General features: G+C 38.9%; 16 protein-coding genes across 16 annotated transcripts; all 16 read left to right on the forward strand.

Annotated features, from left to right (window-relative positions):
* The first annotated feature begins 18,738 nt into the window (after positions 1-18,738).
* On the forward strand, positions 18,739-19,731 carry LOC118800826 (olfactory receptor 1E1-like). Its single transcript, XM_036560968.1, has one exon. The coding sequence runs from the start codon at positions 18,739-18,741 to the stop codon at positions 19,729-19,731; it is 993 nt and encodes a 330-aa protein (XP_036416861.1).
* A 3,301-nt stretch (positions 19,732-23,032) lies between these two features.
* On the forward strand, positions 23,033-24,025 carry LOC118800888 (olfactory receptor 1E1-like). Its single transcript, XM_036561050.1, has one exon. The coding sequence runs from the start codon at positions 23,033-23,035 to the stop codon at positions 24,023-24,025; it is 993 nt and encodes a 330-aa protein (XP_036416943.1).
* A 4,384-nt stretch (positions 24,026-28,409) lies between these two features.
* LOC118800827 (olfactory receptor 1-like) lies at positions 28,410-29,402 on the forward strand. The gene has a single exon (XM_036560969.1). It carries the CDS (start codon positions 28,410-28,412, stop codon positions 29,400-29,402), a length of 993 nt encoding a protein of 330 aa, XP_036416862.1.
* Positions 29,403-37,528: 8,126 nt separating this feature from the next.
* On the forward strand, positions 37,529-38,521 carry LOC118800880 (olfactory receptor 1496-like). Its single transcript, XM_036561043.1, has one exon. It carries the CDS (start codon positions 37,529-37,531, stop codon positions 38,519-38,521), a length of 993 nt encoding a protein of 330 aa, XP_036416936.1.
* Positions 38,522-44,932: 6,411 nt separating this feature from the next.
* On the forward strand, positions 44,933-45,925 carry LOC118800828 (olfactory receptor 1496-like). Its single transcript, XM_036560971.1, has one exon. It carries the CDS (start codon positions 44,933-44,935, stop codon positions 45,923-45,925), a length of 993 nt encoding a protein of 330 aa, XP_036416864.1.
* Positions 45,926-49,950: 4,025 nt separating this feature from the next.
* LOC118800874 (olfactory receptor 1F1-like) lies at positions 49,951-51,058 on the forward strand. The gene has a single exon (XM_036561036.1). It carries the CDS (start codon positions 49,951-49,953, stop codon positions 50,941-50,943), a length of 993 nt encoding a protein of 330 aa, XP_036416929.1. The 3' UTR covers positions 50,944-51,058.
* A 3,107-nt stretch (positions 51,059-54,165) lies between these two features.
* LOC118800829 (olfactory receptor 1-like) lies at positions 54,166-55,149 on the forward strand. Its single transcript, XM_036560972.1, has one exon. It carries the CDS (start codon positions 54,166-54,168, stop codon positions 55,147-55,149), a length of 984 nt encoding a protein of 327 aa, XP_036416865.1.
* Positions 55,150-58,840: 3,691 nt separating this feature from the next.
* On the forward strand, positions 58,841-59,851 carry LOC118800878 (olfactory receptor 1F1-like). Its single transcript, XM_036561041.1, has one exon. It carries the CDS (start codon positions 58,859-58,861, stop codon positions 59,849-59,851), a length of 993 nt encoding a protein of 330 aa, XP_036416934.1. The 5' UTR covers positions 58,841-58,858.
* Positions 59,852-64,155: 4,304 nt separating this feature from the next.
* LOC118800853 (olfactory receptor 1571-like) lies at positions 64,156-65,148 on the forward strand. Its single transcript, XM_036561003.1, has one exon. It carries the CDS (start codon positions 64,156-64,158, stop codon positions 65,146-65,148), a length of 993 nt encoding a protein of 330 aa, XP_036416896.1.
* Positions 65,149-73,084: 7,936 nt separating this feature from the next.
* On the forward strand, positions 73,085-74,077 carry LOC118800876 (olfactory receptor 1571-like). Its single transcript, XM_036561039.1, has one exon. It carries the CDS (start codon positions 73,085-73,087, stop codon positions 74,075-74,077), a length of 993 nt encoding a protein of 330 aa, XP_036416932.1.
* Positions 74,078-79,536: 5,459 nt separating this feature from the next.
* Positions 79,537-80,774, forward strand: LOC118800879 (olfactory receptor 1571-like). The gene has a single exon (XM_036561042.1). It carries the CDS (start codon positions 79,782-79,784, stop codon positions 80,772-80,774), a length of 993 nt encoding a protein of 330 aa, XP_036416935.1. The 5' UTR covers positions 79,537-79,781.
* Positions 80,775-84,227: 3,453 nt separating this feature from the next.
* Positions 84,228-85,220, forward strand: LOC118800868 (olfactory receptor 1-like). Its single transcript, XM_036561030.1, has one exon. The coding sequence runs from the start codon at positions 84,228-84,230 to the stop codon at positions 85,218-85,220; it is 993 nt and encodes a 330-aa protein (XP_036416923.1).
* Positions 85,221-103,501: 18,281 nt separating this feature from the next.
* On the forward strand, positions 103,502-107,010 carry LOC118800830 (olfactory receptor 1468-like). The gene is made up of 3 exons (XM_036560973.1): positions 103,502-104,489; positions 104,919-104,932; positions 107,005-107,010. Exons 1-3 carry the CDS (start codon positions 103,502-103,504, stop codon positions 107,008-107,010), a joined length of 1,008 nt encoding a protein of 335 aa, XP_036416866.1.
* A 757-nt stretch (positions 107,011-107,767) lies between these two features.
* Positions 107,768-108,733, forward strand: LOC118800875 (olfactory receptor 1J4-like). Its single transcript, XM_036561038.1, has one exon. It carries the CDS (start codon positions 107,768-107,770, stop codon positions 108,731-108,733), a length of 966 nt encoding a protein of 321 aa, XP_036416931.1.
* A 16,327-nt stretch (positions 108,734-125,060) lies between these two features.
* Positions 125,061-126,053, forward strand: LOC118800884 (olfactory receptor 1571-like). The gene has a single exon (XM_036561047.1). It carries the CDS (start codon positions 125,061-125,063, stop codon positions 126,051-126,053), a length of 993 nt encoding a protein of 330 aa, XP_036416940.1.
* Positions 126,054-131,466: 5,413 nt separating this feature from the next.
* Positions 131,467-132,459, forward strand: LOC118800893 (olfactory receptor 1571-like). The gene has a single exon (XM_036561056.1). The coding sequence runs from the start codon at positions 131,467-131,469 to the stop codon at positions 132,457-132,459; it is 993 nt and encodes a 330-aa protein (XP_036416949.1).
* The last annotated feature ends 4,285 nt before the right edge of the window (positions 132,460-136,744 follow it).

Here is a 136,744-nt window from a genome sequence, read left to right on the forward strand (position 1 = left end):
CTACTCGCTGTCAAGCTGGCCTTGGAAGAGTGGCGTCACTGGTTGGAGGAGGCCAACCACCCATTCACGGTTTTAACTGATCATAAGAACCTAGAATATCTTCGCACGGCCAAGAGACTCAATGCCCGCCAAGCTAGATGGTCCTTATTCTTTTCGCGTTTTCAGTTCAGCATCACATATCGACCCGGTTCTCGCAACACCAAGGCGGATGCGTTGTCTAGAATGCACCAACAGGAAATGCGTACGCCTCAGCTCGAGACACCAGAACGAATCCTACCGCCAGAGGTAAACATCTCTTCTATTAGATGGCAAATTGATGAAGATATAGAAAAGGCTTTACCCCCATATCCAAGTGCCTAACCAATGCCCACCTGGGAAGCTTTATGTACCAGAACAGTTCCGGACCCAGCTTATAACATGGGCTCATTCATCAGTAACCTCAGGCCATCCAGGAGAAACCCGAACAAACCAGCTTCTTGCCCATAGGTACTGGTGGGAGTCAATGAACCAAGATGTACATTCCTTTGTGTCTTCATGCTCTACTTGTGCCCAGTGTAAGACCCCAAAGACATTACCTGCTGGGAAGTTAATGCCCTTACCCATACCCAACCGACCATGGTCTCATATAGCAGTTGATTTTGTTACTGATTTACCGGACTCACAAGGGTTTACAACCATTCTGACGGTGATTGATAGATTTTCTAGGGGAGTCCGTTTTGTACCTTTTGCTAACATTCCCAGTGCTTTTCAGACGGCTGAGACCTTGTTCCAGTACGTATTTAGAATATTCGGAATTCCGGAGAACATCGTGTCTGACAGGGGACCACAGTTCACCTCTCAGGTATGGGCCTTTTTCGAACACATCGGGGTCTCCATTAGTCTCTCTTCAGGATATCACCCACAAACTAACGGACAGTGTGAGAGAGCTAATCAAGAACTGGGAAAATTTTTGAGAATATTTTGCTTTGATAACCCATCGGATTGGTCTAAGTACTTGGTGTGGGCGGAAATCGCACAAAATTCATTAACCAGCTCTGCCACAGGAATGACACCTTTCCAGTGTATTTTAGATTACCAGCCCCCTCTAGCACCCTGGACCGGATCCCAAACGGATGTTCCTGCCGTGGATGCGTGGATGGCACGCAGCGAGCAAGTTTGGGAGGAAACGCATCAGCGCATTCAGACAGCGATACAACGCCACAAGGAACAGGCTGACCGACACAGAAGTCAAACCCCAGTCTTTCAACCAGGAGACAGAGTGTGGCTGGCCACGAGGGACTTTCGCCGTGCTGAGGGAAGTTGTAGAAAACTTCAGCCCAAGTATATGGGGCCGTTCAAAATCGTAAAACGAATTAACGATGTGACATACAGTTTAGACTTACCCCCACGTTTTAGAGTATCACGCTCATTTCATGTGTCTCTTCTCAAACCCGTTGTTACAGGGCCCTTGGACGAGGCTACGCCAGACGTCACACCACCGCCACCAGAAGAAATAGACGGGGCTCCAGTCTACGCTGTCAGGAGGCTGCTGGACTCCAGAAGACGGGGCGGGCTCCTACAGTACTTAGTGGACTGGGAGGGGTATGGCCCTGAGGAGCAATGTTGGTGCCTGCTGGAGATGTGTTAGACCCAGGTCTCATCGCAGACTTCCACAGCCAGCACCCGGAGAAGCCAGCTCCTCGTCCCAGGGGTCGCCCGCGTAAGAGGCTTACTAGCTCTCTTCCTGCCCGTCTTGGAAACCCGTCTCTCCAGCGCCTCGCCGGTTCTGGGTCAGCCCCGGTTCGGAAGCCCGGTGGCGTGTGTAGTGGTCGTCCTGGTCGTCCTCGTACCGAGGCCCACCCGGACTCTTTGGGGGGGGGTACTGTCACGCATTCAGTGAACTCTCTGAAAGAAACGGACTTCATCTCCCAGAATCCTCTGGGAGATCACATGACTCAGCAACTTCCCTCGGACTCCAACTCCGACTCGGACTCCATTGCCCACAATTCTATGGGAGATCACGTGACTTCTGACACTGGCTTACGTTCCAATCAGCGCTCCAAATCACCTGAATATTAACTGGCAGCACCTGTGTAGTTTACTTTATAAGCCCGGGCTTTAGTCTAATTCAGTGCGAGGTATTGTTTCCTGTTGAACTACCGAGCGTTTGTATACTGACTGCCTTTATCCCGAGTTTGAACCTTTGCTTTGTGTATATCGACTCTGCCTTTTTGTCTTTTCCCTTTTGTGCTTTTGCCTCTTCGGACTGATCTGTGTTTTGGAACTTTTTGCCTGTATTTTTGACTTCGTCTTTTGCTCTGCCCTTTTTCGGTTTGTTCGCCTAGTATTATTAAACGCCAGCATCTTTTACTTCCGCGAGCGTCTGGTTTCTGTTGATACGTCACAACAGTTAAATTGACCACCAGTACACTTCACTAAATAAAAATGCAAAAAGATGTACGCCTTCTTCTGTATTATCCCTACTATCTGAATAAGCAAAAATCCAGTCAGATTCATCTGTCTCCTAATCTGACACAACATTACAGCACATCTGTCTCATGGCATCTTTAGGATGTCCATTTTAGAAATGGATGTATAAATGTGTGAAACTATTTGTTATTAGTCAAACAATTGGATATTAATTGAAGGTATAATAATAAATATATTATACCAAAACAAAATGAACATACTTAAAATAACTTTTTTGATTAATCAGATTTTTTATCATTTATTTATTTTGATTAATTATTAAATGTATATATAATTGTTTTTAAGATTGATATTGAGAAAGAGTAATCAAGCATTACCTTGATATTAAGTTTAAAAGTCTGTAAAAAGCTGTTTGGGCTAGCCCTAGTACAGTGTCATGCTGTCCTGCACTTTCCAGAACTGCCCTAAGCCTTTTATAATGTTAAAATAAAGTGCACTATGATGCTTTGTTTTACACTGATCTGCGTATGTACAAATAAGGCAAACTATCCATATGACTTCTGCATTCTGTCAAGCAAATATACCTTATACCATATCTAGGTGGTGGGGGGAGTTGGAGCCTATCCCAGCAGTCATTAAGCAGAAGGCAGGAAACAGCCTGCACAGGTTGCCAGTACATCACAGGGCACACACACCCCAAAGGACAATTTAGCATGTCCAATTGGCCTAGTGCAATACTTGTGTATATTGTGTATATTGGTGTATATATATTTCATTTTTTTTCTTCTTATATATATATATATATATATATATATATATACACACACACACACACACACACACACACACATATATATATATATATATATATATATATATATATATACACACATTATTTTTTTTTATTTAAATTCTACAAGGGGGCTGTGGGAAGAAACCCACACAGACACAAGGAAACATGCAAACACCACACAGAAAGGACCTTTGTCGCCCAGCCGGGAATCAAACCCAGGCCCTTTTTGCTGTGAGCATTCTCATAAAACAATCCTTATTGCCAACCTATAGGCAAGCTTGACATCCTCACGCAATGCACACTCTACAATTCATTGTAGTCATGTCATGAAGACACTGACCTGATTTTCAGCAGTGGTGGTCAAACGAGCCAGAAAGTGAATGAAGAGAGGGAGCGGCATTAGCGAAAATAAGGCAGTGAATCAGAAAAATAAAACTTCATTTTCTGATTGTTTTATGGTGGTGCATGCTTCATTCTGTCTGCTGCTGTGGCCTGTCTCTTCTTTGAGTGTCCTAGTCTGTAGACTGCAAGACAGGGGCAGAACTGCTGTGGTAGTTAAACTGTCAGAGCAGAGTGGGCCAGTTGACCAATCAGAGCACACTGTGCTTATCAGGAGGCAAAGGAGCTCTAAAAGAATGTTTCAGAGGATGAACAGAGATATATAGTATGAGAAAAATAATGTTAAGTATGTAAATATATTCTAGTAGTCCCCAAAACTAAAATTATGAACATTGAAAATGAGCAAAATAGGTCCCCTTTAAAAATCAAAGAAGGGCTGAATAAAAAAATGAATTTAAGAATGATCTTGTGGGTGTGTGATTTTAATAAATTAACATATAGGATTAAGATGAAGTACATGCATGAAGACATAAAAACATGATGTACCTGGACATTGCACAACCCCAATTCCAAAAAATTTGGGATGCTGTGTAAAATGTAAATAAATGTAAATAAAAACAGAATGGAATGATTTCTCATAGACCCATATTTTAATCACAATAGAGCACAGAACACATATCAGATGTTGAAAGTGAGATATTCTACCATTTCATGAAAAATATAAACTCATTTAGAACTTGATCACAGCAACGCATCTCAAAAAAGTTGGGACAGGGCATGTCTACCATTGTGTAGCATCTTTTTTTTGTTTTTAACAACAGTTTGTAAACATCTAGGAAGTGAGGAGACCAATTGTGGGAGTTTTGGGAGAGGAATGTTGTTCCATTCATGTCTGATGTAGGATTCTAGCTGCTCAACAGTTCTGGGTCTTCTTTGCCGGATTTTTCATTTCATGATTCACCAAATGTTTTTCGTTGGTGAAAGATCTGGACTGCAGGCAGGCCAGTTCAGCACCCGGACACTATTCTTCTGTGAAGCTATGCTGTTGTGATGGACGCAGTATGTGGATTAGCATTGTCTTGCTGAAATATGCAAGGCCTTCCCTGAAAGGGACGTCTGGATGGGAGCACATGTTGTTCTAAAACCTCTATATACTGTTCAGCATTGATAGTGCCTTTCCAGATGTGTAAGCTGCCCACGCCACAGGCGCTAATGTAACCCCAAACCATCAGAAAAGCAGGCTTTTGAACTGTGCGCTGATAACAAGCTGGATAGTCCCTCTCATCTTGAGTCCGCAGGACACGGCGTCTGTGGTTTCCAAAAAGTCTGACCACAGAACAGGTTTCAGTTTTGCCTCATTTGACTCCATTTTAAATGAGCTTTGGCCCAGAGAAAACAGTGGTGTTTCTGGATTTTGTTGTTTTATGGCTTCTTCTTTGCATGATACAGCTTTAACTTGCATTTGTGGATTGCACAGCAAATTGTGTTCACAGACAATGATTTCTGGAAGTGTTCCTGAGCCCATGCAGTCATTTCCAGTACAGAATCATGCCTGTTTTTAATGCAGTGCCACCTCAGGGCCCGAAGATCATGAGCATCCAATAATTACCATTGGCCTTCTCCCTTGCGTACAGAGATTTCTCCAGATTCTCAGAATCTTTTGATGATGTTACGTACTGTAGATGGTTGGATATCCAAAGGTAACACTTTACAGTACTGTTTCGTATTTAACAAGTAACTAATCAAACAAATGAGTAGTGCTGCATTAACACTTAAGTAACTACTCTTAACTACAAAGGACTACTAGTTAACTACTTAGTAGGTGATAGTTAACTAATTATTAGGGTAGTTCACTATTAACTAAATAATAACTACTGAGTCTCATAGAGAATTACTTAGTAACTATGGATTCTTAGAATAACTACTCATAAATTACAGATCAATTCAACAATTGCTGAATAGCTGAGTCTGACAAGGTTTCTACTGAACTACTAACTGATGTATTGTATTCCAACACTTCTAACAGTAGTGAAATACACTACACAGTGTTCAGTCTCCACAATATAATGGATTATATCCTCCATTTCTATTCACAGAAACAGGTATCCTCAGAGAAGGCTGGGGGCATCACACCATACTGTACTGACTGGTGTCCCTCATGGGTTTGTTTTGATCAGAAACCTTTAAAGGCTAATGCACATTTTCATATTTGGCAGTGTGAACCAATTTGCACATCAGCCTACAAATAAGACAACTGCTAAACTACTACAGTATTCCATAGACCAGTCTGCTTACCTCTCATCTTTAGAAAAGAAAACACCATTCTTTTCTGCAGGATCATGTGTGCCAGTGTTTCTTCTGAACAGTAGTTCTCCTTTAAGTCCTCTTGAGGGCCAGGATCAGTTGAAGAGAGGGCTCACGGAAATATCTGACTGTGTATGTTTCCTGCCTTCCAATTCACTTGGTTCTACATATTACCAAGAGCTTATGTAATTACTGTCTGTTAGATAATGAATGAGGTGTTGCTGTTCTTCATTAGGAGCTAATGATGAGCAGGAACAATATAAAATGAAACAATGGTAACTCATTGTTAATGAACTTGGAGTTAATGATGATCAGTAACAGTTTTATAAAGTGAAACACATGGTAACTCATTACTAATGAACTAGGAGTTAATGATGATCAGGAACAGTATTATAAATTGAAACATATGGTAATATATGGTAATTATTATTATTATTATTATTATTATTACTGTAGTAGTAGTAGTAGTATAAATACATAGACGTTTTGACATTTAAAATAATAAACATTCTAGAGTTCTATTGAATTAAATAAACTTACATTTAACAGTAGAGTTGCACAGGACTCTTATTATGATAGCTTTGGTGTTTCTGTTGAGTGCCTGTGAGGTTTTTGTGAGGGCTGGTAAAGGAGAGCAGTTAATCCTGTACTCTCAGTGGACTAGATTTGATAATTCTGTTCATATTTTAATTCTGACTCACTGTATCTCCTGATGTATGACGACTGAATCAGACTCATGCCAGACCCCCGGGCTGCTAATGTGAGACTTTTGATTCAGATTCAAGGTTTTATTCAGACTACAGCACTAATGTAGAGACACAGTACGCTGACTTCCTAACTAATCTGAGCTAAGTAGGTTTGGTCTTCTTGTACAATGTCTGTTTTACCATGTTGTTTCAGAATTATAAGCACATGTTAGTGCTTTATTAAACCTGAAGCTGCTGCTGATGTTCTGTTATGAGTGCATGCTAGCTAGCTAGTTAAATTAGCTAATGTGAGCTAAGATAATAGACAGTAAAACTTTGTGCCCCAGATATGAAACAGAAAGATGTGTAATTAATATACTAGCCGAACATACTGTGATCAGTCTCAGCTCTCAGACTTTCTCCTTTAGTAGTAATGACAGATTTTGATTTCATTTTGTTTGGATGTATTATTTGCAATGATATAGCTAGCTTACTCAGGGATGTTTTCACATTTGGACTGTTCACAAATAAAAAATGACTCAACAAACTTATTTACTCTTACTTTTTAAAAAATGTCTTTATTAATATTTTTTTGTACTACAGTACATCATTTCTTTAGGGATTTTTATTTCTAATGTAGTTCAATTTATAATACTGTTTCTGATCATCACTAACTCCTAGTTCATTAATGATGAGTTACCATGTGTTTCACTTTATAATACTGTTCCTGATCATGATTAAATCTTAGTTCATTAATAGTGAGTTACCGTGTGTTTCACTTTATTCTGTTCCTGATCACGATTAACTCCTAGTTAATTAATAGTGAGTTACCATGTGCTTCACTTTATAATACTGTTCCTGATCATGATTAACTCCTAGTTCATTAGTAGTGAGTTACCATATGTTTCACTTTATAATACTGTTCCTGATCATGATTAACTCCTAGTTCATTAATAGTGAGTTATTATGTGTTTCACTTTATAATACTGTTCCTGATCATCATTAACTCTTAGTTCATTAGTAATGAGTTACCATTGCTTCATTTTATAATACTGTTACTGATCATCATTAACTCCAAGTTCATTAACAATGAGTTACCATTGTTTCATTTTATATTGTTCCTGCTCATCATTAGCTCCTAATGAAGAACAGCAACACCTCCTTCATTATCTAACAGACAGTAATTACATAAGCACTTGGTAATATGTAGAACCAAGTGAATTGGAAGGCAGGACACGTACACATTCAGATATTTCCATGAGCCCTCTCTTCAACTGACCCTGCCCTCAAGAGGACTTAAAGGAGAACTACTGTTCAGAAGAAACACTGGCACACATGATCCTGCAGAAAAGAATGGTGTTTTCTTTTCTAAAGATGAGAGGTAAGCAGACTGGTCTATGGAATACTGTAGTAGTTTAGCAGTTGTCTTATTTGTAGGCTGATGTGCAAATTGGTTCACACTGCCAAATATGAAGATGTGCATTAGCCTTTAAAGGTTTCTGATCAAAACAAGCACATGAGGGACACCAGTCAGTACAGTATGGTGTGATGCCCCCAGCCTTCTCTGAGGATACCTGTTTCTGTGAATAGAAATGGAGGATATAATCCATTATATTGTGGAGACTGAACACTGTGTAATGTATTTCACTACTGTTAGAAGTGTTGGAATACAATACATCAGTTCACTCAGACTTAGTAGTTATTGTTTAGAACTACCCTAATCATTAGTTCACTATTACCTACTGAGTAGTTAACTGGTAGTTCTTGGTAGTTAACAGTATTGTAAAGTGTTACCCCAAAGTCTTTGCAGCCAGAATTCTTACTAGAACCAGAAAATTTGACCATATCAGCCCAGTTTTATCTTCATGCTGTACAACGCTGTGTAATCCTCACCCTCATGAACTGATGATGCTGCTGCTGTTGCTGCTGCATAATCTAAAACTAATAAAATTAACCATTGCTCCACCTGTTTTCCCCGCTTTGTACTATAATACTTTATACTAACAATGTTTGCTATCTGGTGTCGACCAGAGGAGGATGGGTTCCCCTTCGGAGTCTTGGTTCCTCTTAAGGTTTCTTCCTCCTGCTCTTAGAGAGCTTTTCCTTGCCACTGTCGCCACTGGCTTGCTCATGGGGGCTTGGACCCGGATTTTTCTTTTTCTGTAATGCTGATTTTTCTGTAAAGCTGCTTTGTGACAACACCTGTTGTAAAAAGCACTATATAAATAATCTTTGCTTGCTTGATTGCTTGCTTATGATGAGGACCATTTTCCCAATATTATTTCACAATCTTTAGATGCAGATTTAGACGCAGACACAGATTGGTGAATTTCTGCCCATTTTTGCTTCTGAGAGACTCTGCCTCTTTAAAATTCTCTTTTTATACCCAGTCATGTGAGTTAGTTGCAAATTGCTCCTCCAGCTGTTTTTTATTAGCACCACTTACTTTTCCAGCCTTTTGTTGCCCCGTCCCAACTTTTTTGAGATGCGTTGCTACCATAAAGGTTTAAATGAGTCAATGTTTTTCATGAAATGCCAAAATGTCTCATTTCAAAATTTGATATGTGTTATATGATCTATTGTGAATAAAATATGGGTCTATGAGATTTGCAGATCATTGTATTCTGTTTATATTTACATTCATGTATATTTTACACAGTATCCCAACCTTTTTGAAATTGGGGTTGTATTTTCCCCATACTACAAATACAGGCTTAGTATTGCTGCGCTTTGTCCAATCGTCGACAGCAGGAATGTCCGAAGGAGTAGCAGTCCAGGGGGCGAGAGGAGGTTGATAACCTACGATGCACTGGAAGGGTGTTAAATGAGTGGCTGGAGAGTTTTGTGCTATTTCAGTCCAGATAAAAAATTTAGACCAGTCTGTAGGGTTACTGCTACTGAATGCATGAAGAAACTTTCCTAACTCCAGATTTACTCTTTCACATTGTCCGTGGGTGATTTCCTGAGGTAAGACTGACACTGCTCACAGAAACTGGACCAGACTCTGAATGTAAATTGTGAACCTCTATGTGATATGGGTAACACTTTATAATAAGGGTACATGAACTGGCAGTAATTAAGACATTTACTAATGAATAACTAATCAGAAAGTAATGAGTCATAAATCAGGAACAAATGAATAAGTCGTTTATTAACAAGCACAAGACTAAATTACTAACACGTGTACTAATGAATGAAGATGAAGGTAATAAAGGATTTATTCAGTGCCTGAATTTATTAGGAATTCATGTGTTAATTAATGTTGTCACATGATCCCCAGGAGGCACAGTACTCTGGAATATTATGCCTATCAAAGTCAACTGTTTTTTTTTTATAGCTCCATCCTCTCATCATCTTGTCCTTCTTCTTCATCATGTAGTGTAAGCAGCCCTTGTATCTGCCTGTTTCTATCTGTCAGGTCTTCAGTTTATTGTTTTTGATTTCTTATGTTACCTCGTCTGTTTCTACCCACCTAGTGACTGTTTAGTAAAATTAAAAGCTTACACTGACATTGTTTTGCAACTAGTCCTCATTTGTGACAGTTGCCATAGTTTTAATTCATCTTTCATGTTAATAATATGACATGTTTTAACTCCTGTATTGATACACAGTGCCTCATGAGGGAATAGTTTAACCTACAGTTACCACTGAACTCAGAAATGAGTTAATTATTGGAGTGTCTTTCTCCTGGGGTCATAAGAATCCTTAACTGTATGCACATTTTTCTAGCACACCTGATTGAACTCAACTGCTAATTTATAAGCTGCTGTTGTGCTGGTTGAGGTGTGTCAGAGTGAGAAGAATACAAAACTATGCAGTGTCAGTTCTCAATTCACTATAAAGAAAGCAGTGATTACTGATAACTCATGATGAATTCATAATGTTTGTGCCCCCTAAAGTGAGGAACCAATCACACTTTATTACTCATTAAATACTGATAACTCATGATGAATTCATAATGTTTGTGCCCCCTAATGTAAAGTGATGAACCAATCACACTTTATTACTCATTAAATACTGATTCTTCATGATGAATTCATAATGTTTGTGCCCCCTAATGTAAAGTGATGAACCAATCACACTTTATTACTCATTAAATACTGATTCTTCATGATGAATCCATGTTTGTGCCCCTGAAAGTGATGAGCGAATCACACTTTATTACTGATTATATACTAATTCTTCATGATGAGTTCATGAGCTAATAAAATAGCAGGGGTTAATCATTATACTTACCAAACTGACAGTCGTTCTTTTGCCCTCTCAAGAACAGTGATGAAGGATAAGTAGCTACAATATGGCTCATATGAAAACATGACACTGGCGAAATTCACAGGAATAAAAAAGCATATTTTATTATCATCTTATGACTTCTACACAATACACAGAACTAGAGAACGTGAATACATCACTGTAACTCGGAAAATGAAGAGGAACCAATACATACTGGTTCTGTAGTTCCACTAACATCTGTAAAACGGACAGAACTGCTCGTTAATTAAAGTCACAAAGATATTCATACTGCAGCGGTGTTTCCACATAACTCACACAAGCTGAAGGTCGAGTCTGTGACTCAGCTTTACTGAAAAACTCAGAACGGAGTACAAAAGAAACGGGAGAATATGGCGCTAGGTTAGTGCTCAGCAGTTAGCGTGCCCTCTTGCTGTCTCGGCTCAGTCTGTTTACTACTAGGCATTGTGAAGCGCTTCCACCGCACACATAGCCCTTCACAATAAGAGTCCCTGTCAAAGGAGGAATAACAAATGAACCAATCAGCATAAAATTAACATGTGATTTTAACCGGACAGGATAGACGTGCCTGACGCCTCATATTCCTACTACAATCATACAACGTTTGTGAGAAACACAAACACCTTACTATTAAAACCAAAAAGGTTTATTGCAAATAACTAAGCACCAAACCAAATTTTTAAGCTACTTTATAACGAATTTAGAAATAACAGTTCCTGCAAATCCATTCTGTTTCACCACAGATAACAGCTGCATGTTTTACACCTTAGTCTAAAAAGAGATGAGACACGAACATACATACTAGCACTCACAACACTCAGACAATACCACATGTAAATATAATATCTGCAATGTAAATTACGTATATAATACAGTATGCATATGCATAACTCACCTTTAACAGTAAGAAAAAAGCGAAATATTTCAAAAAGGCGAAAAGAGAAATATTGAATTTTTTTATTATTTCAATTATTTTCATTCGCTTCTCTTAAACGTTGTACTAGAGATATTCACTAAAGACTCTATGGCCACTTGACATATAGCATTTAACGCAATTACTGCCATTTACTGGTGAAGAAAAATAGCTGTAATTTCCAGCTGCAGAAACAGTTGATGTGTTACATTGCAAAATGCTGTGTTTCCATTAATAAAACAATCAGATATAGCAATTTTTAAAAAGAATAATAAATGTATAATGGGAAACACATTTTCATTTTCTGAAGGTGGTATTTCTCAGAATAACTGTGGCATATATTAAGATAATTCACAGTTTTAATTAAATCAAATGCCTATTTTCAGTAAATAAACTAGTTTACAGTTTATTAAACATACAACAGTTCTGTTTCTGTTGTAATAGTATAATATTGCAGTGTGACATAGGTAATCATAAATTGCGTGAATAGAATGAAACTAACAGAGCTTCTGGCGGTTCGCCAATGTGTACTAACATTCTTTTTGTATGCTTAATTAACACATGAATTCCTAATAAATTCAGGCACTGAATAAAGCCTTTATTACCTTCATCTTCATTCATTAGTACATACGTTAGTAATTTAGTCTTGTGGTTGTTAATAAACGACTTATTCATTTGCTCCTGATTAATGACTCATTACTTTCTGATTAGTTGTTCATTAGTAAATGCCTTAATTTCCGGCAAGTTATGTACCCTTATTATAAAGTGTCACCATGATATAATATCTTCTGGACTGCCAAAATTAAAATTATTAATTAATTAAAAATTGTATTGAAGGTAAAAACTTGAGAAGGGGTAAATCTGTAAAGAAATCAATGGCTATGTGAGACCAAGGGCGTTCTGGTATGGGTAGAGGCATACGTTTGCCAGCTGGAAGAGTTTTGGGTGTTTTACTTTAGGCATACATAGAGCAGGAAAATACAAATCATCATCCTCTAGCAGATGCAAGACTTGGCAGACTTGTTGTACGTGGGTGTCATAATCATGTCCCGGAGTACATCATTGATGAAAGATTGGAAGACTAATGGCACATTGGACAGGCCAAAAGGCATGGCAGAGTACTAGTAGTGCCCCCTAGTGGTGATGAAGGCAGTTTTTCATTCATTCATTCTTCTTTGATACATACCAAGTGATAAGCACTACAAAGGTCTAATTAGGTGGAAAACTGGGCCCCACAAAGTTGTTTAAGGGCTACAGGGAAAAGAGGCAGGGGTTAGGTGAATGTTTCTAATGTTGTTGAGAGCACGATAGTCAATACAAGGCCTGAGACCTCCATCCTTCTTTTTGACAAAGAAAAACCCTGATGTGAGGTGGACAGACGGATAAAACCCTGAGCTAACACCCCATCAATGTATTCTCCTATGGCTTTCTCTTCTTCTTGAGTTAATAGGTACACGTGTGATTTACACAAAGTGATACCTTAGATGATGTCAATGGAGCAATTGTAAGTATGATAAGGGGGAAGTTCAGTGGCATTATTTTTGCTGAATACCTCAACCAGATCAAAATATTCAGGAGGAATTTGTATAGTGTTAGTGGCTTCTGGGCTTTCAATAGTGGTAGACCTAATCCTAAATTCAGGGGATGTGAGGCAATGAAAAACAATAATCTGACCAAACTGTGATCTCGCTGTTAGACAAAGAGATTTGCGAGTTGTGTATTTGTAACCAAGGGGGGCCTAGAATAATTGGAAATTCTGAAAAATCAATGGCGAGGAAAAGTAAGAATTCTTTGTGAAGAAAGCTGGCTTCTAGCTGAAAAGGTTTGGTAGCGAAGGAGACAGGATCCACTCCAATGGGTCTTCCATCCAATGCGGCAACTTTGAGGGGTGTCTGGAGATCTTGTACTGGAATGTGCAGTTGAGCCACCATGTCTGAATGAACGAAATTCCCCTTGGCTCTGGAGTAGCACTGTAATGACAAGAGAAGATTGTCGGTTGCAAATGGTAACAGGGAGGAGTACAGACTTCGAAACCAACCCATTTGTAGGAACACTCACCACATTCCCAGTGTTGGCACCTCCGTAAAGACGACAAAGCCTCTCCTCTCTGGACAGTCTGTTAGAGTCACACTGCATGGGTTCCGGAGCCCAACTGGAACTGGAGCTGGAACAAGCACATGCCCAGGAGCTGGAACTGGAGCTGGAACTGGAACTGGAGCTATAGTTTATGTGAGTGTGGAGAGAACATTTGTTCAAGGGTCGCTTTTGGAGAAGTTGGTCTAGACATATGGAAAGTTCTGTGAGTTGATCAAGGGTCAAGTTGTCATCTTTGCAGGCTAACTCTGTCAGTGCCGCAGGATAAAGTCTATTTCTGAATGCTATTAGGAGTGCAGGTTCATTCCAACTACTTCCTGCGGCTGAAGTATGGAACTCCAAAGTGTAGGTTGGTACCGAGCAATTGCCTTTTTTGAGTTTGCACAAGAGTTCTTCGCTTGATTGACTATCATGAGGAATGTTGAATACAGACTTATAGTCTTTCAGAAATTGCTCATATGACAGACCTTGTAATCGAGACCACCCTGCGGTTACCCATTCTAAGGCTTTATCTGAAAGGCAGGAAATAACAAAAGGGATTTTAGCATGATCAGTACTAGCTGGGGAATACTGAAATACACTGAGCATTGTAACAGAAAGCCTCTATATTTATCAGGAGATGCATCCAATTTATCTGGTTTACTTCCAGGAAATGTAAGCATTTTACTCACAGCAACTGGATTGTTAGCGACAGAATTTGGAGTAGAAGCCAGAGCAGGTGAGGAAACTGTGAGATCACCCAGTTGGGCAGCAATATCTTTGATTCCGGTCAGAAGTTGAGTGAGCTAGGCTTGCTGCTCAGCTTGTTGTGTGCCTTGTCAGCCTCTATGTCCGCCATTTGCATGGTGGCAAAGCATCCTGTAATGGTGGCAGACGGAACCAGACTCACACAGAAGAGGCCTGAGCTAAGAACTTTAATCCCAAAGGGAGAATCCCAAATCACAGTTGATAAACAGAAGCAGGGAGGTGAAAACCAGAAAACCAAAACAGAGCAAAAGGATAAGGCAGAAATCAAGGCCATGAACAGAATACAGGTCATACACGGAATGACACTAACTGACATGAGAGAAACGCTTGGTATGCACAACAAGGTAATAATATTTTGCAATGAGAAGTTGCAAACAGACTGGTTATATACAAGGGGTGACAGGTGTGTGTGATTAGAAGTCCAGTGAGGAAGAACGGTGATAGGTTGATCAGTGAGAGACCTGAGTCATGTGATACAGCAAAGGGTCCTGGCAACTGTAGTCCAGAGCGGCTAAGTAGAGCGGCTGTAGTTTCAACCAGCCCATAGGGAGGCATGACAATTATATAGCGTGAGTGCATATTCAGATATTATATTTAATGTGTGTAACATTAAACATATCTGATGACTCTTTATAATCAAAAACTTCCAGACATAATCCAGATTTTTGCAAGAATTTTAAAAAGATATCTCTGAATTCTTGGGGTTTTGGTGCAGTGGGCATCAAACTTATGTCCTCCACAGTGTCCTCCAGGAGGAGTTGGAAGCCCCCAGGGCCAAGGGGCATGCCCTACCTGTACTCATGTTGACCAGGACAGTGGACATTCCGAGATCCTGCCGCGGGAGGACAGAATCCCTGCAAACTTAACGGACTTTAAGCCATGTGGGTCACTGAGAAGGCTGACCATTAAGTGGGGGGCTATGTGGTGGCTGCTATATGCTCTGTTCAGAGAGAGGGGACACTGTTTGGGGTGCAGTAGGCATAGTCTGCGCCACAGCCCTGTAATGTTGTTATTATTCACTGGTAGATATGTGTTTTATGTGCTCTATTGCATTGGTCTGGGGGTTAGTTAAAGTGAGTTGCATTAGGTAACTGTTAAGACAGAGTAGAGCTAGGCACGATCTGCTGGTATTTTCTTTTACTTTTCTATTATTTTATGCATGTTTCTTGCATTGGCAACTGCCCCTTCTATATCTGTTTGTACTAATGAAAAAATTGCTACATAACTGTATATAACTGCATAACTATGTACACACACAAAGGCATGTTTGGGTGAGTTTGGTGAGGAAGAACTTGACTGGCTCACACAGAGCCCTGACCATTATATATATATATATATATATATATATATATGCACCCAGGAAGAACTGTCAGATTGCAATGCCATTCGGAAAGAAGATAAAAGTTACCAGGAACAATAAATGATTAAAAATTTAGAGCAATGAAGGCCATATTTATTGAGCTACACATACAGAGGTAGTGTCTCTCAGTATGGTGTCGGGCGGCCGCCATGTTTCATAACACAACATGCCAGATGTCTCGTCATGGAGTTGTAGTGGTTCCTAATGGTGTCCTGAGATAATCCATCCCGTGCAGAATATTCTCACGCAGTTCCTGCAGATGGTTGCAGGACCTTATAAACGTAGCGTTGGGCTGTCAAAGTGCCTGTAATTAAGACCAAAGGTGATCTGGCATCATACAAAATTGCACTCCACACCATTACACCAAGCCTTCTGGACGTGTTCCGTGTGAGAACAAACTGTTCATCTTGGCATTGATCATGGTGCCCCCACACAGATTCGTTGGTCATCTCCAACAAGACAAAAGTGGGACTTGTCACTGAAGATGACCCGCTGTCACTCCATGACAGTCTGGCACGACACCATTGCAGTCTTCAGCGACATTGACGTGGTGTTAAGGGCAGTCGTCATAATGGTCTGCGTGCATGTAGTCCTGCATCGAGCAGCCATCTGCTAATGGTGCTGGCACTAACAGGATGACTCATGGAGGGCATCACTGCTTGCTGAATGTCCGCAATTGTGGCTGTTGGGTCACTCCGTGCATGTCGGACAATCCATCAGTTCTCCCTCTCCGTGGTTCGTGTAGGTCTCCCAGATCCTTCATGTCAGTGGTGTGCGCCTTCTTCTATCCACTGCCACCAACAGCGTGCTGTGGTAACATCTGCATGATCGGTATAGCACACAATACATCAATAAGACCATCCCGCTTCCCAAAGCCCTACGATGCGACCTCTCGTGAACTCTTCCAACTGCTCGAATTGCTTTCGAACTCTTCTCTAAAGCATACTTAGCTTGTAAAGGATGCTACCAACATAATAGCATGAGTCAGTATGCAAAGCACATGCAACAGGATGATCTTAAATAGTCAGTCATGTTCAACGATAAGGCCCGTCCTTGCTTATGTCACATGTGCGACCGAGCATGAAACTTGAATCATCTGCATGTATCCGTGTGCCGTGCAGCCTGCGCAGAACACTTGCTGACAGAGAACCTGTTCACAAAAAGACAGGGCTGAGTCACTTACATACAGAAATTTAGTGATATGTGATATCACATCACTGTTTTACACTTTCTTGTCCATCAGAGATGTCTGCACATCAAAAATCAGCTGTGATGGTCAAACTGAGAGTGTTTCTTTGACTAGGTCAGGAAGCTTGGGCATTTTTTTCACATTTATGACTTGAGGCGTTTATGGCTTGAACTAAAGGCTTAACTCTAATAGTCCCTGTTTGCCACTGTAACCATAAGTAACAAGACAAGCCCTGCCAAACATAATTTCTTACAGCTGATACATCTGTCCCCTTTAACTTGTTTAAATCTGCCTCCACACTAGCTATGATGTGTCCATGCTCACTCTGGCCATAGTAAAAGGGATCACCATGTGGAACGACAGCTTTCTGTGTTTTCTACGAATATATAAGCGAAACGTGAGGCTGCCTTTTTTGCCAGATGCACTGCAAAAGCTTCCAAGTGAGCGCACAAGCACATTTAGAACAAAATTCAGATTGCTGAGCAATTATTATTGGGTGGGAAGTGTAATGATTCTTAAGATAAAAATGAACTTAAAATTCTGTACTTGTATTTTTTAGTTCAGAGAAATCATTGGACTTTCTCTCAAGGCATGGACAGATCTAAAGTTTCACAACTGTTTCTGTTTCACTACTAAAAATGTGACTGGGGATGACATAACCAAGAATGTAATATCCTGGATGATTGTTTATACTCACAATACACACAATCTCATGATGGAACCATCTGATTTTTGTTGATATTCCAGATTTACAGAGTTTAAACTGTGTCTCACAAGATGATTTATGATAACCTTTGATTTAACGCCTGGCAAAATGATTGATATAACCTTTTAAACTGTAGATCATGATTCAAATGTCAGAAACCAGATCCCATATTGTGTGTCAGGATGAAGGCTACAGTGGCATTTACTTTAAATAAAATCACAAGCAACTTAAATTTGTACAAAAAAACAGCCCCTCTCCTTTTTCTCCTAATGGGATACAGAAAAGAATTAAGGATACATATACACTGCCTTTGAATGTTGGATAAACAGTGGTGCATGGCAGGCAGCATTTGCATATGCAAACAGTCAATTAGGTCATGAATGGATGTCTTTTTCTGTTGAACACTGCTGAGGTAGGAAGCATGTGTTACACTGCAGACACAGTTTAATAATCCTGCATTCTGTCTTGATTTATCATTTTTTGCACAAATTTTATTAATCAGAGAAACCATTATTGCATTTGTACATCAGAAATATTGCAAAAGAATTATTACATGGTGCATTACACTGGAAGACTGCAAATGTATTTCATTTTGGTATATAACCTTGTTTATAGAAATTGTGAGTTTTTTTATGTGGAGGTGTGCTTTCAAGGATGATGTAATCATAGATCAGTTATAAATGTGTATGACCTCTTGTGAAATTCTGCTCTAAAACATTTTGTATACGCTGCTGCAAAAGGTATTGTATCAAACTATTGGATCTGTCATTACGTCCTCTACTCTTGTTTCATAAGTGAGGCTGTTATTTGCTACTGATTTGTTTGATATGTTACAAAATGTATTTAGTCATTTTTATTTGCATTCATTTTTTTGATGATGTATAGTGTAAAGAACTGTTTGGAGGTTCTATCATTATTCTTTTTTTGTTCAAGACCAGTCTTCTGACATGACTTCCGTGGTGTCCCTTGACAATGCAACATTTATTCGGCCCTCTGCATTTTACGTCAGTGGATTGTACAACATGCCACATTCAAAGTATTACTATATGTTTTTATGCTTTGTGTTTGCTGTGACTGTTTTAGGGAATTCTTTTATAATGGGTACTATATACCTGGCACGTAGTCTACACACAGCAAAATATATAGCTGTCGTCAACTTGGCCTTGTCTGATCTGTGTGGAAGCTCTGCTCTTATTCCTATGTATGCAGACATGTTTCTGTTAGAGAACCAGTACATATCTTATGAAGACTGTCTCACAAGCATGTTTTTTGTTTTTCTCTTCATGAGTCTTCAATCTTTTACTCTGCTTGCTTTGTCCTTTGACAGAGTAATTGCTATATGTTTTCCTCTGCGGTATCATGCTATTGTCACCAAAACCACAATGACTCTGATTATTGGTGTTTTGTGGGTTATATCTGTCACTATCAATGGTGTTACTGTAGCTCTAATTGACAGACTGTCCTTCTGTAGATCTACCACAGTTGACAGTTATTTCTGTGACCATGGCCCTGTCATCAAACTAGCCTGTAATGATAATACTCCTAATTACATGATGGCAGATACCTATATTATTTTAGTTCTTTGCATTCCATTAACACTAATAGCTTTCTTATATGTTTGTATTGGTGTTGCATTGCTTAAAATTGCACATGGAGCTGATCGTATTAAAGCTATGAAAACATGCACTTCCCACCTCATATTAGTGGCCATGTTTTATCTACCAGTCTTTAGCATTTATATGTTGACTCTTACAACATCTGTACCCATAAATACTAGAATATTTAACTCAGTCCTAACACAAGCAATTCCACCCATGTTAAACCCCATCATATATACTCTGAAGACAGAGGAGGTATTGCAGTCTATTAAAGTACTCTACAAACGAATCAAGGTGAACTTTGCAATGGAGGATCCTGTAAAAAGCACTGCAAAGAATTAAAATGGTATGATAACTGTTGTTTGGCTTACTAGCATAAAGCATCAAATCGTCCACTGTTTTTCTTACTGAGGTAAAGGACCCAACTGCATCACTTCAGGCTGCTATTGATTTTTTTTTTAATTAAAGTAAGGTCATGATTGTAGTTTAATATACTGCAAATTAATGACTGTTTATGAAATTAAAACTTTTTTTTAGCAGGTATTTATTTGAATAAACAATTTTTGAACAAATTTCTATGCACAGCTTAAATATTTTTTTAAATATTTCAAAAAAAGTGTATTAAACCTGTGTGGTTATTCTTTATAGTTATGAAGTTTTAAAGCTATTCAATTCAAATATGACCAGGTCCATGACCATCGCGAAGACATGGATGTGAGCTGGCCAGGACGGTCAAGCTCGATGCAAAGATGAATTAAACTAGAAGTTTACACAGTGCAGCTGCATTTATTCATCTGTCAACATAATGTGTTTTGTGTGTCTGTCTGCACTACACTCTATCACACTATTAGTCCAAATGATTTTTTTAAGCATGCATGTTGCATGTAATAACTGGCTTCAGATCAAAGTGCTAACTGGCAAGCTAACACAAATATACTAAGCATCTTCTGAAGTCAATAACAGCCAAAATGTATGCTCAGAATTTCTTAAAAAGACAGCATACCTTACTTTTGCAGCATTCACCGTTATCAACAGAAGACACAGCTTCTGCTTATTTCATTGTACTTTATTAACAGCCGGATGACAGCTACACCAAACATAAAGGGAGTTTGGCTAACAGTTATCTCTAAACCTAAACTGTCAACTCACATCCACATTCTCTGAGTGCTGAACTCGAGCTCACACTTTCTCACAGTTCATAATGATTTAATGCATAATCACTATTTGAAAAAGTGAGATTTTCAAATTGCAACAGTTATGATTTCTATTATACTTTATTACCTTTGTTGTATCATGCTTTAATGGAAAGCTATTAATTGCAATTTAAATCTCAATATTGGTCTGAAAATTGCAGTATTTTCTCCATACTGTTTAGCACTTGTCAGGGAAAATCCTGGACTTACAGAGTAAAAATATGCTGGGGGTTTCCCAGAGTGCAACATACAACTGTAGGAAAACTCTCAGCATTTTCCATACAGATTAAGTGTTGATAGTTTAGAGGAGTTGTAAAATTATGTACACTACAGCCAACACGGCTGCTCTGTTTGGCTGTGTCTTTCTGTAACGTGGGATGGCTCACCAGACAGAGAATGTGAACCCAGGCAGTCTGAGTTATATTTCAGAGGCCTACCAGGTAAGCCACCACAGGTTTTAGGGAGACAGGACCCAAATTCCAAGCTAATGTACAATGTGAAGGATGAGCTCAACTAAAAAACTTAACAAGTGATGAGCCACAGGGAAGAACACTGAAAGGAACACACCTTATAAAGTAGTGCCTGAAAACGAGTGGGCAAAATATATCCGAACTGTAAACCCACTCGTTTTGGTTCAGGCAGGTAGAGAGAACAAAGGGTGCCAGGGGCTAACTGGCTTTCTGAGAAGTAAAGAGAGAACTTAGTAACTACAGTGAAAAATGATTTTCCCAGCAGAAACAAAACCAAAACTGAAGAGAAGGAAGGAGGATTCCTTCAAGTTCTTGTTTTCTCTCAGAGACAGAGAACAGAGAATAGAACCTCGAGAGGAAGCTGGAGCAACTCGAGAAGTGAGGAGGAGTGAAAAACTCTTAGCCCTCTTACCCAAAATACTGGCTGCTTCTATTGACTTAAACTTTAATAAAGACTCCTTCTCTGCCCTTATGAAGCCCTCTGCCCAGGTGTAGGATGTTGGGCTTGATTGGCTCTGGGAGGTGCTGGAGCCAGCCCCTACAACACATTTTTGACAAGAGGCGTTTATGGCTTGAACTGAAGGCCTAGCTTTAATAGTTCAGTTTGCCAGTGTAACCATAAGGAACAAGACAAGCCCTGTCAAACTTTATTTCTTACAGCTGATACGCATGTTCCCTTTAGCTAGTTTAAATCTGCCTCCACACTAGCTATTATGCGTCCTTGTTCACATTGACCACAGTAAAATGGATCATGTGGAATGGCAGCTTTCTGTGTTTTCTACCGCTATATAAGAGAAACATTACACTGCCTTTTTTGCCGGATGCACTAGGAAAGCTTTTAAGTGAGTGCACAAGCACATTCAGAACAAACTTCAGATTGGTGTGCAATTATTATTGGGTGGGACATCAATATAACAGTTAAGGCCATTAAAGTGTGAAGTATTTCTATTGATTGTCTTTCAACCAAAAAGGTTGTCTGTGACAGCAAATATAATGATTATTTGGAATAGAAATGAACAAAAAATTCTATACTTGTATATTTTGTTTGCAGAAATCATTGGACTTTCTCTGAAGGCTTAGAAGGATCTAAAGTTTAAACTGTTTATGTTTCACCACTAAACATGTAACTGAGGATGACGTAACCTAGAATGTAATATGCTGGCTGATAGTTTATACCCACTCACTCATGATGGAACCATCTGATTTCTGTTGACATTCCAGATTTACAGGGTTTCAACTGTATGTCACATGACATATGACATACCATATTGTGTGTTGGGATGAAAACAACAGGGGTATTTACTTTAGATAAAATAACAAATAACTTTAATTTGTACCAAAACCTGTCTCTTTTTTTCTCCTAAAGGGATCTGAAAAACAAATAAGGATTCATCTACACTGCACAGGCAGCATTTGCATATGCAAACAATCAATTAGGTCATGAATGGATCCCTTTTTCTGTTGAACACTGCTGGAGTAGGAAGCATGTGTTACATTGCAGACAAAGTTTGACAGTCTCGTATTCTGACCTTTTTTCTGGTAAAATTCATCAGTAACATTACACCAGAATTTTACATGGTGCATTACACTGGAAGACACTGCAAATGTATTCCAGTTTGGTATATAACCTTGTCTATGAATATTGTGTTTTGGAGGTGTGCTTTCAAGGATGACGTAAACATAGATCAGTTATAAGTATGTATGGCCTCTTGTGAAATTTTGCTCTAAAACGTTTTGTATACACTGCTGCAAAAGGTATTGTATCAAACTATTGGGGATCAGTCATTAACATCCTATAGTCTTGTTTCATAAGTGTCAATTAGTTTTAGAGAGGCCGTCATTTGCTACTGATTTGTTTTGTATTTTAGAAAATTTCTTTAACCATTTTTATTTGCATTAATTTTTTTGATGATGTATAGTGTAAAAACTGTTTGAAGGTTCTATTATTATTCTTTTTTTGTTCAAGACTAGTCTCCTGACATGACTTCCATGGTGTCTCTTGACAATACAACATTTATTCGGCCCTCTGCATTTTACGTCAGTGGATTGTACAACATGCCACATTCAAAGTATTACTATATATTTTTGTGTTTTGTGTACGCTGTGACTGTTTTAGGGAATTCCTTTATAATGGGTACTATATACCTGGCACGTACTCTACACACAGCTAAGTATATAGCTGTCTTCAACTTGGCCTTGTCTGATCTGTGTGGAAGCTCTGCTCTTATTCCGATGTATGCAGACATGTTTCTGTTAGAGAACCAGTACATATCTTATGAAGACTGCCTCACAAGCATGTTTTTTGTTTTTCTCTTCATGAGTCTTCAATCTTTTACTCTGCTTGCTTTGTCCTTTGACAGAGTAATTGCTATATGTTTTCCTCTGAGGTATCATGCTATTGTCACCAAAACCACAATGACTCTGATCATTGGTGTTTTGTGGGTTATCTCTGTGACTATCAATGGTGTTACTGTAGCTCTAATTGACAGACTGTCCTTCTGTAGATCTACCACAGTTGACAGTTATTTCTGTGACCATGGCCCTGTCATCAAACTAGCCTGTAATGATAATACTCCTAATTACATGATGGCAGATACCAATATTATTTTAGTTCTTTGCATTCCATTGACGCTAATAGCTTTCTCATATGTTTGTATTGGTGTTGCATTGCTTAAAATCTCACATGGAGCTGATCGTGTTAAAGCTATGAAAACCTGCACTTCCCACCTCATATTAGTGGCCATGTTTTATCTACCAGTCTTTAGCATTTATATGTTGACTCTTACAACATCTGTACCCATAAATACTAGAATATTTAACTCAGTCCTAACACAAGCAATTCCACCCATGTTAAACCCCATCATATATACTCTGAAGACAGAGGAGGTATTGCAGTCTATTAAAGTACTCTACAAACGAATCAAGGTGAACTTTGCAATGGAGAACCCTGTGAAAAGCATAGCAAAGAATTAAAATGGTATAATAACTGTAGTTTGGTTTACTGGCATAAATCATCAAATTGTCCCCTGTTTTTCTTACTCAGTTAAAGTACTCAATTGCATGATTTCAGGCTGCCATTGAAACCTCTTTTTTATTCTTATTAAAGTAGGGCCATGATTGTAGTTTAATGTACTGCAAGTTAATGACTGTTTATGAAATTATATATTTGAATAAACATTTTTGAACAAATTTCTATACACAGTTTAAATATTTATAAAATATTCCAAAAAAGTGTATCGAATCTGTGTGGTTTTTGTTTACAGTTATGTAGCCAATATTTTCATCAGTACAAATAGATGAAACATAAACATAAAAGGGGCAATTGCCATTGCAAAAAACACAAGATTTCCTTTCAGTTTAACATATGCATTAATATTTGCTTAGCTGACTTACTCACAGACAATGGATGCTTGTAGCAAGCACTCAGATATAAGTTTTATACACAAAACATAAACATATAATACATACAATTCTCACTGAAGTTTTAAGCAATGTTCACATTCCGTTCAAAAATGATTGTTTGCCATCAGGAAGACCTGGAGATTTCCCAGTTGCCTGGCAAGTGAACTGGCCTGGACGGTCGAGCTAGGCGCAAATATGAATAGAACTAGAGGCTTAGACAGTGCAGCCACATTCATTCAAACTGTGTTCTGTGTGTCTGTCTGCCCTACAGTCTATCTGGTCTGAATGATTTTTCAAAGCATGCATGTTGTATGTAATAACTGGCTTCATATCAAAGTGTAGAAAAACTAACTGGCAAGCTGTCTAGCTCAGGTAGTCAAAAATCCTACAACATCTTTACAGAGGAAATGAAACTTTGCTCAAAATAGTTATCAGAATGTCATCCAAATACTTCCACAAGAAGTATGCTACGGTGATATGCTACAGTCAAAAATGTGATGTCACTGATAGACCAAAGTTCCACTGATGAACATACTTAGCATCTTGTAAAGGCAATAACAGCCAGAACGTACACTCAGAATTTCTTAAAGAGACAGCATACCATAATATTGTAGCATTCACCATTATGATTGAAAGACACAGCTTATGCTCAGTTCATTGTACTTTATTAACAGCTATAGTTGACCACAGCTACGCTGGACACAAGGGAGTTTGGCTAACAGTTATCTCTAAGCCTAAACTGTCAACTCACATCTACGCAGCGCTGAACTCAAACAGTTTTTTTCTGTTTCAATGCTTAAACACAGCAAAGGAAGGCTAACCTTGCCTTCACAATAAAAATTCTTTTCAGAAAAACCCATAGAATAACTCTCCTAATATCAATAACCAGAATAAACATGAGAACAAACACGCCCCCTTACCAAATGTCATCGCCCCTAAGGACCACAAAGTTTTTGAACCAAACTGAGGGCCAGTCACACTGGGATGAGGACCTTTCTAGTCATCTGTACTGACCTGTGCTGACAGGCAGCTGAACACCAACTCCGTGACATCCTCTCCACTGGTGTGATGGAGTAAAGAGTAAAGAGTAAAGTGGGGCATGTTAATTCTGCGGCAACTTTTCTTAACTGCACACTGGTAACAGCAATGCATGCACAGCTCTTAATCCTCCTCCTGGTGCAGCAGAACTTCTCATAATTCACCATGTCAAGTTCTGTGTCACTCAGGGGGCCAACATCAGCAGCAGCAGCGGTGGTGGTGATGGCAGTGCTCCTCACAGCCACCATCTGCTTTCTCTGACATCATTTGCTTTATTGATACTGACTCTGTCCTCAGAGATACTCCAGTGGACTCTGATGCTGCATGTTCAACTACGCATTGGGGAGTGGTTTCATCATGACCTGGGCTGACATGGCCATCTCTGAAACTCAGTGTGGTAGACTTTAGGTCCATTTGGCATCTGTAGCTTCTCAAAAAAGTCTAAGCCTAGAATGTACATGTATTGGACTTCAGCTAACCAGACTAAATGGCACCTCTTCTTGCCACTGACTGTCAGCGTCAGCCATCCCCTTCTCGTTATTGATGCTAGCTCACTGGTCACAGTGCAGAGATAAACTGCTGTGCCTTCCAGCTCGAACCCAGCAGGTACCACTTCTGGAAATGTGGCAGAAGTCTCATATGGACATTCGCCCCACCACAGCCACTGTTTATTCGTACCCTGGGCTTTTCTTTTTGGCTAGGCAAGAATTCTTTCCTGCTGACTTCAAGGAGGTATAGCAATCGATTAAAATACTCTACAAACCTATCAAGGTGAACTTTGCAATGGAATATCCTGTGAAAAAACATTGTGATGAACTAAAATTATATAATAACTGTAGTTTGGCTTACTGAAATGAAGCAGAAAATCATTCAATATTTTTTCATTGAGTTAAATGACTGAAATTCCCCCTTAAAAGCTTCCATTATTATGACTTCTTTATTATTATTAAAGTAGTCCCATGATTGTAGTTATGTGTTACAAGTAACAACTAGGCAAGAAACACATTTTCTACATTTTTTCAGTTTAATATATACTTCCCCATGCTCTTTGAAAGACAGCTAGTTCAATCCAGACCTTGTTCCTTACACAATACACAGAAAGATGTGTAAATGTGCACCGGCAGAGCATACTGTGATCAGGACTCAAAACATTTCTTCTCATGTAATGTCATGTTTGTGCTTTAGTTTTGTCTGTACAGATTATTTCCAATGATATCACCAAGTCAATTCAGAAATATTTTCAGATTGTGATTGTGGATGTGAAAAAAGTAACATTATTTAAGTAGTTTTCTAGGGAACTACTTATTTACTCTTACTTAAGTAATTTCTTTTATTAATACTTTTATTTGTACTTGAGTAAATTACCACTACAGTAACAGTACTTTTACTTAATAGCGATTTTTAATCAAGGCAAGTAATGTGTGAAATACACTCTTAAAAAAAGGCCATGCTTTTAACGGTTTTAACAACAAATCATTAGACAGTAAACTAGCAAGAATTAAACTAATTGATATCGTCACTTAGTATGGGATAGTTTTTCCTCTGATTTCTTTGAATGTTGGCATCTGGTGGGAAAACCTTCTGACAGCCTTTTACAGAAAAAAAGGAGTCAATATTTTTCCACCAGTGATGGCTTCATACATTGCCATGGTAGTTTGTATTGAATGTGAGACAAAATATTCTGAACTGGATTTAAATCTGGACTTTAACCAGGCTAAAATTGTTAGTAAAAGCAATTAGTATTTTGGGTTTGGCCCCTTCTTTTGCACGAGTGTATAGTCTTACAAGCAGCATGGTGGTGCAGTGGGTAGTGCTGTCACCTCACAGCAAGAAGGGCCTGGGTTCGATTCTTGGCCGGATGACCAGGATCCTTTCTGTGAGGAGTTTGCATGTTCTCTTTGTGCTTGTGTTTTTCCTCCCACTGTCCAAAGACATGCAGTCAAGCCAATTGATTGTGTCTGTCCTGTGAAGGACTGGTGACCTGTCCAGGGTGTTTGCCTTTTGCCCAATGACTGCTGGGATAGGCTCCAGCACCCCCTGTGACCCAGAAAGGTGTGTGTATATTCTTATTCACATGTTTTCTCTATCAAAAAGGTAGTTCTGGGCAACAAGTATAATTATTCTATAAGATAGAAATGAACTAAAAATTACAGACTTTATTTTTTCCGTTCTAAGAAATTGTTGGGAGTTCTCTGAAGGCCTAGAAGGCCCAAAAGGTTCACCACTGTATGTCATTAAAAATATGATTTGTGATGATTTACAACTCCATTTGGATTTTTTTTATAGGATCTGGGAAACAACTAATGATACAGTACATCTAAGCTACCTTTAAATGCTGGATAAACATGGGTGCATGGCAGGCAGCATTTTATGCAAAAAGTTAATTCGGGCATGACGTGGTGCCTTTCTTGTGCCGAACACGGCTGGAGTAGGAAGTATGAGCTACATTGCAGACACAGATGTGACAGTCCTGCCTTCTGTCCTGATTTCTCATTTATTGTAAAAGATTAATTTATGAGAGAATTCACTATTGCATTTCATAATTCACTGCAAATGTGTTCCATTTTAGCATACAACATTCCCTACAGAGATTTACATATTTTTATGGGGGGGGGGTGCTTTGAGGATGACGCAGGCATAGATCTGTTATAAATGTGTTTGATCTCTATCGAAATTCTGTTCCAAAAGGTTCTGTCCTGCTGCACAAGGTATTGTATTAAACCACTGTGGATCAGTATAAATGTTTCAATTCATTAGTATTACAGAGATGGTCATTTGCTATTATTTTGTATTGTATGTTACAAATTCTCTTAATCATTGCTATATGGATTTACATTTTGATTTAATTGTGTGATAAACTGTTTGAAGGGTCTATAACTATCCTTTCCTACATTTTATTTAAGATTAGTCTCCTGACATGAATTCCATGATGCCCATTGAGAATACTACATTCGTTCGCCCCCCCGCATTTTACATCAGTGGATTGAACAACATGTCCCATGCAAAGTATTACTATGTATTTCTGTGTTTTGTGTACGCTGTGACTGTTCTGGGAAATTCTTTTATAATAGGCACTATATACCTGGCACGCACTCTGCACACAGCAAAGTATATAGCTGTGTTTAACTTGGCCTTCACTGATCTCTGTGGAAGCTCTGCTATAATTCCGAAGTATGCAAACATGTTTCTGAGTGAGAACCAGTACATACCTTATGAAGACTGTCTGGCAAGCATGTTTTTTGTTTTTGTTTTTATGACCATGCAGTCCTTTACTCTGCTTGCTTTGTGCTTTGACAGAGTAATTGCTATATGTTTTCCTCTGAGGTATCATGCTATTGTCACCAAAAACACAATGACTCTGATCATAGGTGTTATGTGGCTTGTCTCTGTTTTTCTTGTTTCTGTCCGTATAGCTCTGATTACCAGACTGTCCATTTGCGGATCTACCACAGTTAACAGTTATTTCTGTGATCATGGCCCCGTCTACAGACTAGCTTGTAATGATAATTCTCCTAACCACATGATGTCCTATGTCAATATTTCTGTTGTGTTTTGCTTTCCATTGCTACTAATAGCTCTCTCATATGTTTGTATTGGTGTTGCTTTGAGTAAGATCTCACTGGGTGCTGATCGAATCAAAGCTATGAAAACCTGCACTTCCCATCTCTTATTAGTGGCCATGTATTATCTACCAATCATTAGCATTTATATTACTGCTCATACAACAGACATAAATCCAAATACTAGAATAATCAACTCAGTCCTAACACAAACAATACCACCCATGTTAAACCCCATCATATATACTCTGAAGACAGAGGAGGTATTGCAGTCTATTAAAGTACTCTATAAACGAGTCAAGGTAAACTTTGCAATGGAAAACAATGTGAAAATCATTACAAAGAATTAAAATGGTATAGTAACAGTAGTTTTACTTACAGGCATGAAACAGAGTATTGTTCCTTTTTTTTTCTCATAAATGACTAAAATTCCTGCCATCCTCCTTCAATATAATGATTTTTAAAAAATTTTAAATTTTTTTTAAACTATGAAAATAAGCCCATGATTGTAGTTTAATGTACTGCAAGTTAATGATTTTGCATAAAATTAGAATGTTTATTTAGTTAGCATTAAGGTATGAATTTAAATAAATAATTACTAAATAAATGTCTATACATTGCTTAAATATTTATAAAAGTGTTCCATAAGGGTTTTGAACCTGTACGGTTGCTCTTCAGTTTTATAGTTACATAGCCATTATTTTCATCAATTCAAACATAAGAAATATAGGCATTGCAGCAGCAGCTGCCAAGGCAGGAAACACACATTTAGAAAAAAATTTAATTTGAAAATTAAATTTTTTCTTCAGTTTAACATATACTTCCCCATGCTTTTTAAAGACACCTGTTATTATTAAGAAAAAAGAAAATTGTAATATAGCCATTGTTTTACCCTGTCATTTTTTTTATTTCTCAAAGAAAGGTTATTTTGTTTTTGTATGCCAATGACTACCAGTCTCATTGGTAATCCTAAAAGAGGTTGGCAGTGTAGGGAGTGTGGACATTGTGTGGTAGATTAGACAACAGCTATGGCTGCAGCAGGGTACAGCATAGTTTGCTTCAGAAATTCACTTAATAAATTTGCTTTATAAACAGCATTTGGTTACCCAATTACCACCAATTACCGTCAGTTAAATTAATCAGGTAATTTCTGCAAACATGTCTATAGGATTTTTAATGGTGTGTTAACTCCTAGCCAATGATGGTGTATATTCACATATAATCTCAGCTATCTGCCTTAATCACAGAAATGTATTGCTTGTGAAAACATTAAAGTAACATATTCTTTATTTTGAATGTTGCACTTTGGATATTGACTGCTTCATTAAAGAATTTTCCTCTTTCTCTTTATAAAAAAAGTTTGATGTGGTATGTAAACACTGTTAAAGTTTCAAAATGTAGCATATAGGTCCCAGTCCATACAGTCCATATATGAAAGCTGCACAAATAGGCTGCTTCGATTTCAGCTTTTTTGTAATGTCATGAAAACTAATGCATTTACATATGTCCACATTCATCCCACAGCATGTAAGCCTGTTCATGCTGAGGTTATAAGGAGTGTTTCAGCCCAGGCTGATTTTTTAATAAGGTACAATACAGGCCAGCCAGTCAGAGACAATTTACATATAGCCGTTCTAAAGAGACAATAACAAAAGTAGTCTATTTAATTCAAATTGATAAAGAGAATTAGTCAAAATAGTCATGTAAAAATTAATTACGACTTTTCAGTTAATTAAACCACGCAAACATAATGTATAATGTGTACCTCAGGGCAACAGATAAAACATGAGAAAAAATAATATGGGTACAATATGGGTACTATTCGGATATTGTCACCTAAGAATTATTAGTTTCTATCTGTGTTAAGCACACTTGAGATATTGAGGATCAAACATTTCACTTTCAAGATAGCAAAACTCAAATATAGTATAGTTCTGAGGTTGTCAGATTACTGAATACAATCATGAACCCAGCATCCACCTGGATCTGGACCCTTTCTAACATTCATTATAGAGTGATTATACACCCCTTAAACATCACTGCATATAAATCACTGCTAAGAGACCTCAGTCATTCTGTACAGTTAACAGTTGACAATGTTTGTAATAGTTCCTTCGCTCATATCGCTGTTGTCGAAAGAAAACCTTGTACCTCCAAAATGGTATCTTTACAGGAAAAGGAAAAAACCTACTAGCTCTGTCCTCTGTTTCCTTGGCAACATTTCCACAATTTTGGCACCAACATAAATCAGTACAACACAGTCTTGCAGACATACAGGAACATCTTTCTGGCTCACATTTGCTTTGCTTGCAACTGCAGTGAACTACCTGCCTTTCAGGGGCAGGATTTTTAGTCATCCAGGTCAGTGTTAACTCTCCAGCCCCAATGGGTGAAGAGGGACACATTTTACTTTTCAGAGAGTGTCTCATTATTGCTGCTTGGTAGTTTGCCCTTTTGCAGTGTTGGAACAGGGCATCAATTGTCAGAGGCATGGATAGTTCTGGCAAAGCTGGCGTTGCCATGCAGAATGCTTTGTATCTGGCATTGTTCACATTTTCAGCAGATGTCTGGCCACAGAGGTGACACAGAGGATTCAAAGAAGTGCCGAACACACACACTGGTGCCAAGAGCTGATGACACCTTAGCTATGTCAATGATCCTTGTCCTGTTGCTAACTCCAGTAAAAAAAATACAACTTGGTAAATCTCTCTGCAGACTTACAGCAGTCACTGCCACATCAGTTCCCAAGGAGTATGACAGCCTTTTGATGACTGCAGTTTGATGTTTCTGTGGAGCATGTTGTGCATGTAAAAACACCCTAGTGTCACATTCCTCATGATCACGTCAGATCTTCAACAGCACTGAGAGTTTGTAAATGCTCCATTACACTCATTCAGTGACACAGTTCTCCATGAGCTATGTACAAGGTTAGGTCCTTGCCCACAGTGGTAAGATCAGCATCTCACCACGCAACATAGAGAAATTCTCACAGTGCCTCTTTATTACATTGGACAGAAACTTTTTCCATCGTTTTCGTGTCTTCTGATCTCGTCCATAAATTTGCACCAGTTGTCTACAACCATCAGCTCTACGTGACCATTCTAAATTTTTAATACTCCTTTCTGGAAACTGGTCAATTACAAATATATCTGTGTACACTTCAGAGCCTGACCATGTTCTGCAGTATGGTCTTGGCAAGCTCTCCAAAGGTACTTGGTATGGACAGAATGCCTTGAATGACTGTCATGCCAACAAAGAGAATAGCTCCATTTGCTGGAACTTTGTCAACTAAGCAGTCTCCACCTTTGGTCTCCAGTTAATTAAGATGATCTGATTTGTTTGTCTATTCAAGTGAACCATCAAAATTGGCTAAAGGATACAAAACAGTTCCTCAGACCTATCTTTGTACTTTAACCTATGTTGACTGATCATAATAACAGCCTTTGGTACATAAACCTTTTGACAGCATTTTCTCCCTTTTCCAGCACTGCAAGCGAATTCTTCTTAATTTCTTCAGTGACAACTTTTCCATAGCTAAGAAACACAATGCCATCTTGGTGTGTGTCAAGAGAGTTCAGCATGGAATCTAGGGTGGATATGATTCTGGTCATAGCCTTTTCATCAGCATGAATTCATGTGCTGTCAAGGTTTTTTCATTTCCGTGTTTCAGGAGATTTACCTGCCATTTACTCACATTGTCTTGCTATGGCAGCCTTTTCATGTTGCAACAATATCCAGTGATACACTGCTGCTTGATTCTGTGTCACCTCTGCCCAACCACCCTTTGTCTTGTGGCAAGAAGAATGTTTGATGAGCAAATTGACCATTTCCAGCCAGTATGAAGGTAAATACCTAGCATAATTTACACAATTATAAGCAAAAAAACAAGCAAGCACGCTGTTGACAGGTGAAGCTGCCAGTTTGACTCTGGTGTTGCTCTCACAAACAAAAGGAGCATCTGCACTATGTCAAGGTATGAACTCCAGAAGGCAAATATTGGGTTTTCTGCACTTCTCCTTTTCACAAAGCCTTCGTATGTGAGAACACGTTTCACATTTGCATACCAAACATCCATTGTTCTGACTGGAAATGCACATTTGATCTCTGCCCTCTATGCTGTAGACTGGGGTTCAGTCCTCCATCTGGGTAAGCACTCTACACTATACCAATAAGAGTCCTTAGGCAAGGCTCGTAACACTACCTTCGCCTACCTGTGTAAAAAAAAATGATCAAAATTGTAAGTCGCTCTGGATAAGGGTATCTGCCAAATGCCATAAATGTAAATCTCTCTCCTCGGGGGGCAAAGAGTTTAAATCTTTTCTTTTCTTTTCTTTTTTTTTAAATACCCACCTGGGCTAAGTACCATACTGGTCACAACTTTGTAGAGCGGTGACCGGTATGGTACTTAGCCCAGGTGGGTATTTAAAAAAAAGAAAAGAAAAGAAAAGAAAGAAAAGAAAGAAAAGAGGGCTGGAAAAACAAAAGAGAGAAATTGGCCCAAAACTATTTAAAAGATAAAAAGAAGGCTTGAACAAGAAATGGCTCCAAGCCACACAAAAAGTGTTTGCTCCACAAAGAGCAAACAGGTGAAACATAAAGTTGACCTTCCACTCATAATCACAGAGAAAGTGTTTTTTGTTTTCTGATTATCTTTTATTTCACTTTTTTATCTCAGCCTTTGTTTGAGCATGCTGCTTTTAGCGTCCCCTGTGTGTGCCGTTTCCCGCCATCTTTTATTTCCCATTCGTTGAGGTGTTTTTCCCATTTTCACCTGTCCTCCACAGTGGTGCAGTTGTAACTCCTCAGACCACCAATCTGCACAGTGGTGGTTCAAGCCTGGCTCTGAGCCACATCAACTCCAACGTGCGTAATCACCCAATTCACACTCCATCACCTCACTAAACTCGTTTAAGACCCTTTCTCACAGGTTTTCCTCTCTGCACTTGGGTCCTCCTCCCTGCCGTCAAGAATTAACCCATCTGTAGCTCATCCGTTTCTCTGCATACTTTTACCCTGTTCTTCAGTGGTCAGGACCCCCATGGACCCTCACAGAGCAGGTACTATTTGGGGGGGTGGATCATTCTCAGCACTGGATCAGACAGCAGTGCTGCTGGAGTGTGTTTTTGCCAGTGTGTCTTTTGTCTTGTGTATTTATTGTATATTCTGCACTTGTTTCACACTGGTGTGTATCTGCACTTTATGTGGTCCTGTGTAATGTGCTGCTGTTGTGTGTTGCACCCTGGGGCCTGAAGAATGACATTTGATTCCAATGTATACATCTTATGTTGAGAAACAACAATAAAGACCACTTGACTTGACTTGACATAGATCATCATTGTTAGGTTGGGTAAGATTCATCCGATTTCTTTCACTTGTAAATGTATTTCACTTGTAAATCATTACAGAACAATGCAGTAAATTGTAAATAGTTTAAGTGACGATAATGTTTATTATGTAATTTTATAAGAGCTCAAAATGACCTCCTCCAGCTGTGCGGATAACATCAACGCCATAGTCAAATTCATCCCATACTCGATTGAGCATGTCGGGTGTCACTGTACTCATGGTTCTATCAACGCGATTTCAGAGATCGTCCAGTGTTGTGGAACCAATGATGAACGCTGTAAGCTGATTGAGGTTCACGGCCAATGAAAATCACGTTGCACAGTTATGACGTGTTCACTCTCATTGAAATGGAGAAAGCAAAATGCTTTCTGCTCAGCATCTCCTTGCAGACTAAAGGTGACAGTCAGAAACTCTATGACCCCCTCTTTCAATTGGTATGTGATTGGTTCCTTGGCACCTCACGGTTGTAAAAATATGGCGTTTTGAAATCGGATGAATCTTTTTGAATCACCCTGTACTTTGGGAACAACAAAAATTATTAAATGATAAACAATAGGGGTGCGGGAAAAAATCGATTCTTAGATGCATTGCGATGCCGACGTGAATGATTCTGAATCGATTCACAAATGTCAAAAATCGATTTTCTAAATATTTAATTTATAACGTAATGTTGATGGAACGCAAAAGGCGGAACTTGGAAGTGCAGAAGTGCAGCGTCCGGACAGTCTGTGGCGGCACATAACAAAAACACAACGGGATGAGTGAGAAATCCGACCGGCTCCCTCTGCATTAAAAGCCAGGTTAGGTCAGGAGTCACAACACAAATGTTAATAAGAGCCATTTTGTCCTTTCAACAAAAATCAAACCACCTTGGGAGCCACAACATTTAATGTCCAGTATGTCTCAGTGTGTGATAATGTCCTAGTATAGACTAAACAATATAAACGAAAATGGAGACTTACTTTGCTCTGCTTTAAGCTTCAGCTATAGCCGCTTTCCTCCCATCTCTGCCAGAAAACTTTTCCTCAAAAGTAGAACAGTTTCTTGTAAAATGTCTCTCAACGTTCGACTGTTTTATGAGGCTGAAGTCGCTTCTTATTCTCCAGCTTCTTGTTTGAATTTTCCCGTTCCACCTTAAATTCTGACTGAGGCACCAAATGTAAATGCGGCACCATTTAAGGTGGAATGGGGAAATCCGGAAGAGAAACGACTTCATCTTTGCGACTTCTAGTGTTTGACAGTCTCTCGTTGCAGATTTAACGTACCAGGAAACCAACTGCGCTGCTTATAAATGCAAATAAATCCGTTCGTCTCCAAATGTTCGCCTTAAATCTGTGCCTTTTCGTTCGCTATTAGCCAGGCGAGACATCGTTGCTAGGTGACAGACAGGACGGCTATAATGTGCTGCGTGGTCATCCATTACCACTGGATCTTATTTCACCATAACTGCGCATTTTATCACAGATGAGTGGCAGCAGCATCTCCAAACAGCAGTGAATGAGAGCCTTCCAGTTCACTTGCCACATCACTTCCATTTAATTTAATAATAAAATATATTGGAAGTAAATTAATTATGGATCATTACAAATACTTAAATAGAAATCCTGTAAAGCAAAAAAAGATGCATCAAGATGCGTTGATAATCATTTTATAATCGCATCGCAGCCCTCTGAATCGTGAGGTGCCTAGAGATTCCCACCCCTAATAAACAATATACTATAATTGGTGATTAAAATTAACACCTATAACAAATAAACAATAAAACTGTATAATTTCTGGTTGGGAATCTGGTTACCACTTTTAAAGTAGCCATTTGGAATTTTTATGTTGTTAGTAATTAAATTACTGAACAAACTTTATTATTTCTTCATTCGTGATGTATAGCTTTCTAATTTACGTTAGAAGCATCTACAGCTGTTCATTATTCTGGACACATCTATTTTTTTTAATCTCTTTATTTTTTATCTATACATTATATAAAAATATGTGCAGGGCCTGGGTTGAACCTACATTTCCAGCCTGAATAATGGTCCAAATCTGGCACTGCTGGGCCTTTATGCCTCCAAACACTGCTAGAGTGGGAAGCATATGATACAGTGCAGACACAGGCATCATAATTCTGCATTCTGTCTTGATTTATTATTTCAATTTAATTCATCTGAGAAAATATTATAACATTATTGCAAATCATTTTGATTTCACTGTTTTTGTGATGTCATAAAAAGCAATTGATGTTGAAAAACAGCATAAAACCTAACAGTGCTTTTGATTGATTTTTGTTTTTCAATCAAAAAGGTAGTTTATGACAACAAACATGATGATTTTTTGAGATAAAAATGAGCTAAAAATTACACTTTAATTTTTACTTATGATAAATCATTGGCCATTCTCTGAAGGCCTAGAAGGTTCTAAAGTTTTAAAACTGTATCTGTCACTAAAAATGTGACTAGTGATAACATATAGCCTATAGAATATAATATCCTGGATGATTGCATACTGTTATACTCACAATCTCATGATGTTTGATTTTTGTTAATATTACAGGGCTCATTTTGAAACGGTAAATATCACACTACATATGATTTATGATAACATTTGATTGAACCCTTCTCGAAATGATTGATGTGATATACAAATAGTAAATTTGACTGCTCGCCTTTCTTCTGCCAAACACTGTTGGAGTTGGAAGTATAAGTTACATTGCAAACACAGCTGTAATAATCCTGCACTTTGTCCTAATTCATTATTTATTGTACAAATTTTATTCATCAGAGAATCAAATATTGAATTTTTTCACTGCAAATGTACTCCAGTTCACTATACAACCTTGTCTATAGAGATTTGTGTTTTTTTGGAGGTGTGCTTTTGAGGATGACGTAAACGTAGACCAGTTATAAATGTGTTTGATCTCTCTTGAAATTCTGTTCCAAAACATTTTGTCCTGCTGCAAAAGGTACTGTATCAAACCATCGTAGGTCAGTTTTTAATATCCTCTTCCTTGTTTCACTTGTGTTGTAAGTTTGCTTAATCATTTTATTTGCATTGAAGTTCTGATGGTTTGTAGTCTGGTTACCTGTTTGAGGAGTCTAACTATTATTTCTTATATTTTATTTAACACCAGTCTCCTTACATGACTACCATGGCATCCCTCGAGAATACCACATTCATTCGCCCATCCGCATTTTACATCAGTGGACTGTCCAACATGCCGCATGCAAAATATTACTATATGTTTTTGTGTTTTGTGTACGCTGTGACTGTTTTAGGGAATTCTTTTATAATGGGCACTATATACCTGGCACGCACTCTGCATACAGCTAAGTATATAGCTGTCTTCAACTTGGCCTTGTCTGATGTGTTTGGAAGCTCTGCTAGTATTCCGAAGTATGCAGACATGTTTCTGCGTGAGAACCAGTACATACCTTATGAAGACTGTCTGGCAAGCATGTTTTTTGTTTTTGTTTTTATGACCATGCAGTCATATACTCTGCTTGCTTTGGCCTTTGACAGAGTAATTGCTATATGTTTTCCTCTGAGGTATCATGCTATTGTCACTAAAACCACAATGACACTGATCATTGGTGTTATTTGGCTTGTCTCTGTATCTATCGTTACCGCTCGTGTAGCTCTGACTACCAGACTGTCCTTCTGTAGATCTACCACAGTTAACAGCTATTTCTGTGATCATGGTCCAATGTTTAGACTAGCTTGTAATGATAATTCTCCTAATTACATGATGGCCTATGTCAATGTTGCTATTGTGCTTTGCCTTCCATTGATGCTAATAGCTTTCTCATATGTTTGTATTGGTGTTGCTCTGTGTAAGATCTCACATGGTGCTGAGCGAATCAAGGCTATGAAAACCTGCACTTCCCACCTCATATTAGTGGCCATGTTTTATCTACCAATCACTAGTGTTTACATTACTGCTCTTACAACATACCTACATCCAAATACTAGAATAATCAACTCAGTCCTAACACAAACAATTCCGCCTATGTTAAACCCCATCATATATACTCTGAAGACAGAGGAGGTACTGCAGTCTATTAAAGTACTCTATAAACGAATGAAAGTGAACTTTGCACTGGAAGATCCTGTGAAAAGCATTGTGAAGAATTAAAATGATATAATAACTTTAGTTTGGTTTACTCGCATAAATCAGAGAATCGTTCACTGTTTTTAAAAAGAATGAAATTCCTCACTTCAGGCTTCCATTACAACTACTTTATTATTTATGTTCCGATAGGCCCATGGTTGTAGTTCAATATACTCCAAGTTAACGACTTTATATAAAGTTAGAAAATCTTTTGGTTAATAAATGTCTATAAAATGATTAAATATTTATAAAAATGTTTCTAAAAAATTTTTTGAGCCTGCATAGCTGTTCTTAATGTTTACAGTTATGTAGACATTTTCATCAGTACAAACAAATGAAACATAAACATAGCAGGGACAGTTGCCATGGCAAGAAACACACATAAAAAAACAGCAGAAAAATCTACAAAAAATAAAGAACTTAATTTAGCCCTTGTTTGGCGTGTTTCACTCTGTCATTTACTCTTCTGAAAAGAAAAGGTAATGTCCCAGGTTTGTTATTGTATACCAGTGACCACCACTCTTATTGGTAATCTTAAAGGAGGTTGGCAGGATAGGAAATGTGGACATTGTGTAACAGAAGAGAGATCAGCAACGGCTGCAGCAAAGCACATAATATTTTGCTTTATAAATAGGTTTTGGTTACACGGTTACCATCTGTAAGATAACGCTAATTTCTGCAAACATGTCTCTGGGCTGTTTAAGGGTGTCTTAGCCCCAAGCCAATGATGGTTTACATTCACATTTAATCTCAGCTGTCTACCTTGATTACAGAAATTTGATGCTTATAACATACATTGTAATAGCACTTTCTTTACTTTGAAGGTTGCAGTTTGGATGTTGACTCCTTCATTAAAGAATTTCCCTCACTTTTTTAAATAAAAGAATTGAAATGGTATGTAAACATCCTTAAAGTTTTAAAATGTAGCATTCAGTCCCCAGTTCATACAGTCTACATATGGAAGAAATGCTACACAAATTCACAAAGTTTTCTGTGATATCTGGAAAACCAGTGTGTTTACTTATGTCCAGAATCAGAATCAGAATCAAGCTTTATTGGCCAGGTATGCTTACACATACAAGGAATTTATTTTTTTGCTTACAGGAGTTCACAGTGCACAGTATCAGACAAACATTTACATGTAGGATTAAAATAAAATAAAATAAAATAAAATGAAATAAAACATGCATTCCTACCACCACTCACTCATACACACACACATACCCACACAGTCAAACCTGTAAATCTTACATTGTGCAAAGTGTGTGTGTTAAGTTAAAGTGCTGAGTGCAGCAGCAGTTAAAGGGTGTATAGTGACAAAGAAAGGGATAAGTGAGGTAACAGATAAGTGGGGTAATAAGGCAGGTAAGTAAGATGCTAGAAGAAACAATGGTTTAATATGGTAGTTTTAGAGGATGGAATGTTAAGTGTGATATACCAATATATTTAGAAGTGCAAATTAGAAGCTGGAATATTGTTGATCTCTTGATGATGGAGCTGATGTTGGTGTCCCACTTCAGGTCCCTGGTAATTGTCGTGCCCAGGAACTTGCAGGACTCTACAGCCATGACAGTTCTGTCCAGGATGGTGAATGCTGGCAGGGTTGGAGGGCTCCTCCTGAAGTCCACTGTCATCTCCACTGTTTTTGCTGTATTCAGCACCAGGTTGTTGTGGCTACTTCAAAGGACCATCAACCATCTGTCTGTAAGCAGACTTGTCACCGTCTGAGAACAATGACTGTAGTGGCATTTGCAAACTTCAAGATTTTGACTGAGGGGTCTGACGAGGTACAGTCATTAGTGTACAGTGAGAAGAGCAAATGGGAGAGAACACAACCCTGTGTTCCCTGTGCACCCATACTGATGATCTGGGGTTTTGAGGTGAACTTTCCCAACCTCACCTGCTGCTCTCTGCTAGTGAGGAAGTTGGTGATCCACTTGCAGGTGGGGGCTGGCACGCTGAGTTGTAGCAGTTTGTTGTGTAGCTGTCCTGAGATGATTGTATTAGAGGCTGAACTGAAGCCCAAGAACAGAATTCTTGCATAAGTTCTTGGGTGTTCAAGCTGTTGGAGAAAAAGATTGAGTTCCATGTTCACTTTGTCATCCACCAACCTTTTTACCCGGTATGCAAACTGCAGGGGGTCTAGCAGAGGATCTGTGATGTTCTTCAGATGAGTGAGCGAGCTGGGCTTTTCAAACCTGCAGTAAAGTTAAGCTCATCAGCCAGCCGACAATCACTCATTGTCTAGGGGGGTGTCCTTTTTTAGCTGGTGATGTTCTGCAGGCACTTCCAGATGGTTGATGGCTCATTTGTGGACATCATGCTACTCACCTTGTTTGAGTAGCTTTTCTTGGCAGCTCTGACTTCTTTACTGAGTGTGTTTCTTGCCTGATTGTACAGAGCCCGATCCCCACTTCTATACGCTGCCTTTTTAAACCGGCGCATCTGTTTCAGTTTGGCATTAAACCAGGGCTTGTCATTGTCATATTTAATGTGAGTCCTGGTGGGAACACAAGTGTCTTCACAAAAGCTGATATAGGTTGTCACAGTATCTGTATATTCATCCAGGCTGCAGGTAGCATCCTCAAACACACTCCAATCTGTTAATTCCATGCAGTCCTGAAGACTTTCTTTAGCCTCGGTGGTCAACTTCTTTACAAAGCTGACTGCAGGTTTGGCAAGCTTGAGCTTCTGGTTATAGATTGGATGGAGGTGGATTAGTGAGTGATCTAACAAGCCTAGAGCAGCATATGAAACAGAGCGATAGGCCCCCTTTAACACAGTGTAGCAGTGATCTAAAGTATTACTTTCTCTGGTGGGTCGGGTAACATGCTGTCTGTATTTAGGCAGTTTGCTGGTGAGTTGTACTCTATCTAAGTCCCCTAACATGATAAAAACAAAGTCTGTGTGTTTGAGCTCCATGCTGGTGATCTGATCTGGGTTGGAAAATAGACTCCGGCGAGAACAACAGAGGAGAATTCCTACGGAGAGTAAAAAGGTTTACAGTTTATAAAAAGCGCTTCCAGGTTAGGACTGCATGTTTTCGTTACCACTATCAAGCCCTAGCCAGATGTCCTGCTGCATGTCCAGTGGTGGCCCTTTGCCGCTGGCTGTATGGCATCGGTTTTGGCCAGTCCTTGGATCATTTCCATCACCTGTTCTGCCCACGCTGACAGTAGTGACACATATGACTAGTCCACTGCTCCACAGGTGCTGCAGATAGGGCTGCCCACCACTCTGGGCAAGTGTGCTCACTGCCCCCTAGTGTGTGTGCATTCACTATTGTGTATGTGATGTTTCACTGAAAGGACGGGTTAAATGCGGAGGTGAAATTTTTCCGTTGTGGGACGAATAAGGGTCACTTAATCTTAATGGCTCCTCTGCCCTTCTTTGGCGTTTAAAAAAAGTTCAGATCAAAGGAGCATGGGCCAGTAACATTATCCAAAACACCTCTGGAGCACCCCAACTAATGCATCATAATCAACTTTCTCGCTAGAGTCAAGCAGTATCAGGCAAGCTAATGCATCATCATTTGAACAGAGTGTCAGCAAAGGGCTTTCTGTTCATCAGACCACTCAAATGATTTGGCCTCCAGTTCAAATTATACCTGGTTTTAACAGAATATTTAGGAGTCTTAGCATCATTGTTTACATCTGTTTGGACATTATGGAAGTCTGGAATGGTACGCAATGGTGATTAAACTTTGGGATGGCTGGTGCCTCCAAACCTTCGCACCATGCTGGCTCTTCCTTCACCACCACTGCTTTCTCATGGCTCTCCTTCGGAGCTGTGGCGCTCCTGATTATGCAAACTCCTGATGTTCCTTTTCTTTTTTATGTAAACAGAGTGCTCCATCTGTTCTCTGAGCTATGTAGCTTAGCTTAGCTGCTGGATATTGCTGCCGAATATTCTGAATCTCTCCTGTTGAGGCGGGGCCTTTTTTCTTTTGACAACTGTAGCATTTGCCACTATTAAAAATACATAGTTTACTGCACCAATTGTGCTTTATTAAAGGTTGTAGTTGACCATAGTCATGCTGTACAAAAAGAGAGCTTGGCTAACACTTTCTAAGCCTAAGCTCAAAATTCACATCTGGATTTTGTAGGTATTGCAATCTATTAAAGTACTTTAGAAACATAAAAGTGAACTATGCAATGGAATATCCTGTGAAACATTGTGACAAATTAAATTGATATAATAACTTTAGTTTGGTTACTGACATAAACAGCGAATTTGTCACTCATTTTTTTCATGGAATAAATGACTGAAATTTCTCCAATCAGGCTTCCTTTATAATGAATTTTTATTGTTATTAATTGTGGCCCATGAATGTAGCTGTGTACTGCAATTAAATTATTCTGTATAAAGTTAGAACATTTATTTGGTTAGCATTCAGGTATATTTGAATAAAGAGTTTATATATATATATATATATATATATATATATATATATATATAATGTTTTGAACCTGCATGGTTGCTTTTTAGGTTTACAGTTATGTAGTCATTATTTTCATCAGTATGTGCAGATGAAATATAAACATGGGGTGTGGTTGCCAAAGCAAGAAACACACATACCAAAAACACTATATCTTTTCAGTTTAATATATACTTAATAACTTTAATATATACTGTTAAAAAAAGAGATGGCCAAATTGGTTAACTCCTTTGATGGTGAAAGTATGAATGAGGTATTTTTTCAACTAAATTTATGTCATGAACTTAAGGCCTAGCTCTAATAATAAAGATGTCACTGGTTGGAAAACGAATGAAAAAGAGCCAGTCAGTTCCTGGTTAAGCCATAAGTTGGATAAGCCCCCTTAGTTATGGCTAAACCTATTTTTTGTGTGTTATTTAAGCCAAATGCAACAAACCATTAATGAGACTTTATCCAATTTTAGCAGTGATTTAAAATATGTTCTTGAAATGGTAATTTGGCCGTGAGTTTTGACAGTTTAAGTCTCTCGTCATTTAAAGTGATGGGAACCTGGTCCTGTATGGCTGGAAACAATTGCCCAGTGGTTTTGCCAAGATGGCCACTGAGTTGACACGATGCTTTGATGCGTCCATGTCCACACTGACCATAGTAAAATGTATCAGCATGTGAAATTGCAGCTTCTATGTTTTAAGAAAATCATGATGCTGCGCCAATCAAAAGAAGTGGAATTAAACAGTAATAGGCTATATATACGTTGTGCAAATGTAAATGTGCACTATCAGAGCTGTGATCAGTTTCAGGACTCAAACTTTTTTTTCTCCTGTAACGTCATGCTTGTGCTTTAGTTTTGTTTGTACATATTATTTAAGCAGTTGAAAAACACTGTCATGTTAATCTGTGTTTAATGTGGGACCAAATCTGGAATCTAGACTAGACCAAAACCGTTTTTTTTTTTGCATTGTATACTTTTATTCATGGGATTGTATGCCCTTTTTTTCCTTGATCAAAAAGTTATCATGTGTGATGATTCTACGAGATAAATTTGACTAAGATTTTTTATTTTTGAGAAATTAAAAATTATCTGAAAAAAAAAAAAAATTACCACCGTATTTATTACTAAAATTGTGATTATTAAATGACAAAAAAAAAAACTATAAAATGTGAGGCTGTAAGAAATTCTGGATGATTGTTTAAACTCACAAATTCATGATGTAACCATCTGATTTTCATGACATTCCAAGTTTTTCTTTAAAATTCTATATATCACATTTTAAATGATATATGATAACTTACGATTAACAATAAATCAGATTTTATCATATACCGCATCACCACCTGTGTAAGGACGATGGCTACAGTTGTCTATTCTCATTAGATATAAAACCTTGATTTAAAACAGACATTTAAAATTTCTTTATGGGAAAAGGTAAACAAGTAAACATACATCTACAATGCCTTTAAATGTTGATAACACTGGCATGCAGCATTTGATGCAGTCATCATACATGACTGTGTGCCTTAGGAAGCATGAGTTACACTGCAGGCACAGCAGTGATAATCCTGCATTTTGTCCTGATTTAACTTTTCTCGTATTTCATTCATCAGAGAATCCATTATTGCATTTTATAATTCACAGTAAATGTATTCTAGTTTAGCATAACCTTGTCTACAGAGATTTGTGTTTTTTGGAGGTGTGCTTTTGAGCATGACGTAAATGTAGGTCTGTTATAAATGTGTTTGATCTCTCCTGAAATTCTGTTCCAAAAGATTTTGTCCTGCTGCAGAAGGTAATGTATCAAACCACTGTGGATCAGTTTTTAACATCCTGTACTCTGGTTTCATATGTTTTTTACAGATCGTCATTTGCTAGTGATTTATTCTCTTTGGTACAAATTCTTTAAATCATTGCTATTTGCATTAATATTTTGATGATTTGTAGTCAAGATTCTATAACTATTTTTTTTTTCTGACGTTTGGTTTAAGACTCGTCTCCTGCCATGACATCCGTGGCATCCCTTGAAAATACTACATTCATTCGTCCCCCTACATTTTACATCAGTGGATTGTACAACGTGCCGCATACAAAATATTACTATATGTTTTTGTGCTTTGTGTACGCTGTGACTATTTTAGGGAATTCTTTTATAATGGGTACTATATACCTGGCACGCACTCTGCACACAGCAAAGTATATAGCTGTCTTCAACTTGGCCTTGTCTGATCTGGGTGGAAGCTCTGCTATTATTCCTAAGTATGCAGACATGTTTCTGAGTGAGAACCAGTACATACCTTATGAGGACTGTCTGACAAGCATGTTCTTTGTTTTTCTTTTTATGACCATGCAGTCCTTTACTCTGCTTTCTTTGGCCTTTGACAGAGTAATTGCTATATGTTTTCCTCTGAGGTATCATGCTATTGTCACCAAAACCACAATGAGTCTGATCATTGGTGTTTTGTGGCTTATCTCTGTATTTCTTGTTACCATCCGTTTGGTTCTGATTGGCAGACTGTCCTTCTGTAGATCTACCATAGTTTACAGTTATTTCTGTGATTATTTCCCCATCTTCACACTAGCTTGTAATGATAATTCTCCTAATTACGCCTTGGCTTATGTCAACGTTTCTGTTCTGCTTTGCATTCCATTGATGCTAATAGGTTTTTCATATGTTTGTATTGGTGTTGCTCTGTGTAAGATCTCACAAGGTGCTGAACGAATCAAAGCTATGAAAACCTGCACATCTCATCTCATATTAGTGGCCATGTTTTATCTACCAATCATTAGCGTTTATATTAGTGCTCATACAACATACATACATCCAAACACTAGAATAATCAACTCCGTTCTAACACAAATAATTCCACCCATGTTAAACCCCATCATATATACTCTGAAGACAGAGGAGGTATTGCAGTCTATTAAAATACTCTACAAACGAATGAAGGTGAACTTTGCAATGGAAGATCCTGTGAAAAACATTGTGAAGAATTAAAGTCATATAATAACTTTAGTTTGGCGTACTGGCATAAAGTGGAGCATAGTTCACTATTCATTGAGTTTAAAGACTCAAATCCTTCCCTTCAGGATTCTATTAAAATTATTCTTGCTGTATGATTGTAGTTGAATGTACTGCAACTTAATGATTTCACATAAATTTAGAAAATTTATTTGGTTACTATTTAGATACATGTATGAATAACAAATTTTTGAAAATAATATTGATACACTACTTAAATATTTAAAGAAATGTTCCAAAAAGTGCTTTGACCCTGCATGGTTGTTCTTGAGTTTTACATTTATGTAGCTATTATTTTCATTAACACAAACAGCTGAAACATAAACATATCAGGGGCAGTTGCCAAGGCAAAAAACATGCATAAAAAAGTGAAAAAAGAACTCCTGACAAATCTACACTTTTTAGTTTAATACATACTTCCCCATGCTCTTTGAAAGACAACTTAAAAAGAAGTAAAAATGAAGAAAAAACATAATTCAGCTGTGTTAGCACCAAGACAATCATGGTATATATTCACAAATAATTTCAGATGATTACTTTAATCACAGAAATACTTATAACAATCGTTCAAAAAATATTCTTTACTTTGAGTGTTGTGGTTTGAATGTTGTCTCTTTCATTAAATTATTTAGATTTTTAAAGAGAAGAGTTGCTGTTGTATTTAAACACTGTGAAGTTTTATTAAAATATTGTAAAGTTGCAAAATGTAGCATTCACTATATCGTCCATACAGTCCATATATAAAAACATTTGTGTGATTTCATGATAAGTAATGCATTTACATATGTTCAATTATTTATCTACAGCAGGAAAGCCTAAACTTTTCACACTGAACATATAAGGAGCATTTCATTCATTTGGTATTCGAAAGTCCAAGATGGTGGCCACCCTGGGTATTGGAAAATATGGTGCTTTAAACTTTTGGAATTACTTTTCTGAAACAATTTTGCATGATGTACATCAGAAACACTAATGAATATGCCTACAAATGCCAAACCTGCTTGATAGCAGAAAACAGAGTTTGTCCATAATAAATGATGGATTGCTGGAGGCACTGTTTGACCTCTGGCTGCACTGCAAGCCAGGCCTCCAGACCACAGCAGTGTCTGACACTGGCCCAGAGAGAAAGCTCCATAAACTGTATGCCAGGAAGGGGGAAGCACGGTAAGCACTAGACATTCAAGCTAGGCTAAAAGCTATCTCTAGCAGCCTGTTTCTACTGTGTCTTCAACACGCCACCCCAATAGCAGCACTGTCTGGTAAGGCTAACGGTATTTGTATACGTATTTAAACTAAAACCAAATGGTGCAGTGTGTGTTGTGCTGGTAGAAATGGATCAGACGCAGCAGTGCTGTGCAGTTTTTAAACACTGTGTCCACCCACTGTCCACTCTATTAGACACTCCACTTGTTGGCCCTTCTCGTAGATGCAAGGTCAGAGACAATAGCTCATTTGTTGCTGCACAGTTTGTGTCAGTTATTCTCTAGTACTTCATCAGTGGTCACAGGGTGCTGCCCACAGGATGCTGTTGGCTGGATATTTTTGGTTGGTGGACTATTCTCAGTCCAACAGTGACTCTGAGGTGTTTAAAAACTCCAGCAGGACTGCTGTGTCTGATCCACTCAGACCAGCGTAACACACACTAATATGCCATGATCACGTTAGTGTCTCTGCCCTGCTGAGAATGATCCACCACCCAAATTATTCCTACTCTGTGTGGGTCTTGAACACTGTTGACAGGGTAAAGGTGGAAAAACAATTATTGCAAAGAAACAGATGGACTACAGTCTGTAACTGTAGAAATACAAAGTATACCTTCATAGTAAGTGGAGCTGATAAAATGGACAATAAGTGTAGAAGCGAGGTAGATGTACCTAATAAACTGCTCAGCGAGTGTACATTCATTTAATATAAGTGTGTGTGGCCTGGGTGGACCCACATTCCTGGCCTGAATAATGGTCTTAGTCTGACACTGCTGGGCACCTACCTGCTTCCGAACACTGCTGGAGTAGGAAGCATGTGTTACATTGCAGACAGCCATCATAACCTGGCTTTCAGGTCTGATTTATTATTTATTATACCAATTAAATTCATGAAAGAATCTGATATTGCATTATTGCAAACCATTTTGATTTCACTGTTTTTGTAATGTCATGAAAACCAATGCTTTTACATACACTATATGGACAAAAGAATTGGGACATGCCTCTTAATTAATGAATTCAGGTGTTTCATTCAGTCCCATTGCCACAGGTGTGTAAAATCAAGCACCTAGCCATGCAGTCTGCCTTTGCAAACGTGTGAAAAACTGCATCATGCATAAAAATCACCAACGCCCTGCTGACTCCATCAATGCAGAGTTCCAAACCTCCTCTGCCATTAACCTCAGCACAAAAACTGTGCACCGGGAGCTTAATAGTATAGGTTTCCATTGTCGATCAGCTGCACACAAGCCTTACATTACCAAGCACAATGCCAAGCGTCAGATGGAGTGGTGCAAAGCACACTGCCACTGGGCTCTGGAGCAGTGTAAACATATTCTGTGGGTTGAGTCTGGGTGTGGCAAATGCCAGGAGAACCTGTCTGACTGCATTGTGCCAACTGTAAAGTTTGGTGGAGGAGGGATAATGCTATGGCATTGTTTTTCAGGGGTTGGCCTAGACCCTTTAAATCCAGTGAAGGAAAAATTTTAATGCTTCAGCATATCAAGACATTTTGGAGAGTAGTATGCTTCCAACTTTGTGGGAACAGTTTGGGGAAGGCCGTTTTCTGTTCCAGCATGACTGTGCCCCAGTGCACAAAGCAAGGTCCATAAAGGCATGGTTGGTTATGTTTGGTCTAGAAGAACTTGACTGGGCTGCACAAAGCCCAGACCTCAACCCCATCAAACACTTTTGGAATAAACTAGAATGGAGATTGCGATTCAGGCCCTCTCGTCCAACATCAGTGTCTGACCTCACAAATGCTCTTCTGGATAAATGAGAAAAATTCTGGAAAAATTCCCACAGACACACTCCTAAATCTTGTAGAAAGCTTCCCAGAAGAGTGGAAGCTGTTATAGCTGCGAAGGCGGGAACAACTGTATATGTCACGCTACATTTGTGATAATCTTTAATCTAAACCCTGACAAAATGATTAATGTGACATTTGACCTTTAGGTCATGAATCAGATTTTGTCAGAAACCACATCACCTTTTATGTCCTTCAGGATGAAGTCTACAGGGGCCTTGTGACATTACAAAATACTAAAAAGATCACAAATAACAAAAATAGTCTCTCTCCATTTAGGTCTTTTTCTCCTAGAGGATTACGGTAGATGGAAAACAACTGAAGATATAATCTAGGCTGCCTTTAAATGTTGGATAAACAGGGGTGCCTGACAGGCAGCATTTTATGCAAACAGTCAGGACATGACTGGGTTGGGACATGACTGGGTGCCTTTGTTCTACCACTGCGTAGGAATGGTTAGGAGTTACATTGCAGAGACAGCTGTAATAATCTTGCATTCTATCCTGATTTATCATTTATTGTAAACTTAATTAATGAGAGAATCAATTATTGCATTTTTTTATTCACCACAAATATATTTCTGTTTAGCCAGTTATAGACATTTGTGCTCTACAGAGATTGGTGTTTTTTTGGAGGTATGCTTTTGAGGGTGATGTAAACATGACGTAGGCCAGTTATAGTTTAGTTATAAATGTGTTTGATCTCCTTTGAAATTCTACTCCAAAAAGTTTTGTGCTACTGCAGAAGGTACTGTATCAAATCACTGTAAATCAGTTTTTAACATCCTGTACTCTTGTTACTCAACTCATGTGTTGAATAGTTTTACACAGTTTTTGTCTAATGATTTATGTATGATTTATGATTTGTATGTTAACAATGCTATTAATATTTTTTTATTTGCTTTAACATTTTAATGGTTTGTAGTGTGATGGACTGTTTGAAGGGTCTGTAACCACTCTTTCTTTTATTTTATTTAAGACCAGTCTCCTGACATGAATTCTGTGGTGTCCTTTGAGAATGCTACATTCATTCGTCCCTCCACGTTTTATATCAGTGGATTGTACAACATGCCGCATACAAAATATTACTATATGTTTTTGTGCTTTGTGTACGCTGTGACTGTTTTAGGGAATACATTTATAATGGGTACTATATACCTGGCACGTACTCTGCACACAGCTAAGTATATAGCTGTCTTCAATTTGGCCTTGTCTGATCTGTTTGGAAGCTCTGCTCTTATTCCGAAGTATGCAGACATGTTTCTGCTTGAGAACCAGTACATATCTTTTGAAGACTGTCTGACAAGCATGTTCTTTATTTTGCTTTTTATGACAATGCAGTCATATACTCTGCTTGCTCTGTCATTTGACAGAGTAATTGCTATATGTTTTCCTCTGAGGTATCATGCTATTGTCACCAAAACCACAATGACTCTGATCATTGGTGTTATGTGGCTTGTCTCTGTGTCTATAGTTACTGTCCGTGTAGCTCTGATTACCAGATTGTCCTTCTGCAAATCTACCACAGTTTACAGCTATTTCTGTGATCATGGCCCCATCTACAGACTAGCCTGTAATGATAGTAATTTTAATTACATAATAGCTTATGTCAATGTTGCTGCTGTGCTTTGCCTTCCATTAACAATAATAGCTATCTCATATGTTTGTATTGGTTTTGCACTGCTGAAGATCTCACATGGTGCTGATCGAATCAAAGCTATGAAAACCTGCACTTCCCACCTCATATTAGTGGCCATGTTTTATCTACCAATCATTAGTGTTTATATCACTTCTCTTACAACATACATACATCCAAATACTAGAATAATCAACTCCGTTCTAACACAAACAATTCCGCCTATGTTAAACCCCATCATATATACTCTGAAGACAGAGGAGGTATTGCAGTCTATGAAAGTACTTTACAAACGAGTGAAAGTGAACTTTGCAATGGAAGAGGCGGTGAAAAGCCTTGCGAAAAATTAAAACAATATATTAACTGTAGCTTGGCTTATTAGCATTCAGCACAGAATCATTCATTAAAATAGGTCCATGATTGTAGTTTAACGTGCTCCAAGTTAACAATTTTGTGAAAAGGTAAAAAATAGATTTGTTTAGCGTTCAGTTATATATGTAAATGAAGACTTTTTGAATAAATGTCTATACATTGCTTATATATTCATGAAAATGTCCCAAAAAGGTGTTTTGAACCTGCAGGGTTTTTCTTGATGTTTACAGTTATGTAGCCATTTTTTATCAACACAAACAAATTACACATAAACATAGTATTTTCCATAGCAAAAAACACACATGAAAAAAACAGCAAAAAAAAAAAAAATACATTTTTTGAGTAAAATATATACTTCCCTGTGCCCTTTAAAAGACACCTGTTATGAAAAAAAGCTAAACACATAATTCAGCTGTTCTATGGCATGTTTTGTCCTGTCATTTACTCAAAAGGTCATATTCCAGGTTTGTTACTGTATCTCTCAAAGGACGTGGGCTGGGTTGAGAGTGTGGACATTGTGTGGTAGAAGAGAGCCGAGAAATGGCTGCAGCAAAGTACACAATTACCATCACTAAGATAATACTATTTTGCAAACGTGTCTATGGGATTTTAATGGTATGTTGACGCCAAGCCAATGATGGTGAATATTCACACTTGATTTCAGCTGTCTGCCTTAATCACAGAAATTCAAAAACAGATATATTTTCATAAGATTCTTTGCTTTGAATGTTGTGGTTGGATGTTGGATGAACTCTTTCATTAACTATTTAAACTGCCTATATCATAAAGAAATACATGCCAAGTGAAAATTGGTTTCAAAAGTTTCAAAATATAGTGTTCACTATTCAATTCATGCAGTCCATGTGTGGAAATAAAGCTTAAAAAACAGCCTGTTTTGATTTCACTGTTTTTGTGATTCAACCTATAGCATGTAAGCCTTGCCCATTCAGACTGAAGTTAAAAGAAGCGTTTCAGCCCAGACTGATTTTCCAGTCAGATATAATTTACTGCAGCCAGTCAGCACAAAGATCATTTACACATATCAGTCCCAAAGGCACAATAACAAAAATGGCCTTTGTAATTCTTAGTGGTAATGAGAGGTTGGAAAATAGTCATGTGAAAATGAATTATGATTGTTTCTGGAAAATAAACCACACAAATGTAATAAGTTTCTCTCAGGACGTAAGATAAAGTTTAAGCGAAATGTTGGCTATGGGCAGTTTAAAGCTTGTATCTAAAGAGTAGAGGAGGCTTGGAGTCAAAGTTTACCACACTAACCATCTACTGTAATTATCCAACGAATCCGCATCCACAGTAGCTATGATGTCCATGTCTGCGTTGGCCGTAGTAAAATGGATGCATGCGGAGTTGCAGCTTTCTGCCTTTTCTACCACTACATAGCAATGCTGAAGTAGTATTAAGTCACTGCTCAACACTAGCAGAGAATATGATTGTAAAAAGCCAGCCATTGTAACTCGTTGTAGCGTAAATTCCACCTGACACTTATGCGAGGGAAGCTCTAAATAAACACTGTAACTTACAAACTGCACACCTTAATGCATGTGATGTAAATAGATATATTTTTTAAATAGACACAAAAGCTGTACATTTGTAGATGATTTATACAGCATTTTAAATACTTTGTGAACAACAACAAGAATTTATTAAATGATAATGTTAATTTTGTGATGAATGGACAAATATAAATACTCTAAAATCACTTGAAATAAAATCTCTTTACATTAACTTACATTGAAAGGTAAGAGGGTTTTTGCCCTCTCCTGTAAAGTTACTATTTTGGAGATACTTGTTTTTCTTTGGACAGTGACTATATATATATATATATATATATATATATATATATATATATATATATACATATACATATATATATATATATATATATATATATATATATATATATATATATATATATATATATTCATGTCGTGAAGCACTTTATTAGGTACACCTCCCTTGTTTCTACACTCACTTAAACACTGCTGTAGTCCATCTGTTTCTCCGCATGCTTCATTAGTCCCCATTTACTCTGTTATTGGTCAGGACCCCCCTCAGGACCACCACAGTGCAGGTATTTTTTTGGGTGGTGGATTTTTCTCAGCACTGCAGTGACATTGATCTAGTGGTGGCATCTTTGTGTGTGTTGTGCTAGTACAAGTGGATCAGACACAGCAGTGCTGCTGTTTTTAAACACTGTGTCTAATTGCTGTCCACTGTATAAAACACTCCTACCTTGTTGGTCCATCTTGAAGATATAAAATCAGAGACGATAACTCATCTGTTGCTGCATAGTCTGTGTTGGTCATCCTCTAGTACTTCATCAGTGGTCACAGGATGCTGTTAGCTGGATATTTTTGGTTGGTGAACTGATCTTATTCGAGCAGTGACTCTAAGGTGTTTAAAAACTCCAGCAACACTGCTGTGTCTGATCTACTCATTCCAGTATAACATACACTAATACAGCATCATCACATTAGTGTCTCTGCCCTGCTGAGAATGATCCACCACCCAAATTATTCCTGCTCTGTGGGGGTCTTGACCATTGATGATGGGGTAATGATGCTCCTAGAGGATTATGGGAAATGGAAACAACTAAAGATTAATCTAGGCTGCCTTTAAATGCTGGATAAACAGGGGTACCTGGCCGACAGCATTTTATGCATACAGTCAATTGTGAAATGACTGGCGTAGGAAGCATGAGTCACATTGCAGACACAGCTGTGATAATCCTTCATTCAGCCCTAATTTATCTTTTTTTATTTCATTCATGAGAGAATCAATTACAGGATTTTTTATGCACCACAAACGCATTCCTGTTTAGCCTTAACATTTGTTGTCTGTAGCGATTGGTGGTTTTTGGAGGTGTGCTTTTGAGGATGATGTAAACATGATGAAGGCCAGTTATAGTTCAGTTATAAATGTGTTTGATCTCCTTTGAAATTCTACTCCAAAAAGTTTTGTGCTACTGCAGAAGGTACTGTATCAAATCACTGTAAATCAGTTGTAATCTTGTTATTCAACCCATGTGTTGAATAATTTTACATAGTTATTTGCTATTGATTTAACTTGTATGTTTTATTTGCCTTAACATTTTGATGATTTGTAGTGTTTGAAGGGTCTGTAACTAAGAAATATCTTTCTTATATTTTATTTAAGATTATTCTACTGACATGAATACCATGGTGTCCTTTGAGAATGCTACACTCTTTCGTCCCTCTAAATTTTATATCAGTGGATTGTCCAACATGCCACATACAAAATATTACTATATGTTTTTGTGCTTTGTGTACGCTGTGACTATTTTAGGAAATTCTTTTATAATAGGCACTATATATCTGGCACGCACTCTGCACACAGCTAAGTATATAGCTGTCTTCAACTTGGCCTTGTCTGATCTGTTTGGAAGCTCTGCTATTATTCCAAAGTATGCAGACATGTTTCTGAGTGAGAACCAGTACATATCTTTTGAAGACTGTCTGACAAGCATGTTTTTTATTTTGCTTTTTATTACCCTGCAGTCCTTTACTCTGATTGCTTTGTCCTTTGACAGAGTAATTGCTATATGTTTTCCTCTGAGGTATCATGCTATTGTCACCAAAACCACAATGACTCTGATCATTGGTGTTATGTGGCTTGTCTCTGTGTCTATAGTTACTGTCCGTGTAGCTTTGATTACCAGACTGTCCTTCTGCAAATCTACCACAGTTTACAGCTATTTCTGTGATCATGGCCCCATCTACAGACTAGCCTGTAATGATAGTAATTTTAATTACATAATAGCTTATGTCCATGTTGCTGTTGTGTTTTGCCTTCCATTAACAATAATAGCTTTCTCATATGTTTGTATTGGTTTTGCACTGCTGAAGATCTCACATGGTGCTGATCGAATCAAGGCTATGAAAACCTGCACTTCCCACCTCATATTAGTGGCCATGTATTATCTACCAATCATTAGTGTTTCTACCACTTCTCTTACAACATATCTACATCCAAATACTAGAATAATCAACTCCGTTCTAACACAAACAATTCCGCCTATGTTAAACCCCATCATATATACTCTGAAGACAGAGGAGGTAATGCAGTCTATGAAAGTACTTTACAAACGAGTTAAAGTGAATTTTGCAATGGAAGAGCCGGTGAAAAGCCTTGCGAAGAATTAAAACAATATAGTAACTGTAGTTTTGGCTTACTTGCATTAAGCAGAGAATTGTTCACTGTTTTTTCATGGAGTTAAAAGACTCAGATGCTTTGTTTAGCATTCAGTTATATATCTAAATGAAGAATTTGTGAATAAATGTCTATACACTGCTTATATATTCATGAAAATGTCCCAAAAAGGTATTTTGAACCTGCATGGTTGTTCTTCATCTTTACAGTTATGTAGCTATTTTCATCAATACAAACAAATTACACATATACATAGCAGAGGAGTTTTCCATAGCAAAAAAAAAAAACAACATAAAAACCAGCACGAAAAAAGTACTTTTTCAGTAAAATATATCGCTGCTGTCAGAACAAAACCTTGTATCTCCAAAATGGCAGAAGGAAAAAACCTACTTTACTTTTAATGTAATTTACACACATTGTAAAGATCAAGAGGCATGTTTAAATTATGTCACAAACTGAAAACCAACAAAAATGGAGATACAAGGTTTTGTTCCGACAGCAGCAATATGCTTCCCCATGTACTTTAAAAGACACCTGTTAAGATTATGGAAAAAAAGCAAAACACATTATTCAGTTGTTCTGTGGCATGTTTTATCCTGTCATTTACTCCTCTGTAAAGAAAAGGTCATATTCCAGTTTTGTTATTGTATGTCATTGACCACCACTCTCATTGGAAATATCAATGGAGGTGGGCTGGGTAGAGAGTGTAGACATTGTGTGGTAGAAGAGAGCTCAGAAATGACTGGGAAGTCAGATTATTCAAGAGAGTCAGAATTCAGCACAACTAAATTAAACAAGCAACAACTGGACACCAAACATATTTTTTAAAGAAAAATAGTACAAAGACAACATATCAAATGTTGAAACTGAGAAATTTTATTGTTTTTTGAAAAATATATACCCATTTTGAATTTGATGCCAGGAACATGTTCCAATAAAGTTGGGACGGGGGGCATGTTTACCTCTGTGTTTTATCACTTCTATGTTTAAAAACACTCTGTAGTTTTGAAAGTGATATGTTTTCCCATTCTTGTTTGATACAGGATTTCAGCTGCTCAACAGTTCGGGGTCTCATTTGTCATATTTTTCATTTCATAATGCGCCAAATGTCTGTGGTGACAGGTCTGGACTGCAGGCAGGACAGTTTAGCAGCCGGATTCTTTTAATATGGAGCAATGCTGTTGTAATACATGCAGAATGTGGCTTGACATTGTCTTGCTGAAATAATCAAGGTCTTCCCTGAAAAAGACATCATCTGGATGACAGCATATGTTGCCAAAACATTTATATATAGTTCAGCATTAAGGGTGCCTTCACAGATGTGCTATGTGCACTAATGCACCCCTATACCATCATGAATACTGGCTTTAGAACTGTGCACTGATAACAAGCTGAGTGATCTTTAGCCCAGAGGACGCAGTGTTCATGATTTCCAAAAATAATTTAAAATGTTGATTTGTCGGACCACAGGACACTTTTCCACTTAACCCCAGTCCATCTTAAATGAGCTCAGGCCCAGAGAAGGTGGCAGCATTCCTGGATTCTGTTTATATATGGTTTCTTCTTTGCATTTTAGAGTTTTAACTTGCATTTGTGGATGTAGCGACAAACTGTTTTCACAGACAGTGGTATTTAGTGGTGTTTCTGAGCCCATGCAGTGATTTCCACTACAGAATCATATCTGTTTTTAATGCAGTGCCGCCTGAGGGCCCAAAGATCATGGCCAGCAAATACTGTTTTTTGGCCTTGTCCCTAACATACAGTGATTTCTCCAGATTCTCTGGACCTTTTAATGTTGTTATGTACCGTAGATGATGAAATCCCCAAGTTCTTTGCTGACAAATGTTATTTTTGAATTGGTGCACTATTTGATCATGCAGCCTTTACAGAGTGGTGAACCCCTCCTCCTCTTAACTTCTGAAAGACTCAGCCTCTCTGGGACGTTCTTTTTATACCTAATCATTTTACTGACCTGTTGCCATCCAACCACCAGTTGTTTCTTTTAGCATTACACAACTTTACCAGACTTCTGTTGCCCCATCCCAACATTTTTGGAATGTGTTGTTGGCATCAAATTCAAAACGGGCAAATATTTTTCAAAAAACAATACAATTTTTCAGTTTCAACATTTGATATGTTGTCTTTGTATTATTTTCAATGAATTATATGGTTTAAATGATTTGCACATCACTGCATTTTGTTTTTATTCACATTTTGCACAGGGCCCCAGCTTTTTTGGAAATGGGGTTGTAAATGGAAAAACTGTGTAAATCGGACCTTTGTACACCCTGAATATACAGGGATAAGTTACTGTGATGGGGTTTGGTTTTATTCTTGCTCTCCATTAGCACAGACTGCTAACCTGAAGGAAAATTCTGGAACATACTCATGCACCAATTCACAACAAGAATGTTAACTTAGCAACCCTCTTGGTGCTCCAGTCTCTTAATGGTTTGTTCTGGTTCTGGTGAGTTCAGTTTCTTAATCTTCAATGTCTTAAACTTGTTTTGTCACATATTCAATTCAAACTTTTATTTGCACTTGTTCAGCCGATGCCAACTGTGAGAGTTCTTTGCTCCGTTCTCTGCTGAGAGAGCTGAAGACGTAAAACTGTGCTTTCCCTGTCCTGACCTCTGGTCTGACTGGCTGGATTTATTTTGTTAAAACATGCCTAAAATATGCAAATATACAATTTAAAAAAACGGAAGTGATTAAAATGAGAAAATGTTTAGATTAATATTTTAATAGCAATATCAGTAAATTACCATTTACTACGTTTACGTCTATTAAATGTTAGTCTTTTTTCTATGATAATAGAATGAGCTGCATGACAGGCTGTACGCTTAGTCTGTTTCCATAAAGGTCTTGTCAAATTTCCACTATTTCTGTAAATTTGATGGAAAAAAATGTTTATTAAAGTTTCATTCAGAACCATATCATGATTATCAAGTCTTTATTGACATCCTCATGAACTGCATAGGCTATTCCAATTTAAACATGTAGGCTTGTTTTCTTATATTGATCTTTTATGTAATTTATGTAAGTCTCACATGTATGAAGGACATATGTCTGACAGTACATTCATTTAATGTGCATAGTATGTGTTTTGGTGCCATATACTGGGTGTCATATATTAAACTTATGTGATAGAGATAAAACAAATATGAATCATTACTAAACTTTTTAATATAGGTTTAGTTAAAAAGATCACAAATAATTTATTAATTTTAAGGTCCCTCTCTATTTGAATTTTTTCTCCTAAAGGATCATGGGAAAAGCAAAACAACAAACGATGCATCTGTGCTGCTTTTAAATGTCAAAAGAAACGTGGTGTCTTGCATGCTGCATTTATGCAAACCATCAATTCGGACCACTGGAGTTGGCAGCACAAAAGTATTCTAGTTTAGCATACAACCTTGTCTACAGAGATTTGTGTTTTTTTCGCGAGGTGCTTTCGAGAATGACGTAATCATAAGTCAGCTATAAATGTGTTTGATCTCTCCTGAAATTCTGCTCTAAAAGATTTTGTCCTGCTATAAAAGGTATTGTATCAAACCACTGCACATCAGTTTTCAACACTCTGTATTATTGTTTCATAGGTGTTGATCAGTTTTACAGAGGCTATTACTTGCCTTTGACGTATTTCATGTTACAAATTCTCCTTTTTTCTCACATTTTATTTAAGACCAGTTTCCTTCTGACATGACTTCTGTGGTGCCCCTTGAGAATGCAACATTCATTCGTCCCCCTACATTTTACATCAGTGGATTGAACAACATGCCACGTGCAAAGTATTACTATATGTTTTTGTGTTTTGTGTACGCTGTGACTATTTTAGGAAATTCTTTTATAATAGGCACTATATACCTGGCACGCACTCTGCACACAGCAAAGTATATAGCTGTATTTAATTTGGCCTTGTCTGATCTGTGTGGAAGCTCTGCTATTATTCCTAAGTATGCAGACATGTTTCTGGTTGAGAACCAGTACATATCATATACAGACTGTTTGACAAGCATGTTTTTTGTTTTTCTTTTTATGACAATGCAGTCATATACTCTGCTTACTTTATGCTTTGACAGAGTGGTTGCTATATGTTTTCCTCTGAGGTATCATGCTATTGTCACCAAAACCACAATGATTCTGATCATTGGTGTTATGTGGCTTGTTTCTGCATTTCTCGTTACTGTCCGTGTAGCTCTGATTGCCAGACTGTCCTTCTGCAAATCTACCATAGTTTACAGTTATTTCTGTGATCATGGCCCTATCTTCAGACTAGCTTGTAATGATAATTCTCCTAATTACATGATGGCCTATGTCAATGTTGCTATTGTTCTTTGCCTTCCATTGATGCTAATAGCTCTCTCATATGTTTGTATTGGTTTTGCTCTGTGTAAGATCTCACATGGTGCTGAGCGAATCAAGGCTATGAAAACCTGCACTTCCCACATCATTTTAGTGGCCATGTTTTATCTACCAATCATTAGCGTTTATATCAGTGCTCTTACAACATACATTGATCCAAATACTAGAATAATCAACTCTGTCTTAACACAAACAATTCCGCCAATGCTAAACCCCATCATATATGCTCTGAAGACAGAGGAGGTATTGCAGTCTATTAAAGTACTCTACAAACGAGTCAAGGTGAACTTTGCACTGGAAGATCCTGTGAAAAGCATTTTGAAGAATTAAAATAAACCAAAAATGAACATAAAAACCAAAGTTTGGCTTACTGTAATAAAACAGAACTGTTGAACCTATTTTCTCATTGAGTTAAACTTAAACGCTCACTTCAGGCTTCCATTACAATTACTTTTTAAAATTATTATCAAAATAGGCCCATGACATATTTGTTTAGCATTCAGATATATATTTGAATAAAGAATTTTTGAATTAAGGTCTATACACGACTTAAATATTCATAAAAACGTTCTAAAAAGTGTTTTAAACCAGCATGGATGTTGTTGAGGTTCACAGTTATTTTCATCAATACAAACAGATGAAAACAATATAAACATAGTAGGAGCAGGAGAAGAAATGTACAGTAAAAACTGTAGCAAGATCTATATTTTAAAGTTTAACATATACTTGCTCATGCTCTTTGAAAGACAACTTTTAAGATGTGGAAAAAAGAAAATTCAGACCTTCTATGGCATCTTTTATCTCGTCAAAAAAGAGCTTATTTTCCAGATTTGTTATTGTATGTCAATGACCACCACTCTCACTGGTAATCACAAATAAGGTGGGTAGTGTATGTAGGGATTGTGCACATTGTGTGGTAGAAGAGAGACCAGCAATGGCTGCTGCAGAGTACGGTGTGTTTGCTTTATAAATTCACTTCATAAATAGCCTTTGGTTACCCAGTTACCATCAATAAGATAATATTCAAGTCTGCAAACATGGGATTTCTATGGGATTTTAATGGTGTTTTTGCTCCAAACCACTGACGGTGTATATTCACATTTAATCTCAGCTGTCTAACTTTGATGCTTGTAACAGACATTCAAGGAACATGTTCTTTATTTTGACTGTTGTGGTTTGGATGACTCCTTTCTTTTTTTTGATGTAGCATGTAAAATTTCAGAATGTAGAGTTCAGTCCCTAGTCTGTACAGTCTATATATGAAAATAAAACCACACAAACAGCCTGTTGTAACTTTTTTTCACTGTTTTTGTGATGTCATGAAAACCAATTTGCTTGTGTCTACATTCTTGCCCATTGCCCATGAGCCTTGCCCATTCACAATGAAGTAATAAAGAGTGTTTTAGCCAAGACTGATTTTTAAATGAGGTACAAAACAGGGTAGCTAGTCAGCGACCATTTACATAGGTCAGTCCTAAAGACACATTAAGAAAAATAGCCTCTTTAATTGTAAGTGATAAAAAGAAGTTGGAAAGCAGCCATGTCTCTCAGATAGAAGATACATTCATTAATTAATTAATTCATTCATTCATTCATCATTTTTAACCACTTAATTCAGATAGGGTTGCAGTAGCAGTTGGGAGGACAGAGAATTTCAGACAGCCCTGTCCCCCGCAAATTCCTCCAGCTCATTGCAGAGACTTAAGCCTGTCTGGGCGAATCTCATCCACCTCTGGTACCTTGCCACTGAGGAGCTGGCCAACTACCTCAGTGAACTTCACCAGGGAAGTGGAGTCTGACATGCCAGAAGCCTCTGGCCCTGACTCCTTTGAGGGAGGCTTGTCTCTTGGGTTAAGGAGTTCCTCAAAGTGCTCCTTCCACTGACCGACAATATCCTCATTTGATGTCAGAGTTTCTCCACCCCAGCTGAGCACCAAAGCAAAGTCACCTCGACCGCTCCTGAGTCACCGGTTAGTTGTCCAGAACCTCCTTGAAGTCAACCAAAAGTCTTTTTCTGTGGCCTTGCCAAACTCCTCCTACACTCTGGATTTGGTTTCAGCCACTGCTGCCACTGCTGCCACTGCTGACTTTTTTTGGTACCTATCAGCTGAGTCTGGAGTCTTCTGGGCCTTCCAGTCCCTAAAGGCCTCCTTCTTCAGTTTGACAGTTACTGCCATGACAGGCACCTACAAGCTTTTGGCCACAGCTACACCTGGCAGCTTCTACAATGGAGGTTTTGAACAGGGTCCATTCAGACTCCATGTCCCTTACCTCCTCCGGAACATGAGAAAAGCTCTCCCTGAGGTGGTCATTCCCAGCACACCCTCAATATTCACTTGGTCTGACCACCATTCTTCCCTGCCATCTGATCCAACTCAAGACCAGATGGTGATTGGTTGACAGCTCAGCACCTCTCTTCACCCAAGTGTCCAGAACATATGCTCCCGAGTCAGAAGAAACGACAACAAAGTTGATTGTTGAATTTTGACCCAAGGAGCTCTGGTCTCACATACACTTATGAACATCCTTGTGTTTACACTTGGTGTTCGTTATGGATAATCCATGCCTAGCGCAGAAGTACAATAACAGTTCACCATTCAAGTTTAGATCAGGCAGGCTGTTCTTCCCAATCACCCCCCTCAAGGTCTCCCAGTCATTGCCAACATGAGCATTGAAGTCTCCTAACAAGACTATGGAGTCTGTAGGCAGAGCCTTTTCCAGAACCCTGCCCACTCTCTCCAAGAAGGCCAAATAATCTGAACTGTTGTTTGGTGTATAAGCACACACAACAGTCAGATTTTTTCTTCCCAGCAATTTTACTATGCATTGAGGCGACTCTCTCATCCATCAGGACAAACTCCAACTGCACAGCAGCCAGCAGGGGACTTATGAGTATCCCCACACCTACCCAGCGCCTTTCACCCTGTGCAACTCCTGATTATGAGAGGGACCAACCCCATCAAGGAGTTTGGTTCCAGAGCCGACACTGTGGGTGGAGGTGAGCCCAAGTATATCTAGTTCGTACCTCTCCGCCTTCCGCACAAGCTCCGGTTCCTCCACCCACTGAGGTTACATTCCACATACCAAGAGCCAGTTTCCGCAGCAGGGGTCCATGCCGCTAAGGACCTCCCTGCCACCTCCCACCACCTATATGGCACTGCACCGGTCCCCCATGCTGGACCTTGCGGGCGGTGGGCCCACATGGTCACCCCACAGGTTGAGCTGGCTCCAAGGGTTGGTCCCGTTAACCCTCTACTAGGCAGGGTACACAATCTCTTGTGTCCCTTAGTCATGGAGGATTTTGGATCATGTTAGTCTGGGTCTTCACTCCAGACCTGTTCATCTTGGATCTTCACTCCAGACCTGTTCGTCTTGGGAGACCCTACCAGGACCCTACCACACTGCTCCAGACGACTTAACTATAAGATCCTCCACACAAGCCACGGCAAGGCCCCGATCCACCAAAGGATAGAAGATACAGTACAATAAAAATGTAGAATATGGTCCTTTAAAGCTTTTATCTGAAGATTTAAAGGACCCATATTGTACATTTTTGAGAATGTAGAATGTGGCTGTGAAATGCTGGTTAGCTGACTCTTATAAAGACAGACTACAGTCCAATTAGCTCACAGAGAGTCTGTTAACAAAGAGAGACAACCAAATCGTTAAAGTGTTATGTGAGATCACATCACCATTTTACACTGTCCTGTCCGTCAGAGATGAAGGTGAAAATATGAGTGGGAGTGTTTATTCCACTAGGGCATTTATGACATTTGACATAAATGGTTTCAACTGAAGGCCTCGGTCTAATAGTCACAGTTTGCCAGTGTAAACAAACCATGATATGCCCAATCAAAAGTTATTTTGGACAGTGATACAGTTGTCATCTTTAACTCATTCAAATCTGCCTCCACAGTATCAGTGATACATCCATGTCTACATTGGCTAAAGTAAAATAGATCACCATGTGGAATTGCAGCTTTCTGTGTTTTCTACCTCTATAGAAAAGAAGCATGATGCTGCTTTTTTTTTAATGGAAAGCTTCAGAGTGAGCGCACATCAGAATTTAGATAGGCAAATATTTATTATTGATTGGTGTCATGAGAATAACGATCAAGGCCACTAAAGTGTAAAGTATACTCCTTTTCACATGTTTTCTTAACCAAAAAAAAATAGTTTGTGACAAGTATAATAATTCTCTGAGATCAAAATGAATAAAATGAGCAAAAAATTACAGACTTGTATTTTTTATTTCTGAGAAATCACTGGGCCTTCTTTGAAAGCTTAGAAAGCCCAGAGGGTTCTGTATCTGTTACAATGAATACGATTGGATTGGTGATGATATACACTTATAGAATATAACATCCTGTATGATTGTTTATATTCACAATATCACAATGGCATACAACCTTGCCTATAGAGACTTGTGCTTTTTTTTTGAAGTGTGCTTTTGGGGATGACGTAAACATAAGTGAGTTATAAATGCGTTTGATTTCTTTTGAAATTGCACTCCTAAAGGTTTTGTCTTGCTGCAAAAGGTATTGTATCAAACCACCCTGTAGATAGGTTTTTAACATCTTGTACTGTTGTTTCATATGTGTTCTTCCTTTTTTTAAGACCACTCTCCTTCTGACATGACTTCTGTGGTGTCCCTTGACAATGCAACATTCATTCGCCCCCCCGCATTTTACATCAGTGGATTATCCAACGTGCCTCATTCAAAGTATTACTATATGTTTTTGTGTTTTGTGTACGCTGTGACTGTTTTAGGAAATTCTTTTATAATGGGCACTATATACCTGGCACGCACTCTGCACACAGCTAAGTATATAGCTGTCTTCAACTTAGCCTTGTCTGATCTGTGTGGAAGCTCTGCTCTTATTCCAAAGTATGCAGACATGTTTCTGTTAGAGAACCAGTACATATCTTATGAAGACTGTCTGACAAGCTTGTTTTTTGTTTTTCTTTTTATGAGCTTGCAGTCCTTTACTCTGCTTGCTTTGGCCTTTGACAGAGTAATTGCTATATGTTTTCCTCTGAGGTATCATGCTATTGTGACTAAAAGCACAATGACTCTGATCATTGGCGTTTTGTGGCTTTTTGCAGTCACTATCATTACCCTCATGGTTTCTCTCATTACCAGACTGTCCTTCTGTAGATCTATCACAGTTGGCAGTTATTTCTGTGATCATGGCCCTGTCTTCAAACTAGCCTGTAATGATAATACTCCTAATTTCATGATGGCCTATGCTTATATTGCTTTTGTTCTTTGCATTCCATTGTTGCTAATAGCTATCTCATATGTTTGTATTGGTGTTGCATTGCTTAAAATCTCACAGGGTGCAGAGCGAATTAAAGCTATGAAAACCTGCACTTCCCACCTCATATTGGTGGGCATGTTTTATTTACCAATTTTTAGCATTTATATGTCTACTCTTACAACACAAGTACATCCGAATACTAGAATAATTAACTCAGTGTTAGCACAAGCAATTCCTCCTATGTTAAACCCCATCATATATACTCTGAAGACAGAAGAGGTATTGCAGTCTATTAAAGTACTCTACAAGCGAACTAAGGTGAACTTTGCAATGGAAGATCCTTTAAAAAGCATGGCAAAGCATTAAAATGATATTTTCACTGTAGTTTAGCTTACTGAACTTTTTCTCTGAGTTCAAAGACTGAAAAGCTTCCCTTCAGACCGGCATTAAATTTGTTATTGTTATTAAAATAGGCCCATGATTGTAGTCTAATGTACTGCAAATGAATGATCATGAAAAGAGTAAGAACATTTATTTGTTCAGCATTTGTTTAGCATTCAGGCATATATTTGAATCAAGAACTTTTGGATAAATGACTATACACTGCTTAAATATTTATAAAAATGTTCTAAAAACTATTTTGAACCCACATGTTTGTTGTTTGGGTTTACAGCCATTATTTTCATAAGTACAGATGAAATATAAACATAGCTGGGGGCAGGCGAGGAAACATACATAAAAAAAACTATAGACAAATCTACATTTTTCAAGATTAAAAAAAAGATAATTTAATAATAATTCAGCTGTTTTGTGGAATGTTCTACCCAGTTATTTACTGCTCTAAAAAAGGTCATTTTCTGGGATTGTTGTTGTTGTAAACTGCATCATTGTTCTTTAGGCTCACATTTATGTAGCCATTGTTTTCATCAGTACAAACAGATAAAACACAAACATAGCAGAGTAAGGTGACAATATTTTTTTAAATATTTGTGTTTCAGCTATTGAAGAAACACACATAAAACAATGGAAAAATATGTATATCTTTCCATTTATTATTTACTTCCCAAGACGTTTGAACGAAATCTGTTAAAATTCCGAAAGAAATAAAGAAACAGTTGTTTGTTTTATCCTGTCATGGTCATTGGTTCATCATGGATTGTGGTGTATATTCACATTTTATCTCAACTCTCTTCCTAAATCACAGATATTTAATGCTTGTAGCAGACACTGACATTATATATATATATATATATATATATATATATATGTAATAATCACAGCCCGGCTAACAAAAAGAGATGGCGGTGAATGTATGATTGGTAGTGTTTATTCAACTAGGGCAGAAAGTCTGGTTGGCTTTTTTCACATTTTTGACATTTGACATTTATGGCTTAAATGAAGGCCTAGCTTTAACAGTCACAGTTTGCCACTGTAACCACAGAACCATGAGGAACAAGAAAAGCCCGTTCAAATATAATGTCTCACCGGTGATACATTTCTCTCCTTTCAATGATTAAATCTGCCTTATTGTAGCTATGATGTGTCCGTGTCCACCTTAGTGGACCTATTAAAATAAATGTGGAATTGCAGCTTTCTGTGTTTTTTACAACCAGCGTTTGGAGGGTTACTTTAAATATGTATCCTGTTACAGATTACTGATTACCTGTTCTCTCTCTCTCTCTCTCTCTCTCTCTCTCACACACACACGCACACATACTTTCTAAACCGCTTATTCTTCTGGGTCATGAGGGATCCTATATCAGCAGTCATTGGGCGGAAGGCAGGATACACCCTGGACAGGTTGCCAGTCCATCGCAGTGCGGACAGACAGACATATACACGCACACATACTCATACCTACGGACATTTTAGCATGTCCAATTAGCCTGACTGCATGTTTTTGGACTGTGGGAGGAAACCCATGACAGACACGGGGAGAACATGCAAACTTTGGCCACCCAGCCAGGAACCAAACCCAGGCCCTTCTCACTGTGAGGCGACCCATCGCGCCACTACTAAACAGGCCATTACCTGTTTAAAAAAGTAATGTTAAATAATATTAAATTTAATATTAAAATAATGTAATCTGATTACTTTCTGTTTGGACTACTTGTCTTTAATTAAAGACATAAAATTAAATAAATAAAAAAAAATTCAAATTGTTTAACAAGAATTTGGTGACACTTTATTTTAAGTGGTGCTTTTAGATGAAACAAACACCCAGCAGACTCTCAGTAACATGTCAAAAACATATGGGAGTTAGGATTAGGTTTTGGGTTGAGGTCAAGGGTAAGGTTAGGTTTAGGGCCAGGGTTAGGGTTAGGTTTTGGGTTGAGGTCAAGGGTAAGGTTAGGTTTAGGGCCAGGGTTAGGGTTAGGTTTTGGGTTGAGGTCAAGGGTAAGGTTAGGTTTAGGGCCAGGGTTAGGGTTAGGTTTTGGGGAAGGTTGGGTAAAGTTAGGTCTTGTGTGATGGAAGTAACATATTAACAATACATCTACTCAATGTAAGTAAAGTATCAACAGAACATCTACAAGATATTTACTTCAAAACTATACTGCTCTTCTAGGACTATTTCTTATTTGCCTTATTTTACTTTAAAAAAATGTTGTCCATCATGCCAAAGTCAAAAGATCTTGTAGAAATCTTATTTTGAGAACAACAGTAATAATAATATAGGTAATTCTAAAAACACTAATTGGCCGTCATGTGTGTTCTATCTGCTAAAAGACTGCATGGCTAATCAGGGCTGTGTTCAGCCCCAAAACAACACAGAGCAAAACGTCTATTGAAACAGAAATGCTGGTGTGTTGAACACTCTCTTGTGTTCATGGCAGCTGAGATGGCCATTCTTGGTGTACTTTTCAAAGAATTTTGGAGCCTGATGAAATGAGATTAAATGGGTTTAATACTTCAAAATACATCTTCTATTGTCTTCAATAGTTGCGTACACCAAGCTGCAGCAACTGAATTTGTAGAGGACTTTATTAGATTCCACATTGTGCAATGTATGTTTAATACAGATGGGTTTACATACATGTTGCTGCTGATTGGGTAATACGTCTGACTCACCCATCAAACTATAGAAAATGTACCTAAAAGTCTGTTGCTGTCTGCTACCACACTTCACGATGTTCAACCTGGAAACCACAGCAAAACGGTGTGCAAAGACTGAATGTGCCCCAGGTTTCGTTTGGGTGCATCATGCTTGGACTTTGATGATCAGAATTTGTAGGAGCTCCCTAATAGTAATTGGAGTAATGCTCCGGTGATGCGGTTTATGACAAAATCTGATCGAAATTGTTTCGAAAAGGGCAGTGGATCGAAATAGGCCATAGATTGAAATGGATCGAGACAGGCCATGAGAACCAAAATAATGTTGAGAATTTTATAATCATTTTTGTGTTCATTTGAACAATTAAATACATTTCTTACATTACTATATCTTAAATTAAAATATAAATATATTCAATTCAAGTCACTAAGACTAGTTCTACATTTTTGGCTAATCATAGACACAAGGAGGTGGTCATAACGTTACGCCTGATCGGTGTATGTTTCTTTATTTAACTCTGCAGTGAAAATGTATGTCTGGTGTGTGCTCATGAATAAATGATAAAAAATTAACTCTATGCTATCTAGCTAATTAAGAAGTTATTGGAGTGGGAACATATTAAATAGAATGTAACAAATAGAATGTAAAAAAAAAAAAATACCAGCACCAGAATAGCTTTAGTAGCAAACAAGTTTGCCAATATCAACAACAATGACATTAGGAGCATATAGTTTGCCAGTATTTAGTAATGAATATGTAGAGGTACACACTATCTCATTAGTTAGCTATTTCATCACATGATCAACGAAAATGTTCTGCTTTCTTAATACTTAAATACTTAATACTTAAATAACTCTCAAATAAGAATCAGGTTTGGTGCAAAATCCTATTGTATCAGTGCGACACTGCCAGCGCTAGCCACCTGGAAGTAAGTTCTTTGTTGTGACATAACACTGCTTTCTCCTATAGTGTGTGTCAGGATGAAGGCTGCAGTGGACTTTACATTAAGGGTCGCTAATCAATCATTAAATATATAATAATCAACTATTAGTTTCCCATTATTTAGTTATTAGTTAACTCTTCATTAAGCATTAGCTATTACTTAGTAATTGATTAAGCACTTATCAATTAGTAATTAAGTACACTGTTAGTTGATAAGTTAGTTTGTTGTTAGTTTGTGGCTTACTTACTCGTTATCTGTGTGCTAATTGCTGCTTATTACATTGTTAATTAATAAGTATTTTTCTTCATATAAAGAAGTAATGTGATAACTTACTAGCACTTATGTGTTAATCCCGCTAATTGTCTGTTAATTAACTCTCCATCACCTCCATATATTCAGTTGCTTCACTTTTCTCACTTTGGTTCTTGTTCATTATAGATGCTTATGGTCACATCTGACCGTAAGATGAGCGCACACAAATTCACTGACTGTTTTGTTATTCATCACGTTCATCTTGGCATATCTGTACTCATATCTGGTAGGAGTGCATGTAAATTTGGGCATAAATGCTGGATATGTGGCTAATTAACCAAAACTATTATCAACATAATCTGTAATTGCAACAATAAGAACAACAATAGAAAATTTCAATAATACTAATTTGTGTGCAGGACAGTCCAGTACAAAAGTGGATGTACTTACTTTACATGCACTTTGATATAAACAAGTGCTGCAACTATTTCATGTTCCATTTAAAGACACATTACACTGTGCTTTTGTTTCATACTACTGACTCACAAACACAGCTTTGGTCATACACTGCAATAATACAGCGTTTATTTTAGGGAATTAATTACACTAAACAATCACTCTACTATGTTAACAACACTGAGTATTTTGTTTTATTTTAAGTTTGGTCAGCAGGGGAGGAGTGCACCCACTGCTGGACATCAAACTCCACCCACGAGCACGGCCACATTTCCACATTGTACAAAATTGTTATGAATCAGATGCAGAGCAGTTCATACCTTATAAAAGGCAAAAAAGGTGTTCTTTTTTTACGTAACTTGGATGATTAATGGGCCCTTTTCACAAGATTCGTGATTACTTCCGGTTTAAGCATTAGCAGGGTAAAACTCACTTCCTCTCCATAAAGCTACTGCAGACGAGATGTCAAAATGTTTAGTAGTGAACTGTAACGCTCAAACTCTGAGCTACAACAGCTGTATTTTAGTTTTCCTGCGCGGTTGTGACAGTGAGAGTAAGAAGTGGACGGAAGCTCTGATTTAACTGTAAACAGAGCTAAAATGCTGTATGTTGTTTTTACTGCAGTTCTGCTGCAGCTGCTTCACATCAGGCAGCCTCTGTGTCTTTGTACAACACGCCAGCGATTTCGGTAATTTTCTGTTTTCAAAAGAAAGAAGAACTTTTATATGTAGCATGAATGTTGTAGACTCTGTTTATATTAAGCTAGCTAGCTAACCTATACTGGCTAGAAGCTACTGCTAACCAAACTAGCCCGGCTAACATGAAGCAGCTTTTTCAGATGTTTTTTCCAGCTAGGATTCTCGTTTTTGACTGAGCAATGAAAGGTGGATGTTTTCTGAAGTGCTGCTTCAAAAATTGCCATGAAACTATAAGAATAATGCTGTTTGGCAGATCGCTAACATAGCTAGCGTTAGAGCTAACTTAGCTTTAAAGTTTGCTAGCTACTCATACGAAGCTGGTGCTCCTCAAACTGCTAATGGTAGGCTAGCTAATTAGCGACTGTAGCCTGCTAGCCTACCATAAGCTAATACAGTTTAAACGAGGTCTGTAAAATAGACTTTACATATAAAAGTTTTTGTTTGTGTTTGTCACAAGTCACTGCCATCATGTAGCTAAATGTGTCACAGAACCTGCTCCACGTTAGCCGGCTGGTGGCAGCAGCTGATGAAAGCTAACTAGCTTCCTTATTTTGGGAATACAGTGATGTGAGCAGCTGCAGCAGCAGTAAGCAGGGCTACACCACACACAGCATTTTAGCTGTGTTTAAAGTTAAATCAGTGCTTCCATTCACTTCCTTTTGTCATGATAGTGCACGACAACTAACATATGTCTGTTGTAGCTCAGTATTTGAGCATTATAGTTCACTGCTAATGCTTAATCCGGACGTAATCGCAACTCTTTGTGAAAAGGGCCCATGGCCATTAGATCTTTACATTTTGACAATTAATTACTTCTTAAATTCCTCTTACTTAAGCATTAATTACTGCTTTTGTGTTGTCACTACTTGGAGGGACACAAAAGCAGTAATTAATGGTTAAGTAAGAGGAATTTAAGAAGTAATTAATGGTTGATTAAGTAGAATTTAAGAAGTAATTAATGGTCAAAATGTAAAGATCTAATGGCCATTAATCATCAAAGTTATGTAAAAAAAAAGCCTTTTATACGGTATGAACTGCTCTGCGTCTGATTCATAACAATTTTGTATGATGTGGAAACAAGTGGAGATTTGAGCATAAATGATAAATCAGCTTCAGTGCATGAAACCAGCCTACCAGCACCTCATTTACATATCATTTACATGAAGCACACCCTAATTCATGCAGATGTTTCAGTAGCCAGCCAATAAAACGACAGTGTTTGTCATGAAAGCTAATGGCCGTGCTCGTGGGTGGAGTTTGATGTCCAGCAGTGGGTGCACTCCTCCCCTGCTGACCAAACTTAAAATAAAACAAAATACTCAGTGTTGTTAACATAGTAGAGTGATTGTTTAGTGTAATTAATTCCCTAAAATAAACGCTGTATTATTGCAGTGTATGACCGAAGCTGTGTTTGTGAGTCAGTAGTATGAAACAAAAGCACAGTGTAATGTGTCTTTAAATGGAACATGAAATAGTTGCAGCACTTGTTTATATCAAAGTGCATGTAAAGTAAGTACATCCACTTTTGTACTGGACTGTCCTGCACACAAATTAGTATTATTGAAATTTTCTATTGTTGTTCTTATTGTTGCAATTACAGATTATGTTGATAATAGTTTTGGTTAATTAGCCACATATCCAGCATTTATGCCCAAATTTACATGCACTCCTACCAGATATGAGTACAGATATGCCAAGATGAATGTGATGAATAACAAAACCGTCCATGAATTTGTGTGCGCTCATCTTACGGTCAGATGTGACCATAAGCATCTTTAATGAACAAGAACCAAAGTGAGAAAAGTGAAGCAACTGAATATATGGAGGTGATGGAGAGTTAATTAACAGACAATTAGCGGGATTAACACATAAGTGCTAGTAAGTTATCACGTTACTTCTTTATATGAAGAAAAATACTTATTAGTTAATTAACAATGTAATAAGCAGCAATTAGCACACAGATAATGAGTAAGTAAGCCACAAACTAACGACAAACTAACTTATCAACTAACAGTGTACTTAATTACTAATTGATAAGTGCTTAATCAATTACTAAGTAATAGCTAATGCTTAATGAAGAGTTAACTAATAACTAAATAATGGGAAACTAATAGTTGATTATTATATATTTAATGATTGATTAGCGACCCTTAATGTAAAGTGTTACCATTAAATCTTCAGTTAAAAAGATCACAAGTAACTTAAATTTGTGTAAAAAAAAATAAATAAAAGATCTCTCTTCATTTGGACTTTTCCAAAAAGGTCATGGTAAAAGGAAAACAACTAAAGATACATCTACACTGCCTTTGAATGCTGGACAGGGTTACTGGCAGGCAGCAATTATGCAAACAGTAAATCTGGACATGTCTAAGTGCCTTTCTTCCAAACACTGATGGACAAGGATGCATGAGTTACATTGCAGACACAGCTGTGTTAATTCTGCATTCTGTCCTGATTTATCATTTATTGTACAGATTAATTAGAGAATCCATTACTGCATTTTTATTTCACTGCAAATGTATCATATTTAAGGATACAACCCTGTCTATAGAGGTTTGTGTTTGTAGTTTTTTTGCCGGTGTGCTTTTGAGGATGACGTAAACATAGGTCAGGTATAAATGTGTTTGATCTTTTCTGAAATTCTGCTCTAGAAGGTTTTGTTCTGCTACAGTAGGTATTGTATCAAACCATTGTGGATCAGTTTTTAACATCTTGTACTGTTGTTTCATATGTGTTGATTAGTTTTGATTGTCATTTGCTATTTATTTAGATTCTATTGATTTATTTAGAATGTTATTATCATTTTTATTTGCATTTGTGTTTTGATGATTTGTAGTGTGATGAACTGTTTGAAGGTTCTATAACTTTTTCTTACATTTTATTTAAGACCAGTCTCCTGACATGAGTACCGTGGTGTCCTTTGAGAATACTACATTCGTTCGCCCCCCAACATTTTACATTAATGGATTGTACAACATGCCACATGCAAAGTATTACTATATGTTTTTGTGTTTTGTGTACGCTGTGACTGTTTTAGGGAATTCTTTTATAATGGGTACTATTTGCCTGGCACGTACTCTGCACACAGCAAAGTATATAGCTGTCTTCAACTTGGCCTTGTCTGATCTCTTTGGAAGCTCTGCTCTCATTCCTAAGTATGCAGCAATGTTTCTTCTTGAGAACCAGTACATATCTTATGAAGACTGTATGACAAACCTGTTTTTTGTTTTTGTTTTTATGACCATGCAGTCATATACTCTGCTTGCTTTGGCCTTTGACAGAGTAATTGCTATATGTTTTCCTCTGAGGTATCATGCTATTGTCACTAAAGCCACAATGACTCTGATCATTGGTGTTATGTGGCTTATCTCTGTGGCTATTATGGTTGTTACTCTAGCTCTGCTTACCAGATTGTCCTTCTGTAGATCTACCACAGTTGGCAGTTATTTTTGTGATAATGGCCCTATCTTCAGACTAGCCTGTAATGATAATTCCCCTAATTTCATAATGGCCTATGTCTATGTTGCTATTGTGCTTTGCCTTCCGTTAACATTAATAGCTATCTCATATGTTTGTATTGGTGTTGCTCTGTGTAAGATCTCACATGGTGCTGAGCGAATCAAGGCTATGAAAACCTGCACTTCCCACCTCATATTAGTGGCAATGTTTTATCTACCAATTTTCAGCGTTTATATATCTGCTCTTACAACGCACATACATCCAAACACTAGAATAATCAACTCGGTCCTGACACAAACAATTCCACCCATGTTAAACCCCATCATATATTCTCTGAAGACAGAGGAGGTATTGCAGTCTATTAAATTACTCTACAAACGAATCAAGGAGAATTTTGCAATGGAAGATCCATTGGTAAGCATTGCAAAAAATTAGTATGAAATAATTGTAATTTGGCCTGCTGACAAAAAGAAACGAATTTTCTATTTTTTTTTCACTGAACTATAAGGCTCAAATGTATCTCTTCAGGCTGCCATTGTAATTACTTTTTTGTTATTAAAATAGACCCATGATTGTAGTTTAATCTACTGCATACTACTTGTTTGGTTAGCATTTAGAAATATATTTGATGAATGAACATTTGAATAACAAATACACTATACAGAGCCTAAATATTTATAAAATTATTCAAAAGAAGGTTTTGAACACCTATGTTTGTTCTTCAGGTATAGATTTTTTAGACATACAAAGAGATGAAACATAAAAATGTAAGGTGCAGTTAACAATGAAAGAAACAAACATAAAACGAGAAAATTATGTATTTTTTCAGTTAAATATAGTTTCCCATGCTCTTTGAAAGAGCTTCTTTTTTAAGAGTACAAAAAACCTTGATTCAGCTTTTGTATGGTGTATTTCACCCTGTCATCATGTCATGGTGGTGTATATTCACATTTTGTCTCAGCTTTCTACCTTAATCACAGACATTTAATACTTGTTGCAGATATTAAAGTACCATATTCTTTACTTGAATGTAGCAAGTTGGACGTTGACTCCTTTGTTAAAAATTTCCACGGTCAATATTATGTAGAATTGAATTTTCCTTATTTTTTTTTAATAGAAAAAGGTTGATATGGTGTGTAAACATTATTAAAATTTCAAAATGTAGCACTCACTCCTCAATACATATAGTCCATATATTCAACCAAAGCTGCTAACCAATGTGTTTACATATATATTTGATTGTGATACAGTTTAGGGCAGCAAATCAAAACAGAGACAATTTACACATATAAGTCTTAAAGATGCAGTGACAAAATAGTGTGCATAATTGAAAATTGGCCATGTAAAAATGAATTCTTTTTTAGTATATAAAACCATACAAATGTATCAAGTATCTTTCATGGGAAAAATAAAATACAAGTAAAATGTACAATATGGGCCCTTTAAACCCCTTTAAACAGATTTCAGATTGATCAGTCAAGGCCAATATAGTGTGAAATATATTTTTATTCATGTGTGTTTCAATCAAACAGTTTATGACAATAAGCAAGATCATTCTATCAGATAAAAGCGAACTACAAAATAACACTTGTGTTTCTTAGTTTTCAGAAATCATTGAACCTTTTGTGAAGAAAACAAATACCATAAAAGGCCCATCACTGTATCTTTTACTGTATCTTTTTTTTTTTAATTTTGTCAGAAACCACATCACCTATGGTGTGTCAGGATGATTGCAACAGTGGCCTTTCCTTACTGCAAATAAAATCTTTACTTAAAATGACAATAAATAACTTACATTTTTACAGAAACTCCATTTGGGCTTTTTTTCTCTTTATCGAATTGGTGCTAACACAAAGGATTATAGGAAATGAAAAGCTGCAAAATATAATCTTCATTGTCTTCCAATTTCAGCCAAACATGGCCATTTGTTTAATCTGAACCATACATTAGCACAGCTGGTATGAAGATCATGGTACATGGACAACGCCTTTTTTTCCAGGACACAGACTTCAGACAATCATCAGCATAGAGGTTGTGCAGTATCAACTACTTCTTTCTGGAAATAGCCTTGGTGGTTCATCAGAGGAACCTAAGTAAGTCTTCCAGAGGCACTTTCACTTGGTGAAACATAGCTTCCGCCTCAGCCATGAGTGCAAATCTTTCTTGTCAAAATCCAGTGATCATGCCTAGTATTGTGATAGAAAGGTCTGACCCCAGTAGCAGCTGATCATTCTAGGATATACCTTGAAAAGAGGCCCAACAGTCGAACACCACACAGACATTCTGTTTCCTTGGGTTGTGCACCCCGTGATGTGTATACAATACATTCCTGTCACTGTGGTTTGTGTCTTCATTTGGTATCTTCACAGTAAACCTTTTGGAGATTGTCACCATGAATGTGATGTAATCCGAGTAAAAAAATCTGCTCTTCATGAACTTCATTTTAAGATTAAGAGCTCACTGTTTCACAACGTGTCAGTTGTTAGGTATCCTAACTGCTCTATTCCTTAAAGGCAGTCCAATGCTTTAATGCCCATCCACTAGTTTAAAGTCTGTCTTTGCTGCTGTCTGTTCTGTCTTCCACCCCATGTTCAAATGTTTTGAGGAATATCATGTTCCTTTGAAAATGAGTTTCTCCAGCGACGACAGGGTGATCAACCTCTGTTTCTTTCACCAACAGTGCTGTGACAGCAAGCAGTGTTCCTGTTCTGCCCTCTTTATCTTTGATGGCACTGTTAGAAGCCTTCTTGCTGCTATAATGTGAGTGCTGGTCAGCTTTCACAGAAGTACGTAGGGCATGAAAAGTTGACTCACCTTGGATTAGAGTTTACCTAGCACCCTTTTTAACTTTGGAAATGTGGAAAAGTTGTGCGACCATTGTACTTTGGAATTAGACGCTGCTAGCGCTATTCGTAGTTAAATTTCTTCCTCTTGGTCCTTTAACTGAGCTTTCTGTCTCTCCCTCGCTTGCCTTTTTTTTAAAGTAGCCACTTTTGCAGTGCAGTTCTTCAGCCTTCAGTTTTGTAGATGATGAGATGAGGGCAGAACACCGTCACCAATTCCTCCTCTGTATTTCAACATGCCCACATGCTACCATGGATGCGCCATCTGCTGGAAGTAGCTCTGTTGCACCATGGCTTCTCTCTGTTGACAGACTTCTTTCCTCCACATCTGCATTGTTCTTTGAAATCTGTGAACTTTGCAACTTTTGCAATAATATTCAAATAATCGTTCATATTGTAATCATTAATCATCTAAACTTTGCTCTGCATGTGGTGACATACAGCCTCCTTTACATCCTTCAGGTGTAGGTTTATCCTGCTGTTCACTGTTATTCCCTTTTTCTAACTCTCCATCCAGGTTAACTGCTTTCAGTTAGCTTAACATTAGAACAATAATAATGATTGTGTTTAAAACAATTATAACTTATACAGTTATACACAATTTCCTCTAGCTGACCCAGCTGATTATGGTACTGTAATACTTCATAGGTCATCATAGTTAGGTATGGTATTTTGTATCACATTATGCACAAATACTGTTAAAAGTTTAGAATTATTTGTTATGCCAATATATGTTTTTTGCAATTACATTTATTAATAACTTATATAATGTAGATTGAACATTCAAGTACTTTAGGAACAACAAGAAATTATTATATAATAAATAATATTTAACAAATTCCTATTGTAAATATTTCTGCTTCATGATTTGAGAGCTACTTTTGAAGTAGACATTTTGGATATTCATTTAATTATAACCTCTTTCACAGCTTTTGTACAGATTGTACAGCTTTCTTTTTTTTAAAATCATCTTTAGAATTGTGTTTTTTAATTGTGTAATTCTGTACATTAAATGTTAGCAATTTAAATTTTGAGAGAATCTCTTACTGCATTGTAATGCACTGTGTGTATGCATTGTCTATGATTTCTGAAAATCTGCTCCAGAAGATTTTGTCCTTTGGCAAAAGGTATTGTATCAAACCAATGCAGATCAGTTTTTGACATCCTGTAGTCTTGTTTCATATGTATTGATTAATTTTACAGATACTGTCATTTCCATTCTCTTAATCATTTTTATTTGCACTTGCGTTTTGATGATTTGTACTTTAATGGCATCCTTGGCATCCCTTGACAAAGCAACATTACATTAACATTTAGTTGTTCATCACCCCACATTTTCCATCAGTGGATTGTCCAACATGTCAAATACAGCGTTACTATATGTTTTTATGTTTTGTGTACGCTGTGACTGTTTCATGGAATTCTTTTTTAATGGGCACTATATACCTGGTATTGGTTTTTGTATAAGTATAGCTGTGTAAGTATAGGTTTTTGTTTGTTTGTTTGTTTCTCATTATGATCATGCAGTCCTTTATTCGGTGTGCTTTGTGTTTTGACAGAGTAATTGCTATATGTTTTCCTCTGAGGTATCATGCTATTCTCACTAAAAGCCACAATGACTCTGATCATTGGTGTTATGTGGCTTTACTCTGTGATTATATTGATGTTGTGCTTTGTTTTCCATTGATGCTAATAGCTGTCTCATATGTTTATCGGTTGCGTATTGCTTAAGATCTCACATGGAACTGTGTAAATTAAGTGAATTAGCGCCTTTTTTTGCTGAATACTGCTGCTGTAGGAAGCTTGTGATCTCCAGACACATATGTGATAATCCTGCATTCTGTCCTGAATTATCATTTGTTATACAAATTTAATTAATGAGAGAACCCATTATTACATTTTTAAAATTTGCCATAAATGTATTCCAGTTCAGCACATAACCTTAAAGATTTTGGTTGTTTTGGAGGGTTACACAGGCACGTGTTTTATACAAGTTACAAATTCTTTTATCTCTATGTCTGTTGCCAGAATGTCCTTCTGTAGCTCTACCACAGTTTACAGCTATTTCTGTGATCATCTACAGACTAGCCTGTAATGATAATTCTCCTAATTCCATATTAGCTAATGTCTATATTGTATTGGTTTTGCATTGCTTAAGATCTAACATGGTTCTAAGTGAATTAAAGGTATGAATACCTGCACCTGCAGAGCTCTAGATATTGTTGACTGGCGCACCATCACTCCGGTCTAAGCCCCTGAACTCTGTAGCTCCTGTGATTGGTGGCCTCTCTGTGACTTTCCTCATGAGTCCCCTTCTTACTCTGATACTGAGTTTTGAGAGATAGGTTGTCTAGGCAATGCCTGTGTGTTATGCAGCTCCCATTTCCTCACAATTTGTCCAACAGTTCCCACTGGGATAACCAAACACTATTTTAACTTTTTTATAATAACCTCATTCTTAATGGTGTACAGCTTTCTCAATAAGAATTATCTACAGCTATTCATCATTCTGGACACATCTAATTTTTCAGCTTTCTGCACATTATTTGAAATCTATGAAGTATATTACTATAGTCATATTAGAATGATTACACCTGCAACATTCTTCTTCCTTTTCTTTTTCTTCTTCTTCTTCTTCTTCTTATTATTATTATTATTTAAAATATATAAAGTACATACAATTATATAAAACTGTGTGTGGTCTGGATTTTGCATTTTGCATTTACTTCCTAAGATTTTACCTGCATTTCCATTCTAAGTCCCAGTCCCACCCTGTTGGGTGCCATTCTGCCTCCAAACATTGTTACATTGCATCATAATCCTGCATTCTGTTCTGATTTATTGTTTATTATGCCAATTTAATGTATAAAATAATCCATTACTGCATTTTTTAAATCACTGCAAATGTATTCTATTAACATGTCTGTGGAGAGTTGAGGGTTGTTGTTTTTTTGTTTTGTTTTTTTTTTGGAGGTGTGCCTTCATGGATGACATAAACATGAGTTATAAATATGTTTGTCATCTCCTGAAAATCATTTCCAAAAGGTTCTGTTCTGCTGCAAAAGGTACAGTATCAAACCACTGTATGTCAGGTTTTTTAACACCCTGTACTGATTTTTTCATGCGTTCACTAATTTTACATAGATTGTCATTTGCTATTGATTTACCATGTATGATATACATTTAACTTACTATTTTTATTTGCATATATGTTTTGGAGATTTACAGTGTTATGAACTGTTTGAAGGTTCTATAACTAATCTTTTTTATATTTTATTTAAGACCAGTCTGCTGACATGACTTCCATGGTGTCCCTTGACAATGCAACATTTATTCGCCCCTCTACATTTTACATCAATGGATTGTACAATGTGCCTCACGCAAAGTATTACTACACATTTTTGTGTTTTGTGTACGCTGTGACTGTTTTAGGGAATTCTTTTATAATGGGCACTATATACCTGGCACGTACTCTGCACACAGCAAAGTATATAGCTGTCTTCAACTTGGCCTTGTCTGATCTGTTTGGAAGCTCTGCTCTTATTCCAAAGTATGCAGATATGTTTCTGCGTGAGAACCAGTACATATCTTATGAAGACTGTCTGACAAGCATGTTTTTTGTTTTTCTCTTTATGATCATGCAGTCCTTTACTCTGCTTGCTTTGTCCTTTGACAGAGTAATTGCTATATGTTTTCCTCTGAGGTATCATGCTATTGTCAACAAAACCACAATGACTCTGATCATTGGTGTTATGTGGATCATCTCTGCAACGATTATGTCTGTTTCTATAGCTCTGGTTACCAGACTGTCCTTCTGTAGATCTACTACAGTTGGCAGTTACTTCTGTGATCATGGCCCAATCTTCAGACTAGCCTGTAATGATAATACTCCAAGTTACATAATGGTCTATGTCTTTATTGCTGTTGTGCTTTGCATTCCATTAACACTAATAGCTTTCTCATATGTTTGTATTGGCTTTGCACTGCTTAAGATCTCACAGGGTGCAGAGCGGATTAAAGCTATGAAAACCTGCACTTCCCACCTCATATTAGTGGGCATGTTTTATCTACCCATCTGCAGCATTTATATATCTGCTCTTACAACATATCTACATCCAAATACTAGAATAATCAACTCAGTCCTAACACAAGCAATTCCGCCTATGTTAAACCCCATTATATATTCTCTGAAGACAGAGGAGGTATTGCAGTCTATTAAATTACTCTATAAACGAATCAAGGTAAATTTTGCAACAGAAGAGCCCATGAAAAGCATAGCAAAGAATTAAATGATATAATAAATGTAGTTTGGCTTACTGTCATAAATCAAAGAATTCTGCAATGTTTTTTCACTCAGTAAAAAGATTTAAATGTGTTCCTTCAGGTTGACAATGTTATTACTTTTTCATTATCATTAAAATAGACCCACGATTGTAGTTTTTAACATTCAGGTATATATTTGAATAAATGCATTTTAAATAAATGTCTATGCACTGCTTAAATATTTATTAATATGTTCCAAAAAGTGTTGGACCCTCATGGTTGTTCTTCAGGTTTACAGTTATTTATCCATTATTTTCTGCAGGGGCAATTGCCATAGCAACAAAAACAGATAAACAACAACAGATTTTTTTTTTTTTTTATTTATTGTAGTTCCACATTCTCACTATGCTCATAAGTGAGTGTATGAGCATGTTGAGAAAAAAAGGAAAAATTTGATTCAGCCTTTGTATGGCATGTTTTACTCTGTCATAGTGTCACATTCATCTCGGCATTAAACCTGAATCACAGACATTTGATGCTTGTAACAGACATTCAAGTAACATATTCTTCTTTGAATGTTGCAGGTGATGATAACTTTTTCATTAACAATTTAAAAGACCCATATAATAAATACAGTTTTAAAGCTGTTTTTTTTAATGTTTGACGGTGTATGTAAATATTGTTGAAGTTTCTTAATGTAGCGTTCACTCCTCAGTTCATACAGTCCATGTATGCAAACATAGCTGCAAAAACTGCCCTTTTTGATTTCACTGTTTTTGTGACTTACTTAAACCAGTGCCTGTAAATATAGCTGCCTTTTATGTCTACAACAGATAAGACTCACAGATTCACACTGAACTAATAAGGAGTGTTTTAGCCTAGCCGGTTTTAATTGAGGCACAATAAAGAGCAGCCAGTTTGACCAGAGACCATTTCCCTATATCTGTCTTGAGGGCACAATAACAAAACATCCTCTTTAATTGTAAAAGGTTTAAAAATTATTATATTAAAACTATGGCTGTTTTTGGTAAATTAAACATGCAAAGTAATAAGTATCTATTAGGGGAAAAGCTACAATGCAAGAAAAATGTAGGCCTTTTAAAAGTTGTATTTGAAGATTGGTGGATCCTGTTAGCTATGTGCTAACCTGGTCAGCATACAATAATGAAGACACACCATTTAGCTCACAAAGAGCCTGTCACCAAAAACAGCTGGATCAGTTACTAATCAAGCAATTTAGTGATAGGTGACATCACTGTTTTACACTGTCCATCAGAAATGTCTGTATGTGAAAATTTAGCAGTGATGATGAATGTATGAGTATGTTTGGTTATTTGACTAGGATAGGACGTTTGGTCAATTTGTTTCACATTTGTAACATTTGACATTTATGGCGTGACCTGGAGGCCTAGTTTTAATAGTCACAGTTTGCCATTTTAACCAATCAGGAACGAGATAAGGCCTGTCAAACATCTTCTCACTGTAAATATATTCTTTCCATTTAATCACCATGTTTTGCAGCTCTCTGTATTATCTACCTCTATATGAGAGAAGCATGCTGCTGCATTGATTGCTTGATGCACTGGGTAAGCATCCAAGTGAGTGTACAAGCACATTCAAAACAGAATTTAGATAATGACAATAAAAGGCCACTAAAGTATGATGTATATCCCTTTTTATGTGTTTTGCTGATCAAAAATTTGTTCTTGACAATAAAAGTATTTTTTAGCTCTGGGAAATCATTAGACCTTCTCTGAAGAACTACAAAGCCCTAAAGGTTCACCGCTGCATCTGTAACTAAAATGTGATTGGTCATGATATATAATCTATAGAATATAACATCCTAGATGATTGTTTATACTTAATTGTTTATACTTAATCTCACAACAGAAACATATCTACATCCAAATACTACAGCATAGAATGTTGAATGTAAACTGTATCTGTCGCACTATGATTTATTACCACCTTTAATCTAACCCTGGCAGAATGAATTATTTGACCTTTGACCTCTAGGTCATTAACGAGATTTTGTCAAAAGCTGCATCTCCTATTGTGTGTGTCAGGATGCACGCTACAGTGGCCTTTTCCCATTAGAAAGGGGACACCAGCCCCCCTGCCCCTGTGTCCAAACCGTCCCACCTGGTGGAACATCTCACAACTAATTAGGTTAATTAGCATAAGGTCTGTAACATGACTGGGTATAAAAGAGCATCCCAGAGAGTCTGAGCCTTTCAGAAGTAAAGATGGGGAGAAGTTCACCACTCTGCGTAAATAGTGCAACAATTCAAGAATTACATTTCTGAACGTAAAATAGCAAAGAGCTTAAGGATTTCATCATCTACAGTACATAATATCATTAAAAGATTCAGAGAATTCAGAGAAATCTCTGTATGCAAGAGACAAAGCTGAATTTCCATGATTTTCATGCACTGCATTAAAAACAGACATGATTCTGTAGTGAAAATCACTGCTTGGGCTCTGTAATACTTCTGAAAACCATTGTCTGTGAACACAATTCGTCACTGTATCCACAAATGCAAGTTAAAACTCTACTATGCAATGAAAAAACAATATATAAACAGGATCCAGAAACATCGCCGTCTTCTTTGGGCCCAAACTCATTCAAGATGGACTGAGGTGAAGTAGAAATATGTCCTGTGGTCTGACAAATCAAAAATACCAAACACCTAGGTATTATTTTATATAATTTTGCTGTCTTGTGCATGTTTATAACCTTATTAGTTAGCATTTGTAATTTTATTAAAATCTCATTCTTTTACAGTTTTCTCAGTAATGCTAGAATCATCTACAGCCCTTCTTTCTGAACCCATCTATTTGAAATTGATGAAGCACAGTACTATAATTATATTAGAATAATTTTACCTGCAACATCATTATTAGTTTGGGTGGCCTGGATTTTACCTACATTTCCAGTCCCACCCTGTTGGGTGCTATTCTGCCTCCAAACACTGCTGGTAGTGGGAAACGTGTTAGATTGCAGATACAGCCATCATAATCCTGCATTCTGTCCTGATTTATTATTTATTATGCCAATTAAATGTGTGGGAGAATCCATTATTACATTTTTTAATTCACTGCAAATGTTTTCTAGTCTATCATACAAAGATGTCTACAGAGAGTTGTGTTCTTTATTTATTTATTTATTTTGGAGGCGTGCTTTCAAGGGTGACATAAATGTAAGTTATAAACGTGTTCATGTGTGAACATCATCTTCAAAAGGGTTTTGTCTTACTGCAAAAGGTATTGTATCTATCCATTGTAGATCAGTTTTTAACATCCTGTATTCCTTTTCTCCATTATAGAGATTCTCATTTCTTCTATTGATTTACTTTTCATGATAGATATTTATTTGATTATTTTTATTTGCATATATTTGAAGATTCATAATGTCATGAACTGTCTGAAGGTTCTATAATTGCTCTTTCTTGCATTTTATTTATGACCAGTCTCCTGACATGACTTCTGTCGCATCCTTTGACAATGCAACATTTATTCGTCCACCTACATTTTACATCAGTGGATTGTACAATGTGCCACATGCAAAGTATTACTATATATTTATGTGTTTTGTGTACGCTGTGACTGTTTTAGGGAATTCTTTTATAATGGGTACTATATATCTGGCACGTACTCTGCATACAGCAAAGCATATAGCTGTTTTCAACTTGGCCTTGTCTGATCTGTTTGGAAGCTCTGCTCTTATTCCAAAGTATGCAGATATGTTTCTGCGTGAGAACCAGTACATATCTTATGAAAACTGTCTGGCAAGCATGTTTTTTGTATATCTCTTTATGATCATGCAGTCCTTTACTCTGCTTGCTTTGTCCTTTGACAGAGTAATTGCTATATGTTTTCCTCTGAGGTATCATGCTATTGTCACCAAAACCACAATGACTCTGATCATTGGTGTTATGTGGATCATCTCTGCAACTATAATTGGTGTTTCTATAGTTCTGATTACCAGACTGTCCTTCTGTAGATCTACTACAGTGGGCAGTTATTTCTGTGATCATGGCCCTATCTTCAGACTAGCCTGTAATGATAATACTCCAAGTTACATAATGACCTATATCTATATCACTGTTGTGCTTTGCATTCCATTAACACTAATAGCTGTTTCATATGTTTGTATTGGTGTTGCACTGCTAAAGATCTCACACGGTGCAGAGCGAATTAAAGCTATGAAAACCTGCACTTCCCACCTCATATTAGTGGCCATGTTTTATCTACCCGTCTGTAGCATTTATATATCTGCTCTTACAACATATCTACATCCAAATACTAGAATTATTAACTCTGCCCTAACACAAACAATTCCACCTATGTTAAACCCCATCATATATACTCTGAAGACAGAGGAGGTATTGCAGTCTATTAAAGTACTCTACAAACGAATCAAGGTGAACTTTGCAATGGAAGATCCTGTGAAAAGTGTTGCAAAGAATTAAATGATGTAATAACTCTTGTTTGGTTTACTGTCATAAATCAAAGAACTTTCCCCTGTTTATTCACAGATTTTTTTTGTTTGTTTTTATTAGTAGTAATTTTATTGTTATTATTAAAATGATTTGTTGTTGAAAGACAACTTTTGAGATAACAAAAAAACAAAAAAACATGTGTGTATTCACATTTTATCTCTGCTTTCAACCTGAATCACAGGCAGAACAGAACAGACATTCAGTCACCATATTCTTTACTTTGAATGTTGCCACTTGATGTTATCCCCTATTTTAATATTATTGGTGGTATGTAAACATTGTTAATGCTTCAGAATGTCCATTTTCAGTTCATACAGACTATACATGCAAGCAAAGCTGCAAAAACAGCCCTTTTGATTTCACTGTGTTTGTGATGTCATGTAAACCAATTCATTTACACATATCCACCTATTTATGTATTGTAGGTAAGCCTCACCTGTTCAAAGTGAAATGTCTTTTATTACAGATGGGTTGAGAGGAACGGAATATAGTTTTTCCAGGACACAGTGCTACATTTAACATAGAACAGCAGCAGACAACCAATAAATACAGACAAACTACAAAACCACTATACAATAAATTATTCTGTACACAAAAACAATAACTATACAACTGTACAACCATTAACCATTGCACAACAGACCAAAATCAACCAGCTGTTGGTCCTCAGCAGCAATAATATTTGTATGTGTATTTTGTAATCAGTATACTTATAACTAACAATAGTACTTTTCTAATACAACCACAAAGATTAATAAAATTGCAGAGTTTGAGGCACCAGTTCAATGAGAATGCTTAAAAATGCTTAAAATTCCACCAGGGAAATCTGTTCAGCAGTCTGGCTGCTGCAAGAAATTGTTCAGTCTGGAGGAATTAGATGCTCTGTAGCCCTGTTCCAGATGGGAGTGATGTAAACAGTCTGTGTGATGAATGAGAGGGATGCTTCCTGATGCTGCATGCTTTCCTTTGTACACCATTTGGTGTAAATGTCCTTAATGGCAGGAAAGGTACTTTACTACTCTGTGCGGTACTTTACTACTCTGTGCGGTACTTTCCTGTCTGAGACCGAGCAGTATCCATGTCAAACAGTGATGCTGTAGGTCAGGATACTCTCATATGAAGCTTTTGTAGAAGCAGTTGAGGTGTGCAGCCAGCCTTCTTCAGTCTCCGTAGAAAGCAGAGGCACTGTTGTGCATTCTTCATTAAGGAGGGGGTATTCAGGGACCAGAAGAGATTGTCAGTGATGTGCACTTCAAGAAACTTGAAGCTCCACTGCTGTCCCATTTATGTGCAGAGTGTGAGTCATTCCTGTCCTTCTAAAGTTCATAGTCCTCCCTTTAGTCCTGGTGATATTCAGAGAGAGATTGTTATCTCTGCACCAGTACTCCAGCTGCCTTATTTCCTCTTTGTAGTCTTGTTGAAGATGAGCCCCATGACTGTAGTGTCATCAGGATATTTAATAATGTAGATGCTGTAATGTTCGTTGATGCAGTCATGGGTGAGCAGAGTGTACTGCAGAGGACTGGGGGGCAAGTGAGATAGTCTGTTCTAGATCCTGACTCTCTGAGTTCTGTTCCTCAAGAAGTCTTGAATCCAGTTGCAGAAAAATGAGCTTAGTGGAGTTTACTGACTAGCTTCCTGGGTATGATGCTGTTAAACAATGAGCTGAAATCAATAAACAGCATTATAACATAGGTGTCCTTGTTGTCCAGATGTGATTGGGCCAGGTGGATAGCAGTTATGGTGTCCCCAGTGAAGCAATTTTGTCGGTAGGCATATTGATGGGGGTCTGGTGTTGATGGAATGGATTCCTTAATGTGTGCCATGACCAGGTGCTCAAAGCACTTCATGACAATTAGGGTTAGTGCAACCGAGCAGAAGGCATTAAGGCTAGTGACAGAGGACTTCTTTGACACTGGAATGATGGTGGCCAATTTAAAGCATGTTGGGACAGCAGTCTGAATCTGAATTGCAACATTGCAGGCTTTGAGAAAGGAACAGGCCTGCTGCATTCAGCCCATGCTTCTGGTTTGGTTGTAGGGTGACAGTTCTTGTGATCCCTACATCATCCACACTCTGGCTTATATATAGCCAGTGACAGACATGCATAATCCTATGCATAAAGTCTATGTGATCCCCACAGGTAGCAGCATCCTTGAACATGCTCCAGTCAGTGCAAGTGAAACAGTCCTGTAGCAGTGAAACTACTCCTTGTGGTTTTTGTGACTGGTTTCTCTCTTTTCAGTAGTGGTTGATATGTAGGTATTAGCATCACACTGATGTAATTATTATTAGGTAGGCTGAAAAAAAATTAGCATAGAGACAAATTATGACATTAGAGAATTTGTTTAAAATAGGATAACTAATAACCTTGACGGTATTCAGAAATCATTTGAACAATATTACAAATCTCTATATACTCAACCAGATAAAATCAATGGGTTCACTTGTCCAGTTCCAAAATTCTTTAGACCTTCCTTCTATTGGTACAGAAAATCATGATAAACTTATTTCATCAATATTGTGTAAGAAAATTGATAATACAGTTTCAAGCCTCGATACTAATAAATCACTGTTTACTGATGGGTTTTCTCTGGAGTGGTATAAACCTATAAGAGAACAATTTCTTCCTTTGATTAAATCCTGCTTCAATCAAATTTTGAAAAAGGGATCTCTACTCCAAACTTGGGAGGAAGCCTTTATAGCAACATGCCAGTCGCCTGAACCGGGTCTCGATGACAGCCACGAGAGAGGGTGGGAAGGTGGTGCCTGAGCCTCACACATCGACAAAGGCCATGAAAGAGCGGAAGAACGACGACAGGCACAAGCATGAGGATGACTTCTAAGTCCTGAACCTTGTCTCCTGGGCCCCATCTCCTGGTCCACAGCGAGGCCAATGTACTACATTTCACTTTCAGTCCCAGTGGCCAAGCTGCGGAGCAAGGGTGGTGACCCAGGAGGTGGAGCAGCAAACGTTCTTAAACTCTCAGCTTATGACAAGATTACAAATTGTATGCATCAATATTGACTAGAAGGATGGAGACAGTGATTCCTCTCCTGATTGATGAGGACCTGAAAGGTTTTATAAAGAATAAGCAAAGATAAAGCCCTAGATAATGTAAGTAGAGTGATCCACATAATTTTACCACTTTAATAATGAAAAAAATTGTTATATTCTATTCAGCCTAGATATTGAAAAATCTTTTGATTCAGCAATTTGGAAATTTCTTTGTCAAGTTATGATCAGGTTTGAGTTTTGTAAATATTTTATATAATGTATACATACACTTTGTTCCTCTCCAGTGGCAAGGATTAAGGTGAATGGAAGTTTATCTAACCCTATAGTTTTGCAGTGTGGATGTAGACAGGGTTGCCCAGCCAGCCCAGCTTTGTTTAATCTTTTAATTGAACCAATGGCCCAAAGCTTTGGTGGCCTTGGAGGTGTCAGTGCTGTGAGAGAGAGAGAGCGTCATGCTGGGTGGCGCCGTGAGCCTGGGCTGGTGGCAAGACCGATGCCAGCTAAGGAGATTCAGCAGCAGCCATGGGCAGGGGGCCAAGTGAGGCATGGACTACAAACAGTTCATCACGCTTGCCATCAGGAGCTTGCTGATATCGCTACTGCGAACAGCATGCTTGCACACCGCGAGTGGCACATCACACAACTGGAAGGTGACCATTGTCTAGCTTAGATCAGTTAACAGTGGTGGAGGCATGCAGAAACAGCATTTGGAAGACAGTGAGAGCGGAAGGGCAAGTATGAGCACCATCGTGCTTTCCCTGTCCCTACCCTCCAGTTGTGAGGGACTTAATGTGGTGTGCTGTGGGGAGCTCTACAATACACTGGAGGAGCCATACTGCTCACTGCATGCTCACTGCTGAGGAGTAAATGCACCGCAGCATTTGTTTTCGCAGGACTGTGCATGTCCCCAAGATGGAGGAGTTTAAGTATCTCAGGGGCTTGTTCACAAGTGATGGGAAGAGGGATCATGAGATTGGCCGCAGGCTGGGACAGGCGGCAGCAGTAATGCAGTCACTGTATGGGACTGTAGTGGTGAAGAGGGAGCTGAGCCGTAAGGCAAAGCTCTCTGTTTACTGGTTGGTCTACATCCCAACCCTCACCTATGGACATGAGCTGTGGGTAATGACCGAAAGAATGAGATCATGGATACAAGTGGTGGAAGTGAGCATTCTTTGCAGGGTGGCGGGCTACACTCTACTTGATAGGGTGAGGAGCTCAGTCATCCGGGAGGAGCTCGGAGTAGAGCCGCTACTTCTCTGCCTTGAGAGGAGCCAGTTGAGGTGGCTCGGGCATCTGATCCGGATGCCCCCTCGAAGCCTCCCGCTGGGGGTGTACCAGGTATGATGTACTGCAACGAGACCCCAGGGTTGTCCTAGGACCTGCTGGAGGAATTACATCTCCAAGTTGGGAGCAACTGGGGGTCCCCTGGAATGAGCTGGAGGAGGTTGCGCGGGACAGGGTCGTCTGGGATTCTCTGCTCTCCCAACTGCTACTTTGATCTTATCTTCATCTGCAGGATGCTAAGAAATTGATCCATGCTTTTGTTTTCTTGACTTGGCAATTGTAGTGCACTGTTCATGGGGCGTCCTAAAAGCACAACAAACAACTTGTGCAAAATGCAGGAATATTAATACAGACTAGAATTTTATATGTTTTTTCAAATCTCTTAATGGTTTAGCATCTTCATGCATTTCTGAGTACCTGATAGAGATTATGTTTCAAATTGTGTTTGAAGATCATCTAGTTCTAGCCTTTTGAAATGTCAGCTCACCTTCTCTGCTTTCGCCCCCCCGCCCCATCCATCAGCAGAACAGAATGTCAAGCATGAGTGCCTTTCAGAGTTTCGTGTCTTTGACTTTTGACAGCAAAGGCAGGGCCCCAAGAAGCCTGAATATTCCTGCCCAAAGAGGAGAGGGACTGGCAGGTCAGACATAATCCTCATTGTGAGGGGCCACTCATTGTTCTCATCAACTAACCACACTTTGGCTGTTGGCATGTAATTTATATCACTATACACACCTGTTCTAGTGCCTATTTGTTTGTGCCCTGTTTGTGTCCGTAGCCTCATTGCGAAGTATTGTATCGGTCTACTGTGCATTACCAAGCCTTTATTTCTGTGTTTGGCTTCCTGGTTTGTTTTCTTGCTTGTTTTCTCGAGATTCTAGCCTGACCTCTTTTTGACCCTTTTTTGTCTTTCATGTAGTGATCTTCAGCTCATGTTCTCTCATTCTGATTTAGCTTAGCCTGCATTGCCCCATTTGCCATTAGGACTGTTGTCTGTTTTTGTACTGCATTCATTGTATCCAGGCTTACTGATAAAGCTTGATCTCAGAAATGCTTACAACCTGATCAGAATTAGAAAAGGAGATGAATTGAGGACTGTGTTCGTGACCACTAGGGGGCACTATGAATACACTGTGATGCCATTCGATTTGTCCAAAGCACCTTCAGTATTCCAGTTGTTCATTACTGACGTGCTCAGAGGCATGATAGGCAACTCCATTATTGCATACATAGATGACATTTTAATTTATTCACCAGATTATGACACTCATGTTGAGCAGAGCTGGAATGTTCTCCAACGTCTTCTCGAAAATCAGCTGTACATGTAGGGGGAAAAGGTGAATTTTGTAACAGGTTTTGCAATTTTTTTAAAATTATTATTGCTAGAACCTTATGTGAGGGTGTGAGGTAACCCGGATTTATTTGAAGTCTACAGACCAGGGCAAGAGAGAGAAACGCTCGCACCAAGGATGCTTCAGATGCTTCACCGTCAGTGATTGGGCGGAGGCGTCTCGTGGCCGTCTGACGGTGAAGCTTGGGCAGCCTTTCGATGGTCAATCTGTTCACAGATCAGTGCATGGCTCTGGGTGCGATGCTGGGTCTCCGTGGCGTCAGAACCGCTCCCACTCCGCTGGCGAGGTTCAGGTTGCAATCAGTGTTCTGAGGCTGGTGATACTAATTTGACTAACTGCTTCTCTTTAGCAGAATCGAAAGTTATGGATATATTCCCTCTGGCCAGAGATATCCACCTTCCTTCTCTGAGGGTGGTTCCAACTTAAGGTGTGTAGACGAACAGGCAAGTTACAAAATAAACAAAGGTTTCAGATCTGAAAATTTAGCGTCCTAATACTTCTGACCTATCTTTCTGACCTAGGCCGGCACTCCCAAATTTTGCAGTGCACTCTGGTTTTGCTCGGCTGGAGACCCTACCCTTTGGAGGTGGTGCCAGAGTGCTGATAGGTTCTCCTCACCTAAGGTTCTCTGATTGGTTGTGCATAGTTTGAGGAATGCCTTCCCCAAAATCACTGCCTCCTTTGTTTCAGCTAGTTTAAACAAAGAAAAAGAACATTTCTATATCACCCAATTGGTTTAACTTTCAAAATCAATTAGGATATTCAGGCATGTTTCTAAGAGAGAGTTTAACCCTTGTTACCTGATACACAATACATGTCAAAGAACACAGGTAATATTTGCCCCAATGCATGAAAAAAAAAAATAAAATCAACAATAAAAAGAAAGGAACAAAGGAAGAAAGAAAAGACAACCACATTCAGGATACATCTTGGTCAATGGTCTAAACTCATAGCAATTAAATGGTTGGGTCTGACTGTTATCAAAGTTATACTCTACGTATTTCTAGCGCGTAACAATAGAAAAAGATACCGGTAATATCTAGGTACTACCCAACAACAAGATTAATACCACAAGTAGTATTACTTACAGATCATAGAAACGTCGATAATCAAGCAAACAAAGCACGAAGTTTCTGGCTTCTTATAAGCACAAGTCCTTATGGTGGTGATGCGGTAATTTGCGGTTTCACCCCTTGGGGGTGCTGTGGGTCCATGCTTGAGATCCCTAGGGAATTTAGAAAGTTGGAATTTTGCCGTCCAAAGTCGTACAAATTCCGTTTTGGTATGTCTAGTTTAGTTAAAAAGAGTTCTATCGAATGGTTGCAGTTTGGAGTGGACAAACACCTTAGAAATGTACTTTCTGTTACTTAAGATAAAAAGTTGTCCACAGTGCTTTGGGGAGCCATCTGCCACATTCCAGCGTAGGTGTCCTGCTGCCCTCCAGGTCAAAGGAGGCGCGGGGGCTGGTTCTCGATTCAGCTGTAAATCAGCTTTATGCCTCACTCCTAGACTTGCTGGAGCCAAAAGGCCCTTAACTTTTGGGTACACTCTGCTTGAGGTAAAGTTTCAGCCAGTGTTCGCTACATCTCCCCCCCACGGTTTGAAGGTGATTACCAGGACTTCAGACCGCTGGTGCGATGGTGGCTGTAAACAGTGGTTAGTGGACACCAACAATTATACAGTCAGGTGGACGCCATTCTGTAGGTCTAATGGGGGTAAGCCTGTATGTCACTGATTGAACATGACTAGGTTGATGTGGTCATTTGTTAGTTATAGGTTGACAAAGCATCCTTGATGGCAAGTTTAAACCTCAACAGTGGCCAATGATTTGTTTGCGTAGCAGTCACTGGGCGACGAGAACATTCTGTACCAAGAGATAAGACTAGATAAATGGGGAGCTTTCCCATGGGTAGGCTCTCCATTGAGGACCTGTCTCCCTGTAACATATCAGCCAGGAGCATCTTTACAAGTTGGGTGTATCTAGAGTAAAGGAAAAGGAAAGGAATACACAGCATATATGTTTGTTTAAGGCTGTACTGAGGACCTCATATCAGAACAAGGACCTATACATTACACTTTCAGAGCAATTGCTAAACTCGGCTCTAGTACAACAATAACATAGCAAAAGAGGTCAAGACGACAATTATGGTTGTTCAGACAGGTTATCATGATGAGAAAGACGTACATGGTTATGGTGCAATCCATACTAAAGTTTATTTGAAACAGAAAATTTTCAAGTCAACCCCCCCCCCGGGCTCATTTATCTATCTTAAATGGTGCAGTGCATAGGCTGTAAAATGGCCTATAAGCAGGAGTGGAGAGCTACAACAATGAATTAGACGGATTCCTTGAAGGTTTTGATTTATGCGGCCACTAACAAACAAAGTTACAACCCTTTGGTGTAACTGTCCTCTCTCCTTCTATGATCCACCTGTTCAAGAAATCTTAAGTCCTTTAAACTAAGTTTCAGTGTGTTAGATTTACCCTCCAGGCTACTGCTCTTACGCAGGTACTGGTGGGTTAGCCGTCCCGCACCCTCAGAGTTGTGGCAAGGTGGGCTGCATTTACATTCACCCCATGGGTGTGCTGTTTGGTAGGGACGTCTATTGTCCTTGCCTCTCTTCCAGGTCTGTGGTTTTAACCTTTCATTTGGTGGAACCTGGTTTTGATATCTGGGTAGAACTGGATGTGACGCGAAGTCTAAGCGGTTTTGGTTTCTGTCAGCCCATAGCGGGCGGGAGCGGTAACGACCATAATTGGAACGTTGGTCTGGCGCCTCTGTGAAAGGGCTGAGCATGAACCCTGAGTATCAAGATTGAGGACCTCTGGGGTCTCTGTCCGTTTGCTTGAGGCCTGTAGATGCTTTGCGAACCCTCTTAGGGCTAAATCACGCAATTGTCTACTGGATAACGTTCGTGGACAAGCCGCAATCCCGAGATAGTAACTCGTGGTGGGGTGGAGGTTTTGGACAAACAGTGTTTTAAAGTTTAGGTCCTCCTCCCTCCCTGGTTCGTTTCGCGAACCAAAATAAACTAGCCGAAGGTGGCTGTAGTATTGTTGGGGTGACTCTTGTCTATGTTGTTTAACTGTTAGAGCCACAATTAAGCCCATTTGTGCCAAATGATTAGAAAATTCCTCTATCAGGGCCTGACAAAGAACATCATAGTGAGATCTAACACTGTTAGGCTGGCGCTCAATAAAGCTGCTGACTTCCCGGCTGGAAGTTCTTTTGATTAAGTAAATTCTGTCCTCTACCGTGGCATGTGGGAACCTGCGCAGAAAATAGTCTATATCCTTCAGGTAACCATGAATGTCATTGGAACCATCAGGAGTTGGCTCGAAATAGTTTATATTGCGTGCAATTTTGTCCAGGTCCCCATAGGAGGGACCCTGAGAGTGAAGGGGGCTCCACAGCTGGTGGAGCGGCTGAGGAGACGTGGGCTCTGCCAGATCAGGGGAAATCCCTAGCTCAGTGGTTTGGCTGCAGTTTACCTCGCAAGAGAACTCTGGTTCTTTTTGAACATATGTGAAATTGCTATCACTATTTACCTGTTGCTGTGGAGCTGTCTCAAGCTTGAACTTGACCTCTATCAGCTCGCTCTCTGTTCTTAGCTGCAGTTGTTGGGAAACCATTAATTTATATTTAGTTGTGGCCAGCTCCTCTGTGGTTCTTTGATGTTCTGCTCTTAACCATCCTATTTCAGTGTGAGCTTGACTAAGGAGTTTGTGGGTTTCGATGGCTTCCTGATCTTGTATCGCAACTTGTATTTCAGCGGCGTCTAAATTTTGCTCATATGCAGAGAGGAGGTGGGCTAATTCCTTGGCTCTGTGTGTGAACCTTGCTTTCTCTCCTAATTGTTTTTGGCTCGCCGGAGAGGCGGCTGCAGCCAGCTCGTGGGCATTTTCTAACTCTTTGTGAGTAGATGTGAGTTGAGCTAGAGCGGTGATGGCTATTTTGCATACAGTGTCAAAATATTCCCGACTTTGTTGATCATTAGCCTCAAGGTGGGCTTTAAGGTCCACCGCTAGTTTTCCAAGGGCAAATGCACCAGTATTAGGAATCATGATTGTGTAATTTGTCACCCGGTCTTTAGTTACGTTTATTGCTACGGACTGTAGTTTACTAGTAATGCTCCCTGGCAGCTGGTTCAAAGACAATGGGCATCTATTACTTAAATCAAGCACCAGCCTATAACTACTTTGGTACCGTTTAGCTATTAGGTGGATGTCCAATAGTACTGCATGGGGTTAGTTACTTACAGTAAATAGCAGCCGGAGCTGACTGTACCAAGGGACTCACAAAAGGGAAAACACAGTTACCAGTGGTTAGAGAATACTAAGTGAAAAAGGGGAACAACCACCACCAAAACCAACTTCACTAGATGTCTATAAACAAGGAACAGCACAATTTTGACCAAAGCACAGATCCAAAGCCTTCTAATGAAATGGGTAAAGCACTGTTTAGCAAAATCACAGTTAAAATCTCAAGAGTGTTTATCAAACCACAAACAAGGTAACACAGAAACAAACCGTATTGGAAAGGCAACAGAGTCCCAACTTAAGTCTCATCCAACTCGACTCCCTTCACTCACTACTTGCAGCGCATTAAATCTGATGCCAGAGGGCGACAGAGCACCTCTATCTGCAATATGCTGAATCGGACACCGGAGGGCGCCAAAGAGCACCTCTATCTGCAAGGCACTGATTCAAACACTAGATAGCAACTTATTCAACAAACACTGGGAATCACAGACCCCAGCCTCCGTGATGCTTTGCCACACGAATTCGACTACACACGATAGTTTGAGCCTAGAGCTCACTAGGGAACTATCGCAATCAGTGCCGTTCAGGTTGTGGGCAGTTCCCACTTTACATATAGGTTATCTCTAGTAACAGATATTTCAACATACCGGAATTTTCGCGGTAGGCTTTAAAACTTAATTCCGTCTAGAGTTACACTCTGACCTTTGCAGCTGGACTTTCACAAACAGTTGAATTATTACTCAACTTATGATAGAGATACTGAGCTAAGCAGTATCGGAGCTTGCCTATTTTAACGGACAGGAATCTCGCTGTCGGAACTGAATGCAAGCTTACAATGCCCCCTTATCACTAAAGTGACCGCCTCCGGGTAGGTAGCAACCCTACAACTCAAAGACGACAGGAGGTTCCGAAAGGGAGTTGATCGCTGGAGTCTCGCAGCTGATCGAGTCCGCAATCTGGAGTGAAGTGGGCGGTAGCAGAATCTCGTGCAACCGGACTACACTAAGGCCTTCTTAAGGCTAATGCATGCAATAATAAGGCGCACGGCGGCGCAATCGACTGTACAGTACCTCTTTAAACAAACACTGGGCACACGGCGGTGCCTACAGTAGTGCCAAGTCTTGGCAAATAACAAGCTTGTTCAGACTAATAGACACGAAATAACACACCACCATAACTCACACCCAAGCTGTAGAGTTTCAATGAAGTAGTTTCACAAAATCGGTAAAGAGAGGAGAAGTTATAGTTACTCAAAGCTAATGTTGAAGGAATGACAGCAAGACACCCTAGCTCACATCCAAATTGGAAACTGAAGTGAGGTAGTTTCCTGCAGTTACTGTCAGACTATAATAACAAAGTGCCTTTGGTTAGGTGGAGGCTATGCTAGCGGCAGGGCGAAGCTAACAAAGGGCCTTCAGTTAAGCTAAACCAGCTTTGGCTGCGCTAGCAAAGGGCCTTTGGTGAAGCTGGGGCTAAGCTGAGGCTATGCTAGCGGCAGGGCGAGGCTAGCAAAGGCTTTTGGCTAAGCTAACAGCAGTATTGGATGTAAACAAACCGCCGCTAACCCGAAGCTAACATTGCATTGCTATCGCATGAACAATGGCAAACGCAGGAAACGTAAACAACAAAGCTATGAGGTTAGCGCTGGGCAGCTTACAATGGCAGAATGGTCCTAGTCGCGATAGCGAATACACCCGGAGCTGCCTGCCAAGGCTAATGCTACATGGCTAACACGATAATACAAGCCCTCAGCTGGTAAGGGTGAATGCAGAGCAGGGCGGAATAACTTTGCTCGCTTACAATGGTCTGTAAAAATCAAAGATCACCAGGCCCCACGTTGGGCGCCATTTTGTAACAGGTTTTGCAATTTCTTTAACATTATTATTGCTAGAACCTTATGTGAGGGTGTGAGGTAACCCGGATTTATTTGAAGTCTACAGACCAGCGCAAGAGAGAGAAATGCTTGCACCAAGGATGCTTCAGAAAAGGGAATTTATTGGCTACATATCAAACTACTTTTGGACTACATTCAATGATAAACAATAGAAAATAAGACAAGAAAACAAAACAAAACAAAGTGATAGTAATGAAAGACAAAATAGCTCGAGTAAGTTAGAGTGATTTGCGGCTAAATGGTATGAGGCAGTGTAGTTTGGGGAGTCGCTTGGGAGAGCCTCTAGAGAATTAACCTAAGCCTGGACGGGAATAACTATATGGCTGGATGTACCTATAAAAGTTCTCTTATTAAATAAATTGGCATCAGGGCCCTGACTGCAAATTGATGGACCAGCTTACGTTGGAGTCGGGGGCTGACTTCAGGCGGGGTCGTCTCAGGACAGACTTGATCGAAGGCTGGAGCTCACGCGGTGGTTCCTCTCCTCGCTAGCCGTGCATGCTGCATCTCCGTGCGGGCACGCGCCTTCCCGTCAGTGATTGGGTGGAGGCGCCTCGTGGCCGTCTGACGCCTTAGAAATGTACTTTCTGTTACTTAAAAAGTTGTCTACAGTGCTTTGGGGAGCCATCTGTCACATTCCAGCGTAGGTGTCCTGCTGCCCTCCAGGTCAAAGGAGCGGGGAGGCTGGTTGTCGATTCAGCTGTAAAGAGTCTGGGGTTGGGGGTATTAAGCCGACAGCTTTACGCCTCACTCCCAGACTTGCTGGAGCCAAAAGGCCCTTAACTTTTGGGTACACTCTGCTTGAGGTAAAGTTTCAGCCAGTGTTCACTACAATTTCATCTGCAATAGGTTGCATTCTAAGGATACATTATTCGTGAGTCCGGGATCATCAGGGACGATCACAAAGTTAAAGCAGTTGTAAATTGGCCAACATCCACTTCCGTTAAAAAGACCTGCAAAATCTTTTGGGATTCACAAATTTTTATTTTAGATTTATTCACAATTTTAGCTCCATTGCTGCTCCTCTTACTGCTCAACTCAAAGGCGTAGCCAAAAAACTAGTGTGGAGCCCTGAAGCAGAAAGTGCTTTTCAGAAACTCAAAATAGCTTTTACTACAGTGCCCATAAAAAAGTATCCAGATCCACCTCTCCCATTTGTTGTTTAGGTGGAGCTTCAGACATGGGTGTTCGTGCTTTACATACTGTACACAGTGGAAATTCCTCTGAGTTGTATCCAATTACTTTCTACTCTCACAAGCTCATTTCCACTGAATGAAACTATAGCATTGGTGACAGAGAACTTTTAGTGGTGATATTGGCTCTAGAGGGTGCATTGACTGGAGGGTGCTAATCACCCTTTTTAGTACTCACGGATCATAAGAATTTGAAATATCTACATACAGCTAAACAAACCCAAGACACTTAAACCCAAGGTAGGCCCGTTGGTCTTGTTCTTTTCACGTTTCTGCTTTAACATTTTGTACTGTCCTGGCTCCAACAACACCAAAGCTGATGCTTTATCTAGACTTCACCAGAGCGAGTCAAAGAGGGATGAGTCAGAGTCTGAACACATACTTCCTCCTTCAGTTCAAATAGCTGCCCTTCACTGGGGAATCGATGAGGAAATAGAAAGAGCTTTAGAAAATGTCAGTGTGCCTCATCACTGTCCTGCTGACAAGACTGTTTCAAGACAAGTTCCTGTACAGTTACATGATCGTCTTATTATGTGGGCTCATTTCTCTCAGTCACCAGGTCATCCTGGTGAAACACATACACAACAAATATTAACTACTCAGAAAGAAGAGGTAAACAGAGCACCATCAGCGCAATGCCCGCATTCTCCATCAATGTAAGCAGGGCACTCTAAAGAGAAAGGTATGACCAAACAAAACCCAAGTAAGGCAAGTTAACATTTTTTTAATTTAAGTAACAAGGAAATAAAAAGTATTAGGTTTAGCAACACCTTATTTGGAGTGGTGCTTTGTAGATAATTAATAAACTTTTAACAGAGTATCAGTAACACAACAAAATATCAGTGAAGTAGCAGTAGTGAAGCATCTGAATACATTGTGGTAAATATTTTGTAGATGTACTGTTGATACATTACTTACATTAAGAAGATGTATTGTTAATATGTTACTTTCATTATGAAAAAAACTAACCTTACCCAACCTTACCCACAACCTAACCCTAACCCTGGCCCTAATCCTAATCCTAAAAGAGATTAGTCTGACTATCACCTCTGAAATGCTCCCCAGAGAGTAAGGCTTTTTCCTCTCTCTCCCTGGCTAGCATTCAGCTGCCTCTCATCAACTGCTGCCAGCCACACTAGGATCTTTTTGTTACACATGCTCTGGATGTCCATAACAGTGGTGCTGAAACTAGAGTTCTTTTAACAGCGGCACACATTGGAAAGCTGGCAGCTGTCTTAGACAGGCTCTGATATTGCGATCTGAGGTCAGTGGGTACCACAGTCTTTATTTGACACCTTTGCAACTTATCTGATCTGTTCTTCGAGTTCCATTGAACAATCCAATGCCCATCCACTGGTTTCACTGACTTTAAGACCAGATCATTGAACTGGTGATCTTCTCTTGACATGTCCAGCTGCTCCTCTTGATCACATTTAGGGAACGTTACACCTGAACTGTTACTTCCACAGCTCATTCAGCATAGCCATTGATAACCTGTTTGATGTTAAATCAAATCAACAACCACTTTGGTCTCCAACAACATGGTCCACACTGCATAAGATCTGTTTTCCACACTACTAATGACCTAACAGAGGTCTATTGCCTCAGGCATGTTTTTCCCAATCTAGCAGCCCTATTTCTGCATCAATTTAACCTGTTCCAAATTAGGCCACTTGTCCACATTCTTTTGCATTGGGGTTTGTCCCTGCCCACAGTGCTAACCTCAAAACTTGACAGTCACTGGTGACAAACCATTCTTTATCCATGATAAGTAGCAGTATGTCAACTTTCGTACCACTGATGTTGAGCTCTCTCATAAGCTCCTTAGTACATGAACTAGCAGAGGGTCATAGGGTGCAGAAATGCCTAGATCTTCATCATTGTCATCTGGCTGCCCTACCTTGTCTTGACACAAACAGGTACAATGGCAAAAATGTAGTCCACATTGCTAGCAACAAGGACCTTTATGTCTCTGTCTCAGGACTTATAAACCCACTTGTGACTGAAAGTGCCTTTCCTTTTCCTTTTGTCTTTTGTTTGGGTACAGACAGAAAGTTAAGCTTTTGTAGGTCAGGACTACTCCTTATTTGTATGTTTCTTTTGACAAAAGAGGCATGGTTTGCTGAAAGCACTACTGGAGCTGTTACTCACATTGGCAGTAACTGAATTTGCTAATAGTGGTAAAGCCTTTCAGGTGTTCGAATTTATTGGGTGACTTTACTAGTGTCTATGTCACAATACTGCTCTTTATGTATCTCAACGTGATATTATGTTGTTGCTTGCTTGTTGATGAAGCTCAAAGTCTGCAAACTTTGCTTTCTTTTCTGCTTTTCCTGAATTTCACATGCCATGCTTTGCCATTTTTGTCTTTTTAATGCAATGATGAATTACATTATTTTGCAATGATGGTGGACATGTTTATATTATCCAGCTCCATCATGTAATCCATGTTATACATGGCATTAAAGCATCCAGTGAGGAAGTGCATAAGAATCTTCAGGCTTGATAGGAGGCCATTTTTGTAGACCACAGAGATTTTGAACTCACGCCTTTTCAACAGGCCATCTCCAAACTGTTCCACAAAGTTGGGAGCATGAAATTGTCCAAAATCTCTTGGTCTGCTGAAGCATTAAGCGTTCCTTTCACTGAAACTAAGGGGCCGAGCCCAATGCCTGAAAAACAACCCCACACCATAACCCCCCCCTCCAACTTTACACTTGGCACAATGCAGTCAGACAAGTACCGTTCTCCTGGCAACCGCCAAACCCAGACTCGTCCATCGGATTGCCAGATGGAGAAGCGTGATTCGTCAGTCCAGAAAACATGTCTCCACTGCTCTAGAGTCCCGTGGCGCGTGCTTTACACCACAGCATTCGATGCTTTGCATTGCATTGCTATTAGTGATGTAAGGCTTGGATGCAGCTGCTCACCCATGGAAACCCATTCCATGAAGCTCTCTATGCAATGTTCTTGAGCTAATCTGAAGGCCACATGAAGTTTGGAGGTCTGTAGCGATTGACTCTGCAGAAAGTTGGCGACCTCTGCGCACTATGCGCCTCAGCATTCGCTGACCCCGCTCTGTCATTTTACGTGGCCGACCACTTCGTGGCTGAGTTGCTGTCCTTCCCAATCACTTCCACTTTGTTATAATACCACTGACAGTTGACTGTGGAATATTTAGTAGTAAGGAAATTTCACGACTGGACTCGTTGCACAGGTGGCATCCTATCACGGTACCACGCTGGAATTTCACTGAGCTCCTGAGAGTGACCCATTCCTTCACAAATGTTTGTAGAAGCAGTCTGCAGTCCTAGGTGCTTGGTTTTATACACCTGTGGCCATGGAAGTGATTGGAACACCTGAATTCAATGATTTGGATGAGTGAGTGAATACCTTTTGCAATATAGTGTATGTAATCTGGCTCCAAATGGAGACAACTCAGGGCTGCCTGCTCATGTATTGCTCCATAAAATGAGGCCTGTCCTTGCTGCTGTCTGTTCCGTCTTCCACATCATGTTCTAAAAAAAGATACGGTACATTAAAGGGATCCACCTTGAAAATTGTTATCTGCAATGATCACAGAGTAGTCAACAACCTTGCGGGAGTGCTCGTCAGACTTCACAGAAGAAGATAGGGCATGAAAGGTTAATCCATATTTAATTAGAGCCTCAGTAGCTCCCTTCTCAACATTGTTTTGTTCTTCTTATTTTACATCAAGATATGCTTTGTAAGACTCTACCCACTACTGAGCTTGCACACTTGATAAGATCATCATTACTCTAAAAAATGCTGAGTTATTTTTACCCAAGATCAGGTAGTTGGAATATTCCTCTTCCTCTCTCATTCCATTACCCAACATTTGAGTTAAGGGAGTGAACCTGTTGCTGAGTTATTTATTTTACCCAGCAGTTGAGTTACCCCATTGCCTCTAGTTACCTTTCCATGGGTGCATAAGTTTAAATCTGCAACATTAAAGGCAGAGGGCAATGGACAAATGGATGTTTTGGAAGTGTCACAGATTTAAGGTGTTTTTCATTAATTGTGATAAATTACTGCTTGTGAACACGCTTGGAAAACTACTAATGTTGTGTTTTGTTCAATTGCTGACAGTTTTCATTTGGCTTCCGTAGGTGAACACTGCCTGTGCATTATCAGTTAGCTAGTTATCTTAGCTAACATTACAGTAAACCTTGGCTTGTGTTCAAATTTCCTACAACCTAGTTAACATTGTAGTGAAGAAAGCAACCTATTTTAATTCCTACTGCATGGTCAGTATATCTGGCATCATGTTGGAATAATTGTACCTGCAACAAAATTATGATTATTTAGTAGCGAACCACTTGAATTGCTGTGGCGTGTGGGAGGTATGGCCATGCAGAGCAGCCACGTGTGGAGGCTCTTGGGAAGTGCTGTGTGAGGTAGGAGTTACTTTAATGTGTAAATAAATTGTTGTTAGTGTGATGATGTGTGTATGTTTTATTTGTGTCATTCAGTTCTGGGCTGTGGGTTAAGAGTGCAAGAGTTACTGTCTACCATCAAGTGGAAATATATGGGGAGAAGTGACCTGCCTGCTATCCCTGCCCTATCCCTGCAGTAGCAGTGTGTGGCGGTTCTCCCTAGCTACCTGTTCGATGACAAAGCATTCACCTTTAAAGCGCAATGTTTCCTGTGTTGTCATCTTTTTATTTGCTGACATTATGAAAAAATATATATAAATAGGTTTATATAAATTTTGTGCATGGCCAGGATTGGACTTACATTCTTGGCCTGAGTAGTGGTCCCTGTCTGACTTATACATTATGTCCTGATTTATTTTTAACTTTATCAGTTTAATTTATGAGACAATCTACTGTTATTTTTAACTCCCTGCAAATGTATTCTAGTTAAGCAAACAACATTGTCTATGGAGATGTGTCTGTTTTGGAGGTGTGCTTTTGAGGATGACGTAAACATGAGTCGGTTATAAATATTTTTGATGTCTTTGGAAAATCTGCTCCGAAGGGTTATGTCCTGCTGCCAAAGGTATTGTATCAAACTATTTTGGATTAGTTTTTAACATTCTGTACTTTTGTTTCATATGTGCTGATTAATTTTAAAAAGATTGTCATTTGCTATTGATTTACTGTGTATGTTATACAGTCTATTAATAATTTCTATTAGCATTTATGTTTTGATGATTTGTACTGAAATTAATTGTTTGAATGTTCTATTACTATCTTACTTTTGTTTAAGAACAGTCTACTGAAATGACTTCCACGGTGTCCCTTGAGAATGCAACATTCATTCGCCCCCCAACATTTTACATTAGTGGATTGTACAACATGCCACATGCAAAGTATTACTATATGTTTTTATGCTTTATCTATGCTGTAACTGTTTTAGGGAATTCTTTTATTATGGGTACTATATACCTGGCACGTACTCTGCACACAGCCAAGTATATAGCTGTCTTCAACTTGGCCTTTTCTGATCTGTGTGGAAGCTCTGCTCTTATTCCGAAGTATGCAGAAATGTTTCTGCTTGAAAACCAGTACATACCTTATGAAAACTGTCTGGCAAGCATGTTTTTTGTTTTTCTTTTTATGACCATGCAGTCCTTTACTCTGCTTGCTTTGTCCTTTGACAGAGTAATTGCTATATGTTTTCCTCTGAGGTATCATGCTATTGTCACCAAAACCACAATGACTCTGATCATTGGTGTTATGTGGGTTATCGCTGTATTTATCATTACTGGCATGGCAGCTCTGCTTACTAGACTGTCCTTCTGTAGAACTACCACAATTAGCAGCTATTTCTGTGATCATGGCCCCATCTACAGAATAGCATGTAATGATTATTCTCCTAATTACATGATGGCCAATGTCTATACTGCTCTTGTGCTTTGCATTCCATTGATACTAATAGCTTTCTCATATGTTTGTATTGGTGTTGCATTGCTTAAGATCTCACATGGTGCTGAGAGAATTAAAGCTATGAAAACCTGCACTTCCCACCTCATATTAGTGGCAATGTTTTATTTACCAATCTTTAGCATTTATATGGTTGCTATCACAACATACCTACATCCAAATACTAGAATAATCAACTCAGTCCTAGCACAAACAATTCCACCTATGTTAAACCCCATCATATATACTCTGAAGACAGAGGAGGTATTGCAGTCTATTAAAGTACTCTACAAACGAATCAAGGTGAACTTTGCAATGGAAGATCCTGTGCAAAGCATTATAAAGAGTTAAAACAATATAATAACTATAGCTTCACCTATTGGCATGAGCGGAAAATGTCAAATGCCTTCTGTCTGGCTGATAATGTAATTACTTTTTTATTATAAATAAGGCAGGCTCATGATTGTAGTTTAATGTACTGTTTGTACTGTAAGTTAATGACTTTGTATACATTTGTATAAGAACATTTATTTTTTTAGCTTTCAGGTAGATATTTGAACAAATAACTATTGAATAAATGTCTAGATCCTTCAGTAAGTTTCTTCTTCAGGTTTTAATTTCTGTAGATATTATTTTGACCTATAACTACAGCTACAACATAGAAGGGGCAGTTGCAATTCATGAAACACACAAAAAATAATAGAGTAATTAATTTAAAAATAACTTTACATGTCTATTAACTGTGTAAAAGGACCATATTTTTGCTCATTTAAAGAGAAATCACTGAAAGTTTACACATTCCCCTTAATTAGGCCTAATTCCCATGTCTCCTTTAAATATTTCCAAAAATGTCTTGTTTTTAACCCCACATTTGTTCTTTAGGTTTCAATTGTCATTATCCTCAAATATACAAAACATGTTGAAACATTACAACCACCAGTTCACTACTACTCACTCATTTTTTAAGCAAATTTTCTCAATTCATTATCACAGTCCCTGGCATTGCCAGAAAACAGGCAGCAATGTAATAAATGGACAATATACAGACAACTCTGTCTGTAAGTGTGAAGTGTATTCCTATTCATGTGTTTTCTTGAAAATAGGTCTTCAAACAGGATTGTGACATAAGCCAAATAAAAGCATATACATTTCAAGTTTGTTATATCATGTTGTGTATACATTTAGTATATGCACTGCTTTGAAACATCATGTTATTAACAGAGAAGAGTTGATTAAACGGCAGAAGTAGATCTTAACTCAAGGAGTTAAGAACAAAGATTATTGCTGTGCTTCATAAAACATACATAGTAGATTATTATTTTTTTATTAATTATTTGCACAAGAAGGTACACTACATACAAAAAGAGATTACTAAAAGAAAATAGGAGATTATTAAGCATAATTAAAAAAAAAAACGTACAGACACATAGTTAGAGTGAGTAGATGAGTTACCATGTTTCACTTTATAATACTGTTCTACATCATCATTAACTCCTAGTTCATTAATAATAAGTTACCATGTGTTTCACTTTATAATACTGTTCCTGATCATAATTAACTCGTAGTTCAATAGTAATGAGTTACTATGTTTCACTTTATAATACTCTTCCTGATCATCATCAACTCCTAGTAATTAGTAATGAGTTACCCTGTGTTTCACTTTATACTGTTCCTGATCATTATTAACTCCTAGTTTATTAATAATGAGTTACCATTGTTTTGTTTTATATTGTTCCTAATCATCATTAGCTCCTTATGAAGAACAGTAACACCGCATTCATTATATAACAGACAGCAATTACATAATCACTTGGTTATATGTAGAATCAAGTGAATTTGGAGGCAGGACACATAGGAACATTAGAAACCATAGTTACTAAGTAATTTTCTATGAGACTCAGTAGTTATTGTTTAGTTAATAGTGAGCTACCCCAATCATTAGTTCACTATTACCTACTGAGTAGTTAACTAGCAGTCCTTGGTAGTTAAGAGTAGTTACTTAAGTGTTAATGCAGCACTACTCATTCATTCCTGCTTATTACCTGATTAGTTACTTATTAACTATGAAACAGTATTGTAAAGTGTTACCCTTTATACTAATTGCTTTCTCGTATGTTTGTATTGGTATTGCATTGCTTAAGATCTCACAAGGTGCTGAGAGAATTAAAGCTATGAAAACCTGCAACCCACACAGATGAATGTACATGCCAAAATAATACTAGAAAGAAACATGCATTCCACCTCACAGGAGCACCACATAAGCTGCTGAAATTTCACATTCCTGAGTGGTATGAGGGGTTGTGGGGGTGGTGTGTGGAGTTCTGTTAATAAAAGAGATCGCTTTCCAGGGGTGGGGGGCAGGGGGTTAAAAGTGATGCATTCAGCTTGTTCTACCATCCATGGTGGGGGAGAGACACATTCAGGATCAAACTACGTGAGTAATATATAGGCTAGCTAGCCCACGCCATAGCCTTGGGGTAGGACTAGCTCACCCGTTTCTTTCTGCATTAATGTTTGCCTGATAAATGGTAATTGCCTGGCCTGTGAGGTTCACTGAATTCAGCCTCCCACAGTGAAACAGTGAATAAACTTCTTCATTGGTAGAACAGTATTGAATACGGTTACCTGTATTATTTTGGCCGGTACGTGCATTCACCAGAAATTCATTCAGACGAATCCCATGATTTTAAGGGGGTTAAATGAACGAGGATAAGATTATCAAATGTAATTTCTCACCGGCTCACACTACTTATGATTTATCATTACTGATTAACCCCTGGCAAAATGATTCCTGTGATCTTTGACTAAATGGTCTTGAATCCGATTTTGTCAGAAACTGCATCCCATATTGTGTGTGTCAGGATTAAGGCTACAGTGGCTTTTTCTCATTAGATATTATTCAAAACAATCACATATAAGTTAAATGTTTACAAAAAACAGTCTGTGTGCATTAGGACTTTTTTTTGTTCTTGTTCTATCAGTGATGAAACAGAAGATTATGGAAAAATGAAAAACAACAAAAATATTCATTGATCTACACTACCTTCAAATATTATCCATATGTGGGTGACTGGCAGGCAGCATTTTCTGCAAACATTCAACTCAGGCCTGGGTGCCTTTCTTACTCTTAATACTGCTGGAGTAATTAAATTGCAGACACAGCTAAAATAAAACTTAACCCATGACCCACAATCACTCTATTTTTATAGTAGTTTCATTTATGAGAGAATCCATCCTTGCATTTTTTAATTACTGCAGATATATTCCAGTCTAGCAAACAACCTTGTCTATAGAGGTTTGTGGGTTTCTGGAGGTGTGCTTTTGAGGATGACGAATACATAGGTCAGTTATAAATGTGCTTGATCTCACCTGAAATTCTACTCTAGATGGTTTTGTTCTGCTGCAAAAGGTATTGCATTGTTTTTTTTTACATCCTGCAGCCATTTCATATACATTGATTACTTTTACAGAGAGTATTTTTTTATATTTATTTGTCTTTTTAATGTTATACATTCTCATAATAATTTTATTTGCATTGATATTTGGATGAGTCGTAGTGTGATAACTGTTTGAAGGGTCTACAACTGTTATTTTTTGCATTTTATTTAAGACCAGTCTCCTGACATGAATTCCATGGTGTCCCTTGACAATGCAACATTTATTCACCCCCCAACATTTTACATCAGTGGATTGTACAACATGCCACATTCAAAGTATTACTATGTATTTTTGTGTTTTGTGTACGCTGTGACTGTTTTAGGGAATTCTTTTTTAATGGGCACTATATGTCTGGCACGCACTCTGCACACAGCAAAGTATATAGCTGTCTTCAACTTGGCCTTGTCTGATCTGTTTGGAAGCTCTGCTCTTATTCCAAAGTATGCAGACATGTTTCTGCGTGAGAACCAGTACATATCTTATGAAGACTGTCTGACAAGCATGTTTTTTGTTTTTCTCTTTATGATCATGCAGTCCTTTACTCTGCTTGCTTTGGCCTTTGACAGAGTAATTGCTATATGTTTTCCTCTGAGGTATCATGAGATTGTCACCAAAACCACAATGACTCTGATCATTGGTGTTATGTGGATCATCTCTGCAACGATTATTGCTGTTTCTGTAGCTTTGATTACCAGACTGTCCTTCTGTAGATCTACTACTGTTGGCAGCTATTTCTGTGATCATGGTCCCATCTACAGAATAGCATGTAATGATAATTCTCCTAATTACATGATGGGCAGTATCTATACTGCTGTTGTGCTTTGCATTCCATTGTTACTAATAGCTTTCTCATATGTTTGTATTGGTGTTGCATTGCTTAAGATCTCACATGGTGCTGAGAGAATTAAAGCTATGAAAACCTGCACTTCCCACCTCATATTAGTGGCAATGTATTATCTACCAATCTTTAGCATTTATATGGCTGCTATTTCAACATATCTACATCCAAATACTAGAATAATCAACTCAGCTCTAGCACAAACAATTCCACCTATGTTAAACCCCATTATATATACTCTGAAGACAGAGGAGGTATTGCAGTCTATTAAAATACTCTACAAACGAGTCAAGGTGAACTTTGCAATGGACTAGCCAGTGAAAAGCATTGCAAAGAATTAAAATTATGCAAGAATTGTAGTTTGACAAATTGCCATAAATCAGAGAATTTTTCTCTCTTTTTTTTCATATTTACTATTTACCTGCTTTACAGTTTTAGCTTCTTTCACAGCAGGACAGATACATTACTGGTGCAGTATCTTTGTTGCAATGATGGCCTTAGTATCTAAGAGAAAATCAATGATACTTTAATAATTAGATGTTTTGATAATGATAGTTACTTTGTTTTCTTGATATGAGTTAATCTCTGGAATTTTATATAACTGATGCAAATCCACCTACTGTAAAGCTTCATAAATCCTTTACCATCCAATTCTAGCAACTGTTTCTAACACATGAAAATCAACTGAAACTGAAAGATGAAGCTGAGTATTACTTGTTATTCATTTTCGTTTATATGATGTGTTGCACTTTAATTTATATGATCTGTGGCACTTCCAAATCTTCTTTTTGTCTGTTGTTCTGTGCTATTAGAAATGTAAAAGTTATGTCCACACAGAAAGGTAACTAGTTGCAATAGGGTGCAGTAATCCAACCGCTGAGTAAAGAAAACAACTCAGTGACTGGTTAACACCATTAACCCAAATATTAGGTACTAGGATGAGGGATATATAAATAACCCAGCAAAACTACGCAACTGCCTGAATGCTGGGTATAAAACATAACCTAATATTTTTTACAATGCAGATGTGCATTTGTGCAATTGTCCAGCAATTTTTGCAGTGAATTACATAACAGGAACTGTTGAATTGCACTTTGCTGTGTGTGCAAGTCTGCAGTGTTCTAGCAGCCATCTTGTGGGAGAGAGGTAATGGTGTGGGGGGGTTCTGAGACCACATTACTGGTCAGATGCTTATGTCAGTTGAGTATGTCATGGTGGAGGGAGGACCTTTAGGTCTAAGGCATTCAGAGTCCTGATGGCCTGGGGGTAGAAACTGTTCTGTAATGTAGTGTAAACCCACTGTTTTTTGTGGGTTTTCTCTGCTCAGAGTCTTCATCACGTCTGCAGACGAAACTCTAAGGGCTATCTCCTGCATCTCCTTGCTTACTGGAAGGAAGGCTTATTGGCTTCTGTGAGAAATTTCACAAATTGGTAGAATTTGGATAAAGCTATCCTTGAAGTGCAGTGATTAAAATCACCTGTCACAATGAACATGACCATGTGGTTCACTTGGTAGAGGGAAGGTATTTGTAGCTGGACTGCTGTGTCTGGAATGTTCCTCGGTAAACAAGTCTCTGTAAATATAAGAGTGCAACAGTCCCTTGATTCATGTGTGATTATTACAGTGGTGCTTGAAAGTTTAGATAATAGTAGATAAAGAGAACCAAATTAAAATATAAATTATAATTTAATAAACCAAATTATTAACTAATGAGACAAAAATATTAGACTTGGTCATTTATTTGTTTTTTTTTTTAACTTAATTTTTTATTTTTGTTTTGTTCAAATTCACATTCATATCCGTAAAATACAAAAGAGGTGGCAGAAAAAAAAACAAAAAAACAAAGGTACATGAGATCTTATTTAAAGTCTGAGGTTTACAGGAACAACATTTCAAACATAAAACTCAACAACAATCTCTGTTTACATACAAAAGGCAGAAAGATCAGAGTCAAAGGTCTCAGTTCACCATGCTTACTCGGGTGTAGCAATCCCATTTCATCAAGACGTACGGAGTAAGTCAACATTTCCATGGAGCGAATATAAGTAACAATTTCAACAAAAAGGTCCACAGTTGGGGGGTTACTTCTGAGCCAGCACTTAGTAATAGTTTTCTTTAAGCGACCAGAAATATATTCAACACCATACTACATGTGCATGGTCTACGTCCATTGCCCCACACTCCCTCCAGCAGGGGAAGTGGGCCCCAGTTGACCTTAATTTGAGTTTGGGCATTATAAAAAATCTGATCAGACTCTTCCAGCAAAAATCCCTCCAAATCAATGAATTATTTGAAGTACAATGGTTTTCCCATACTCGTGACCATACTTCCTCTGTTATCTTTTCCTGTGTATCTTGTTCCCATCGAAGTCTAACATAATTAGTAGAATTTTTATTCATTAAACAAATGGTTTTGTACAGTTTACCAATAACCCCTTTATTTCCTTCACCCCTATATGCCTCCATAAAAAACTGAGTCAGTCCTGAGAAAGGAACCGGGTTGGGGCCTTTAACCTCTTTCATATAGAAGTGATGGATCTGTAAATATCTAAAAAAATCCTGTTTACCAAGGTCAAATGAATCGCATAATTTCTGGAAACTGTCAAATTCCCCATTTGACAGCATTCTACAGAGGGCAGTAATACCACCTATAGACCACTGTCTGTACCTATAATCATACAACGCTGGAGTAAAATGTGGGTTATAAGCTGGCCAACTCAGTACTTTAATTTCTCTATGAAGCTGGAATCTTTTCATCACCTCAAGCCAGATTTTAAAGGAAAAACCAACCCATTGATTCTGTATTTGCAATAATTCCTTAGTCCTATCAAGACAGCCTAAAACTGACTGTATTGGAATATCCATTAGTGAAAATTCTATATCCTTCCATTTCGCTTCATAGGTTGGATTGCACCAAAGTACAAGTGGTCTTAGTTGAGCAGCAACATAATAATCCTTTAAGCATGGAAGCGCCATGCCTCCCTTCTCTCTTGGCAGCATCAAAGTAGAATATTTTACTCGAGGCCTCTTTTTATTCCAAATAAACCTAGAAATATGTGTGTCCCATTCCCTAAACTGTTTGAGAGGAAACTCTATAGGTAAAGCTGTAAATACATATAATAATTTGGGGAGGATGTTCATCTTGACAGACTTATTCTGCTGCCCATATCAAGGGGAAGCAAGGCCCATCTGTCCAAGTCCTTATATATTTTTTTTTATTATTGGTCATTTATTTGTTGAGGAAAATGATCCAATATTACATGTATCTGAGTGGCAAAAGTAAGTGAACCTTTAGGATTAGCAGATAATTTGAAGCTGAAATTAGAGTCAGGTGTTCTCCATCAATAAGATGGCAATCAGGTGTGAGTGACCACCCTGTTTTATTTAAAGAACAGGGAACTATCACATTTTGATCTTTACAACACATGTTTGTGGAAGTGTATCATGGCACAAACAAAGGAGATTTCTGAGTGCTGGAAAAGGTTACAAAACCATCTCTAAAGAGTTTGGACTCCACCAATTCACAGTCAGACTGTGTACAAATGGAGGAAATTCAAAACCATTGTTATGCTCCCCAGGAACGACTGACCCACAAAGATCACACCAAGATCAAGGCGTGTAATAGTCCGTGAGGTCACACAGTGGCTCATGTTAATGTTCGTGAGTCCACCATCAGGAGCATGATACTGCCTATATTTTTGGATATACTGCAAAAGCTTTTGAGTGACACAGGAGCACTTTCAGAACAGAATTTAGATTAGTAAATGCCGATTATTGATTGGTGTTGTAAAATGCTCCTTTGTCCAACTCTGATTAGCGTCTGTGGAAAAAAAAAGTCACCCACAGCAAAAGTCGTGCGCACAACTGCAAAAAGTGAACAAAAAGCAGAGAAAATAGATCCAAGGGAGAAACTGCCCACGCTCATTCACCATGCTGGTATATCTCTCTCTCTCCCGCCATGTTCTCCCTTCCTTGTTTTGTGTTTGCCTCTGTCCTCTGATTGGCCGATTGTCCCATGACGTAGTGAGTATGACAGGGTGCTTAAAGTTCATAGAAAAAAACTCAGAATTGCCCTCTCTTCAGGTAGTTCATAATTAATGCTCTTATCTATATAACAAATAACAAAACAACAGCGGCACAGAAGGACCATAGTATGGTCTACAATATTAACATTGTCCATTCTAGCATTGACCATAGTATGGTCTACAATATTAACATTGTCCATTTTAATTTTTTCTGTACCCCATCTCACGCTGTAATTGTTGGGACCCAACTGTTTCTCAAGCTTAGAGGGACCTTTCCATCTAGGTGCAAGTTTGGCTGAGAATTTAGCTGAGGCATCGGACAGTGGATGTGTCCGAATCCAAACCAGATCCCCAACCGCAAACTGTACACATCTGCGACGGACATTATAAAATCTGGCTTGTTTGGACTTGGCCCCACCCACGTGTCTTTCAACCTCCCTTAGTACAGCCATGTGATTATGTAAAGTGTTGCATGCAGCCATGTGTGGTGTAGGTGCATGATGAAGGAGGTGTTCAAGTGGGCCCTTAATAGAACGCCCCAAAGCTAACATGGCCGGCGAGACCCCAGTGGATTTGTGAACCACTGTATTGATGGCCAGGCAGAATTCCAGTAACCAGGGGTCCCAGTCTTGGTGCTTACCCACAAAGGAAGCAATCACAGCCTTCATGGTATGGTTCACTCTCTCGGTGAGATTGGTCTGGGGATGGTAAGCCATTGTTAAGTTACCCCCCCAGGTCTCGCATAACTTGGCCATCACATCACTTGTCCACTGTGGCCCATGATCTGATATGATGTGAGCAGACATCATCTCGGAGTATCTGGCAAACTTGTGGAGCCTTGGCATCTTTTAAAGGGAATAATTCCACCCATTTGGAAAAATAATCCACTACAACAGCAGCATAGTGTTCCTGGAGCGACTTATAGGTAAGGGACCCATAAAATCCACTCCAATCATTTCTCCTGGCTGCTGGACCTCGGTTTGTTGTAGCAATCCGGCTGGTTTAGTATTCGGGCTCTTATACTGTTGGCAGGTCACACACTCTTTTACATACTTCCAGACATCTCCTCTTATAGAAGGCCACAAAGCCACCTCCAGAATCTTCCTGAGGGTTTTCATCCGGCCAAGGTGACCCCCGAAAGGGCTACTATGGAAGTACTGTAGGAACTGCCCTGTCATTTCCTCAGGGACCACTAACTGGTAAATGAAACCTCCAAACCTGAAAGATACACCACAGTATAAAACCCCTTGCTGTTCTTGATAGTGCACTCGTCCCATCTTGGTGTTCTGGAATGACTCTTTTACTTACTCACAGATCTGACTGCTTTTCTGAGCAACTCCAATGCAGCAAGGTTGGTAAATCGCACCAATAGATTTTAGCTACTGCTGCACAGATGTTTCCTTCTAGAGTTGATGGAGCTCTTGATAGTGCATCTGGTACAATGTTGAAACAGCCTTTCCTGTAATGCACTCTGAAGTCAAAGCTTGGAGTCCACTGAGTCAGTCTAGACACAGTCTTGGGGGAGCTGAATGCCCATGTAAGGGTGCTATGATCTGTGAAGATGTCAAACATAGAGCCCTCCAGATAATGCTGCCACTTTTCTACCACCCACACTACGGCCAAGCATTCTTTCTCAGTGGTGGAATATCTAAGCTCCGCTCCTCGCAGTGCCTGAGAAGTATACGCGATGACCTTCTCCTCACCCTTAATTTCCTGGGTAAGGACAGCCCCCAATCTAACATCACTAGCATCAGTTTGAACTTGGAAAGTGACATTGTGCCTTGGTTGAGCCAGCACTGGAGCAGATTGAAGAGCCTTTTTCATTTCCCTGAAGACATTTTGACAGTCTGCAGACCATTCCCAACACATGCCTTTCTTTTTTTAGGTTGTTCAGTGGAGCAGACATGTCAGCCAGTTTGGGGATAAACTTATGATACCAGCCTACCAAACCTAAGAATCTCTGAAGACTCTTGAGGTCAGTAGGAGTCGGGTACCTGCAAATGGCTGCCACCTTTTCAGGGTCTACTTCAACCCCTCGACCCGACACCACATGTCCCAGGAAGGTGATTTGCGTCTGGAAAAGGTGACTTTTTTTATGTTGAGAGTTAGTCAGGCCTGATGTAATTTGCTGAAGACCGCATCTAAGTGTTGGAGGTGTTGATCTAGAGTCTGTGAGAATATAATAATGTCATTGATGTAGACAAAACATATTTTCCTTTTCAGCTCTCCCAACACTTGTTCCATCAACCTCTGGAATGTGGCACCAGCATTCTTGAGGCCAAAGGGCATTTGAAATGGTATAACCCTTGTGGGGTGATGACTGCTGTCTTCAACTTACTCTCTTCATCCATAGCCACCTGCCAGTAGTCATTCTGCAAATCTAGTGTGCTAAAGTAGGCAGCATCCTGCACTGACTCCAGGATCTCATGCACCTGGGGCATAGGGTAGGCAACATGAAATGTCTTGGCATTTAAACCACGGTAGTCCACACAAAACTGGAAGTAACTATCTGGCTTTGGGACTAAAACCACAGGACATACACACTTATGCAGGAAAGCTTGTGGAAACAAATTGCCAGAAAAAATGAGGATTTGTTGTGCTGTGAAAATCAGGCATTTATTATGGCAGATGGGCAAGAGAGCAAAGCAGTTGGCAAATTTCCTCTAGTTGTCAAGCTCCATGATGTGTCCTACAAACTTGATGTTTATGTCCTGCCAGTGTCCAACACAGCATCACCATTGGCTCTGTATGGGGACAATGAGAAGAGAGGGCACTCCTTGCACTGTAGCAAGATCGCCGTCACCAAAATGCTTTTCCCCACCCTTTTTGGTGGTTTCTTGACTTGGCGTTCTCCTGAGCTGACGTCTTGCACTCTGCTCCAGTAGCCTTTTCAGAAAGCCCAATCTTTCTCTATCATTGATCCAGTCTTGATGAGCTGATCAACTGTTGATACTATACCCCTTAATCCACTAGCCAGCTGAGGATTACAGGCATTGAGAATCCTCCGCACCATCTCCTCCTTTGGCATTTCTGGGCGCCACGTCAAGCAAAGTGCCCTGTAGTCATAAGCAAAATCTCTTAGTCTCTGGTTTGGGACTTGCACCATGGCATGGTACTGCTCCTCGATTTCTGCAGTATAATCTTCTGACAGAAAAGCTTCCAAAAAGGCAGTTTTGAACATGGGCCAGTTTTTTAATTTTGCTTTTTGTGGCCGGCCACCAACTTCGAGTTGGACCCTGTAATACAGCATTGAGTGTTCCCAGCAGCTCCTGATCACTCAGTGGCCAAAGAGTCAGGAAGTTCTCACACTGCTCAATGAAGTTAGTGACATCAGATGAGCTTGTGGATTCACCAAACTTCAGAAAGTCCATACGAATAGGTGGTACAGATGGTGGACTCAGAGCCATAGAGCTGGCTTCAGTGGGAAACGATTTCACAGCAGGGGTGGATGTTGTGAGGGGCTTTACAAGCTTCTGGCAGCATCTGCATGAGGTTTCTCTCAATTTTTCCTCCCACACACAATCAAGACGATGGAGACAGTCAACGATTGTGGGGTCAAAATGGCTAAACCTTTCATCTATATACTCCTTCATGTTGACAGACAGTTTCTCTTAGCCCTTCTTCCCCACTGAGGGAGGAATCAACCACATCTTTAAGTCATCCTTCTAATGCTTCTGTGGTACATTGGTTGAATGCCAAACTGTTAAACAGTAGTTAAAAACAAAGACCCCCCCCATATAAAAAAAAAAGTAGGGTGTATTATTTTCATTAGATTGTCCATCCACCCAGCTGTACGTTTAATGTAGTCTGCTGCATTTCAACTCAGCCAGCAGGGAGCACTAGCTGTGCTGTATGCTGTGGTGCATCTGCCTGATAAATGCACATAAAGAACAGTCAGTAGCAGACAGCAGTCATATGAGAGCACAGCGCAGCTAGCTTCGATTAAAACCTGCATTTTCATATACTTTCAGACTACCCCCCCTCAATAAATATGTTAACGCTGATTGGACCTGGTGTCTGATTTCATGCCCGTAACATATTTTGGCGAGCCAGCCAGGAGAAAAGGTAGTAAACCTATCCCTTCCTGAGACAAGCCTAGAGTCACCCAGCCATGGAGAGTAGCCAGCACCTTCTTCATGACAGAGTGAGTGCAGTCCTGTGGCAGTTAGAGAAGGATCAGCTCGTAGAGGTCTGCAGGTACCTAAAGTGCAGTGGCCTGGATGCTGTTGATCCCCTCACCAAGCCTCGTAGAGCACTCGTCAAGTTGGCTGAAGGGGTGTCGGATGAAATTGAGTTAAAGGAGGAAGAGAAAGAGGTCAGTCAGTTTTTCAGAGATGTACTCTCATTCATAATAGAATTACAGCAGGGCATTATTACTGAGAGGTCCAAGGTAATGAGGCATGCATCAAATGGCAACAAAGACAATCATGATGAAACAAAGACAATGCAGCCATCAAAACTCCCAGAAGTCACTCTCAGGAGAGAATTCAAGATTTTTGGACAGATTGGTGATAGTAACCAGGAAGATAAGCTGTCTTACCCAAGTTTAGTGTGTCAAATTGAAGTAGGCCTAGAGAAAGGGCACACAGAGGCTGAAGTAATTGAAGCTGTCATCAGAGCAGTGAATCCAGGTTTACCACTGAGGGACATTCTCGAAATTAAACATGGACTGACACTCAGAGCATTGTACACCATACTTCAGAGCCACTACAAGGTAGACAGCGCCACTGATTTGTATCACCAGCTAATTAGTTTATCACAAGATCCAAAAGAGTTTGTGTTTGTATTTAAGGCCATCGAGCTGAAAGAGAAACTCATATGGAAAGCCACAAATGGTGACTCTGATGAACAGTTTAGCCGGGACACGATTCAACGCAAATTTCTCCACTCGATTGAAACAGGGCTACTGAGTGACTCTGTGAAGTTCCAGATCTTACCATATCTTACTAATGTCTGAACCACAGACGAAGTCCTCATTGAAAAAGTGAACGAAGCTGCCAAGCTAGAGGGTGAGAGACAGGAGAAGCTAAAAAGGGTGAACACAGGTAAAAACCCTCGAGTGCATGAGCTTCACACAGAAATTCAGCCGGACTATTTACCTTCCCATCCTCCCAGGGACCTTACTACTACTGTAACGGTCAAGACAGTAAAAGGAAAAGAACCCAAACTAGAGGAATTGAACACAAAACAGATAATGGATGAACTGAGAGCAGAAATGAAGCAGATGTTTCTCGCTGCCATGGAGGCCAGTGAAAAACCAGTAAGGCCTAGGCGTCATGAACGTAGAGGATGCAAGAAATGTCACGAAGAACAGATGGGTGAAAGTTGTCAGCACTGTTTTAAATGTGGGCAAACAGGACATTTCTCTCGTGGATGCAGAGCACACAATCCGCAGGTGGGAAACGGTCAAGGACTGCTGAGGCGGGACAATCAGTAGTCCATAAAGAACAGTCCGAATCGCCAGCTCTTCAACCTGCTGAAGTAAAAATGCCACTAAACAACCAGGATTCTAGATGTGGTCTCCCTACCAGCCTTGGTTCAGTCAAGTATTTGCAGCCATCACAGCACTCTCACCTCATTGACTTGATAGGCAAGCGCTGTCTTGTCACTTGCTACTTTGACAGCCACCCACTTGTAGCATTGTGGGACACTGGTGCGCAGGCCAGCATTGTGACTGACACCTGGCGACAGCAGCATCTTCCGCACACCATTGTACAGCCCATTGCAGATTTAATGGGAGGAGTGACACTCACTGGTCTCGCTGCTAACAACACAGAAATTCCATTTAAAGGCTGGATTGAAGTGAGTTTTAAGTTAGCTGGTGAACCCACATCAAGCTCAGAGCTAAAGGTGCCAATCTTGGTTTCCAGTGACCCGACCGTTGCTGAAGACCCAATAATAGGTTACAATGTCATAGAAGAAGTAGTCAGGGGGCTGAGAGGAAACATGAAAGGAAGAGAGGAGAGATTACACACACAGTAAGCACAGCTTTCTCTATAACAGTCAAGACTGCCCAAACGGTGGTAAAACTGTTGTGTGACACGGACTTGGATATCAATGTGGGCATGGTTAGAACAGGAAGGAAGAGGGTGTTCTTACCAGCCAAACAAGTTAGCACAGTCTACATCCGTGCCCACATAGGCTGTCAGTACTGGGGTCAAGAACTGTTGTTTTCTTCTGATGAACTCAACTCAGTTCAGGAGGGTCTTGTCTTTAATGAAGTGCTGGTGAGGGTCCCAGACAGAAGGGTCGCATATGTGCCTATTCCAGTAGTGAACACCACAAAGCAGAATGTTTTCCTCGAACCACACACGATTGTGGGCTACTTGCAGCCCATGAAAAGCAGCTATACGCCAGCAGCCCAGCCTGAGAACAATACAGAGAAAGCAGACGCCAAAGAGCCAAACACCAAAGTCAAGGAAACCATGCAGCCATATGAATGGGACCCCCCTGTCAATCTTGATCATCTTACTGAGACACAACAGCAAGCTGTAAGGAAAATGCTGAGAGAGGAGTGCCATGCCTTTTCATTTGATGACAAGGACACAGGCTGCATCCCATCCCTCAAAATGCAAATAACACTGCATGACCCCAGCCCTGTACAGAAAACCTACATGTCTGTCCCCAGGCCTTTACATGAGGAGGTAAAAGAGTACCTACAAGACCTGCTAAATCGAGGCTGGATCACACCATCCCGCTCCTCGTACTCCTCACCGGTGGTCTGTGTCAGGAAGAAAGATGGCAGTTTGCGACTATGCTGCAACTATAGGGAGTTGAACCGCAAGTCAGTACCCGATCGCCATCCCATTTCGAGAATACAGGACATGCTTGATGCACTTAGTGGAAGTTCTTGGTTCTCCGTGCTCGACCAGGGAAAGGCATATCACCAGGGCTTTCTTGATGAAGCGAGTCACCCACTGACAGCATTTATCACACCCTGGGGTCTCTACGAGTGGGTGAGAATCCCTTTTGGCCTTAGCTCCGCCCCTGCTGAATTCCAAAGAAGCATGGAACACTGTCTTGCTAGTCTCAGGGACAAAATCTGTCAACCGTATTTAGATGACAACTTGGTCCACAGTGGCAGTTTTGAAGAACATCTTGAGCATGTGAGGGTTGTGCTAAAGCGATACCAAGAGCACGGAGTAAAACTCACACCAAAGAAGTGTGAAATGTTCAAAAGAAAAGTGAGGTACCTCGGAAAGATGGTGACGGGGGAGGGGTATACCATGGATCCAGCTGACATTGCACCAGTGGAAGCCCTGAAAGCAAGAACACCAGCCACGGTTGGAGACCTGAGAAAGATTTTAGGGTTTCTTTCATATTACCGCTCATACATACCCAACTTCTCCCGCATTGCACAGCCTCTGTATGAGCTCCTGACTGTCCCGCCTAGTGAGACCAAGCCAAACTCCCCCCAAAGTCACAAGTCAGCTGTTAAAAGACAGAAAGGTCACCTAATGTCACACACACCAATTCAGTGGAGCAGCCTACACCAAGACAGACTAAACTGGTAGACTCACTTATCAAGCCTCCAGTCCTGGGGTATCCTGACTTTACACAGCCATTTGTGTTGCACTGTGACGCATCTCAGGATGGACTGGGTGATGTATTATATCAGAGGCAGAATGGGAAAATGAGGGTGATAGCCTATGGTTCCGCACACTTAGCCCACCTGAAAAGAATTACCATATGCATTCAGGGAAACTTGAATTCTTGGCACTAAAGTGGGCAATTTGTGAACGCTTTCGTGACTATCTTTACCATGCTCCATCATTTGTTGTATATTCTGACAACAATCCCCTAACATACATTCTCACCTCTGCAAAACTCAATGCCACAGGGCACCGGTGGGTAGCTCAATTAGCAGACTTCAATTTCACCATTAGATATCGCCCAGGGAAGAGCAACGCAGATGCTGACGGGCTCTCACGTATGCCCCTCAGCATCAATGACTACATGGAGAAGTGCAGTGAGGTGGTGGGCCAAGATGTCATTAGCGCCACAATGGAAAGTGTGGCAGTGGAGAGGGAAAGCCCTTCACAAGGAATGGGAGCAGTGCGTATCAATGCCTTAGATCTCTTGCAGGAAGAGAGCAGCAGCCGCATTGGCCAGCCCTTCACATCAGACCAGATCCAAGCCGCCCAGGAAAATGACAGCATCCTTAGCAGGGTGCTGCAGTACAAACGAGAGAACCAGCGGCCTAGCCGAGATGTGCTGAAATCTGAACGTCCAGATGTGGTGATTCTCCTAAAACAGTGGATGAAACTTTCCGTCGATGGCGATGGAGTTCTACGCCGCAAGGCCTCCAAACGAGAACAGCTTGTGCTTCCTAAAGCCTTTCACCTTCTTGTCTTCAAAGAGCTCCACCAAGAGATGGGCCACCTTGGTGTCGAGAGAACGCTTTGTCTTATCCGGGACAGGTTTTACTGGCCAAGAATGCAGAAAGACGTGGAACACTTTGTCACAAATGTCTGCGAGTGCCTGAAGAGAAAAAAGCCATGTAAACAGACGCGAGCACCATTGACAACCATTCACACCACTTACCCATTTGAAATGATGTCAATCGACTTTTTACATTTGGAGACATGCAGACAAGGATATGAATACATCCTAGTCATAATGGATCATTTCACCCGTTTTGCACAGGCCTATGCAACCAAAAACAAATCTGCAAAAACGGTGGCCGACAAGATTTTCAGTGATTTTGCAATGAAATATGGATTCCCCAGCAAACTACACCATGACATGGGCAGAGAATTTGAAAACAAACTGCTTGCTATGCTGAAGGAAATTGGTGGTGCTCGTGGTTCACACACAATGCCCTACCACCTACAGGGCAACGGGCAAGTTGAACAATTTAATCGAACATTACTGTCCATGCTTCGTACTCTTGCAGATGACAAGAAAGCAAACTGGAAGGACTCATTGGCAAAGGTTGTGCATGCGTACAATTGCACACGGAGCGAGGCAACGGGGTTCTCACCCTATTATCTTCTTTTTGGTAGATCTCCTCGGCTCCCAATAGATCTCCTCTTCAACCTGAAAACAGACGAAACAAAGGGCACATACCAAGATTATGTGACGGGCTGGAGGGAAAGGATACAGGAGGCTTATCGAATTGCAACAAAGACAGCTAACAAAGCTGCAGCCCATGGGAAAAAACATTACGACAAGAAAGTGCAAAGGAGAGACCTCCAACTTGGTGATAGAGTATTAATCCGCAATCTCACTCCAAGAGGTGGTCCAGGCAAAATCCAGTCCTACTGGGAAGACCAAGTGTACATTGTGAGAGGAAGAAAAAGTGATGACAGTCCTGTGTACGAGGTCATACCAGAGAATGGAAAAGGAAAACCATGCGATTTTCTTCCTCTTGAGATGCCAGCTGACTCTTCACCACAAACAAAGACTCGCTGGACCATCCACAAAAAGCAGAAAGCAGCATGCCGGAAACAACAACAGCAGCCAGGCCCCGACACTGATTCAGAGGAGGACTATACAGTCGCGTACCCGCAGCTGCGGAAGTCCAGCCATGGTGATCGGAGAGAGAGTTCACTGTTTAACCCACCAAGCTCACCTTTCCAGTCCCAGAGTAGTCATCGGATCCCTGCAGATGAGCCTCTTCAAGTTCCTGAAGAAGAGGATTTGCCTCTTCAAGTTCCTGAAGAAGAGGATTTGCCCCTTCAAGTCCCTGAAGAAGAGGATTTGCCCCTTCAATTTCCTGAAGAAGAGGACTTGCTCCTTCAGCTCTCAGACCCAGAACTCAAACATGGGAGTCCCAATAGTAGCAGAGACTGTACATCTGAGTCAGATGATGATTTACAACAACATGTCAGACTGTACCCTCAAAGACAAAGACACTAACCAGTAGTGCTTAGCTATGACACTTTGGGTCAGCTTCACTGGTCCACAGGAACTGTGAGGTAACTGAGACTCAGGTAACAAAGCCTATTACCACTGAGGTTAACTTTTGGAGACCATGGAAAGTTGTCGAAGCATGTTAGTTAATGTGTGACAAATGTTTCAGAAAGGTCATATGACCTTTAATTTTGTGGGGGAGAGTGCGGTACATTGGTTGAATGCCAAACTGTTAAACAGTAGTTAAAAACAAAGACCCCCCCACATAAAAAAAAAGAAGTAGGATGTATAATTTTCATTAGATTGTCCATCCACCCAGCTGTATGTTTAATGTAGTCTGCTGCATTTCAACTCAGCCAGCAGGGAGCGCTAGCTGTGCTGTATGCTGTGGTGAATCTGCCTGATAAATGCACATAAAGAACAGTCAGTAGCAGACAGCAGTCATATGAGAGCACAGCGCAGCTAGCTCCGATTAAAACCTACATTTTCATATACTTTCAGACTACCACCCCCCTCAATAAATATGTTACCGCTGATTGGACCTGGTGTCTGATTTCATGCCCGTAACACTTCTACTCTCTCAGTGAGTTTGTGAAGTCTCTCTCCCAAGAAGCCAAGCTCATTGCTAACATCATCATCATCTTCATGTTGGGCAACAGATGGTTTCAGATCATCCAAATATAACTGTTCAAGTAGGCTAGAAACCTCAGTGATATCCCCACGTGGCTGCCTCTTTGTTAAATGCTCAAGGGGTCTATCTTGTTCTTCAGCCACCTCCATTTTGCAAAAAGGAGGGCCTTGGATATCCTAGGTATACAAACGTATGAAGGTATGTAAGTGTATATGACTGAGATTATGTGTGCATTACAAGTGTAGATGTTACTGATGTATTAGTTTTGCTCTAAATAAAGCTAGGAACAAAGCTAGCAATGTACAATAGCCTGGTATGAGCTAAACAAACTGTTACCCCCAAATGTATGCTGTATGTGACCAGCCTCACAAAACAACCAAACTCAGAAAAAAAAAACAAGAAATAACAACAAATCAAAAATGTGTTTGATATGCTTAAACTGTGCAGAAGTGAGCTCAAAAGAGAACCTTACGGCCAGAATACCTCGCCGTATGGGCCACCATATGTAAAATGCACCCTGTATTATCACACTGTTTAATAAATGGAACCGTGATACAGAGAGATTTGCTTATTGTGGTTCCACAGGGAATGCTCTTACAAACACCTTTTAAGGTCAGGGCACTGTAATATATCACTCTCAATTGAGCTCAATTTTCCACAGCAGCTGCAGCATTTAATGATCTACTTACAAGTGTGTTTCCTCCCCTAAACACCCAAAAAAGTGATATACACATGTACATAAACATACAAATACAATATATACAGTTCACTCGTTGGCAATAACATCAATATTGGGATTCAACAATCCCGTATTTTAGCGTATGCAGTTCCACAAGCGAGAAGTATGTAAGGGAGAGAATGGTGAGCAATAAACGCACAGAGACATGGCAGTCTCGAGTTCCAAGCCAGGTTGCTCACCTCCTCGTCGGCTTTAATAGCAGTGCGAGTCCGTGGTTACTGCTTTGTCCAACTCTGATTAGCATTTGTGGAAAAAAAAAGTTACCAACAGCAAAAGTCGTGCGCACAACTGCAAACAGTGAACAAAAAGCAGAGAAAATAGATCCAAGGGAGAAACTGCCCACGCTCATTCACCATGCCGGTATATCTCTCTCTCCCGCCATGTTCTCACTTCCTTGTTTTGTGTTTGTCTCTGTCCTCTGATTGGCCAAATGTCCCATGACGTAGTGAGTATCACAGGGTGCTTAAAGTCCATAGAAAAAAGCTCAGAATTGCCCTCTCTTCAGGTAGTTCATAATTAATGCTCTTATTTATATAACAAATAACAAAACAATTTTAAATGTGCATTCAGTGTGCTCATCACAGTGTCATTAGAGCAACAATAAAAGCCCAGGAAATATTTTCAATCAAAAAGGCATCAAATATGATGATCCTATGACCTTTTGGATATGAGTTAAATTCTGTCAGAATCTGCATTTCCATACTGTGTGTGTCAGAATAAAGGCTGCAGCGGCCTTTTAAAAAAATCACAAATAAAATTTTAAATAACTTTTTTTTTTTTACAAGGAGATTTGTTTTTTTATTTACAAAAAATGTCCCTCTACATTTGACCTTTTTTCCTCTGCTGCTTCTATTTAAGCTGACACAAAGCATTCAACATGGCTAAATGTGGATGACTGGAAGGCAGGGTTTAATTAAACCATTCAGTTCAGATCTGACTGAGTGTCTTTCTTACTCTAAACACTTCTGAAGTAGTTAAATTGCAGACACAGTTATAAAAAATCATGATCCACAATCATTCTGTCCTGATTTAATTTATGAGAGAACGTATTATAATCTAGCAAATAACTTTGTCTATAGAGATTTGTATTTTTTCAGAGGTGTGCTTTTGAGGATGACGTACACATAGGCCAGTTATAAATGTGTTGATCACTCCTGAAATTCTGCTCCATAAGTTTTTGTCCTGCTGCAAATGGTATTGTATCAGTTTTTAACATCCTGTGTTTTTCTTTCATGTGTTTAGTATCACACAGATTATAATTTGCCATTTATTTATTTTTTATATTAGTCATTTTTATTTGCATTTATATTTTAAAGATTTATTGTTTGGTAACAGTTTGAAGGGTCTAGAACTGTTCTTTCTTAGATTTTATTTAAGACCAGTCTCCTGACATGAATTCCATGGTGTCCCTTGAGAATGCAACATTCATTCGCCCCCCAACATTTTACATCAGTGGATTGTACAACATGCCATATGCAAAATATTATTATGTGTTTTTGTGTTTTGTGTACGCTGTGACTGTTTTAGGGAATTCTTTTATAATGGGCACTATATACCTGACACGCACTCTGCACACAGCAAAGTATATAGCTGTCTTCAACTTGGCCTTGTCTGATCTGTGTGGAAGCTCTGCTGTTATTCCAAAGTATGCAGACATGTTTCTGCGTGAGAACCAGTACATATCTTATGAAGACTGTCTGGCAAGCTTTTATATTGTTTTTCTTTTCATAATAATGCAGTCCTTTACTCTGCTTGCTTTGTCCTTTGACAGAGTAATTGCTATATGTTTTCCTCTGAGGTATCATGCTATTGTCACTAAAACCACAATGACTCTGATCATTGGTGTTATGTGGATCATCTCTGCGACTATTATGTCTGTTTCTGTAGCTCTGATTACCAGACTGTCCTTCTGTAGATCTACTACAGTTGACAGTTATTTATGTGATCATGGTCCCATCTACAGACTAGCCTGCAATGATAATTTTCCTAGTTACATTATGGCCAAAGTCTATATTGCTGTTGTGCTTTGCCTTCCATTGATACTGATAGCTTTCTCATATGTTTGTATTGGTGTTGCATTGCTTAAGATCTCACATGGTGCTGAACGAATGAAAGCTGTGAAAACCTGCACTTCCCACCTCATATTAGTGGCCATGTATTATCTACCAATCCTTAGCATTTATATTGCTGCTGGTACAACATACCTACATCCAAACACTAGAATAATCAACTCAGCTCTAGCACAAACAGTTCCACCCATGTTAAACCCCATCATATATACTCTGAAGACAGAGGAGGTATTGCAGTCTATTAAAGTACTCTACAAACAAATCAAGGTAAACTTTGTAATGGAAGATCCTGTGAAAAGTGATGTGAAGAATTAAAATGGTATAATAACTGTAGTTTAATCTATTGGTATAAAGAAGAGAATTCTCCACTGTATATTTTTACAGAGCTGAAAGCCTCAAAGGCATTTCTTCAGGCTGGTATTGTTATTACCTTTTTATTATTAATAGAACATCCTCATTGCTGTTTGTAGTTTGATGTACTGTAAACTAATAGATCTGAATGAAGTTAGAACATTTATTTTTGTTAGCTTTCAGGTAGATATTTGAATTTTAAAAAATTTAATAAATGTGTATAAATGTAATATTGTATAAAATATGTTTAAATCCTGTGGCGGTACTTAAGGTTTCAGTTTCTGCTTACATTATTTACAGGAGCAGTTGACAATTCAAGAAACACAGAATACAATATAAAAATAAACTTTATTTTATTCAACTCAAAAAATGACATTGAAAGAATCATTCAAAGTATTTATTTAGGTTGAATAAAACTAGCCAATTTACCTGTTACCACATGAAGTAATTTTTTTGGGTTGATCTGATGAGCCATTTTTAGAGTGTATTTTCTGTGTCTTAGTGATTTATGTAACATGTTACTGGCTGCTACTATATTGGTCAATATTTGTTATTATATTATAGTAACCTTAGTTATTATATCAGTTAATGCATGTTACTATATTAGTCAATCTGTCCATTTGTTTTGTAAATGTACTTTATCCAATGGTAACTACTGCTGGAACAACCCGTTTCTCCTTATGTTTCTTCATTAATAATGAATCATAACATGTTATTTATTGATTGTTTGATGTCATTGGAATATTATGAATAGCTCACAACCTAAGGACACATAGGCACATACAGAAAGAGAAGGGGCTGAAGAGTGTGGCTTGTCGTTTAAGGCTACATCCTGACAATTCCTGAAAAAGAGGAAACATGCAAATAACATCACAAAAAGAGATCAACATAGGCAACGATTAAGTAAAAGAAAATTAGCTATTTACAGATAGATAGATAGATAGATAGATAGATAGAACTTTATTGATCCTGAAGGGAAATTGCGGTGTTTCAGTAGCAAGTCGTATAATTGCACATAAACTTACATGTACTATGCAGAAAAGTAGAAAATAGAAATAAATCCAGACATACATTAAAGTACAAGAGAAATAAAATAAAAGTATATCTATTTGCATATTTACATAGCATATAAGACAGATTTGTTGTATTTACATGACAGCAGGCACTAAGTGGTATGAGGTAGTCTAAAAGCACAATGAGTATAGGCATAACTAGGAGTTGCTGCAATATTACAGTGTAAAGTGTGCAGTGAGAGTGTCATTACAGTAGCAGTTATGATATATTGCACAGTGTGTATTAACATGAGAGGTGATATAGTGATCTTCAGCACAGTCCAGACAGCAGAATATCAGTACCATCTCTGCAGTAAGAAGACTCGTTGTAGAGCCTTATAGCAGTGGGTAAGATAGATCTCACATGTCGCTCTTTAACACAGCACAGCTAGTGCAGTGTAGCATGCAGAGGGTGTGAGGTGTTGTCCAAGTTGGCTAACAGCTTGTTGAGCATCCTCAGTTCTGCCACAACCTTCAAAGAGTCCAGTTGGACTCCTGCAACAGAGCCAGACTTCCTAATAAGTTTGTTTATTTTGTTCAGAGCACTTTTGTTAATGCTGCTGCCCCAGCACACAACAGCATAGAATAAAGCATTGGCTTCAACAGACTCAAAGAATGTCCATAGGAGCTTAGTGCACACACCAAAAGACCTCAGCCTCCTCAGGAAGTAGAGACGGCTTTGGCCTCTCTTGTACACTGTGAGAGTGTTACAGCTCCAGTCCAGCTTGTTGTCCAAGTGCACACCCAGATATTTGTATGTCCCAACCACCTCCACATCAACTCCAGCAATGGTGACTGGTGACAAGGCAGGTTTGGACTTCCTGAAGTCCAGCACCATCTCCTTAGTCTTACTGATGTTTAGCTGCAGCTGGTTCAGCTTACACCAGTCAACAAAATCCTTCATCAGCTTCCTGTATTCCTCCTTCTGTCCATTCCTTGTGCACCCCATAATGGCCATGTCATCCGTGAATTTCTGCAGATGACATGACTCTGTGTTGTACCTGAAGTCAGAGGTGTACAGTTTGAACAGAACCATCGGTAGGAACGGAAGGAACCATCTGGCTTTGGGACTAAAACCACAGGACATACACACTTATGCAGGAAAGCTTGTGGAAACAAGTTGCCAGAAAAAATGAGGATTTGCTGTGCTGTGAAAATCAGGCATTTATTATGGCAGATGGGCAAGAGAGCAAAGCAGTGGGCAAATTTCCTCTAGTTGTCAAGCTCCATGATGTGTCCTACAAACTTGATGTGTATGTCCTGCCAGTGTCCAACACAGCATCACCATTGGCTCTGTATGGGGACAATGAGAAGAGAGGGCACTCCTTGCACTGTAGCAAGATCGCCGTCACCAAAATGCTTTTCCCCACCCTTTTTTGGTGGTTTCTTGACTTGGCGTTCTCCTGAGCTGACGTCTTGCACTCTGCTCCAGTAGCCTTTTCAGAAAGCCCAATCTTTGTCTATCATTGATCCAGTCCTGATGAGCTGATCAACTCTGTTGATACTATACCCCTTAATCCACTAGCCAGCCGAGGATTACAGCCGTTGAGAATCCTCTGGGCCTCTGGCATTTCTGGGTGCCACTTCAAGCAAAGTGCCCTGTAGTCATAAGCAAAATCTCTTAGCCTCTGGTTTGGGGCTTGCACCATGGCATGGTACTGCTCCTCGATTTCTGCAGTATAATCTTCTGACAGAAAAGCTTCCAAAAAGGCAGTTTTGAACATAGGCCAGTTTTTAATTTTGCTTTTTGTGGCCGGCCACCAACTTCGAGCTGGACCCTGTAATACACCATTGAGTGACATCAGATGAGCTTGTGGATTCACCAAACTTCGGAAAGTCCATACGAATAGGTGGTACAGATGGTGGACTCAGAGCCATAGAGCTGGCTTCAGTGGGAAATGATTTCACAGCAGGGGTGGATGTTGTGAGGGGCTTTACAAGCTTCCGCAGCATCTGCATGAGGTTTCTCTCAATTTTTCCTCCCACACACGATCAAGACGATGGAGACAGTCAACAATTGTGGGGTCAAAATGGCTAAACCTTTCATCTATATACTCCTTCCCGTTGACAGACAGTTTGCAGACCGTTTCTCTTAGCCCTTCTTCCCCACTGAGGGAGGAATCAACCACATCTTTAAGTCGTCCTAATGCTTCTACTCTCTCAGTGAGTTTGTGAAGTCTCTCTCCCAACAAGCCAAGCTTATTGCTAACATCATCATCATCATCATCTTCATGTTGGGCAACAGATAGTTTCAGATCATCCAAATATAACTGTTCAAGTAGGCTAGAAACCTCAGTGATATCCCCACGTGGCTGCCTCTTTGTTAAATGCTGAAGGGGTCTATCTTGTTCTTCAGCCACCTCCATTTTGCGAAAAGGAGGACCTTGGATATCCTAGGTATACAAACCTATGAAGGTATGTAAGTGTATATGACTGAGATTATGTGTGCATTACAAGTGTAGATGTTACTGATGTATTAGTTTTGCTCTAAATAAAGCTAGGAACAAAGCTAGCAATGTACAATAGCCTGGTATGAGCTAAACAAACTGTTACCCCCAAATGTATGCTGTATGTGACCAGCCTCACAAAACAACCAAACAACAAATAACAACAAATCAAAAATGTGTTTGATATGCTTAAACTGTGCAGAAGTGAGCTCAAAAGAGAACCTTACGGCCAGAATACCTCGCCGTATGGGCCACCATATGTGAAATGCACCCTGTATTATCACACCGTTTAATAAATGGAACCGTGATACAGAGAGATTTGCTTATTGTGGTTCCACAGGGAATGCTCTTACAAACACCTTTTAAGGTCAGGGCACCGTAATATATCACTCTCAGTTGAGCTCAATTTTCCACAGCAGCTGCAGTATTTAATGATCTACTTACAAGTGTTTCCTCCCCTAAATACCCAAAAAAGTGATGTATATACACATGTACATAAACATACAAATACAATATATACAGTTCACTCGTTGGCAATAACATCAATATTGGGATTCAACAATCCCGTATTTTAGCGTATGCAGTTCCACAAGCGAGAAGTATGTAAGGGAGAGAATGGTGAGCAATAAACGCACAGAGACATGGCAGTCTCGAGTTCCAAGCCAGGTTGCTCACCTCCTCGTCGGCTTTAATAGCAGTGCGAGTCCGTGGTTACTGCTTTGTCCAACTCTGATTAGCATTTGTGGAAAAAAAAGTTACCAACAGCAAAAGTCGTGCGCACAACTGCAAACAGTGAACAAAAAGCAGAGAAAATAGATCCAAGGGAGAAACTGCCCACGCTCATTCACCATGCCGGTATATCTCTCTCTCCCGCCATGTTCTCACTTCCTTGTTTTGTGTTTGTCTCTGTCCTCTGATTGGCCAAATGTCCCATGACGTAGTGAGTATCACAGGGTGCTTAAAGTCCATAGAAAAAAGCTCAGAATTGCCCTCTCTTCAGGTAGTTCATAATTAATGCTCTTATTTATATAACAAATAACAAAACAATTTTAAATGTGCATTCAGTGTGCTCATCACAGTGTCATTAGAGCAACAATAAAAGCCCAGGAAATATTTTCAATCAAAAAGGCATCAAATATGATGATCCTATGACCTTTTGGATATGAGTTAAATTCTGTCAGAATCTGCATTTCCATACTGTGTGTGTCAGAATAAAGGTTGCAGCGGCCTTTTAAAAAAAAATCACAAATAAATTTTTAAATAACTTACAAGGAGATTTGTTTTTTTATTTACAAAAAATGTCCCTCTACATTTGACCTTTTTTCCTCTGCTGCTTCTATTTAAGCTGACACAAAGCATTCAACATGGCTAAATGTGGATGACTGGAAGGCAGGGTTTAATTAAACCATTCAGTTCAGATCTGACTGAGTGTCTTTCTTACTCTAAACACTTCTGAAGTAGTTAAATTGCAGACACAGTTATAAAAAATCATGATCCACAATCATTCTGTCCTGATTTAATTTATGAGAGAACGTATTATAATCTAGCAAATAACTTTGTCTATAGAGATTTGTATTTTTTCAGAGGTGTGCTTTTGAGGATGACGTACACATAGGCCAGTTATAAATGTGTTGATCACTCCTGAAATTCTGCTCCATAAGTTTTTGTCCTGCTGCAAATGGTATTGTATCAGTTTTTAACATCCTGTGTTTTTCTTTCATGTGTTTAGTATCACACAGATTATAATTTGCCATTTATTTATTTTTTATATTAGTCATTTTTATTTGCATTTATATTTTAAAGATTTATTGTTTGGTAACAGTTTGAAGGGTCTAGAACTGTTCTTTCTTACATTTTATTTAAGACCAGTCTCCTGACATGAATTCTGTGGTGTCCCTTGAGAATGCAACATTCATTCGCCCCCCAACATTTTACATCAGTGGATTGTATAACATGCCATATGCAAAATATTATTATGTGTTTTTGTGTTTTGTGTACGCTGTGACTGTTTTAGGGAATTCTTTTATAATGGGCACTATATACCTGACACGCACTCTGCACACAGCAAAGTATATAGCTGTCTTCAACTTGGCCTTGTCTGATCTGTGTGGAAGCTCTGCTGTTATTCCAAAGTATGCAGACATGTTTCTGCGTGAGAACCAGTACATATCTTATGAGGACTGCCTGGCAAGCTTTTATATTGTTTTTCTTTTCATAATAATGCAGTCCTTTACTCTGCTTGCTTTGTCCTTTGACAGAGTAATTGCTATATGTTTTCCTCTGAGGTATCATGCTATTGTCACCAAAACCACAATGACTCTGATCATTGGTGTTATGTGGATCATCTCTGCGACTATTATGTCTGTTTCTGTAGCTCTGATTACCAGACTGTCCTTCTGTAGATCTACTACAGTTGACAGTTATTTATGTGATCATGGTCCCATCTACAGACTAGCCTGCAATGATAATTTTCCTAGTTCCATTATGGCCAAAGTCTATATTGTTGTTGTGCTTTGCCTTCCATTGATACTGATAGCTTTCTCATATGTTTGTATTGGTGTTGCATTGCTTAAGATCTCACATGGTGCTGAACGAATGAAAGCTGTGAATACCTGCACTTCCCACCTCATATTAGTGGCCATGTATTATCTACCAATCCTTAGCATTTATATGGTTGCTGGTGCAACATACCTACATCCAAACACTAGAATAATCAACTCAGCTCTAGCACAAACAATTCCACCCATGTTAAACCCCATCATATATACTCTGAAGACAGAGGAGGTATTGCAGTCTATTAAAGTACTCTACAAACAAATCAAGGTAAACTTTGTAATGGAAGATCCTGTGAAAAGTGATGTGAAGAATTAAAATGGTATAATAACTGTAGTTTAATCTATTGGTATAAAGAAGAGAATTCTCCACTGTATATTTTTACAGAGCTGAAAGCCTCAAAGGCATTTCTTCAGGCTGGTATTGTATTTACTTTTTTATTATTAATTGAACATCCTCATTGCTGTTTGTAGTTTGATGTACTGTAAACTAATAGATCTGAATGAAGTTAGAACATTTATTTTTGTTAGCTTTCAGGTAGATATTTAAATGAAAAAAATTAAATAAATGTGTATAAATGTAATATTGTATAAAATATGTTTAAATCCTGTGGCGGTACTTAAGGTTTCAGTTTCTGCTTACATTATTTACAGGAGCAGTTGACAATTCAAGAAACACAGAATACAATATAAAAATAAACTTTAAAGCTGATTTTTGCAGGTGGAGTCTTTTGTGCATGGTGTTCTTTTTTCAAATTACCTCTGAAGTCTAAATCTTGAGTAAGTATTTAATTACTTATATTTAATTTAGATTTCACAGTTTGAACCTTAAAGAAAAAGACATTTTTTCTCCTACTTGTAGAAGGGCTTTCATACAAAAATCAAGTGAGTTAAACAGATGGTTATATTGTGCTTTGTATATATTGATCACAAAGCTGTGTCTGAGTTCATTTGCATGGTAGGACTTTAGTTAAGAAGATTTTTAAAAACCTCCCTAATTAACTGAAGTACTTTAGGGATATACAGCCCAGAATGATCAGCACAGAAAAAAGCCTGACATGCTGCTTGACTGTTCCGATATGAAAACATGCTCATTCCGTTTTCAGATTAGGCCCCTCTGAAGCACATGGATTATTACTGTATTGTTCAATCTTTCACTTTATCCATTAAATATATATCTTACTTTTCCTTCATCTCATGTTTGTTATTCCATTATGAAGTATCACGACACATACTTTGTTATTAATACGCTGCAAAAAAATGTCTCGGCAGATGAACCTAAAAAATTACTTCACGTGGTAACAAACAGTTGAACTAGTTTTATTCAACTCAAAAAATGACATTGAAAGAATCATTCAAAGTATTTATTTAGGTTGAATAAAACTAGCCAATTTATCTGTTACCACATGAAGTAATTTTTTTGGGTTGATCTGATGAGCCATTTTTACAGTGTATTTTCTGTGTCTTAGTGATTTATGTAACATGTTACTGGCTGCTACTATATTAGTCAATATTTGTTATTATATTATAGTAACCTTAGTTATTATATCAGTTAATGCATGTTACTATATTAGTCAATCTGTCCATTTGTTTTGTAAATGTACTTTATCCAATGGTAACTACTGCTGGAACAACCCGTTTCTCCTTATGTTTCTTCATTAATAATGAATCATAACATGTTATTTTTTACAGATAATTACTATATTTGTTCAAGATTTGTTCACACATAGTTACAAGGTTACTAGGGAACCAAATTGTAAAGTGTTACCCAGTTACTTCATTCAAACAAATCTCTCCTTCCACCATACCATGAAGATAGGTAGAATATCACCCCTCAGGGTTGTTATGGGGCATGTACAAACACAATTTGAGCAATGCAGATAAAAACAAAGCAGTGATTTGTAAATCCACTTTGACCTCTATTTAAATGAAAGCAGTACAAATACAAAATACTAATGAGTGCAGTTGTAATGGTATATGTGCTATCTGTTGCATGCTATTTGGTGTGCTAGCATTCGAGTTGGCATAATAATGCAGTGTGAAACCTGAGCCATTTAGATTTTAGCTTTATTTATAATCACTACAGCAACAAATCAAATATACTGGAAATACAATACACTCACATATATTGATTAATACACTTTAAAATTTAGTTTTAAACTAAATGTTAAAAAATGACGTATGACATTGTTATCTCATAACACTGCAGCCTCGATTGAACTTGAAGTTGCCTACCAAAATGGTGGCAGCATGATTGTTTGATGTCATTGGAATATTATGAATAGCTCACAACCTAAGGACACATAGGCACATACAGAAAGAGAAGGGGCTGAAGAGTGTGGCTTGTCGTTTAAGGCTACATCCTGACAATTCCTGAAAAAGGGGAAACATGCAAATAACATCACAAAAAGAGATCAACATAGGCAACGATTAATTAAAAGAAAAATCATCTATTTACAGATAGATAGATAGATAGATAGATAGATAGATAGAACTTTATTGATCCTGAAGGGAAATTGCGGTGTTTCTGTAGCAAGTCGTATAATTGCACATAAATTTACATGTACTATGCAGAAAAGTAGAAAATAGAAATAAATCTAGACATACGTTAAAGTACAAGAGAAATAAAATAAAAGTATATCTATTTGCATATTTACATAGCATATAAGACAGATTTGTTGTACTTACATGATAGCAGGCACTAAGTGGTATGAGGTAGTCTAAAAGCACAATGAGTATAGGCATAACTAGGAGTTGCTGCAATATTACAGTGTAAAGTGCGCAGAAAGAGTGTCATTACAGTAGCAGTTATGATATATTGCACAGTGTGTATTAACATGAGAGGTGATATAGTGATGTGGTTCAGCACAGTCCAGACAGCAGAATATCAGTACCATCTCTGCAGTAAGAAGACTCGTTGTAGAGCCTTATAGCAGTGGATAAGAAAGATCTCACATGTCGCTCTTTAACACAGCACAGCTAGCGCAGTGTAGCATGCAGAGGGTGTGAGGTGTTGTCCAAGTTGGCTAACAGCTTGTTGAGCATCCTCAGTTCTGCCACAACCTTCAAAGAGTCCAGTTGGACTCCTGCAACAGAGCCAGACTTTCTAATAAGTTTGTTTATTTTGTTCAGAGCACTTTTGTTAATGCTGCTGCCCCAGCATAGAATAAAGCATTGGCTTCAACAGACTCAAAGAATGTCCATAGGAGCTTAGTGCACACACCAAAAGACCTCAGCCTCCTCAGGAAGTAGAGACGGCTTTGGCCTCTCTTGTACACTGTGAGAGTGTTACAGCTCCAGTCCAGCTTGTTGTCCAAGTGCACACCCAGATATTTGTATGTCCCAACCACCTCCACATCAACTCCAGCAATGGTGACTGGTGACAAGGCAGGTTTGGACTTCCTGAAGTCCAGCACCATCTCCTTAGTCTTACTGATGTTTAGCTGCAGCTGGTTCAGCTTACACCAGTCAACAAAATCCTTCATCAGCTTCCTGTATTCCTCCTTCTGTCCATTCCTTGTGCACCCCATAATGGCCATGTCATCCGTGAATTTCTGCAGATGACATGACTCTGTGTTGTACCTGAAGTCAGAGGTGTACAGTTTGAACAGAACCATCGGTAGGAACGGAAGGAACCATCTGGCTTTGGGACTAAAACCACAGGACATACACACTTATGCAGGAAAGCTTGTGGAAACAAGTTGCCAGAAAAAATGAGGATTTGCTGTGCTGTGAAAATCAGGCATTTATTATGGCAGATGGGCAAGAGAGCAAAGCAGTGGGCAAATTTCCTCTAGTTGTCAAGCTCCATGATGTGTCCTACAAACTTGATGTGTATGTCCTGCCAGTGTCCAACACAGCATCACCATTGGCTCTGTATGGGGACAATGAGAAGAGAGGGCACTCCTTGCACTGTAGCAAGATCGCCGTCACCAAAATGCTTTTCCCCACCCTTTTTTGGTGGTTTCTTGACTTGGCGTTCTCCTGAGCTGACGTCTTGCACTCTGCTCCAGTAGCCTTTTCAGAAAGCCCAATCTTTGTCTATCATTGATCCAGTCCTGATGAGCTGATCAACTCTGTTGATACTATACCCCTTAATCCACTAGCCAGCCGAGGATTACAGCCGTTGAGAATCCTCTGGGCCTCTGGCATTTCTGGGTGCCACTTCAAGCAAAGTGCCCTGTAGTCATAAGCAAAATCTCTTAGCCTCTGGTTTGGGGCTTGCACCATGGCATGGTACTGCTCCTCGATTTCTGCAGTATAATCTTCTGACAGAAAAGCTTCCAAAAAGGCAGTTTTGAACATAGGCCAGTTTTTAATTTTGCTTTTTGTGGCCGGCCACCAACTTCGAGCTGGACCCTGTAATACACCATTGAGTGACATCAGATGAGCTTGTGGATTCACCAAACTTCGGAAAGTCCATACGAATAGGTGGTACAGATGGTGGACTCAGAGCCATAGAGCTGGCTTCAGTGGGAAATGATTTCACAGCAGGGGTGGATGTTGTGAGGGGCTTTACAAGCTTCCGCAGCATCTGCATGAGGTTTCTCTCAATTTTTCCTCCCACACACGATCAAGACGATAGAGACAGTCAGCGATTGTGG

Source organism: Colossoma macropomum, unplaced genomic scaffold (genome assembly GCF_904425465.1).
Source record: "Colossoma macropomum unplaced genomic scaffold, Colossoma_macropomum, whole genome shotgun sequence".
In the NCBI taxonomy this organism is placed as follows: Eukaryota; Metazoa; Chordata; class Actinopteri; order Characiformes; family Serrasalmidae; genus Colossoma; species Colossoma macropomum.

Bases quoted from the DNA above. Each gene is read 5' to 3' on its own strand.
- LOC118800826 (XM_036560968.1), top strand. From the start codon at position 18,739: ATGACTTCCGTGGTGTCCCTTGACAATGCAACATTTATTCGGCCCTCT.
- LOC118800888 (XM_036561050.1), top strand. From the start codon at position 23,033: ATGACTTCCATGGTGTCTCTTGACAATACAACATTTATTCGGCCCTCT.
- LOC118800827 (XM_036560969.1), top strand. From the start codon at position 28,410: ATGAATTCCATGATGCCCATTGAGAATACTACATTCGTTCGCCCCCCC.
- LOC118800880 (XM_036561043.1), top strand. From the start codon at position 37,529: ATGACTACCATGGCATCCCTCGAGAATACCACATTCATTCGCCCATCC.
- LOC118800828 (XM_036560971.1), top strand. From the start codon at position 44,933: ATGACATCCGTGGCATCCCTTGAAAATACTACATTCATTCGTCCCCCT.
- LOC118800874 (XM_036561036.1), top strand. From the start codon at position 49,951: ATGAATTCTGTGGTGTCCTTTGAGAATGCTACATTCATTCGTCCCTCC.
- LOC118800829 (XM_036560972.1), top strand. From the start codon at position 54,166: ATGGTGTCCTTTGAGAATGCTACACTCTTTCGTCCCTCTAAATTTTAT.
- LOC118800878 (XM_036561041.1), top strand. From the start codon at position 58,859: ATGACTTCTGTGGTGCCCCTTGAGAATGCAACATTCATTCGTCCCCCT.
- LOC118800853 (XM_036561003.1), top strand. From the start codon at position 64,156: ATGACTTCTGTGGTGTCCCTTGACAATGCAACATTCATTCGCCCCCCC.
- LOC118800876 (XM_036561039.1), top strand. From the start codon at position 73,085: ATGAGTACCGTGGTGTCCTTTGAGAATACTACATTCGTTCGCCCCCCA.
- LOC118800879 (XM_036561042.1), top strand. From the start codon at position 79,782: ATGACTTCCATGGTGTCCCTTGACAATGCAACATTTATTCGCCCCTCT.
- LOC118800868 (XM_036561030.1), top strand. From the start codon at position 84,228: ATGACTTCTGTCGCATCCTTTGACAATGCAACATTTATTCGTCCACCT.
- LOC118800830 (XM_036560973.1), top strand. From the start codon at position 103,502: ATGACTTCCACGGTGTCCCTTGAGAATGCAACATTCATTCGCCCCCCA.
- LOC118800875 (XM_036561038.1), top strand. From the start codon at position 107,768: ATGAATTCCATGGTGTCCCTTGACAATGCAACATTTATTCACCCCCCA.
- LOC118800884 (XM_036561047.1), top strand. From the start codon at position 125,061: ATGAATTCCATGGTGTCCCTTGAGAATGCAACATTCATTCGCCCCCCA.
- LOC118800893 (XM_036561056.1), top strand. From the start codon at position 131,467: ATGAATTCTGTGGTGTCCCTTGAGAATGCAACATTCATTCGCCCCCCA.